The 144,179-nt window shown below is 41.2% G+C and overlaps 2 protein-coding genes across 5 annotated transcripts; one reads left to right on the top strand and one right to left on the bottom strand.

Moving 5' to 3' along the window:
• Positions 1-3,031: 3,031 nt before the first annotated feature.
• AK3 (adenylate kinase 3) lies at positions 3,032-23,454 on the bottom strand. 4 transcript variants are annotated; one of them, XM_061132499.1, is made up of 5 exons: positions 23,355-23,454; positions 11,560-11,679; positions 10,426-10,598; positions 9,430-9,548; positions 3,032-3,546 (listed from the first exon to the last, which is right to left on the bottom strand). In XM_061132499.1, exons 2-5 carry the CDS (start codon positions 11,618-11,620, stop codon positions 3,426-3,428), a joined length of 474 nt encoding a protein of 157 aa, XP_060988482.1. In that variant the 5' UTR covers positions 11,621-11,679; positions 23,355-23,454; the 3' UTR covers positions 3,032-3,425. The 4 variants fall into 4 exon arrangements, with proteins under 4 accessions (XP_060988482.1, XP_060988481.1, XP_060988483.1 ...); XM_061132498.1 differs by having other exon boundaries at positions 23,279-23,399; XM_061132500.1 differs by lacking the exon at positions 23,355-23,454 and adding an exon at positions 22,990-23,108.
• Positions 23,455-71,229: 47,775 nt separating this feature from the next.
• On the top strand, positions 71,230-136,125 carry RCL1 (RNA terminal phosphate cyclase like 1). The gene is made up of 9 exons (XM_061132117.1): positions 71,230-71,559; positions 91,767-91,838; positions 94,125-94,300; positions 99,890-99,964; positions 100,907-101,031; positions 114,360-114,485; positions 118,384-118,540; positions 122,277-122,380; positions 135,428-136,125. Exons 1-9 carry the CDS (start codon positions 71,424-71,426, stop codon positions 135,576-135,578), a joined length of 1,122 nt encoding a protein of 373 aa, XP_060988100.1. The 5' UTR covers positions 71,230-71,423; the 3' UTR covers positions 135,579-136,125.
• Positions 136,126-144,179: the final 8,054 nt, after the last annotated feature.

Raw genomic sequence — 144,179 nt, 5'->3', positions numbered from 1 at the left:
ATAATGAAGTTGAAACCATTTTCATAAGCCTTGAAGAATAAGACTTAAAGTTTTCGTCTTTTCTAAGTATGAAATTGATTTTTTTAAAATTCCCACATATTTCACTTGTTTCTTTAAATGACATTTGTCATGCTACTTACTCTTCAAACACTTTACAATAGAGTCCTTTGGTAAAATATGACACATCACCAAACTGATTCACACTTTGGTGACATTTTTCCACCATGCAATTTCACATGTATAGCAATTTTAACTTTTACTCAGTGCTAAATGTCATTAGTGAGCTGAAAGGAAAAAAAAAAAAAAGCTATAGCTGAATGTGGCCTCTCTACAAAGTATCTTGGCTTTTACCAGAAGCTTTAAACACAGATTATTCTGTTTAAAAATTTTAAACTATAACTTCTAAAATCAGAATCTTGAATTGCAAAGATAGGAAGGCTGTTTTTGCAGTTGACCAGTGTCTTTTTTCCTTTTGTCAATGAAAAGACAACTTATAAACATGTTTTAAAATTTACTGCTGTTGAATATTATAGCAATTTAATATAATGAGGCCTTTAATTACTATGATCTGTTAACATAGCTAAGTTTTGTCACAAACTGAATGTCCAAAATATTTTGCTCAAATGCCATTGAAAACAGCTGGAGAGAAGTAGTTGTGGGGCAGGATTTAGAAATTTAAACTATTTGAATAAGAAATAGAAATAAATAGAAAAAGAAATGAATTAAGAAATAAAATTTCTTGATGGTACTAACTGCCAATTTGCATTTCCCACAACACACTCTGCTTGTGAAAGGTGTACCAAAATGACTGTGGTGCTGTAGAAAACAGGGTAATGGTTTGACGTCTTACTAGCTTTTAACTAAGGCACAGTAGCTTCTGGCCATGGCAGTCAGCTCTGGACATACTTCCATGTGGCGCACAGATCATAATGATAGGTATTACAGCAGAAAACAAGTTCTTTTTGTAATAGCACAGGTGTTTCCCAAAGTCATGGATGTATGCAAAACTTCAGTTTTGGGAGTGGAGAGGAAATGGTCACAGGAAGGGCAGGTCTTGATTTTCATACCATGTTCTTCTTTTTTTTTTTTTCTTTTCTTTTTCTCATGTATTTATATTAGTTGGAGGCTAATTACTTTACAGTATTGTAGTGGTGCACTAGGATTTTCATAGCCATGTTCTTCTATCCCTCTTTTTGATTCCCAAATCTCCTGACGGTGTCAAGAAGGCCAGTATGGCTGCAATACTGCAGCAGGAAACAAAGGGTAAAATGAAACCAACCTATATATGTAAAACTGTTCTAAGACAATTATTAGAAAGCAGAGACTAACTCAGAAGCCAATGAGACATGGGGACAATAAAGGGAAGGTGAGTTAAGAGTGGGCCCTGTGAGCTACCAAAGACCAAGTAATATCCACAGCTCTGAATTTTCATTTAATGTTAATTCACTGATACACTGGATAATCAGTACCCAACATTTTTAGAATGTACATACTAACATTCAAATAAAGCAGTTATGTGAATGTTTACCATAATCCTTTTTAAAAGCTTCAGTACATTTTTGAAAGATCAATACTGAACTTTTAAAAATCAAAGAAAAGTCAGCTTTTTTTCCCCACAAGATACATAAGAATCACTTGGTAGCATCTGTATTTTCAGTGCCTGGAATAAAATGGGGCAAATTTCCAAAGGCAGGTGATAACAGCTTACACACTGACTTGTTTCATTTAATCTAGCACCAAGTAAGAGAATTGAAGATATTGTCAGATTTCTCCTTCACCTCTCATGTTGCCCCACTCTTCCTACCAAGCTACCACTGTACATAAGCATGCATCCCGTTACCCCTCTAAGGAATCAAATCATTTTCATTTTAAAATGGCTGCCCAGGTTACATTCACTGGCAGAGTTCTTCCCTATTAAGGAAGGATAGCAGTGAACATGAGCAGGTGTCAACTTCTTTGATTAGGAATAAAGAACTCTTCTAAGCAAAATCAATGAGTTTCCTGGTTCTTTTTAATACATTGTGTGAATCCTTTTAATTCCTACACTTGTTTACTAATTATGATTGTTATTTATGTCAAGAGGGTTTCCCCCAGGCAAACCTGATCTATTTCCTAACGACAAAGTATGCTTACTTAACCTAATGCCACGAGTCTCCTTTCCTTTTTCCCCTGCCTGCCTGCCTTCCTTCCATTTGCTACTCATCAAGACAGATCATACATTGGGATCAAAAAAGAAACTGGCAAGTAGGTCCTGAAGTGCACATTTTTCAACCTGAGTAACTTCTGAAAACAGAATTTAATTACACATTCTGTTGAAAGTTCAACTTTGGTGCTTTTCCAAGAATTTACGATGTCAATTTCTAACAAGTCATATCCCTCAGTATACAAGGTTTTTCAAAAGAAAATAAGAGATAGGAAAATACATTTCGCTATGCGCTAATTGGTACATGTTTATAGCAAACAAAATATGGAGTAAAGTGAAAGTGTGTTTAAAAACAACAAAATACAGGATATATGCTTATCGAAAGGTTGCTAGTGTAAAGGGTAAAAAAAGCCCAGAAACCTCAGTAGTCAGGAGACCAGAAGGGGGAGCTCTCATGTCTTGTGAAGACAGCATAGCCCAAAAGGAAGAAGACAAGACTTCTGGCAAGGACTCAGCCAACAAAAAGCCATGGACTTGTTTACTACAGCCCTCCCAACTTCCTTTTCTCCTTTATGAAAATATTGTCATTCCCATGCTGTGGGGAGGACTTGCACCTGGCTCACCATGGTTGAGACTCCAAATTGCAATTATCTGCTGATTCCGAATAAACCCATTTTGTTGGAGAAATATCTGGCAATCTGTTTGAGGTCAATAAAAGGCAGCAGTGAATTTGCATCCTGCAACTAATCTATAAATTCAGTTGCTTTTTTTCCCCCCAGGAATTCCATTTGACAGTGTCCCACAGTTTGTGTGTATCACAGTGCAAGAGGTCTCTTTGCATCATTATCCAAAAAAGCCTCTGATAAGATACTTTCCACAAGTGAAAAGGAAGTTTTTTCTTTTTTTACTTTTCCAGAAAAATAAGGAAACTTTATCCACCACTTCTTTTCTGAACAAAACTTAGATTACCAATTGCCCTTGCAATTACACTCAACAATTTTCAAGTCTAGTTAGACATTTATAATATTTTATAATTGTGCTAATTAAATTCTAATTTTATCTAGTTAGAAGGTAACTAGATAAAACACACTAAACATTTCAGAAGATGAATCTTCATAACTGACTCATTTGGCACATCCTTAATTTCCAGGATAAAATCAGCAGAAATGAAACTAACATAATTTTCAAAGAATTTATACAGGCCAGAGTCTTAGGACAAGGAACTTCTAAATGCAAAAGACAAGGAGCTTCTGCTCATCTTCCTAGTTACATGCACTTTTCCTCATGGAGTAACTGATGTTTCCTGGTTTCTTTGTGGAAGTTTTGTTTGTAGGAAAGCATAAACGTGTGGCCAGATCTTGTTGGTTTCTGTTCCAGAGAATGTTTCCAACACCCCTTTTTTCCTGAGGATAAAAAACAAGACAGGTCTGACTATAAAAAAAGATCACAGGCCAGTATCACTAATGAACATAGATGCAAAAATCCTCAGCAAAATATTTTAGTATACGTGCTGCTGAAGCGAGCACAATTAACAAACCAAATTCAACAGTTAAGGATCATATACCATGATCAAGTGGCATCTGTCCCAAGGATGGTTCAATACATTCAAATCAATGTGATACACCATATTAACAAATTGAATAAAGATCATATGATCATCTCAACAGATACAGAATAGCTTTTGACAAAATTTGACATCCATTTTTGATAAAACTCTCAACAAAGTGGGTATAGAGGGAACATACCTCAGTGTAATAAAAGTCATATATGACAAACCTAGAGCCAATATAATAGTGAAAAGCTGAAGGCATTTCCTCTAAGATCAGAAACAAGACAAAGATGTCCACTCTCACCAGTTTTGTTTTGGAATTCCTAGCCACAGCAATCAGAAGGGGGTGTGTGGGGGGGGGGGGGCGGGGGCGGGCGGGGAGTGGTCCAAATAGGAAAGGAAGAACTAAAACGGTCACTTCAGCAGATGACATGATACTGTATATAGAAAAGCCTAAAAGATGCCACCAAAAAACTATTAGAACTAATAAATGAATTTAGTAAAGCTTCAGGATACAAAATGATAGAAATCTGTTGCATTTTTATACACTAATAACAAACTATCAGAGAAATTAAAACAATCCCACTTACAACTGCCTTTAAAAAAAAAAAAACAGGAATAAATCTAATCAAGCAGGTTAAGAACCTATACTTGGAAAACTATAAGGCACTGATGAAAGAAACTGAAAAAGACATTAAAAAATGGAAAGACATATCTTGCTCATGGATTGGAACAACTAGTATCATTAAAATGACCATACTATACAAGACAATCTATGGATTCAATGCAATTCCTAACAAAATACCAACAGCATTTTTTTTTTTAATGTTTGTTTATTTTTGGCTGTGTTGGGTCTTCATTGCTATGCGGGCTTTCTCTAGGTGCAGCAAGCGAGGGCTATACATGGTGCAAGGGCTTCTCATTGCAGTGGTTCTCCTGTTACAGAGCACAGGCTCTAGGGCAGATGGACTCAGTAGTTGCAGCTCACAGGCTCATTAGTTGTGGCAGCTGAGTTCAGTTGCCCCATGTCATGTGGGATCTTCCTGGACCAGGGATCAAACCAGTATTCCTTGCATTGCAAAGTGGAGTCCTAACCACTGGACCACCAGGGAAACCCCCAATGGCATTTTTCATGGCACTAGATAAAAAATTCTAAAATCTGGATACACAAAAGATCCAGATAGCCAAAACAGTCTTGAGAAACAACAGCGCTGGAGACTTCATCCTCCCTGACTTCAAACTATACCACACAGCCACACAGCAACCAAAACAGTAATGGCACTAGCACAAAACCAGATACACAGATCAATGGAACGGAATAGGCAGCCCAGAAATAACCTGCAGTGTGGTCAGGTTAATCTATGACAAAGAAAGCAAGAATACACAAGGGAGAAAAGACGGCCTCTTCAATAAATGGTGCTGGAAAAACTGGACAGCTACACACAAAAGAATAAAACTAGATTACTCTCTCACACAATATAAATAAAATCAAGAAGGATTAAAGACCTAAATGTAAGACCTGAAGTCATAAAAATTCTAGAAGAAAACACAGGCAGTACACTCTTTGAAATCAGCCTTAACAATATATATACAACATGTATATATATATATATACAACATATATATATATATGTATATATAAGATATATATCTTGTGTGTGTATGTATGTGTGTGTGTGTGTGTATATATATATATATATATATAGGATCTGCTTCCTCAGGCAAGGGAAACAAAAGCAAAAATAAACAAATGGGACTACATCAAACTAAAAAGATTTTGTATAGCCAAGGAAGCTCAACAAAATGAAAAGACAGCCTACTGAATGGGAGAAGATATTTGCAAATGATATATCTGATAAGAAGTTAATATCCAAAATATACAAAACCCAACATCAAAAAATAAATAAACAACCTGATTTTAAAAATGGGTAGAAGACCTTAACATGTCTTTTTCCAAAGACATAAAGATGGCAAACAGACACATGAAAAGATGTTCACCATCACTAGTCATCAGGGAAATACAAATCAAAACCAAAATCAGATCAACTCACATCTGTCAAAATGGCTTTTATCATAAAAAAAAAAAAAGGATAGGCTGGATAGGTTGAGGACTTCCCAATTCAGGTTCAATCCCTGAATAGAGAACTAAGATTCTACATGCCACTTGGCATAGCCAAAAATAAATAAATAATTTCTTTTTTTTTAAAGATAATAGTGTGGATTTAATGGTCTCAGTAAGTATAGATCTGTGTGATCAAGAATGAAAGGCACTTGGCTGGGTGTTAGAAAACCCAGATTTTGGTTTCAGTTGTGCCCTCTGGCTAACAGAAATGGTCACTTAAGATGCATCTATCATTTTCTGAGCACATGCTAAGTGCTTTACATATAATAATTTAATCCTATTTAAAGCTCAAGTTTCATTATTTTACTGATGAAACAGTGTTAGGGATGTAAAGTAATGACCTAAATCACCAAAATGGTAGTAGGCTTCAAAACACAGGTCCTGTCAGACACTAGAACACCCTTGGCTTTCTTTTCTCTGCTTGCCTCTTTGCAAGACAGCTTCCTAATACGTGAGGATCCTTCCTTCTTTCACTTATTTATTTTTTTTCCTCTGTGCCCTCCTTCTGAATTTTAAAGGAAAGGGGAATTCTAGAATGTTGTTTTTATTGTGTTTCCTACTGGGTTTCTCCATTTCTTCCCAGACAGATTTGTCTGCCTTTTTACCAGGCCAGCAATCAAAGTCTGTATTCACTTGTTTCCTTGAGGTTCAATGGTGAGAAGGATCAAAATCCAGGGGTTGTTTTTCAAAACAGAAAAATTCCTGCCAGAGATTCTGGCATTCCAATTGTTTATCCTCCTCCTCCAACTACTCATATACACACTGGCTTTAAGGCTGCAGAAGAGCAAATGAAGAACTCTGGTTTATCACTTTCTAAAAATACTCTGCAAGTTTTTCACTAGATTTTAAGATGTTTCACTGGGAACAAAAACATTCCTTTATGCATCCCTCATAAGATTTGCCACAGTTAAAGACTAACTTAAATAATTCCCACTGTTTTCTGGGTTAAGAAACATGTGCTAAAGCCCTCCTGCTTCTAACTTCACAAGCATCTTTTCACAAGTTTTCAATAGAACAAGCTTCTTAACTACTGTAAGTCTCTTGAAGAGCCACCTTAAAATCAAGCCTATGTCACAAGTGGGTTAACAGGTTGCTTCCAAGGGAACAACTATACACACCTATTCAGCCCTAAGGCTGAACCCTGGACGAACATTTGTCACCTTCATTTCTATGTAATAACATGGAACTAGCTTAAGCTATTGGTCCTCTAAAAAGAGCATCATGTTGCTTGTAAACAGAGACCTAGTTATACTATCAAATGTCCCACAGCTGAGAAGAGTTTTTAAAAGCAACAATGTAACTGTCAGTATTTTAAAATAACACTGCTGATTCTCACTAAGGTTATTGCAAATACCACTTTAAACTGTTGGTTAAGTCCAGTCCTAGTTCTATGTATAGGAGCTTAGAGGGAAAAGTTTCAATTAATGGCAAGAGGTAGCAAAAGCCAGAAGCTCAGAAAGACTAGTGTATCTCCTGGGATAGGGACCCGTGACATACACTTCATCTCTACAGCCTTCCCCAACTTCCCCTCCCACATTTTACAGAACTAATGCCTACAGACACTGTACTTCCACTGCATTCAGTCATGACTTCCGTTAATAGCCTCATAGTGTTGTTATCAGCTCAGCAACAAGGTGCTCTCCCTTCTTCTGGTTACTTTTGAATGAATAACAAACCTCTTTTGGGAAACAACCTTTTCACTAAATTCAGTCCATGAGACTCAGATGGGATAGTCCCCACCACCCAGCTTCAAGGATGGACATGATCAGAGCTAGTTAGTGCCAACTCCAACTCCATGACTTTTGAGGGCACAGAGACTCTTTTTCTGGGGTAGATGAACTGGAAGGAGGTGAGCTGGACTGTTGAGGCTCAAAGAGGGAGAGCCCACCTGAGATTGATGCCAACACAGGAAAACAAAGCTAAGAGTGACAGAGGCCTGATGACTGTTTGAACACCTGGACCCAAACCATCTACCTTTGGACTCTTCAGTTACATGACCAATAAATTTCCCTTTTGCTAAAGCTTGTGTGAATTGGGTTCCTGATTGATATAAGCACCTATCACATCGTATGACAAATACTGTTTACCCAGCACTTTGCCTCACAAAGAAAGGTGAGTTTCTTTGGGGTTTGGCAAAGATTGCGTCTAATTATCTGTGTGGATCACTGGCCTAGCATAGTGTCCACAGGGTAAGCAACACATTCATCAACACTAAGTGATTCAACAGTGCCAGGACTGTTTTTAAGTCTTTGTATGGATTCTCTCATTTAATTCCCTTAATAACCCTATAAAGAAGGTACTATATAATAATTGCTCTGATTTTACAAATAAAGAATTCATGGCACAGATGTTCAAACACCTTGCCCAGGGCCACACAGCTGGTAATCTGCAGGAGCCAGGCTCATTATATAATCACAAAATTACACTAACAGTTAGTGAAGAAAGTGAATTGCCAACTTCCTCATAATTTCATCCTCCAGAAATAACTCTTAAAATAATTTGGACTGCTACTTCTGAATTCACTGCATAGTTACCCAATTACAACAACAACAGTAATAGCTCATAATCATATAGCGCTTAATGTGTGTCAGACACAATTCTAAGAATTACACATGTTAACTCCACCTTTCAACCCTCCAGTCTCAATCACATTTTGCATGGAAAAAAACAGAGGTTAAGCAAGAAGTTAAGGCCAAGTTAATAAATGGTGAGCTGGGATTTGAACTTAGGCACTCTGGCTCTAGAGTCAGTACTCTAACCACAGCACTGTCCTGTCTTAATGCTGAGTCATTATTCAGTAAGTGAATGAATAAAGAAAAGTGAATGTAATCAACCCTCTGTTAGGAGAGGGGAAGGCTGAATAAAGAAACAGAATTGTTTCTTGGCCCGAGTCAAACATTAATTCACTAGAGTTCCTGTATTTGTGGTGGGATATGAATTCCCTGAGGAGTTAACAAAACTATGTAAAAATGAAAACTTTTAAACACTATTTGCCAAATAAATGATCTGAGGACTCGTTGCTCTTTGAGAGGCTTTTGCGCTATAGTGTCCTCTACCATCACAGGGAGTGGGCACCGTTAGCTTTGCCTTCCTGGCGTTCACGCCAGCCCTCCCTCCACCGGATAGCAGAGTTTGGGTGAGACTGACCCACTGCCTGCTCTGGGTGTGGACCAATCAATACAATCTCTCCCATCCTAGTGACTGGCTCAGAAATGCACAGTAACCTAGGCCTAAAATGCAAGGCATTCTCTGACCACAGTAGCTGTTCAAGTTGGTTAACTCCAGCACTTCTGTTCACTGGAGGAAAGGTGACCCCTCACCCTTTCATAAAGAGGATGCTGTGCCTGCTCCTAGCAACCGTCAGCAACTATGGAGGAAATATAAGGACAGAGCCAATACAAAGCAGAGATGAGCAAAATTCTGATCAAACCTGGGGGCAGCTGAAGCCCAAACTACCTTCTGGATTTGTTACACAAATAAATTTCCTTTTATTACTTAAAGTAATTCGGGTTGAATCTTCTGGTATTTTAGCATTTTGGCTGGAAAGCAGGAAAGATCAGAAAATGATTTAGTGATTCATCATGTAAGAGAAGTTCTGAAAAGCCACCAACTCACCGGTAGTACTCCAGGACAGGCTCTGTTTGGGCTTCGTAAGCTTTCAGTCTCTTGACAACTGTCTCTGGTCTATCATCCTCACGCTGAACAAGAGGCTCCCCAGTCAGATCATCAATTCCCTAAATGGGCGTTAGAAGGGCTGGCATCAACTATCATAGTTTTGAAGGATATTTTTATAGGTAGTTAACTGATTTGTAAACAGACATCTATGTAAGCACCAAACACAAAAATGTGCTTTTTAAATAAATGGAATCAAATTCAAACCCAGGTCATGGCAACACAGAGCCATGAGACCCTAGGAACGTTTCCATGGTGGCAATCACCTTCTCTTTACAGAAAAAGGGTCTTTAAGCAGCCTCTAAATAATTTTGTATTATATATTACATGTATATTGTATATATTATATTATGAAAAAAAGTGAAAGTGTCAGTCACTCAGTCGTGCCCAGCTCTTTGCAACTGTAGCCTTCCAGGCTCCTCTGTCCATGGAATTCTCCAGACAAGAATACTGGAGTGGGTAGCCATTCCCTTCTCCGGGGGATCTTCCTGACCCAGGGATCAAACCTGGGTCTCCTGCATTGCAGGCAGATTCTTTACCATCTGAACCACCAGGGAAGCCCGTGATATTATACATATACGAAAAGGATTCAGCTATAGATTGAGAATCTGAACTGTAAGCCCTAAATAACCCAAGGTGTCATTAATCCCTACTGCCCCAATTCTAAGCACACCACCTGGCAGAGTAGAAAATCAACACATACTTTTGAAGGAACAACAAACCCCTGTTGCCTCTGGGGATGTCTTTACCACCAAGCTGACTGGACTAAACCAGCCGGCTACACAAGTAATCTGAGAACATGCCCTCTGGAGTTCTGGTCATCCAAGAGTATCAACGTAATCTTTGAGGGCAACTGTCTCCAGATGACAAGAGGTCATCTGTCATCTGGAGACAGCTGGCTACGCAGAAGGCCGAGTCAGTTCCACCCCAACTACTCACCACGGTTTTGGGAGGGTTGAACTCGATGTTGTAGACACGGCCGCTGCCTGGGTGGATCCAGCGAGCAGTAAGGCGCTGCTTGATGACCTCAAAAGGCACGTTCAGATTAATCACTGTGTCTATCTGGTAGGCTCTATCCAGGGCTTCTGCCTGCGGAAGTGTCCTTGGAAAGCCTTTACAAATTCAGTTAAAAATGAACAAAGAAAGAAAGGACCGAGGGGAGACAGGGGAGAAGGAAGAAAATTAATGTTGAGCAACTTGAACAAAAGTAGTAACACCAGGAAGGCTGATGACACTTGTAGGGCAACCCTGATAGTTAATATTTTATATGTTACCTTGTCCAGACCACAGGTTGCTCAAATATTTGGTCAAACAATATTTTGGGTATGTCTGTGAGGGTGTCTTTGTGGGGGGGTCAGGGTGGGGATTAACATTTAAGTCAGTTGACTGAGTAAGGCAGACTATTATCCCTAATGCGGGTGGGCCCCATCTACCCCACTGAGGGCTTGGACAGAACAGAGGGCTGGCCCTCTCCAGAAGATAAGGGGACTTCCTCCTACTTGGCGGCCCTTGGCGGGGGGCGGGGGGGATATTTGGACTCAAACTCAAACATTGGGTCTTCCTAGGTCTCACCAGCCTTCAGACACCATCACACTACCAGCTCTCCTGGGTTCCCAGCTTCCTGACCTACTTTGAATATCTTGAGACTTCTCCGCCTCGTAATTATGTGAGCAAATTCCTTGTGATAAACACCTCCCTCTAAAAACTAAAAATCAGCCTATCCTCAAGGATCCCACGGCACCTCTGGCTGGGGAAAGTTTACATCTTACTGTAAGTTACCCTCTGACCTTCCTTCTTCCTTCTGTGATCCGCCCTCATCCTAAATATTCTCAAAAAGGGGAGAAGGGACAAAAGTCATATCTGAAGGAGCTTAGAAATAACGCAGTGCACTTCCCTCTTTGCATTTAAAAAAAGAAGCAGGACAGAGAAGACTGGCCCCCGAGGCCCCACAGTCGGGAGTGGCAGCACACAGTCCTCCTGCCCACCATCTGTTTCTGTAGCACATGAAATGCTCACTCTCCAGTCTACATGCATCTTTTTGGGCAGCTGAAGTATTTTCAATACTCCACCTACCATCCAACAGCCAGCTATATTGGGTGAGATTTTTCAGCTCATGAAGGACCAACCGAGTCATGACGTCATCTGGGATGAGCTTTCCTTGGTCAATGAAAGTCTTGGCTAAAACACCAATTTCTACATTAGAGGCAGGGAAAAAAAGGCAAGTCAGCAAGTGCATTTATTCTATCCCATTCTAAGCCTCTAGGAAACTGACTGCCTAAAGAAGCCCCCTGGATAACACACTCATCTGAAAATGTGCGCCATCAACTTTTGTGATAAAAACAAAGATTGTAAATAATCAATGCCTATTTCAAAATTTCCATGATATAAAAATAGATAAATGTAAAAATAATGAAAAGATATAAAGCAATATGTTAGCAGTAGTCATCTCTGTGATAGAATTATGTGATTTAACATATTTGTACTTTTCTGTATTTTTCTAAATTTTCTATCTGAAAAATATGTACACTAAAATTATTTTCCTTTTAAAAAAGAAATTGAAATAGTCATTATTTTTAAGTGGCTCAGTTTAAGTACCTGAGATACTGTTACTCTAGACATTTTTCTAATCCTCTAAAGTAGATGCTGTTGTCACAATTCAGTTTTTGACCAGATCAGCACTGTGATTGTTACATTTTTATAAATAAAATACACTGAAAAGCATTTATGAACACTTTAAAATATTACCTACAATTATATGTTGTGCTTATGCAACAGCATTTTGATTTTCTCACCATCTGTTAGCAAATTATTTGCACATATACAGAATTTGTAATGCCACCGTAATAATCTGTACACTTACAATTTTGCGTTTGTTCACTTAACCATCATTTTGTAGATACTTTTCAGTGATTTTATATAGTCATTTAGTCATTTTTGGAAAATATATCTATATTTGATAAAAAATACACTCTATCATGGCAGTATATACTGTTGGACATTTAAATTTTTAAATTAGTCTTGATTTTCACTTCTGCTTTTAAAGACTTAACATTCTTTTTCCTTTTTCTTTTTTTTTTGGGGGGCAGGGGGGTCTTCTGAGTTATTTCTGATGGATAAATTCTCAGGAATCAGAGATTAAAGAGTCAATGCTTATGACTATTTTCATAATTCTCGGTATGAACTGACTACAGAAAAGATCCTAAATTGTCAAATTCATGAAACTTCCGATTTCTAAGCACATTAACTACATGGAAACTGGCTGCTGTTTGACAGGTACACTGCTTAGATTTACAAACAACATCTGGAATTGGCCTGAGAGCACCCTGGACTCACTAAAACGCCCTACTGCAAAGGTCCACATACTTAATATGTCTGCACCACAATGAGACATCACTTCACATTCACCAGGATGGCTGTAATCAAAAAAGGCGTAACGAGTGTTGGCAAGAATGTTGAGAAATTGAAACCCTCATATATTGCTGGTGTGCAACATCTCTGTTGTCAGGCTTTTGACCACCGCACTGGGGGACATAAAGCTCAAACTCACCAAGAGTACTGAGGAAAATCACAATTCTCCAGGACTGAGTCCCTAACACTGATGTAGGCAATTTAGGAAACAGTCTGGCAGTTTTTCAAGAGCTTAAACAGAGTTACCATATGAGGGCAGCAATTCAACTCTTAGGTACATTTTCTCAAAAGAAATAAAAACATTAGCTCACAGAAAAACTTATATATGAATGTCCATAGCAACATTATTCACAATAGCCAAAAATTGAAAACAACCCAAATGTTCATCAAGTGACAAGTGGGTAAATAAAATGTGGAATATACATACAAAATTCTATTATTTAGCCATTAAAAAGAAGTACTGATACATGTTACATAGTGTATGAATTTTGAAAACAAGCTAAGTGGAAGAAGTCAGACACAAAAGACCACATCTTACATCACTCCATTTATATGAAATGCTCAGAGTAGGCAAGTCTAGAGAGACAGAAGAAAAATCAGTGGTTGTCCAGGGCTGGTAATATTGGGGGAAAATGGAAAATGACTGCTAATGGGAACAGGGTGTCTTCTAGGGGGTGATAAAAAAATGTTTTAAAATTGACTGTGGTGATGGTTACACAACTCTGAAAGTAATTAAAAAAAAAAAAAACAAACACTGATTCAGAAATAGAGACCAATGGAACAAGATAGAAAGCCCAGAAATAAACCCATACACCTATGGGTACTTTATTTTTGACAAAGGAGGCAAGAATGAGGCAAGAATGAGGCAAGAATGGGGCAAAGACAGCCTCTTCAATAAATGGTGCTGGGAAAACTGGACAGCTACATGTAAAAGAAGGACATTACAACACTTCCTAGCTCAAAATGGATTAAAGACCTAAATGTAAGACCAGAAACTATAAAACTCTTAGAGGAAAACAGAGGCAGAACACTCAATGACATAAATCAAAGCAAGATCCTGTATGACTCACTTCCTAGAGTAACAGAAATAAAAACAAAAGTAAACAAGTGGGACCTGATTAAACTTAAAAGCTTTTGCATAGCAAAGAAAACTATAAGCAATGTGAAAAGATAACCCTCAGAATGGGAGAAAATAATAGCAAATGAAACAACTGACTAAGGATTAATTTCCAAAATATACAAGCAGCTCATAAAACTCAATGCCAGAAAAACAAACAACCCAATCAAAAAGTGGAAAAGACCTAAACAGACACTTCTCCAAAGAATACAGTTGGCTAACAAACACATGAAAAGATGCTCAACATCGCTCATTATCAGAGAAATGCAAATCAAAACTACAATGAGATATTACCTCACACTGGTCAGAATGGCCATTATCAAAAAGTCTACAAACAATAAATGCTGGAGAGGGTGTGGAGAAAAGGGAACGCTCTTGCACTGTTGGTGGGAATGTAAATTGATACAGCCACTATGGAAGACGATATGGAGAGTCCTTAAAAAACTAGGAATAAAACCACCATATGACCCAGCAATCTCACTTCTAGGCATATACCCTGAGGAAACCAGGGTTGAAAAAGACACATGTATCCCATCGTTCATTGCAGCACTATTTATAATAGCTACAACATGGAAGGAACCTAGATGCCCATCAGCAGATGAAGGGATAAAGAAGTTGTACATATACACAATGGAATATTACTCAGCCATAAAAAGGAACACATTTGAGTCAGTTCTGATGAGGTAGATGAACCTAGAACCTATTATACAGAGTGAGGCGAGTCAGAAAGAGAAAGATAAATATTGTATTCTAACACACATATATATGCAATCTAGAAGAATGGTACTGAAGAATTTATTTACAGGGCAGCAATGGAGAAACAGACATAGAGAATAGACTTATGGACATGGGGAAAGGGGAGGAGAGGGTGAGATGTATGGAAAGAGTAACATAGAAACTTACATTACCATATGTAAAATAGATAGCCAATGGGAATTTGCTGTATGGCTAAGGAAACTCAAACAGGGGCTCTGTATCAACCTAGAGGGGTGGGATGGAGAGGGAGATGGGAGGGAGGTCATATGGGAGGGGATATATGTATACCTATGGCTGATTCATGTTGAGTTTTGACAGAAAACAACAAAATTCTATAAAGCAATTATCCTTCAACAACAAAAAAATAAATTAAAAAAACCACACTGATTCATAACTTAAAGAGTTAATTTTATGGTATGTGAATTGTATCTTTAAAAAGATTTTTTTAAAAAAAAGAAAGTAAAGATGAAAAATACCTGGTAAGCAAAACAAGAGAAAAAAAAAGCCACTCATATAACCTATATAGCTCAGCACTATTTAGATAATTATCAAAACTGTTAACATTAAAACCTACAGACACGTTGTTTTGTGAATAGATAGTTCCATGCATAATCTAACAATCTTTTTCACTATCACTAACAACTTTCTATATCACTAAACACTTAACAATAGTTTTTAAAATCTGAAGTCTATAATGCTTTCATTTAAAAGAAAAATAAAAATGACTCAACTCTCTATATAAAAATGTAAGCAGTTTGTTTATTACATTTCAGGTTTTCATTCCCTGTTAAAATTATGCAAGGACTCTTGTCCAGTATATTCTTTGGACAGTCAGCAAATTTTTATTCCCTTGAGTGCCTAGAATTTCATGTTGTATCTAAATAGACTCCTCATTAAAAAGACTATTTCTTTTTTGATTTCAAAAATTAACCAGTGTGTGAGCTTCCACACCTACAAAACCCAAAAGGTAGTTTAAAAGTAAATCATTCAAAACAAGCTAATTTTCTACAAAGTTGTACACAAACAAAAATAGAAAAGGAAGGTTATAGGAAAATAGGATTAAAACCAGCTTTTGATTTTTAAGAATAATGAGAAGTTCTAAAACACAGAAACATTAATCTGAGAGATGATATTTGTATTATACAAAAAAAAATTGTTACTTCTATGTCTCCTTTTAACATCTACTCATTTTTATAACACTCCTCAAGCCAACCACACCTCATACCTGAATGATCTAGAAACAACTTATGTTTGAGCATTTATAAAGTAAAGAAGAGGGCCTGACCAACCTGTAAATACAGTTCTCTTTTACATATGCCAAGAGAAGGGGCTAGATAATTAATCTAGTTTCTGACAAAACTGCTTTTAGCTTTTTTATCATGTATATACATCTTTACTTTAAAAACATGTTGAAGCAAAACTAGAACAAGAGGGAAAGCACCAAATGATAGCTTTACACCCAATCAAGGGTGGAGAAAAAGAGACTTTCTCAAATAATAACGACTCTGAGTTAACCTAGTGGTTACCTCTGGCAGGGTGGGAAGATGTGATGGGTTGGCACATGTGGTGACCCTAAAGGTACTGGTTTTCTGTCTGATGGTGGGTAATATCCATGGGTAATATCCATGCCAAGTATCAGTACTGCTTTTTATGGCTAAATAATAGAATTTTGTATGGGTATTCCACATTTTGGTATTCATTTTATTCTTCTAACCATCATAGAAATCATAATACTTTCATGTATGTGGTACCTCACAAGAATAATACTGAAAATCGAAAACATCCCTTGATAGTTGTCCTCTCTCCAACCATCACTCAAGCTGAATCCTCTTCAGTCCAGATCTATATCTTTCCCTGCTTCAGGACGGAATATCAACTCAAGGCCCAAGTAGGTCTGGCCTCATCCTTCTCCTCTACTTACCTCCCACCATTTCCACACAACCCTCAAACCATAGCCCCAACAAGGAGTTGCACATACTTTAGGTCCTCTGAGTCTTTGCACAAGCCTCTTTCTCCTCTCTGTTATCTGATAAGCTCTTGCTCATCTTTCATGATACATTTTTTTTTTTTTCTCCTGCATTGCAGGCAGATTCTTTTTTTTTTTTTTAATTTTATTTTTTATTAGTTGGAGGCCAATCACTTCACAACATTTCAGTGGGTTTTGTCATACATTGATATGAATCAGCCGTGGATTTACACGTATTCCCCATCCCAATCCCCGCTCCCACCTCCCTCTCCACCCGATTCCTCTGGGTCTTCCCAGTGCACCAGGCCGGAGCACTTGTCTCATGCATCCCACCTGGGCTGGTGATCTGTTTCACCATAGATAGTATACATGCTGTTCTTTTGAAATATCCCACCCTCATTCTCCCACAGAGTTCAAAAGTCTGTTCTGTATTTCTGTGTCTCTTTTTCTGTTTTGCATATAGGGTTATCATTACCATCTTTCTAAATTCCATATATATGTGTTAGTATGCTGTAATGTTCTTTATCTTTCTGGCTTACTTCACTCTGTATAAGGGGCTCCAGCTTCATCCATCTCATTAGGACTGGTTCAAATGAATTCTTTTTAATGGCTGAGTAATATTCCATGGTGTATATGTACCACAGCTTCCTTATCCATTCATCTGTTGATGGGCATCTAGGTTGCTTCCATGTCCTGGCTATTATAAACAGTGCTGCGATGAACATTGGGGTGCACGTGTCTCTTTCAGATCTGGTTTCCTCAGTGTGTATGCCCAGAAGTGGGATTGCTGGGTCATATGGCAGTTCTATTTTCATGATACATTTTAAAAGGTCCTTCATGATAAGATGTCCCTTAACCTCTGAGGCAATCAGAAGTTCCTTCTCTGGACTTCCCTAATGTCACAGACTTATCTCTGTTGGAACACTTATCACACTGTTGAAATTACCTGTTCACATGTTGGTATGAACAGAAGTGTGCCCCTTCAAATCTGTATGTTGAAGCCCTGCCCGCCAATGTGGCTGTATTTAGAAATGGAGTCTTTAAGGAGGTAATTAAGGCTGAATGAAGTCATAAAGGGGGACTTTAATCCAGTATGACTGGTGTCCTTACACGAAGAGGAAGAGACATCAAGAATGTACACAACAGAGGAAAGCCCACATGAGCATCCAGTGAGGAGGAGGCCATTTGTATGCCAGCAAGAGAGGTCACACCAGAAAACCAACCCTGCTGGCACTTTGATCTTGAACTCCTAGCTTCCAGAACTATGAGAAAATAAACTATTGTTTAAGCTACCTGGTCTGTGCTATTCTATATGGCAGCCCAAGCAGACTAATGACCATCTGCCTGCCCATGTTCTGACTTGAGCACCTCCAGTGAAATATATTTGTCTCTGTTGTTGCCAGTACCCAGCTTGATAAATCCATAGACGAATGACTGGATGGACAGATGAAGAGATGAGCTGCCTGGATTATCCTGGATTCTAGCCATGGAATTTTAAAAAGGCCTACCTTACTTTGTTAGAAAAAAAGAAATGGAGCAATCCTCATGGAAAGCAATATTGTTAAAGGTAGAAAACTGCATGTACAGTTTATTGTGATTTGTGTAAAAAAGAAAAAAAAAAAGGAAGAGATAAACAATGGATTGTATGTGCATGAAATACCTCTGGGAGAATCTTTTCACTAAATGTCCTTTTATATTTTTTGGAGTTCAAAACCAAGTAAATGTATAGCCTATTACAAATAAAAAATTTTTCCATTACAAAAATAATTTGCTCTACTGTCAACACCATTCTGATGAGGCACATCTACGCTGTCTGGGTGTACAAACTAGAAGTTTTGTTAGACATACAGAAACCTGGGAGCTGACAGACACTTTGAGGATTACCTACTGAGTTCTATTTTCCCAATTTACAAATGAGAACAAATGAGATTCAAAAGGGGTTCATTTAGTCCAGGATTATGTTTTTGAAAAGCACCAAGAAGCAGTTCAGTGTCCCAAACTTTGGACAATCACATGGCAACCATACAATTTCTGCCATAGCAGATCCATCATTTACTATGTAATTTTCTTTAAAATGACTCAGTTTTTTTAGGAACAAAACTGCCATATGACCCAGGAATCCCACTACTGAGCATATACCCTAAGAACACCATAATTCAAAACGACATATGTACCCAGATGTTCACTGCAGCACTATTTACAATGGCTAGGACATGGAAGCAACCTAGATGTCCATTGACAGATGAATGGATAAAGAAGATGCGGGGCATACATACAATGGAATATCACTTAGCCATAAAAAGGAATACATTTGAGTCAGTTCTAGTGAGGTGACTGAACCTAGAGCCTGTTACACAGAATGAAGGAAGTTAGAAAGAGAAAAACAAAGATTATACATTAACACACATATATATATAGAATCTAGAAAAATGGTACTGATGAACCTACTTAAAGGGCAGGAATAGAGACACAAACATAGAGAATTTGGACACAGCGGAAAGAAGATGGTAGGACAAGTTGAGATAGTAGTGTCGAAACATATACATTACCATATGTAAAACAGATAGCCAGTGGACATTTGCTATATAATGCAGGGTCTTGTAGCTCAGTTGGTAAAGATCTGCCTGCAATGCAGGAGACCCGTGTTTGATTCCTGGGTCAGGAAGATCCACTTCCCTAGAGGAAATGGCAGCCCACTCCAGTGTTCCTGCCTGGAGAATCCCATGGACAGAGAGGAGCCTGGCAGGCTACAGTCCATGGGGTCGCAAGAGTCGAACACAACTTAGCAACTAAACCACCACCACGGGGTGCTCAACACAGTCCTGTGTGACAGTCTGGAGGGATGAGATGGAGTGAGGGTAGGAGAGAGTTTCAAGAGGGAGGGGACATATGTATTGTTATGGCTGATTCAGATTGTTATATGGAAGAAGCCAACACACATTATAAAACAATTATCCTCCAATTAAAAATAAATTTAAAAAAATAATGGGAAAAGAGATTTTTTTTAAAAATGGCTCTTTTAATAAGCTGTTTAATACTTTTAATACTGTTCAAGAAATTAAAGGGTTGGTGTGCTAGTTATCATTTTTTCAAATACAAGTTGAAATAAAAATTTTTATTGATTTTATTAATTTGAATTTTATTTTTCTTTTAGAGAAAACTTTTTGTCTACCTAAAATTATCTCATGAATCTCAATTTGGGAAATACTGCATAATGGGAAGAGTAATTTAATTGGCATACAAGAGACCTGGGTGTTCACACTTGTCTCCCGGTGACTGCTTTTTATTATTTATTTATTTTGGGGGGGGGGGGGGCTTTTTATTATTGAGCAAGTTCTTTAACCTCTCCTGAACTCTATTTCCTCATCTCTAAATGAGAGGGCTGGACTAATGACAAAGGGGCAGACACTCAAGTTTTCTGACTCCAGGGTTCAGTGGTGGTCTACAGTTACTCAAGGTTTGCTTCTGTCCATAGGTTGCCTTTTATTTCCAGGGTCTTTATCACATCTGCTGCGATGACTTTAAACTTAAGTTATAAAATACAGACATGGATTATAAATACAATATCATTGTGTAATGGTAGTTGGAAGGTAAACTGGCACCATCCTTCCTTAGCACTATTTGTTGACACAGTATTTATAGAAATTCCACAGTATGGAATTTATTTGAAGGAAGTAAGTAGAGATGCTGCCAAATATTCATGTACCAGCATAATCATAACAATATTAATTATAGCAAAGAATGGTTAACCACATAAGTGTATAATAATAGGAAAACGTTTCAATTAATAATTGTGCAATCTTGATGAAATTAAATATCATTTTAAACGCTACTTAGTGATGTGTGAACATAATCACAATAAGGTATCCAAGCAATCATTTAGACTATAACAATTTTTCAAACACATGCAAATACAATAGAGAAAAAAAGAGAAAAGACAGAATAGAGAAAAAGCACCAAATAGTTAATTATAGTTGTGTCTGGATGATAGAATTATAAAGGACTTTAATTTTCTTTATACTGTCATGTTTTTCTTACTTTATAATAAATATGTTTTTCTTAGCATCAAAAAAACATTAAATAATATTTTTTAAATAAAAGATTACACCTCTCCTTTGATGCTGATCCTGTGTGAAATATCCAATCCGTTCACAAATATTTATTGACAATGTATTCTTAGAACTGAGATACAGACCATCTGTAGTAACAACCTCATGACACCTCCCTCAGCTCCATCTTCTGCTTTTTTTTGTTAAAGAACTGCCTGTAGAGACTCCAGAAACAGCAGGTGTCTGAGGCAGACTGAACATCTTTCCCAGAGATCCTCTCCTGCCTCCCTCTAGTCTCTCTTTTCACGTTTTGGAATCAGGAAGAGGATGATGGGCTTGTCAAGGGATGTTACAGATAAACAAAGAGGTTTGTTTCTTAATTTTAAAAGTTCAGTTAATTTGCTTTAAATTTAATTTTTTTAAGTTTTCTGTTTTCACAAGTTAACATATCTTTAACTCCACTGAAGGCAGTCTCTAACCATGCAGTTATTCCTCACTACTGAGTTATTTTTCAGAGATTCACTTTCAGATTCTTCACTCCTCTCCAGTTTGGATAATCTTACCCCAATGGGTTGCAGTACCAGGGGCTATATATTGTTACCTAATGACATCAATACATAGCATGAAGAACACTTAGAAAGTGAGCCAAACAGTTTAATCTTCTGAAGCTTAATTAACTACAAAATACTTGATGATTTTTTTTTGAAGACCAATGTTAGAAGAGACAAATAAAACTAGTAATTCACCAGATTAGGTGATGAACCACAGAACTCCAAGAAACAAAAAACAGTGGGGTGATTCTTCTTTTCATTTAAATGTCAGTGTCTTAAAACCAAGGAAAACTCACCAGAAAATAACCTACATGACCCATCAGTAGGGGATTAGTTAAATAAATCATAACAGATCCAGCAAATAGACACCTACACAAACATTAAATAATGAAATGGATTTCTGTGTTTTCAGATGGAAAGATATCCCAGATATAAGGTGAAAACACATTGGTCCAGAACACATTTTTAGTAGGATTATATATTGCATAAAACAAAGGATACGGATATATACGCTTGTACATAAATACAGATTTCTAAAAGGCAACACATGACACTGCTCCCCTTTGAAGAATGAGACTGAGATAGGGAATAAAAGGATTTTGCTTTTACTATTATGTACTTCCATCCAAAACTGTTTCCAATTCTTTTTTAACTTGTGTAAGGGATTAGTTCTACTTCCTAAAAGGAGCGTAAAATGACTTTGTTTTGGAAAATAAAGGTCAACGCTTTTGAGAGAAAAAAAAAAAACTCACCTTGCTGTTGACTTTTTGAAAACAGCTTTCTTAAGATAGAATTTACATAAGATTAAGTCCACCCATTGTACAGTGTACAGTTTGTTGACTAGATTTTGTGCTGAGTTATAAGAATTTATTTGGAATGAGAAACAAAACAATCTTTCAGATAACAAGGCACAAGAATAGCTTTCGTGTCTAAAGATCTAAGCCAATTTTGCGACAGCAATGAGGATAAATAATACTCGGTCATCAAGTTATGGGGGAAAGGTCAGACCCAGAAAGTTCCATAGGGTTTAACAAACAAAAAGTAAAAAAAAAAAAGAAAGAGCTAACAGTTCTCCAAGCGCAAAGACACAAGGAAAATAAGCCATACACAGCTCGGTGGACCCTTAGGAGCAGCTGCGACTGGGGCTGGACAAACTTCTCAAAACCATGTGGTTTCCTTTCTTCTTTGAACTTCGAACTTGTCCTATGCCTTCCCTCAGTAACCCGCCTGAAGCTGTGCACTGAGGTCAGAGGTTTCGGGGAGCAGTCGCTCAGCAGTCCGAGGACTCCGCACTGGGCGGCAACTGGAAAAGACTGCGCCCGCACCTCTGAACCTGCATTCGCCGGACCCACTTCCCGCGCCCCGGCCCCTCCACCCACAGAGCGCCACCCGGTGACAGCGCGCGGCCACCCCTCCCGCCCGGGATCCCAACCTGTGCCCCGAAGCATATTATCTCTGAGCAGGTCCCCGCTGGAGAGGTGCTTCAGCTCGAAGTGTTTGATGATGCGCGAGGACACGGTGCCCTTGCCAGAGCCCGGCGCCCCCATGATCGCTGCGCGCAGTAGCCGCGCAGACGCTCCCATGGCCGCAGAGAGAGGCCGGGCCCGCGCGGACAGCGGAGCTTCGGCCTGACTCGGCTCGTAACTGCGCGCTCACCCACTTCGCGGTCCCGGCCGGCCGGCTGGCTGCGCGGTGAGCAGGGGGCGGCCTCGTAGCCCAGGCGTTCCCGGAAGTGAGGAGACAGCCACTGGCCCGCGCCCCGCCGCGGCTGCGCCCGCCCCCGGCGACCCGCGCACCCTGGCTCCCGGCCCCACCCCGCCCCGCCCCCTCCACGCAAGCCGCGCCCCCTGGGCGCTCCCGCGGCGACCCCTGCGAGCGCCACGACTTCCCCGCGCGACCTGCGGCCCTGGGCGCCTCGTCCCCATCCGCCCACTCCCCTCCGTACCGCCTTTGCTTTTCTCCGCCTCCAGGAACCCCCCGCGGTGACCCCCGAGGGTCCGCCACTTCCCTCAGGTCCGCACCTCACACCTGTCAGGGCCCGCCCTGTCCTGCCCAGTCCCCGCAGGAGAGACCTCGCCGGCTTCCTCGACACTTGGCCACTCGTGCCGCGCCCCTCCTGACCTCTGACCTCCGCTTCGCGCCTCTGGGTTACAGGCTATCACCCTTCCCCCCCAGCCCTCCTTCAGCCCTTCACCGCTCCTGCACTCCAGGCCCTATCTTGCTCAGTCCCAGAGGATCGACCGCACTCGCTCTGCGCTTCCCCAGACCCCAGCGCGCTCCTCTGCGCGTCCCCCACTTGCTGCCCCCTCACCCTTGCCCCTCGGTCCCCAGGGTTAACAGAGGTCCCCCCTCTCCTCCTCCTAAACCCGCAGTCCCTTCCACTCGCTTCTCTGCTGCTGAGACTCTTCCTCCTCCCTAGCTTTCTAATGGCGGTTTTTGAGGTACGCTTATCTGAGTAGAGTCACAGTGGGTGGCAGTGAACCCAAAGGGTTCTTTCTCCTCCTCATTTCACAGAAGAGGAACCCCAGTCGAAATTGAGCACAGGGTTCTAAGTCACAAGTCTCTGGAGGGGTGTCTCTTACTTCCCAGGATCAAACTTTTCTCCGCCTCCAGGAACCCCCCGCGGTGACCCCCGAGGGTCCGCCACTTCCCTCAGGTCCGCACCTCACACCTGTCAGGGCCCGCCCTGTCCTGAATCCTGTCAGATTCAGAAGTAACTGTTGCTTTTACTCGGCAGAGCCTAAAAATACTGACTCCTCCAAAGGGTTCTATTGTTTGCCTTTGGCCCGCCCAAGCATATTGTCTCAGTTATTGATTCCATTAAATATTTATTCAGTTAAATTCCCACTCCTGCAGTTGAAAGTCTAGTGGTGGAGGCAGATAAATGTGCAAAGTAATTTAAGATAAGTACTATGAACAAAATAGGGGGCTTCCCAGGTGGCTCAGATGGTAAAGAATCTTCCCGCAATGCGGGAGCCCTGGGTTCGATCCCTAGGTGGGGAAGATACCCTGGAGAAGGAAATGGCAACCCACTCCAGTATTCTTGCCTGGGAAATCCCATGGACATAGGAGCCTGACGGGCTACAGTCCATAGGGTTGCACAGAATCGGACAGGACTGAGCAACTAAAACACAAACCTGAACAAAGTAAAATACAGTGTGTAGAGGAAGGCTGCTTTATATCCAGTGGTCAGTCAAGCTTTGAAGAAATGCCATTTATTTGCTCTGAGTACTGAATGGGAAGGTGGAGGAAGAGGGACAAAGTCAGCGAGAAAAGGCCCTAAAATGGCATGTTTTTCATGTTCCAGGAATAGAAACACAAGACAGAAAGACCTATTTCCTCTGTAAAATGGGCATGGAAGATTAGTTTGGAGTTGTTCAAATTATGGGTATAAAGTACAATGCCAGCCACAGGGTAAGTGTTAAATATTACATTAGCGTGATCCATTATTGTTATCAATTTTTGTGGAAAGTCACTATGCTAAGGCCGAGAGAAGGTTCTGTGAAAATAAACAGTGCCATCCTTCACAGAAGTTGCCAAATGAGTGACCCCAAACTGCTTTTGATTTAAAAGATAGAAACTATATCAGAGAGAGATGGTAAGAGAAATCTTGCTCCCCAAGCATCTGAGCTGGGAGAATGGGTGGGAGAATTCAATATGTAGACAGCTGTGTACATGGAAAGAAATTTCGTAGCTCATATTTCTTACTAAGAAAGCAAGAACGAAAATAAAAGAATTAAATATTCAACTCATGTAGTTAGAAAAAAATCAAAATAATCCATTGAAAGGATTAGATAAAGAATGCAAATAAAAGGATCAGAAAACTTAAGAACAGAACTAACAAAAAAAATGAAAAGGTTTGGACAAGTACAAGTTACAGAACACTGGAGAACTAGGTGCATAGAGAGTCCTTCTGATCTCCAAAGCTGGGAACATTTGAGGGTTTATATGCAAAATAGACCTCAAAGAAAATCCTGGGGTTATTTAGCATAGAAAGAAAACAAACAAAATAGCTGAGGAACTATCTTATCAGTGGGGAGGAAAAGCTGAGTGCTGTGTTCACATCACCAGGACCCACAAAACGCCGACCAACTGCAACTTTGCAAAAGTTTGTTGATTACAAATGAGGAATGAATAAGTAACTGTCAAACTGAGAAATCTCCTGGCATCTGGGCTTAGCACAGTCATTTGTCCATGGGCGTACACATTTGTATGGCTTGGTTCTTCTCCCTTGAACTTACCCCAGTAGTAAAAACACTGAGCTCAAATAATACATTAAGACACCAAGAAAATAAAAAAGAGATTTAAGAAGTGCTTGTATGTCAGGGCTTGCTCTCTAGGATTCCTGAAGAGGCCAGATCTGAAGAAGTTTGAGAGAAGGCTGTGTGGACAGAAGCCCAGCAATCTGAGTGGGTTCAGCCATTCCAGCTGAGCTGCTAGTTGTAGCCACAGGATTGAACCTGTGGGTAGGTGGATTAGAGAGTGGAAGAAGAATTTCTCCCTGAGCTACTAGAAAAATAGAACTGTCATTAACTGAGTTTGGAAAGAATATAGGAGAAACAGGTTTGAGGAAAATATTAATGCTGTTTTGGGTAAGTAAATTTGGAGATGCCTTTGGGACATCTACAGAAATTGATAAGGTAGCAGTTAGATATACAAATTTTGAGTGCATAATAGAGGTCCAGGCTGGAGGTATAAAACTGGGGAGTTGTTGATACACTTAAATCCATGAGCCAGTACGAAGTCACTTAGGGGATGGGTTTAGATGAGAGGAGAAGAGGTTTGAAATCTGAGTTTTAGGGTTCTCCAGCATTTAGGGGATGAGGAAGAAACAATGAAGGAGCCCGAGGGGAACAGCAAGTTAATTAGGAAGCAAACAGGTATGTGCGGTATCTTGGAAGTTGACGGAATGTGTTTCAAGAAGGAGTGACAGCCATAAAAAAGAACAAAATTGAGTCATTGGTAGAGGCCTGGTGGACCTAGAGACTGCCATATAGAGTGAAGTAAGTCAGAAAGAGAAAAACAAATGCTCCATATATTAAGGCATATATGTGGTATCTGAAAAATTTGGTATAGACAATGTTATTTACAAAGCAGAAACAGAGACACAGATGTAGAGAACAACAGCATAGATACCAAGAGAGAAAGAGAGGAATGAGATGAAATGGGAGATTGGAATTGACATGTATACACTATTGATATTATGTATAAAATAGATGACTAATGAGAACATACTGTATAGCACAGGGATCTACTTAATGGTCTGTAGTGACCTAAATGGGAAGGAAATCCAAAAAAGAGGGGAGATATATATATATATACACATATATATATATAATATATATGTATACACATAGCTGATTCACTTTGCTGTACAGTGGAAGCTAATAAAATATTGTAAAGCAACTATAATAAAAATAATTTTTTTAAAAAAAGGAGGGAGAGATTAAGTCAATCAGATTCTATTGATAGAACTGAGTACCGCCTGAAATTATTACTAACTGTAAAAAAAAAGAAAGATTATTTTTCATTTGCAATGCATCAGTAAAAATATTAAAGGATAGTTTTGCCCCAAATCCCATAGCTAATCAATGACTGAATTAGTAATTTCAGAAAATGCTGGATGAAATATAGAAAATGCTTTCTCTGAGAGGGAACTTCTGAGAATAGAATTCAAACTAACAAGGATGTTAGAGGAAAAAGGAAGAGAAAATCTAGGCAAAAGTAGAAGAGAACAGAGGAAGCAGAAGTCAGAAAATACAAGGCAGTATTTTTTAACACTGCAAAAGCAACAGAAGAGGGAGGCTCAGCACTAAGACAGCTTTATTATAACATTCATTCAAAAGCATAAATAAGCAAGAATATATGAGAAAACCCTGAAAAGGAAGAAAATGAGAGTCGAGCCTTAACAGTTATTAAAACATTATGAAACCTGTATAGTAAGGTGGTATTGAAACATGAATACATAGATCAGTAAAACAGAATTAAAAATCCAAAAATAAACCTAAATGCATCTGGAAGCTTAATATGTAATAAAGGTGGCATGTCAAATCTTGGAGAAAAAGATCTTCAGGACTTCCCTGGTGGTCCAGTGGTTAAGAATTTGCCTTCCAATGCAGGGAGTAAGGATTTGATCCCTGGTCAGGGAACTAAGATCCCAGATGCCTCATGGCCAGAAAAAAACCTGAAACATAAAAGCAACATTGTAACAGATTCAATAAAGACTATGGTACATACCAAAAAATCTTTAAAAAAAAAAAAGAAAAGAAAAAGATCTTGTTCATAAATAGTGTGAGGGTGAATAGATAGCCAGTGGGAAAAATACAAACCTATCTCTTTCTTCATCAAGATAAATTCCAAACAGATCAAAGATTTACAATTTTTTAAAGAAATAAAACTATATTAATACTAGTAGAAAGTATGAGTGAATTTCTGTATAATCAAGGAGTTGGGGACATTTTTTTTTTCATTTATTTTTACTTGAAGGATAATTGCTTTACGGTATTGTGTTGGTTTCTGCCAGACATCAACATGCGTCAGCCATAGGTTTATCCATGTCACCTCCCACTTGAACAGCCTTCCCACCTCCCTCCCCACCCAACCCCTCTAGGTCGTTACTGAGCCCTGGTGTGAGTTTCCTGAGCCATACAGCAAATTCCCATTGGCTATCTATTTTACATATGGTAATATATGTTTCCATGTTACTCTAACTGACCATATCTGGAGGCAATAAAGAAAACGACTGAAATTTGGTCTGTACAAAACAACAGTGTAGCAAAATACATCATAAGCAAGATAAAAAAGACAAATTGCAAACCAGGAAAAATATTTTCAACTTACAGACAAAGGAATAATGTCCAGTGGTGTGTTCTGGAGGGGAGGGCTAGAAGGAGCCCTGACTTGTGGTATTTGCCCATGGCATAAATACTTCCACCATAGCAGATTTTTAAGTTGCCAAGATGACATCAGCTGTACCAACATGATGTCAACTGACTAACCAAATTCCTGAAAATTAAGCCATCTGCACTTACAAGGCAACATCCATCAGCTCCTGCATGCCATTGTAAATATCCCTACTACAGAAAGGATTTCAACAAATAGAGAAAAGAAAAGCCGCTCTATGGAAAATAGGCAAGTGATATAAACACACAGTACACACACACACAAACACAAAGAAATGAAAATAAAAGTTCTATTTAGCCCTTAAACAAACCATATGAAAAGATGTTTAATCATACATATGATAAAGGAAATGCAAATTAAAACTATAGTGGAATACTATTTCTCAACTATCAGATCAGCAAAAATCTAAGTTTGGCAATGTAATGTGTTGACAAGGTAGTGAGGAAAGAGGCATTCATATTTTGTTAGTGGGAATTCAAAAATGGTGCAATCCATGGAGAGAGAAATGTGGCAGTCTTTAGCAAAATTTCATATATGTGCACTTGTCAATCCAAAAATTCCACATCTAGGAATCTAACCTAAAGATACACTGGCATGGGACTTCCCTGGTAACCCAGTGATAAAGAATCTGGCTTGCAGTGCAGGGGACTTGGTTTTGATTCCTGATTAGGGAGCTAAGATCCCACATGCCGTGGAGCAACTAAGCCTGAACACCTCAACAGGCATAGCCTGTATGCCGAAACTAGAGAGTCCATACACTGCGTCAAAAGATCCCCAGTGACAACGAAGATTACATCCCGCAACTAAGGCCAGATGAAACCAAATAAATAAAAGAAAAGCTCTTGTTCTAGGAGCCTATTTAGAGTCTCATAAATATATATTTTTTTAAGATACACTGACTTTAATACAAAAAGATGTATACATAGAGTTGTTCAGTGAACACTATATGTTTTAGCAAAAGAGTGGAAACAATCCCAGTGTCCGTCAGAATGGTCAAATAGACAAGGTTCTACTCACATACTGGAATACTGCTGCTGCTGCTGCTGCTGCTGCTGCGTCACTTCAGTCGTGTCCGACTCTGTGCGACCCCGTAGACGGCAGCCCACCAGGCTCCCCCGTCCCTGGGATTCTCCAGGCAAGAACACTGGAGTGGGTTGCCGTTTCCTTCTCCAATGCATGAGAGTGAAAAGTGAAAGTGAAGTCTCTCAGTCGTGTCTGACTCTTAGCGACCCCATGGACTGGAATACTACACAGCTGTAAAAACATATGAGAAATATTCCACAGAGCTATGGCATGATTGCTAGTGAAAAATGAACAAGGAGGCAAAGCAGAACCATTTAACAGGGTGGGGGCAGGAATGGAAGGGATATGAATGTATCTTTATGTTTTAGAAAAATAGGATAAAATAAAAATAAAATTTTTTTTTAAATTAAAGTTTTTGTGTTATTTAAACAAATGAAGACTGATTACCTCCAGGAAAAGGAAGGAATGGAACAGAAGGACAGGGAAGCATGTCAAATCTCTCTTTGTACTTTGATTTATACAAATGACTTTGCTAAGCATGTAACAAGGTCTAATTTTTTTTAATGTTTCCAAAAGCAAGTCTTAAAAGTCAAAAGCAAAATGAAACAAATGAACTTGGTTGTGTAATGACCTGGTTCTGTCTATTTTTATAAATTGCTGCTGCTCTTTGAATAGCTTGTAGAAATCGGAGTTGTTTCCTTTGCTACTGAGGTAACGCATGTTCTGAAGTTTTGCTTTGGAATTTTCCATACCATCTCACATATCTCGCTTTGGCATTCCTGCCAGGCAACAAATACCGTAACCATGGCTGTGGAACATACTTCCTCACCAATTTTGTTCTAGCCTGAGGCATTGTTTGTAATTTGAGACAAAACTATCAGAGCACTGAGGAGACACTGTTATTCCCCTAACAATGCCTCATCAGTTGTGTCCATCCAGGACATTTCTGTCCCAGGACCCAGGGGTAGGACAGTCATATACCCATCAGGGTAATCCTCCTCTCTGAAATTCAAGAGTTTGCTGGGTCACAGGATTTGGTATTGCACTAAAGCTAAATTTGACTCTCACAAACTGACCTTGAGCAAAATAATTAACATCTCTACTTCAGTCACCTCATTTATGAAATAGGGGGAGGGTGATAGCATGGGGTGGCTGTGAAATTTAAATAGGATCCTGTGTGTAAAATGCCAGGCATATGCTGCATGCTGCTTCTCTTCCCCTTGCTCTGCTTCCCCCCTTTTTTCTTTCCAACCTTCTTTTCATTAAGTCTTCCCTCTACCCCCTTTCTTCATTGAATAAAATGAGTTAGACCAGGGAACTTTTAAGGGTCTTCTCAAACCCTGAGGTCCTTAGAAATATTGATAAAGTGTAGTGCATTCAAATGGAAGCTTGGCCACTAGAATTTGAAATTCAAAGATAAATATAGTAGAAATGTGGGTGTAGAGGTCAATGATGATTTTAAGTGAAGAGGCATTAGGGGTTAAAAGCACAGAGGAATAGGTTTCTTGATTAGTCTTAATAATATTATAAATTCTGCCAATTTGTCCAAGGGAGGAGAAATAGGGAAATGAGAGAATGACAGAAGGAAAGAAAAATTGGAAAGAAAGGGGGAGATTAAAATTTAAAAGTTAGATAACAAGTGTGGGTGAAAATATGGAAAACTTAGAGTTTTCATTCACTGTCAGTAGAAATGTAGATGATACATTCATTTTGGAATTATGACTGACAGTTTCTCAAACAAATGTAGAGTTATCACATAACCCGATTTCACTCCTAGGTATACACTCAAGAAAATGGAAGACATAGGTCCACACAAAAACTTGTACATGAATGTTCATAGCAGCATTGTTCATAAGAGTGAAAAGGTGGAAACAACTCATATGTCTGTCAATAGAGGAATGGATACATGAAATTAATAAATTCATATAAGGAAACTTTATTTGGCCACAAAAAGGAGTAAAGTACCAATACATGCTATAACATAGATGAAACTTGAAAACATTATGCTAAATGAAAGAAGTCACATATTATGTAATTATATTCATATGTAAGTCTAGAATAGGGAAATCTATAGAAACAAACAGTAGATTAATGGTTGTTTGGGGCTGGGGAATATGGAGAACAAGGAGGATAGGGTGGTAATGACTAAAAGGTACAGAGTTTCTTTTTGAGGTATGAAAATATTACAGAGTGGACTGTAGTGATGATTGCACACATTTGTGACTCTCCTAAAAACCACTGAATTGTATACTTTAAATGAGTGAATTATATGATGTGTGAAATATATCTCAATAAAGCCATTTTAAAAATCAATCAATACAATTCACCATATTAACAGATTAGTAAGACTAAAACTTATGATTATCTTAATAGATGTAAAAAATCATTTTATAAAATTCAACACCCATTTATGATTAAAGTTCAGAAAACTAAGAATAGATGGAAACCACTGCAATTTGATAAAATGCATCTGTAAAAAACCTAAATTAACATCATAGTTAATGGTGAATATATTGCCCCAAATGTGGGGGCAATTCTCACAGATCAATTCTCTCACAGATATCAATTCTCACAGTATCTCTTTAACAGTGTGCTGGAGGGCCTAGACTGTGCAGTAAAGCAGGGAAGATTGGGGAAAAAACTGTCTTATTCATAAGTGAGCGTGTATGTAGAAACTCCTAAAGAATCTATTAAAAAGCAACTACAACTAATGAGTTCTAGATTCAAAGTCACATAGAAAGTAAATGGGTATCTCTTCACACTGGAAACAGACAATTGCAAAACAAAGTTTTAAAGATGCCATTTGTAATAATGTAAAAAATATTTGGGGGTATCTAACAAATTGAATACAAGAACTTAATATTTTTTTAAGAACTCAGTATTGAAAGCTAGTCATTTCAGAGAGAAATAATAGAAGATCTAAATAAATGGAAAGAAATACTATGTTTATACGTCAAAACCATCAGTTTTGTTACAATCTCAGTTCTCTTCCCAAATCATCTATAAATACAACATAGTCTCAATCACAATCTCAGCAGTATTTTTTTAATAAAAATTGACAAGCTGATTTTAAAATTTCTAGAAATAAAAGGAACCTAGATTAGCCAAAACAATTTTGAGAAAGAACAAAAATGGAGACCTTTACTTGATTTCAAGACTTACTATAAGACTGCAATATTTAAGACAGTGTGGTGTTGATGTAAAAACAGGTATATGGATTAGTGGAACAGAATAGAGTCCAGAAATAGAATCATACATAGGGTCAATTAATTTTTGACAAAAGAGAAAAAGATAGTCTTTTTAACAATGTTGCTGGAATAATAGGATATCCATGTGGAAAAACATAACCTCTTACCTCTTGCCATATGCCATAATTAACTCACAATGGATCCACAGACCTCCATGTAAAAGTTTAAAATGATAAAACTTCTATACAAAACTTCACAGAAAATCTTTGTGACTTTTGTTCAGGCAAAGATTTCTTAGGCCACAAAAAGCATGAGCCATAAAAGAAAAACATTATAAATTGAAATTTACCAAAATTAAAAACATATACTCTTTGAAAAACCAATGTTTAGAGAATGTAAAGACAAAACATACATTGGGAGAAAATCTTTGAAAATACATATATCTAATAAAAGGCTCATAACTAGGATACATAAAAACCTCTTACTATTCAATAATAACAAAACATACAACCTGGTAACAAAATGGGCAAAAAAAACAGGATAACTATTTAATCAAAGAAGATATATAGTTAAAAAACAGGCACATGAAAAGATCCTTAATATCACTGCTCACCAGGAAAATGTAAAATAAATATAAAACACTAGGAATAAAATTATCATATGACCCAGCAATCCCACAACTGGACATACATTCTGAGGAAACCAGAATTGAAAAAGACACATGTACCCCAATGTTCACTGCAGCACTATTTAAAATAGCTAGGACATGGAAGCAACCTAGATTTCCATTGGCTGATGAATGGATAAGGAAGTTGTGGTACATATACGCAATGGAATATTACTGAGCTATAGAAAGGAACACATTTGAGTCAGATGTAATGAGGTGGATGAACCTAGAGCCTGGTACACAGAGTGGAGTAAGTCAGCAAGAGAAAAACAAATATCATCCATTAACACATATATATATGGAATCTAGAAAGATGATATCAACGATCCTACATGCAGGGGTGCAAAGGAGACATGTAAAGAGAAGACTTTTGAACTTAATGGGAAAAAGAGAGGGTGGGATGATTTGAGATTAGCATTGAAACATATATGCTACCATATGTAAAATAGGTAACAAGTAAGAGTTTGCTGGATGACACAGGACACATAAAGCTGGTGCTCTGTGACAGCCTGGAGGGATAAGGTGGGGAGGGAGGTGGGAAGAGGGTTCAGGATGGAGGGGACACATGTATCCCTAAGGCTGATTCATATTGATGTATGGCAAAAACCATCACAATATTGTAAAGAAATTATCCTCTGATTAAAATTAGTTAATTAAATAACTATAATGAGAAATTGGAAGTGGTCAGACAGGAGATGGCAAGAGTGAATATTGACATTTAAGGAATCAGTAAACTAAAGTGGACAGGAATGGGCGAATTTAATCCAGATGACCATTATATCTACTACTGTGGGCAACAATCTCTTAGAATAAATGGAGTAACCCTCATAGTCAACAAAAGAGTACAAAATGCAGCATTGGGTAAAATCTCAAAAATGACAGAATGATCTCAGTTCGTTTCCAAGGCAAACCATTCAATATCACAGTAATCCAAGTCTATGCCCCAACCACTAATGCCAAAAAAGGTGAAGTTGAACGGTTCTGTGAAGACCTACAAGACCTTTTAGAACTAACACCCAAAAAAATGTCTTTTCATCGTAGGAGATTGGAATTCAAAAGTAGGAAGTCAAGAGATACCTGGAGAAACAGGCAGGTTTGGCTTTGGAGTACAGAATGAGGCAGGGCAAAGGCTAACAGATTTTTGCCAAGAGAATGCACTGGACATAGCAAACACCCTCTTCAAACAGCCCAAGAGATGACTCTACACATGGACATCACCAGATGGTCAGTACCAAAATCAGACTGATTATATTCTTTGCAGCCAAAGATGGATAAGTTCTATACAGTCAGCAAAAATAAGACCAGAAGCTGACTGTGGCTCAGATCATGAACTCCTTATTGAAAAATTCAGACTTAAATTGAAGAAAATAGGGAAAACCACTAGACCATTCAGGTATGACCTAAATCAAATCCTTTATGATTATACAGTGGAAGTGACAAATAGATTTAAGAGATTAGATCTGATAGACAGAGTGCCTGAAGAACTATGAATGGAGGTTCATAACATTGTACAGGAAGCAGTGATCAAAATCATCCCCAAGAAAAACAAATGCAAAAAGGCAAAATGGTTGTCTGAGGAGGTCTTACAAATAGCTGAGAAAAGAAGAGAAATGAAAGGCAAAGGAGAAAAGGAAAGGTTATACCCATCTGAATGCAGAGTTACAAGGAATAGCAGGGGAGGTAAGAAAGCCTTTTTAAGTGAACAATGCAAAGAAACAGAGGAAAACAATAGAATGAGAAACAAAATAAGAGATACCAAGGGAACATGTCATGCAAAGATGAGCACAATAAAGGATAGAAATGGTATGGACCTAACAGAAGCAGAAGATATTAAGAAATGGTGGCAAGAATACACAGAGGAACTATACAAAACAAATCTTAATGACCTGGATAACAATGATGGTACGATCACTCACCTAAGCCAGACATCCTGGAGTGTGAAGTCAAGTGGGTCTTAGGAAGCATCACTATGAACAAAGCTAGTGGAAGTGATGGAATTCCAGCTGAGCTATTTCAAATCCTAAAAGATAATGCGTTTAAGTGCTGCACTCTATATGCCAGCAAATATGAAAAACAGCAGTGGCCACTGAACTGGAAAAGGTCAGTTTTTATTTCAATCCCAAAGAAGGGCAATGCCAAAGAATGTTCAAACTACCACACAATTGCACTCATTTCACATACTAGCAAGGTCATGCTCAAAATCTTTCAAGTTAGGCTTCAACAGTATGTGAACCGAGAACTTCCAGATGTACACTCTGGATTTAGAATAAGTAGAGGAACCAGAGATCAAATTGCCAACATCCATTGATCATAGAAAAAGCAAGAGGATTCCAGAAAAACATCTACTTCTGCTTCATTGACTATGTCAAAGCCTTTGACTGTGTGGATCACAACAAACTGTGGAAAATTCTTAAAGAGATGGGGATACCAGACCACCTTATCTGCCTCCTGAGAAACCTGTATGCAAGTCAAGAAGGAACAGTTAGAACTGGACATGGAACAATGGACTGGTTCCATATTGGGAAAGGAGTATGTCAAGGCTATATATTGTCACCCTGCTTATTTAACTTTTATGCAGAGTACATTGTGCAAAATGCCAGACTGGATGAAGCACAAGCCTGAATCAAGTTTGCTGGGAGAAATATCAATACCCTCAGATATGCAGATGACATCACTGTAATGACAGAAAGCAAAGAGGAATAAAGAGCCTCGTGATGAAAATGAAAGAGGAGAGTGAAAAAGCTGGCTTAATACTCAACATTCAAAAACCAAAGATCATGTCATCCGGTCCCATCACTTCATGGCAAATAGATGGGGAAACAATGGAAACAGTGAGAGACTTTTTTATCTTGGGCTCCAAAATCCCTGTGGATGGTGACTGCAGCCATGAAGTTAAAAGACGCTTGCTCCTTGGGATAAAAGCTATGACAAAGCTACAACAAACCTAAACAGCGTATTAAAAAGCAGAGATATTATTTGCTGAGAAAGGTCCATACAGCCAAAGGTATGGTTTTTCTAGAAGTCATGTACACATGTGAGAGCAGAACAATGAAAAAGGCTTAGAAAGATGGTAATGATAACCCTATATGCAAAACAGAAAAAGAGACACAGAAGTACAGAACAGACTTTTGAACTCTGTGGGAGAAGGTGAGGGTGGGATGTTTCGAAAGAACAGCATGTATGTTATCTATGGTGAAACAGATCACCAGCCCAGGTGGGATGCATGAGACAAGTGCTCGGGCCTGGTGCACTGGGAAGACCCAGAGGAATCGGGTGGAGAGGGAGGTGGGAGGAGGGATCGGGATGGGGAATACGCGTAACTCCATGGCTGATTCATATCAATGTATGACAAAACCCACTGAAATGTTGTGAAGTAATTATCCTCCAACTAATTAAAAAAAAATAAAGTAATTTTGATATATATATAAAAAAAAAATGAAAAAGGCTGAGCGCCAAAGGATTGATACTTTTGGACTGTGGCTCTGGAGAAAACTCTTGAGAGTCCCTTGGGCAGCAAGATCAAAGCATTCAATCCTAAAGGAAATCAACCCTGAATATTCATTGGAAGGACTGATGCTGAAGCTGAAGCTCCAGTACTTTGGCCACCTGATGTGAAGAGCTGACTCATTGGAAAGGACCCTGTTGCTGGGAAAGATTGAAGGCAGAAGGAGAAGGGGACGACAGAGGACAAGATGGTTGAATGGCATCACAGACTCAATGGACATGAGTTTGAGCAAACTCCGGGAAACAGTGAAGGACAGGGAAGCCTGGAGTGCTGCAGACCATAGGGTGGCAAAGAGTTGAACACTACTGAGTGACTGAACAACAAATAATGAGATACCAGTGTATACTACCAGAACAGCTAAAATTTAAAACCATATCATACCAAATATTGAAGAGGATATGGGATGACTACAACTCTCATACATTGCTGATGTGAATACAAAATGGTACAGTCACTTTGGAAAAGATTGGCAGTTTCTTGTAAAGTTAAATGCCCACCTACCAAAAAAACAAGCAGTCTCTCTCCTAGGTTTTTACTCAAGAGACATGTAAACATATTTCCAGTATTAACCTGCCTGGGTATTGTAACAAATACCATAGACTGAGTGGCTTAAACATTTACTTTCTTACAGCTCTGAAGGCTGAAAGTCCAAGATTAAGGTGTCATCAGGATTGGTATCTGGTAATAGCTCTCTTCCTGGGTTGCAGATAGCTACTTTCTCACTGTGTCCTCACCTGTCCTCTTTTCTGTGTGTGCCTGTCCTCATAATGGGTGTAATGTGTTGATTTTTTTTTCTTTTACTTTTCTGTTTCATTTGAAAAAATACTTAATGAGCTCATATAATTTTTACCCCAAAAATCACCTTAAAAAAACAAATCTCATTTAATACAACAGCACCTTTCCAAAAAAAAGTGAATTTTCTTCAGCTTTTTTTAGCTTTATCGAAGTATAGTTAATAACATCACCTTTTTATTACTCATGTTGATTGATTCATTTTGATTAAGTTAACATTTACTAGGGCACCCCACTCCACTGTTCTTGCCTGGAGAATCCCAGGGACGGGGGAGCCTGGTGGGCTGCCGTCTATGGGGTCGCACAGAGTCGGACACGACTGAAGCGACTTTGCGGCAGCAGCAGTGTTCTAGGAATATAGCAGTAAGCGCAACAAAGCCCCTATTCTCACAGAGTTTCCCTTCCATTATGTGGAAGGGAGAGAGGATAGTAATGATTACTGTGGGAGAAAAAAGAAGAAGAAGAAAGCAAAGGAGAATTTAAATCTACAGGCAATTCTTATAAAAATAACTGTCTTTTCAGTGAATATTTGCAGTGTCTGCCTCATCAAATACTCTCTACAACAGAATGAAGTGACAAAGTCTGAAGAGCGAGGTCTTCACATTAGAAGAGCTGGGTCCTAGTCCTGCCTCACTTATTAATTAGCTCTGCAAACTTGGTCAAGTACTTCACCGTTCTGAGCCTTGCTCTGTGCGTGTGTGCTGTCGCTGAGTCATGTGCAACTCTTCGCAACCCTCTGACTGGAGCCCACCAGGCTCCTCTATCCACGGGATTTTCCCAGCAAGAATACTGAAGTGGGTTTCCAGTTCCTCCTCCAGGGGATTTTCCCAACTCAGGGAATGAACCCGAACTGGGTCTCTAGCATTGGCAAGCAGCTTCTTTACCAATGAGCCACTTTGCTCTCTCAACAGTAAAGTGGAAATCACGCCCGTCCCAGAGGGTGGTGAGACTCTAAAGGATGTGGCACGCTTTATTACTATGTAACGAAGGCTCTGTCTTCAAATAATCTTATTAGTCAAAGCTTGTGATTTGAAATTGAAATTCTCTTTTTCATTATTCCCTCCATTTTTGACTCAAGGTTTTAAAGATTGCTCTTAAACGACCAATGTCTGTTAAGATAGCACATTAAGATACTATCACCTAAAACATATTTATTAAAAAATATCTTTCCCAAAGTTATTCAAGTTAGTCTAAGCCGCAGAACTGTGATGCCTCGGGGCACAGTGAGATTGGGGTTCAGATATGGTGGGAAGTCTTCAAGAACAATCTGGTTCCTGGCTCTTGGTGCTTTTAAAGAAAACCACCAGACAGAAAAGTGAATGCAAGGACCCTCAAACCTTGCCCATCTTTGCAGTTTTGCCCTAGGCTTGTGGTTCGCTTGTCTGGAGAACAACACAGAATAGGTGGATAAGCAGATGAAAACTATTTCTTTCCTTTTAATATCATGTACTTCCATCCAAAATTGCACTGAGAATTAGCACTAATTGACAAGCTAAAAAGATATAAGATTAACAGTTAGAATCGAAGCTGTGCTGTACATCTTACAAGTTTCTTCCAGGAAAGGTCCCCAGTGATATACAGAAACCTGCAGTTGAGTAAGAAATTATCACAGGGCAGTTAGAGAATTCTAAACTGCTCAGAAGAGTTGATGCCCAGACTGAAGCCAAACTGAGGAATGGGAGAGGGATACCAAGGAAACCAGGAGGAAAGTTGTAAAGCGACTGATGATGGGAACCTGAGATAAGGGAAACCTGTAATGCCTGAGACTAGGAATCCCCACTCTGGGTGAAGACTGCCGCCTCAGTCATGTGTTGAAGTTCCGGAGATGCACAGAAGGAGACAACATTCGTGTATTATTCCTCCTGCTCCAACCCCCCAGTATATTGAAACTCCTAGCGATAGGACTTGTCACTTGTATTTCACTTTACACTTTTGAGAGCACTTTCTCATTTGGTTCTTACAGCGAGGTGACGGTTAGGGGCTGCTCCTATTATCCCCATTTTACAGATAGAAAGCTGAGAGCGGCCAGTTTAACTGAATATTCAGTGTCAGACAATGAGGAGGCAGAGCTAGTCTTCCAACTTCTGGCACAGTGCCCTTCCCACTCTCCTGTCTAGAATAAAACAGGATTGTCAAGTACAGCTGAGAAATGGACGAAGACCCAAAAACTCCTGACAGAGGGAAAGAAGACCCACTGCAGTAGCCATTCTATGCAGAGAATAACTTTGGAAACGGCACTGCTGTTAGAGGAGGGTCGGAGATCAAGTTGTGCTCACTCCCAGGTTTCAAACATACAATTAAATTTAGCTTTGTTGGGTCATTCTGTGGTCAGGGCCATGAGCTGAGCTTGGTCAAAGGGAAGGAAGGGTATAAGCTGCCACTTTTCTGACTCAGTGCCTCTCTTCTCATAGACATGAAGACACTCAGTGTAACTCTTTGGTAGCTACAACTTGGGAAACCTCTAAAATGATTACTTTTGGGAATTCCCTGGCAGTCCTGTGGTTAAGGCTCCATGCTTTCACTACCAAGTGCCCGGGTTCAGTTCTTTGGTCAGGGAACTAAGATCAAATATGTTGTGTGGCAAAAAAGAAATTTCACTCTAAAAAAAAGAAAAGATTGCTCCTGACAAACACTGAGAAAGCCTGGTATATTGTCAGAGATCCTGGATGCGTAGGCAGCCTCTACTTTTGAGGAACCTAAGGCAGAGATACAAGAATCCCTGAAACACTGTTAAAATTTGGTCAGAGAATGTTTTCCCATATCAGCATATTAGTTCACAATTGTTATAGTAATGCTCTGTAACAATAACACTCGTATCTGAGTGACACACAACCACAAACATTTATTTTCTTGCTCACAAGTCTATGGTTTGGCTTGGCACCTTGGGATTGAGGCTGCTCCTTGGTCTTCCTCACTCCAGGCCCTTTGGCTAACAAGGTCATGGTTGGTGAATAGCACAAGCTCAAAAGAACAAGCCAAACCTCACGAGCACATTTAAAGCCTCTCTTTGTGTCACAGTGTCACTACTCCCGCACTGGCCAGAGCAAGTCATGGATGCCAAACAGGAGGATGTACTTTATCCTAGTGCCAAGTCCTTCAGCAAAGGGCATGGATGTAAAATTCTAAAACATGGAGGGAATGAAACACTGGGGGCAATGACCCAATGTTACCACAGTTAGTAATCTGGCAATGAACATTATTATGAATAATATATAAAGATAATAAAATATTCGTTATCATCTACTGGGCACCCCTGGTGGCTCAGACAGTAAAGAATCTGCTGCAATGCAGAAGACCCAGGATCAATCCCTGGGTCGAGAAGATCCTCTGGAGAAGGGAATGGCTACCCACTCCAATATTCTTGGCCAGAGAAGCCCACGGAAAGAGGAGCCTGGCGGGTTATAGTCTATAGGGTCACAAAGGGTCAGACACGACTGAGCGGCTAACACAACACTAAGTCCTGTTAAGTGTTAAGCACTTTTGTTAAGTATCTTGCATGTATTAACTCATTGAATCCTCACAACAAGCCTATGAGGTAGATACTAATATGGTCTATATTTTACAGATGAAACAACCAAGGCACAGTAGGATGAAGGAAGACTTAAGATCACGTAGTAAATGTCAGAGTAGGGTAGTGACATTTATACTAGAAGAGAACGCTGCCCATTACCTCTCTCCCTTTTGTGTCTCTCCTACTCTTCTCTGCCCCTCACCAACCCTCCCTTTGTGTGCCTTGTCTTGGGAAAGACAACCCAAAACTCGTTGTCTGGCTCCTGATAACCCAAACCAGAACCCTTAAGGTCATCCTTGGACCCCTCACACTTGCTTCTGGCCCCGTGTGTGTCAGCCATTAGTTTCTACTGTCTGTACCTTCTGAATTCCTCCCAGTCTGCTCCCTCCTCTTCATCCTCTGCCCGTTGCCTCCACTCAGAGCCCTACCACTTCTTTACCAAAGGATGCTCTGCTTTTCATCCTGCACACTTAGTTTGCTGCCAGAGAGATTTTTCTAAAATACAAATGTGGCCAAGTCAACCTCCTATTTAAAAAGTTTCTGCATTCCCTGGAGCTTTTAGGATAAAGTTAGCCTAGTATTCCACACTTTTTATTTTCTGATACTCTGTCACACTTCAAACTAGCTTCCAAAATTAAAAGATGCTTGCTCCTTGGAAGAAAAGTTATGACCAACCTAGACAGCATATTAAAAGCAGAGACATTACTTTGCGAACAAAGGTCCGTTTAGGCAAAGCTATGGTTTTTCCAGTAGTCATGTATGGATGTGAGAGTTGGACTATAAAGAAAGCTGAGCACCGAAGAATTGATGCTTTTGAACTGTGGTGTTGGAGAAGACTTTTGAGCTCCCCTTGGCCTGCAAGGAGATCCAACCAGTCCATCCTAAAGGAAATCAGTTCTGAATATTCATTGGAAGGACTGATGTTGAAGCTGAAACTCCAACACTTTGGACACCTGATGCAAAGAACTGACTCATTGGAAAAGACCCTGATGCTGGGAAAGATTGAAGGCAGAAGGAGAAGGGGACGACAGAGGATGAGATGGTTGGATGGCATCACTGACTCAAAGGACATGAGTTTGGGTAAACCCCAGGAGTTGATTATGGACAGGGAGGCCTGGTGTGCTGTAGTCCATGAGGTCGCAGAGTCGGACACAACTGAGCAACTGAACTGAACTGAACTGAACATTACCTGCAGGTCACATGAAATTTCATGACCTCTTGCCTTTTCATATAGTGCACCTTCTGCCTGGATCCTCTGCTCCACTTCTTCACCTCATCTAGAGTCTTGCCTTTGGGGAAGCCTTCTGCCATCTATTCCCTATTCTGATTAGCCATCTTTTCTCTGTGTCTTCAGTAGACTCTGCCCTAGGATGTGGCATTTACTGGGCTATATTTCAATATTATTCCACTGTCTACTTCTCTGTTATTAGTTTTTCTCAAAATGTGATTTGTGGGCCCCCCTGCTTGAGAATCACCTGGGAATTTTGTTGAAAATCAAGTTCCTGGGACCTATCTCAGTCCCATCAACTCAAAATCTTTGCAGGATGGAGCCCAGGAGTGTGCATTTTAGAAATTTCCTGGGATGATTCCAACTTGTACCAAGATTCTGACCATCCTAGACAGAACAAAACTGCGGCATGCTTTCTCATACTTCTAACATCTAGTATAGTGCTTGACACAAAGTAGGCACACAATGAATGTGTTCCAATGAATGAGTTAAGTGAGCAGCACTAGTCAAAGCAATACAAATATAAAGCGAGTATTCAGCGACTGCAATTCCAGATACCAACAGATGGCGCTGTGTCAACATCTGTGTTTTAACCCGATGGGGAGGAGGAAGACGGGAAATTTTGTTTTACAGGAATTCAAGACTAGACTGCTGCGTAATTGAATTTTTTTTTTTTTTCCTACCCAGTTTGTCTACCATTGTCCCACTTGAATGACTAAATTGATTTCTGAAGGCATGAAAACTTAGACAAGAAAAACAAGTGGAAAAAGTCTGGTCGCAGAAAAGAGACGAGCAGGTAATGAAAGAGAAGGGAAGGATATGCTAATTACCCCTATTTCCTACCCCTATTTCCATCCTGCTGATGGAAAGCTGCTCCCAGCCAGCACTAAGTGTTGTGAAATTACCCAGAACGTTCAAAAGAATAAGCGATTTCTGCAAGAGGGTGGAGTCATCCTGTAATTCTGTTAGTCATCCACGTTTCCTTTACAGACTGTCAAATGACTACGTGACTAACCTTTTAAAATCCTTTCCCTAGTAGTATGAAGTCTGAAAGCCTGAGTATTCCTCCTGGGCTGAATACTTTATTCTCCTGAGGTGCTGGAAGCGAGGCTCACAGTTTAGAAGCCAGGGCCCCATAGACCACTCTTCCTCCTGCTTCCAGCCTGCCCTCTCGACCCCCAGGGGCATCCGTGTGCAAATAACTGATAGGGCTGACATAGGGCACTGGGAAGACTATCAGCAGGGCCAGAACGAGAAGCTGAGCTGTCTTCCTCCCAGCACAGAGCTTTCTGCCAGAGGCCCTCTGGAGGGAAGGGGTGGGGGAGGGGCTTCCCAGAGCCTTGCATGGGAGGGGAGCAGTAGACACAAAGATAGACACAAAGGAGAAGCAAAACCCTTGCTTTCTGCACAGCCTCCCAGCCTTACTGGGAAGGCACAATTGAAAGGCGTCACACAAATTTCGACCTGGTAGAAAATAACTTTCAAGTTCTGAATGACTCAGTATAAACTAGATGGACGTGCTTAAAAGAAGTGAGAGAGGATACAGTTTCCCTTTCGCTTTCCTTTTACTCCTTGAACTGTCAAGTTCAAAAGTCACTAAAAGTCATTTGGTTGGGGGCTAGGAAGTTGGGACTTCCTGGATGGCTCCTGGTCACAGCAGCAGGCAAGAGCATCCTCCCAGACCCCCCACATGGGTTTGGTTGTCCTCGTGATGAGGGGTAGATGAGCAGAGTCGGGGGGAGGTTGGAGAGCACCAAGCAGGAGATTGCCGCTGGCAGATGTTCCTGTCTTTGTCCAGTGTCCCCTCCCCCAACCCAGGATCAGGGGCACGTCTGGGCCCAAGGGAGCTGTCCCCTGGAAGCAGGAGGGCCAAGTCTGCCCTAGCTGCAGGTAGCACCCAGTGTCTCTGACCAAACTGAGCATTGGGCCTCAGAGAACAAACGTGTTTTACAGAATCTGAGCAGCTTGAGGGGTAAAAGCAGAAGCACTATCAGTAATCTTTCCAGGAAGTTGAGGGCCTTGCCCAGGTGGCTGAGGTGAGAGTAACCAGCTGGGGATAGGCTCCAGGGGCCACACAACACAACCTGTGTTACAGCAACGGAAGCAGATCTGGCTCATGTGGTCAGGGAAGGGCAGCCTGGAGGAGAGCAGGAGGCCAGCCAGCCAGAGGCCCTATCCCTGTGGGGAACGCCCTGGCCAACAGGAGTGAACTGAGCAAGGGGCCAGGACTCAGCCTCAGGGTGGCCGTGGACCAATGTGGGTCTGACACTGTCTCTCTCTACTGGTAGCAGGGAGAGCACATCGTCCAGACCAGAGACAGGGAGATAAACTTCCTCCTGACCCACAGGGGATTGTGGAGGGCAGTGCTTCCTCCTGGAAGGGATCCTGCCCATGGGAGGATGGGCAAGAAGAGCTTCCCTTCTATTCCACAGGCAATCCAGAGAGGGTGGCCCTGCTGGATGCGGGAGTCTTTGGGAGGAATCCCTCTCCCTTAAGTCAGGGGAGGGTTAGGAACAGATGCTGCTGGGGAAGAACTCTGACCAGACTCTTCCTGCCCTGGAGACTGTAGAAGATAAACTTGACCTGACAAAAACTGGGCCAAGGTCAAAGCTGCTCTGGGCTGGGTCTCCAGCTGGGATAGGGATCAGCCACTGGCTGCCCAGAGGATTGGGTTCTCTCTGTAAGAGCTGGGTTTAAGGGATGGGGTCATAGGAGTCCGTTCCCTGGTGACTGTTACTACTGTGATTGCAGGGCTGGTTCCTCCATCTTCTTAGATGGTTGATTAGGTGCAACATGGAATTCCTGATTTCAGTCCTCAAACCCATTCTTCTCTCATATTCCTCATCTCAACTAGTACCACCATCTACCAGACTGTTTAAACCAGAGAGCTAGACGTGATATTTGGTTCAGCTCTTCCCCTTCATATCAAATCCATTAACAAGTCCTATCATTTCTACTTCTTAAATATATCTCTAATATGCCCACTTCCTTCTCTCTCCACAGTAATCAAAACCATCTGTCATCTGCTGCCCAGACAATGGGAGGACCCTCTTTGTTGGTCTCCCCACTTCCTCTTTCAGCAACCCCCTCCCGCAGCCTACATATCACCCACCAACCAGTAGACCCTCTCTGTGATTCTTGGGCACCCTGGTTATTTATTTCCTTCAAGCACTTGTCACAAGCTGTATGTTTATTTTTGTCTTGCACTTTATTGTACATCTCCTTCACTAGCTTGTGGCACCATGGGGAGGGGAATCTCGCCTGTTAACTTCGTTGCATTCTTGTATCCTTTCTGCCTAGCACAGTGTCTGGCACAGACTAGGTAGTTTTTAAATGAATGACATTAGGTCTAAGAGTTTAGGTTTTAGTTAGTAAACAGTGAGGACCTATGACACATTTCAGAAAAAGGACTAATAAAACATAAGGACGTGTTAGGGGGAATAATGAAGAAGCAATTGGATGGACATGAATTTGAATCCTCCTTACTGACATCTTTCCAGGTGATGAGGCCTAAAGTGGGTGGTGTTGTGAAATCCAAGACAGAATTCTGGAGACAGTTTAAAGGAGAATTCTTTTTTCCCCAGCTTTATTGAGAAATAACTGATACACGTCATGATGGTTTCATTTACGTACGTTGTAAAGTGATAGCTATGTTAGGATTGGCTCATACCCGTCTTCTCATAAAGATGCAATTTAAAAAAGAAGAAAAGAATAAAGGAAAAAAATATTCTTCCCTTTATGAGATAAAAGGAGAATTTCTGTCTTTGTAAATATATGGAGAAGAAAAGAGAGAGGCATTGATGTTGTAACTCTGGTGAACCAGAAAACTATCATTATTTCCTCTGTTAAAAAGAAAAGGGATGACATGACTGGAAAAAAACCTCAGATTTCAGCAGAAGATGAGTTCAGCTTTTAGACATGTTGAGTTTGAGATGATTATAAATATTATAAATATTTCTTATGGGCCACTGATAACAGCCTAACTGGGAAACTTCTTTGACAATTTAGTCAGCCATGAAGTAGTCATTGAGTTTATTAAAGTTAAGGAATTACAATAAGTTCTTTAATTCTAGCAGAAAGGAGAGAGTTAAAACTTTAACATTCTGAATCCTGTGTTTAAGGACACAAATAATTTTGTGCCATGATTTTGTTACATAAAATATGACCATTAATGGGTATGCCATTTGTCCATTGAATATAGAAAGATTTTATTGTATGAGTATCAGTCATATATGATTTAATTTCTACTTATGACAATATATAATGTTTTATAAATAAGAGGGAAAGGGGGAAACTATTTTTAACTAAAAAATAAAGGCTCATAATGTCTCTTGCTGACTATCTTTGGGGTGAGCACTTGCCTTTATACACCAAACATATGTAAGCACAGAAGTTACTAAATGTTCCCAGAAATCACTGGAAATTTCCCTCCAAGAAGTACACACATGTTGATGTTTCTTGGAATTCCCTGCAGCTGGTTTCTCCTCTCTGGTTTCCCTTCTCTGGTTTTAGACAGCCTTGGTCCCCAAAATCACTGGGCTAGAATTATACAATAAGTCCATTGTTCCAGTACTTCTCCCTGAAGGCAAAATTCAGGGGTTTGTCCTTTTTGTAAAAAAATAATAATAATGATAAATTATAGTCCCAGACTTAACTATGAGCTATTCTCTGTGTGGTTTTGATCTCTTAGAGGATTGTCCCAGCAAAAGTGTTTTTTATGGTTTTAACTTGGGAAGGTGGTGGTGGGGAGGAGTGGGCAGGGAAGAGGGAAGAGACTAGTGCATGTCAAATTCAGAGTTATCTGGCTCATTAGAATGAACAACGGTTCAGAGGTGAGGGACTGGGAGAGAGAATGGCCTGGAAATAATGACATTGAGAAATAGACCAAATTCAGTCAGTTCAGTCACTCAGTCGTGTCCAACTCTTTGTGACCCCAGGGACTGCAGCACGCCAGGCTTCCCTAACCATCACCAACTCCTGAAGCTTGCTCAAACTCATGTGCATTGAGTCAGTGATGCCGTCCAACCATCTTGTCCTCTGTCATCCCCTTCTCCTCCTGCCTTCAGTCTTTCCCAGCATCAGGGTCTTTTCCAGTGAGTCAGTTCTTCACATCAGGTGGTCAAAGCATTGGAGTTTCAGCTTCAGCATCAGTCCTTCCAATGAATATTTGGGACTGATTTCCTTTAGGATGGACTGGCTGGATCTCCTTGCAACCCAAGACACTCTCAAGAGTCTTCTCCAACACCACAGTTCAAAAGCATCAATTCTTTGGTACTCAGCTTTCTTTATAGACCAACTCTCACATCCATACATGACTACTGGGAAAACCATGACTCTGACTAGATGGACCTTTGTCGGCAAAGTAATGTCTCTGCTTTTTAATTACTGCCCAGGTTTGTCATAGCTTTTCTTCCAAGGAGCAAACGTCTTTTAATTTTATGGCTGCAGTCACCATCTGCAGTGATTTTGGAGCCCAAGAAAAGAAAGTCTGTCACTGTTTCCACTGTTTTCCCATCTATTTGCCATGAAGTGATGGCATGATCTTCGTTTTTTGAATGTTGAGTTTTAAGCCAATTTTTTCACTCTCCTCTTTCACTTTCATCAACAGACTCCTTAGTTCTTCTTCACTTTCTGCCATAAGGGTGGTTTCATCTGCATTTCTGAGGTTATTGATATTTCTCCTGGCAATCTTGATTCCAGCTTGTGCTTCATCCAGCCTGGCATTTCGCATGATGTACTCTGCATATAACTTAAATAAACAGGGTAACAATATACATCCTTGACATACTCCTTTCCCAATTTGGAACCAGTCTGTTGTTCCATGTTCAGTTCTAACTGTTGCTTCTTGACCTGCATACAGATTTCTCAAGAAGCAGGTCAGGTGGTTTGGTATTCCCATCTCTTTCAGAATTTTCCAGTTTGTTGTGACACACAGTCAAACGCTTTGGCATAGTCAATAAAGCAGAAGTAGATGTCTTTCTGGAACTCTGTTGCTTTTTCTGTGATCAATGGATGTTGGCAATTTGATCTCTGGTTCCTCTGCTTTTTCTAAATCCAGTGTGTACATCTGGAAGTTCTTGGTTCACATACTGTTGAAGCCTAACTTGAAAGATTTTGAGCATGACCTTGCTAGTATGTGAAATGAGTGCAATTGTGTGGTAGTTTGAACATTCTTTGGCATTGCCCTTCTTTGGGATTGGGATGAAAACTGACCTTTTCCAGTTCAGTGGCCACTGCTGAGTTTTCCAAATTTGTTGGCATGTTGAGAACAACACTTTCACAGCATCATCTTTTAGGATGTGAAATGGCTCAGCTGGAATTCCATCACTTCTACTAGCTTTGTTTGTAGTGATGCTTCCTAAGACCCACTTGACTTTGCACTCCAGTGTCTGGCTTTAGGTGAGTGATCACACCATCATGATTATCTGAGTCATTAAGATTTTTTTGTGTGTAGTTCTTCTATGTATCTTGCCACCAGTTCTTAATATTTACTGCTTCTGTTAGGTCCATACTGTTTCTGTCCTTTATTGTGCCCTTATTTGCATGAAATGTCCCTTTGGTATCTCTAATTGTCTTGAAGAGATTTCTAGTCTTTTCCATTCTGCTGTTTTCCTCTATTCCTTTGCACTGATCACTGAGAAAGCCTTTTTTTTTTCTTTTTGCTTTCTGTTTTTTTTTTTTTTTTTTATTAGTTGGAGGCTAATTACTTCACAACATTGCAGTGGGTTTTCTCATACATTGACATGAATCATCCATGGAGTTACATGTATTCCCCATCCCAATCCCCCCTCCCACCTCCCTCTCCACCCGATTCCTCTGGGTCTTCCCAGTGCACCAGGCCCGAGCACTTGTCTCATGCATCCCACCTGGGCTGGTGATCTGTTTCCCTATAGATAATATACATGCTGTTGAGAGAGCCTTTCTTATCTTTCCTTGCTATCCTTTGGAACTCTGCATTCAGATGAGTATATCTTTCCTTTTCTCATTTGCCTTTTGCTTCTCTTTTCTCAGCTATTTGTAAGGCCTCTTCAGACAACTATTTTGCCTTTTTGCATTTCTTTTTCTTGGGGATAGTCTTGATCACTGCCTTCTGTACAATATCATGAACTTCTTTCCATAGTTCTTCAGAAACTCTGTCTATCAGATCTAATCCCTTGAATCTATGTCTCACTTCCACTGTATAATTGTGAGGGATTTGATTTAGGTCATACCTGAATGGTCTAGTGATTTTCCCTATTTTCTTCAATTTAAGTCTGAATTTGGCAATAAGGAATTCATGATCTGAGCCACAGTCAGCTCTTGATCTTGTTTTTGCTGACAGTATACAGCTTCTCCATCTTTGGCTGCAAAGAATATAATCATTCTGATTTTGGTATTAATTATATGAAAATGTCCATGTGTAGAGTCATCTCTTGGGTTTTTGGAAGTGGGTGTTTGCTATGACTAGTGCATTCTCTTGGCTAACTCTGTTAGCCTTTGCCCTGCTTCATTTTGTACTGCAAGGCCAAACTTGCCTGTTACTTCAAGTATCTCTTGACTTCCTACCTTTGCATTCTAGTCCTCTATGATAAAAAGGACATCTTTTTTTGGTGTTAGTTCTAGAAGGTCTTGTAGGTCCTTATAAAGCCGTTAAACTTCAGCTTCTTTGGCATTAGTTGTTGGGGCATAGACTTCGATTACTGTGATATTGAATGCTTTGCCTTGGAAATGAACAGAGATCATTCTGTCATTTTTGATATTGCACTCAAGTAGTGCATTTCAGACTCTTTTGTTGACTATGAGGCCTACTACATTTCTTCTAAGTGATTCTTGCCCACAGTAGTAGATATAATGGTCATCTGAATTAAATTCACCCATTCCTGTCCATTTTAGTTCACTGAATCCTAAAATGTCGATGTTCACTCTTGCCGTCTCGTTTGACCATTTCCAATTTGCCTTGATTCATGGACCTAACATTCCAGGTACCTATGCAAATTTGTTCTTGACTGTGTCGGACTTTACTTCCATCACCAATCACATCCACAGCTGTGTGTTGTTTTTGCCTTGACTCTGTTTCTTCATTCTTTCTGGAGTTATTTCTCCACTCTTCTCCAGCAGCATATTGGGCACCTACTGACCTGTGGAGTTCATCTTTCAGTGTCATATCTTTTTGCCTTTTCATACTGTTCATGGGGTTTTCAAGGCAAGAATACTGAAATTGTTTGCATTCTTTTACCTAGTGGGCCCCATAATTGCTACAGTGTTGTCATAGCAAAACACTGGAAATTGTTGTGGATTGTTAAATAAAATGGCCCATCCACACAGAGGAAGCTATAAAGAGAAAAGAGAAAGAACTGTGTATTCTTCTGTGGAGTGATTTCTAACACATATTTATCAGTTGAAAACTGACATGAAGAAAATTCTGTATAATATGATACTGCTTATCTAAAAAAGATGAAAGAAGAGAGAATAAAACTATATTTTATAAAATAAGGATAAACTAAAAACTTAAAAATATCTGTCATTTATATGGGAGAGGGAAGGGATAGGATAGAAAGGATGGAAACAATAGCTACATTTTTCTACATATACTTGTGTTTTGTAAATTTTACCTAATTGTGAAACAAAGTTAAAAATTTTTTAAGTCCCTAAAATTGGAAGCAAATGAAACAAATAAGCCTAAGTCTATAATGAGTAGATGGCATAACTACAGAGAGTGGAACTATTTTAAGGCTTTTAAAACATAGGAAATTCCCTATACATCCCTTCTGGTGTATACTCTGGGGAGAAAAACAAATACTGTAAGTTCTTTTTTATAAGTGTATTGTTGATGTTATAATTATTGTTCTGACACTAGTTTTGTGTTTTGTGGGATAAACCAAATGAGAATTATGTTAGGGTCCTTGGGAATCAGGTTTTTTGCGAGGGGGGCAATGGAAGCAGAGACACAAATGTAAGAATAATGGAATTAAATACCTTGAATCCTGAATGGAAGTACCACTACAAATTCACACTATATTTTTATCTTAAAAAGAAAAAGTATTTCTCTGCTTTGTCTCCTGAAAAAGACTAGAAACAAGGACAATACAGTAGGTTACCCAGATCTACTTAGTGGCCTACAGTTCCCACTAAAAGAAGTCAGAACTTCTTAGGAAAATGATTGATTTTAGATGAGAGACAGAAAAGATACAGGTTGATTCTGGAACACCATCTCATCCAAGAAAGCAAGGATGTTATTAGGATACACTTGAATAAAGCAAAAATGTTTAGCAACCAAGTAAAGAGTCACTTCTTGGGACTTGCCTGGTGGTCCAGTGGCTAAAACTCTGTGCTCCCAATGCAGGGGGCCCAGGTTCAATCCCTGGTCAGGGAATTAGATCCCACATACCACAACTAAGAATTCACATGCCACAGCTAAAGATCCTGCATGCTGCAACTAAGACCCAGTGCAATTAAATAAAATAAATAAATATTTAAAAGAAAAAAAGAGAGTCACTTCTTAGAGAGAGGGGATAATTTGGTTATTATTAAGTATACTAACTGCAGTGATTTGAATCACATCAAATATATTTAAATTAATGAGCTCATAAAGGCTCACATACTCCCAAATCCCCAAAGGACACCTTTGTAGAACCCATTATTTTGAAAATCGGTAGATAAATGAAAAGGAACAAATGCAGATCTTACGTTTCCTCCGTGAACTGCACCTCAGCTAGCCAGATACTAGATGAGAAGAAGTTTCTCTTCATGGAGATATTCGACTTAATAAATGAAAAATAAATAATTGAGTTTGAAAAGTACCATTGTGCAACCCCTCCTGATGAATTAATGGAGGTAGGCAATGGTCATCCCTGGCTGCCAATATGAAAAAGAAGAGTCATCTAGACATTCTATGCCTCATGACAGAGGTGCACATCCTACCTATAGAGGATGCCTTCTGCTCCCCAGTGCCCCATTACCCCAGATTTGATCCAGAATCTTCTGAGTCCTCTAATATCTGTTACTCTCAATATTTTTGTTCCTAGGAGATATTTGGCAATATCTGGAGATTGTTTTTTGGTTGTCCCAGTTGGGAAAGGGTAGTGCTCCTAGTATCTTGCAGTTAAAAACTGGAATTTCTGGAACTCTCTTGCTTTTTCCATGATACAGTGAATGTTGGCAACTTGATCTCTAGTTCCTCTGCCTTTTCTAAATCCAGCTTGAACATCTGGAAGTTCTCTTTTCACGTACTGTTGAAGCCTCACTTGAGGGATTTTGAGCATTACTTTGCTAGCATGTGAAATGAGTGCAATTCTATGGTAGTTTGAACATTCTTTGGCATTGCTTTTCTTTGGAATTGCAATGGAAACTGACCTTTTCCAGTCCTGTGGCCACTGCAGAGTTTTCCAAATTTGTTGACATATTGAGTGCAACACTTTAATAGCATCATCTTTTAGGATTTGAAATAAACCAGCTGGAATTCCATCACTTCCACTAACTTTGTTCATAGTAATTCTTCCTAAGGCCCACTTGTCTTCACACTCCAGGATGTCTGGTTCTAAGTGAGTGACCACACCATTGTATTTATCTGGGTCATTAAGACCTTTTTTGTGTAGTTCTTCTGTGTATTTTTGCCACCTCTTCTTAATCTCTTCTGCTTCTGTTAGATCCTTGCCGTTCTGTCCTTTATTGTGCCCATCTTTGCATGGAGTGTTCCCTAGGTATCTCCAGTATTCTTGAAGATATCTCTAGTCTTTTTCATTCTATTGTTTCCCTCTATTTCTTTGCATTGTTCACTTAATAAGACTTTCTTATCTCTCCTTACTATTCTCTGGAACTCTGCATTCAGTTGGGTATATATTTCCCGTTTTCCTTTGCTTTCTGCTTTTCTTTTTTCTCAGCTGTTTATAAAGCCTCCTCAGAAAACCACTTTGCCTTCTTGCATTTTTGTCTTCCTTTGGGATGGTTTTGGTCACCACCTCCTGTACAATGTTATGAACCTCTGTCCATAGTTCCTCAGGCACTCTGTCTACCAGATCTAATCTAATAATGATCAAAATCCTCAGACTAGGCTTCAACTCTATGTGTACCAAGAACTTCCATATGTACAAGCTGGATATAGAAAAGGCAGAGGAACAAGAAATCAAATTGGCAACATCTGTTGGATTAAAGAGAAATCCAGGGAATTCTAGAAAAACATCTACTTCTGTTTCATCAACTATGCTAAAACCTTTGACTGTGTGGATCACAACAAACAGGAAAACTTCTAAAGGAATGGAAATCCCAGACCAGCTTACCTGCCTCCTGAGAAACCTTTATACAGGTCAAGAAGCAACAGAACTTTATACGGAACAACTAACTGGCTCAAAATTAAGAAAGGAATATGTTAAGGCTGTATATTGTCACCCTACTTATTTAAATTATATGCAGAGTACATCATGCGAAATGCTGGGGTGGATGAATCACAAGCTGGAATCAAGATTGCCAGGAGAAATGGCACCAACCTCAGATATGCAGATGATACCACTCTAATGGCTGAAAGCAAAGAACTAAAGAGCCTCTTAAGGAGGGTGAAAGAGGAGAGTAAAAAAGCTGTCTTAAAACTCAACATTCACAAAAGCAAGATCATGACATCCAGTCCCAACATTTCATGGCAAATAGATGGGGAAAAAGTATAAACAGTGACAGATTTTGTATTCTTGGGATCCCAGATCACTGTGGACAGTGACTGCAGCCATGAAATTAAAAGATGCTTACTCCTTGGAAGGAAAGCTATGACAAACCTAGACAATGTATTAAAAAGCAGAGACATCACTTTGCTGACAAAGGCTTGTATAGCCAAATATGAAAGTTGGACCATAAAGAAGGCTGAGTGCCAAAGAATTGATGCCTTCAAACTGTGGTGTGTCTGAATCTTTGCAGCCCTATGTACTTTAGCCCGCCAGGCTCCTCTGTCCATGGAATTCTCCAAGCGACAACACTGGATATGAATCTTTTACAAATATTTACAGATGAAATGTTATGTTGTCTGGGATTTCCTTCAAAATAATTTAAGATGAACATGGGTAGATGGATGGAGGTCTAGATGAAGTAAAATTGTATGTGAATTAGTAATTGTTGAATGAGGTACATAAGTACATGAGGGTTCACTCTCTAGTATGTTAAAATGATACACATAAAAAGACTTTAATCATATATTTTGTAAAATGATGGTGATAACAGATGGTAGTTTTTTTAAAATGTCCTTTACTTTAAAATTAAAAGGTAGCATCTTTCTTTGTCAGTGTATTAACTATCTATTACTGCATAACAAATTATTCAAGAACTTTGTACCTTCAAACTATGTTATCTCATATGGTTTCTGAGTATTAGGAATCTAAGGGTAGTATAGCTTGATGGTTCTGGGTCAATATCTGTCCTAAGGCAGTAATCAAGATATTGGCTGAGGCTGCAGTCACCTGAGGGCCTGACTGATCCTGGGTGTCCCTCTTTCAAGCCAGTTCACTCACATGGCTATTGACTGGAGGCCTCAGTTCCTCGTCCTGTGGCCTCTCTGTAGGGTTGCTGGAGTGACCTAATGTCAAGGCAACCAGCTTCCCTCACAGAGAGAAATCCAAGAGAAAGAACAGGTAGAAGGCCGCAGTGTTTTTTATGACCTAGTCTTAGAAGTCACACTGTCACTTCTGCCATATTTTATTCGTTAGAAGTGAGTCAGTGAGTCGAACCACACTCAAAGGAAGGTTAATTAGAATCTACCTGTTGAAGGGCATATCAAAGAATTTTTGACATTTTTAAGCCACCACAATTGATCTCCTTCTTTTTCCTTTTAATTTTATAGGTCTGTAACATCCAAAAGTGATAAAACTTTAGTCTCAGAAAACCCCTTCTAATATAAAATAAACTGCAGAGCTGGTTTTCAGTAAATTGAGGGACTGTACCTACATTTTACTCATGAGGTTAAGGTGCCTTCTTACTTATTATCAGAAGAGTCAATCTAAATTCTAGTACTATACAATAGTAAGTTATTTTGAAAAGTGAAAATGATATGTTGAAACAATTTGAAAGAAACATGTAAGGATGAAAATTCCCAGTTAAGAAAGTACTGAAGGGTAGGATAAATTCTGAAGGATAAATTCATTTGTAATATCAACAAAAATGCTCAGTGGGGTGAGAGGAGACCAAATATATAGGACTGTTACCAGCAATGAACAAAGGCCAACTCTTAGCTTCTCATCTTCCAAATATCCCCAGGCTTATCATAATGAGAAACATTCATAGTAGCTGGATATAATCCTATAGTTTGCTTTATTGAAAACCTTGTCTTGTGCAAAATGTGTGCTATAAGCTAAATAAGGGTACTACTTCCTCTGTACCCTCCAGAACTTCATACTGGCTTATAGCTACTCTCATATCCCTTGTAACTTATTTTCTGCATGTCTTTCATCTCCATCATGTCAGAGAATCTGAAAGCATAGTTCTTGGACCCCTTGCAGCATGAACACCTGGGAAATTTTAAAGATGCATTTCTAGAGCCGATCCCACACCTAACAAATTAGAAAATCTTAGATTGTGTCCCAGGAGTGTGCATATTTAATAAGAGCTCCAAGGAATTTTTGGTACAGTGAAGTCAAGAACCACTAGATTAGGCTGTGAATATATTGGAAACGGTCTGTATCTTGTTCATCTCTACATTCTTCGTCCTTTATCTTATGTCCTTGTACATTTGTTAGCATGGCCAACCCTGGCACTCTAGTAGGTGTTAGATAAATGTTTATGGAATTGAATTGAGTTGGGAAAATATCTACATATTATGAAGTTTTAACTTCACAAAGTCATGAAGAGATTCTGGGTGATGAGACTCTTGTGTGGGTTTGATAAAGTTGTCACGTATTGTTTTGCCTATCTAGCATCTGTTACCTCTTATGATAACAGAACTTTAATTTTCTTTAGGGGAGTCACTGCTCTCTGTTGCTCCATTCTTGTAGTTTAAGAGACACTGATGCTACTTTCTCTATGAAGGGTGTGAGCATGTGACTTAGATTTGGCCAATCAGAGCACCATATTCCTGCAGACAACAGTGATTGTGTCACAAATGGGTATGTGATCCAAGCAGGGCCAATAAGAGCTCTACTCTACATTTGCTGATGCTATTGGGAAAAAAGTGGCTTATTCATGCTGAGTTTGCTCTGCTGGTAGAACATGAGTTTGGATTTTCTAATGACCATTTTTGCCTCCCTCTGATGTACTTTCTGTCTCTGTAGATTTGCCTGTTTTGGACACTGCGTTTAAATGGAATTTTACAAAGACTGTGTATGTGTGGATAGCTTCTTTCACTTGACATACAAAGTTCATGCATGATGTAGCATGTATCAGTGCTTCTTTCCTTTTTTGGCTGGGTAATATTCCATTATGAATATACTCTATTTTGTTTATTCATTTAGCAGTTAATGGGCATTTGAATACCTTTTAAGTTTTTACCTTTTTTTTTTAAACTTTTGGTTCTTATTTATTTATGGCTGCACTGGGTCTTCGTTCCTGCATGTAGGCTTTCTCTAGTTGTGGTGCAAGGGCTTCTCGTTGCTGTGGCTTCTCTTGTTGCAAAGCACAGGCTCTAGGCTCACTGGCTTTAGTAGTTGTGGGATGTGGACTCAGTAGTTGTGTCATATGGGCTTAGTTGCCCCACAGAATGGGATTTTCCTGGACGAGGGATTGAACCTATGTCCCCTGTGTTGGCAGGCAGATTAATAACCAATGGACCACCTGGGAAGCCCCCAATTAACTTCTGATGAATCAATAAATTCCTTTTTATGGTTAAGCATTTTTAATACAATGAAAGACTTGTTCTGCATAAAATATTGGGCCATATGATTGGGATTTGATGGAGGCAGTGAATAAAATATAGGAACTTAAGACAGTTCTAGAAAATCAAGAATGTATGATTTATGTAACAAAGCCACATTTATGTATTAGGCATCACTTCACACTGCAGGTTTCATAGTTGTAAATCCTAATGTTTCATAATTGTGATATAATGCTTGTTGCTTTAAGATTGGCAACTGGTGGGAGTTACCTGGTGGTCCAGTGGTTAAGACTCCTCGCTTCTACTGCAGGGGGCACAGGTTCCATCCCCAGTCAAGGAACTAAGATCTCATGCTGTGTGGCATGACCGAAAACAAACAAAAGGTTTGCAACAGGTGCCTTAAAAATTATACTCTGACTGTTTGTCACCTGCTGATTATCCGCTTTTCTTTCATTTTCACAGTCAATGAAGAGAATTTATGATTATCTGTGAAAGACAGTTTCCCCCACCCAACTCCTCTCCCAAAGGCTATGAAACAAACACAGAAACTTTTTCACATTTTAATATTTATTTTTATTTATTCATTTGACTGCACTGGGTCTTAGTTGCAGCCCACAGGATCTTCTATCTTTGTATGGCATGGGGAATCTTTAGTTCCAAACTCTTAGTTATGTCATGTGGGCTCTAGTTCCCTGCACTGGGAACTCAGTCCCCCTGCATTGGGAGTGTGGAGTCTTAATGACTGGACCACCATGGAAGTCCCCTCAAATTTTATCAATGTTTTTCCTGCTAACAATTATAGAAAAACAGAAGTTAAATATCATAATCAGGGGGCTCTGAGAATCCTAAGACATCTTTAAAAGCATTAGTGATGGTTGTCCCTAGTTATCAATACACAATGACTCAAATAACCATGATGGTATAGTCACTCACCTAGAGCCAGTTATCCTGGAGTGTGAAGACAAGTGGGCCTTAGGAAGCATTACTACAAACAAAGCTAGTGGAGGTGATGGAATTCCAGCTGATTTATTTCAAATTCTAAAAGATAATGCTGTTAAAGTGCTGCACTCAATATGTCAACAAATTTGGAAAACTCAGCAGTGGCCACAGGACTGGAAAAGGTCAGTTTCCATTGCAATTCCAAAGAAAAGCAATGCCAAAGAATGTTCAAACTACCGTAGAATTGCACTCATTTCACATGCTAGCAAAGTAATGCTCAAAATTCTTCAAGCTAGGCTTCAGTAGAATGTGAACCGAGCACTTCCAGATGTACAAGCTGGGTTTAGTAAACAAGGGAATTTCAGAAAAACATCTACTTCTGCTTCATGGACTACACTAAAGCCTTTGACTGTGCAGATTACAACAAACTGTGGAAAATTCTTAGAGACAGGAGTACCAAACCACCTTACCTGTCTCCTAATAAACCTGAATGCAGGTCAAGAAACAACAGTTAGAACTGGACATGGAGCAACAGACTGGTTCAAAATTGGGAAAGGAGAACAACAAGACTGTATATTGTCTCCCTGCTTATTTAACTTCTATGCAGAGTACATTATGCAAAATGTGGGGCTGGATGAATCACAAACTGGAATCAAGATTCCTGGGAGAAATATCAGCAACCTCAGGTATGCAGATGATACCACTCTAATGGCAGAAATTGAGAAGAAACTGAAGAGCCTCTTGATGAGAGTGGAAGAGGAGAGTTAAAAAGCTGGTTTGAAACTCCACATTAAAAAAAGCTAAGATCATGCCATCTAGTCCCATCACTTCATGGCAAATAGAACAGGAACAAGTGGAAGCAGTGACAGGTTTATCTTTTGGAGCTTTGAAATCATTGCAGATGGGGACTACAGCCATGAAACTAAAAGATGCTTGCTCCTTGGAAGAAAAGCTATGATAAACCTAGACAGTGTATTAAAAAGCAGAGACATCACTTTGCTGACAAAGGTCCATAGAGTCAAAGCTATAGTTTTTCTAGTAGTTATATGTAGATGTGAGAGTTGGACCATAAAGAAGGCTGCGCACTGAAGAATGGATGGTTTTGAACTGCGGTGCTGGATCTCCTTGAACAGCAAGGAGATCAAATCAGTCAATGCTAAAAGAAATCAACCTGAATATTCATTGGAAGGACTGATGCTGAAGCTGAATCTCCAGTACCTTGGCCACCTGAGATGAAAAGCCAACTCACTGGAAAAGACCCTGATGTTGGGAAAGATTGAAGGCAAAACAAGAAGGGGATGGCAGAGGATGACATGATTAGATTGCATCACTGATTCACTGGACATGAGTTTGAGCAAACCCCAGGAGATAGTGAAGGACAGATGAGCTTGGTGAGCTGCAGTCCATGGGGTTAAACTGTCAGACACGACTTAGCAACTGAACAACAACAACTAGTTATCATCCAAATATAAATGGGACTTGGGCTTATATAGCTCAATAGTTCCAACCTTCTTAGATGTTCCCTTAGGAGAGAGGCATTTGTCATAGAAGGACAGACCATTTGACTTGTATTTCTTGAAACTCAGAAAGTCTATCATCTCCAACACCTTTAACACCTTTCATAAGACATTTAATCAGGTGTAGGAGAGAGCACAGGCTTTAGAAGTCAAACAAATCTGGGTTTGAAAACCAGTGTAGTACTTTTCCATTGCTATGTAACAAATTACCACAAACTTAGTTGCTTGAGCGTGCACTAATTATCTCACAGTTGCTGTGGGTCAGAAGTTCAGGCATGGCTTCATCGGGTTCTGTGCTTCAGAGACTGTCAACCTGGACTAGGTTCTTCTTTGGAGGTTCTACTTCTAAAACTTCAACTTCTAAACTAGTGACTTTACTTGGATGTGTAGCTTTATGTATTTCATCAAATTTGGAAAGTTTTGGCTCACATACTCTTTCTATCCGTGTCTCTCTCTCCTCTTCTGTGAGACTCCCATTATGTGTATGCAAACATATGCCTTTTTTTTTTTTTGGCCACACTGTGCTGCTTATGGGATCTTAGTTCCTGACTAGGGAATTGAACCCACGTCCCCTGCAGTGGAAGTTCAGAGTCCTAACCACTGGACCACCAGGGAATTACCCTCTTTTTTGTTGTTGTTAAGCTTCTCAAAGTGTGATCCTTAGGCCAGAAGCATCAATATCACTTGGAAAACTGTTAGAAATGTAAATTCTCAGGCCCTAACCCAGAGGTACTGAAGAAACTCTGGGAATGAGGCCCAGGAATATGAGCCCTCCAGGCAATTTTAATGCATGATAAAGTTTGAGAACCAATGTTTTATCCAGTTATAATTTATTAATATAGGCTAGCCATGCATGTTTCAATGAATTGATTAATTAATCAACTGTAGTCACAGTGATTAAACACCTACTAGATGCCAAGCACTGAACATACAATGAGATGACTTCTGCTCTAATTGATAGGATCCAGTCCTCAGGCACACTGGATCACAGAGTGTTGTTAGGAAGGCTGCCACATAAACAGGTTTCAAGAGGTAATAAGAGGGTATATATGTGGAAATGTACTTGTGACTAGTCATTGTGGGAGTGCAGAGAGGAGAGTGAAAAAGCTGGCTTGCAACTCAACATTCAAAAAGCGAAGATCATGGCATCCCATCATTAAGTGCCATCACTTCATGACAAATAGATGGGGAAAAAGTGGAAACGGTGACAGATTTTATTTTCTTGGGATCCAAAATCACTGTGGTTGGGACTGCAGCCATGAAATTAAAAGACACTTGCTCCTCAGAAGAAAAACTATGACAAACTCAGACAGCATTTTTAAAACCAGAGACATCACTTTGCTGACAAAGGCTTGCATAGTCAAAGCTATTATTTTTCCAGTAGTCATGTACGGATGTGAGAGTCAGACCATAAGGAAGGCTGAGTGCCAAAGAACGGATGCTTTTGAACTGTGGTGATGGAGAAGACTCTTGAGAATCCCTTGGACAGCAAGGAGATCAAACCAGTCAATGGTGAAATAAATCAACCCTGAATGTTCTTTGGAAGGTCTGATGCCACCTGATGTGAAGAGCCAACTCAGTGGAAAAAACCCTGATGCTGGGAAAGATTCAGGGCAGGAGAAGAGGGTGACAAAGGATGAGATGGTTGGATGGCATCACTCGTTCAGTGGACATGAGTTTGAGCAAACTCCAGGAGATAGTAAAGGGCAGGGAAGCCTGGAATGCAGCAGTCCCTGGGGTTACAAAGAGTTGGACACAATTTAGTGACTGAACAACAACAAGAGAAGGAGCACTGGAAATAAAAAGGCATCCTAAAATTGGAGCAGTGTAAGAAAGAGTTCCAGGCTGAGTTGACTAAAAGCCCATTGAACCATTATGATTTGAATAAAGGAGATGATAAGATAGCAGAGCTGGTGGAAGTGTGGTGTTGAGCAATTTTCTCTATAAACTGGGAAGAATGTGTTTCTACTCTGGCCTCTAAATCCATTGCTGAGCTAAGTACACTTTCATCACTATTGAAATGGGAGTAATCATGGAGGTAATTATAAGAGAAGATATTTATCATTGTGATATATATCAGTGTGAAAGAAGAATATATGAAGGGATTTTAAAAATTGTAATGGACAATTCTGAAAATAAGAGCAGAGAGAATTGTATCATTAAACCTCTATGTATGTACAACCCAACTTTTGAGGTAATTGTTGTGACCAAATGAGATCATGTGTATAAAGCCTTTATACAGAGCCTTAATATCAGTTCAGTTCAGTTGCTCAGTCATGTCCAACTCGTTGCGACCCCATGAACTGCAACATGCCAGGCCTCCGTGTCCATCACCAGCTCCTAGAGACTACCCAAACTCATGTCCATTGAGTTGGTGATGCCATTCAACCATCTCATCCTCTGTCATCCCCTTCTCCTCCTGCCCTCAATCTTTCCCAGCATCAGGGTCTTTTCAAATGAGTCAGATCTTCGCATCAGGTGGCCAAAGTATTGGAGTTTCAGCTTCAACATCAGTCCTTCCAATGAACACCCAGGACTGATCTCCTTTAGGATGGACTGGTTGGATCTCCTTGCAGTCCAAGGGACTCTCAAGAGTCTTCTCCAACACCACACTTCAAAAGCATCAATTCTTCAGTGCTCAGCTTTCTTTATAGTCCAACTCTCACATCCATACATGACCACTGGAAAAACCATAGTCTTGACTAGACTTTACAGGAATTAAGACCATCCCCAAGAAAAAGAAATGCAAAAAAGCAAAACGGCTCTCTGAGGAGGCCTTACAAATAGCTGTGAAAAGAAGGGAAGCAAAAAGCAAGGGAGAAAAAGAAAGATATAACCATTTGAATGTAGAGTTCCAAAGAATAGCAAGGAGAGATAAGAAAGCCTTCCTAAGTGATCAGTGCAAAGAAATAGAGGAAAACAATAGAATGGGAAAGACTGGAGATCTCTTCAAGAAAATTAGAGATACTAAGGGAACATTTCATGCAAAGATGGGCTCAATAAAGGACAGAAATGGTAGGGACTAAACAGAAGCAGAAGATATTAAGAAGAGGTGGCAAGAATACACAGAACTGTACAAAAAAGATCTTCATGACTGAGATAATCACAATGGTGTGATCACTCACCTAGAGCCAGACATCCTGGAATGTGAAGTCAAGTGGGCCTTAGGAAAGCATAACTACAAACAAAGCTAGCGGAGGTGATGGAATTCCAGTTGAGGTATTTCAAATCCTGAAAGATGATGCTATGAAAGTGCTGCACTCAATATGCCAGCAAATTGGAAAACTCAGCAGTGGCCATGGGACTGGAAAAGGTCAGTTTTCATTCCAATCCCAAAGAATGCTCAAACTACCACACAATTGCACTCATCTCACATGCTAGTAAAGTAATGCTCAAAATTCTTCAGTCAGGCTTCAGCAATATGTGAACTGTGAACTTTCACATGTTCAAGCTGGTTTTAGAAAAGGCAGAGGAACCAGAGATCAAATTGTCAACATCTGATGGATCATTGAAAAAGCAACAGAGTTCCAGGAAAACATCTATTTCTGCTTTATTGACTATCCAAAGCCTTTGACTGTGTGAATCACAATAAACTGTGGAAAATTCTTCAAGAAGTGTAATACCAGACCACCTGACCTGCCTCTTGAGAAACCCGTATGCAGGTCAGGAAGCAACAGTTACAACTGGACATGGAACAAGACTGGTTCCAAGTAAGAAAAGGAGTATACAAAGGCTGTATATTGTCATCCTGCTTATTTAACTTATATGCAGAGTACATCATGAGAAACGCTGGGCTGGATGAAGCACAAGCTGGAATCAAGATTGCGGGGAGAAATATCAATAACCTCAGATATGCAGATGACACCACCCTTATGGCAGAAAGTGAAGAAGAATTAAAGAGCCTCTTGATGAAAGTGAAAGATGAGAGTGAAAAAGTTGGCTTAAAGCTCAACATTCAGAAAACTAAGATCATGGCATCCGGTCCCATCACTTCATGGCAAATAGATGAGATTACAGTGGCTGACTTTATTTTTCTGGGCTCCAAAATCACTGCAGATGGTGATTGCAGCCATGAAATTAAAAGACACTTACTCCTTGGAAGGAAAGTTATGACCAACCTAGACAGCATATTAAAAAGCAGAGACATTATTTTGTCAACAAAGGTCCATCTAGTCAAGGCTATTATTTTTCCAGTGGTCGTGTATGGATGTGAGAGTTGGACTATAAAGGAAGCTGAGCACCGAAGAATTGATGCTTTTGAAGTGTGGTGTTGGAGAAGACTCTTGAGAGTCCCTTGGACTGCAAGGAGATCCAACCAGTCCATCCTAAAGATCAGTCCTGGGTGTTCATTGGAAGGACTGATGTTGAAGCTGAAACTCCAATGCTTTGGCCACCTGATGCAAAGAGCTGATTCATTTGAGAAGACCCTGATGTTAGGAAAGATTGAGGGCAGGAGAAGGGGATGACAGAGGATGAGATGGTTGGATGGCATCACCGACTCAATGGACATGGGTTTGGGAGGACTCTAGGAGTTGGTGATGGACAGGGAGGCCTGGCGTGCTGTGGTTCATGGGGTCGCAAAGACTCAGACACGCCTGAGCAACTGAACTGAACTGAACTGAACTGATTAAACGGAGTCTTTCAATAATGGCACGTGTACCAGTCAGGGTTCAAGCAAAAAAGCAAAAGAGGTTAATTGTAGGGATCTGATCTTATCAAGTGTGGGGGCTAGTTTCATAATCTATATGTGGCTCTTGTCTTTGTACTTGGTGATAGAGCTCAAAATCAACAGGGATGAGCTGGAAGCTGCATCAGTCGCTCACTGACTCCAAGCCTCTAACTTTAGTGACCAGCAGAAGACAGCTGTCCTTTATCATGGAGCCCATGACAATTGGGGCTGCTAGGATCAGGTAGGAGCTAGAGGACCAGTGAGCCTGGCTGCTGCTACATGCCAACAAGGTAGTTATGTGAGCTGCAAGGGAGCCTGGTACCTTGTAGTGACCTTTGAAACATAAAAAGTGTGGCTGTGACTTCACTTTTGCCTTTTAAATCTCATGTAAGTTGTTCTTTGCAGTTTGCTTGGCAACCCGCTCCAGTATTCTTGCCTGGAGAATTCCATGGACAGAGAAGCCTGGGAGGCTACAGTCCATGGGGTCACAAAAAGTCAGACGCAATTGAGCACACATACACAAAACTGAGAATTACGCACAGAAGGGGATTCAGGGACATGGAGTTTTGGTTATTCATCACTGTGTAACTAACTACCCCCAGAGCCATAGCTTAAAATAGTAACAATCATTTATTGAGCTCAGAAATAGGCAATTTGGGCAGGCCTCAGTGAGGACAGCTCATTTGTGCTACATATGGTGTCAGCTAGGGTGACTCCAAAGACTTGTCAGAGGCTGGCTGGGGACTGGAATCATCTGAAGGCTCCCTCACTCCCATGTCTGGCGGTTGATGCTGGCAGCTGGAACAGTTGGTGTTCTGTCTGTGTGGTCTCTCTGGCATGGCAGCTTCATGGTAGCCAGACTTCTTATTAGAGTTCAGAGTTCCAAAGACACGAGATAAGAGAGGCAGACAGACACCGACAGGCAGACAAAGCTTTTGTTCCGGTTCTGCCATTTATTAGCGGTGTCACTTTAAGCAAGTATCACTTTAAGCATTTATTCTCTCTGATCCTCAGTTCTCAAAAATCAGAACTTATATTGGAGTTGCTGAGAAGAAGACCCTTAGGCAATAATTTGAGTGAAAGTAGTTTATTTGGAAGTTAATCCCAGGAAATATCAGAAGGGAGCTGGGAAGCTTGCAAGGAAGCCAGTAAAAGGTACTTAAGCAAATAACCCATTTGGCAATGGAAGCTTAAAACCTCTGGGGAACCCTGGGGAACCACTGTAGAGCTTATGTCTCAGAACTAGGATATCACCTCAAACCAGCCATTGGGTGAGGACTGGGTGGAGGTGGAGGGTGGGGGGTGGGGGTGGGGAGTGGGAGGTGGCTGAGGGAGAATTAATTTCCAGCAGTTTTGCCCTGTTAAGTTCCACATGTGAGAAAAACCCTCAGACAAAGAGATACAGGTGCTGTTGGAGGAAAATTAAGCAGGTTTGCACAAAAATAGTAATAGCTGAAGGGATATGAACAGGGCACTGACAGGGGTTGATACAAAGAGTATTAGTTGTTTTTTTAATGTCGTTGAATAACTAAAGTGAGATAATACACAAAACGTCCTCTACTGGTGTGATGGTTTCAGTTTTTGCTTTGGGATCCTCCACACCAGGAGTCAAAGGAGGCATTCAGAGGTCTTGGAATTTTTAATACTGTCAACTTCCTAAAAGTAAGTCTCAACTAATGACATTAATGTATATGGATTACCACTTCCCTCAATGAACTTCACGGCTGATCATGTTAAACTCTGCATTGTTGTTGTTGTTCAGTAGCTAAGCTGGTTCTGACTCTTTGTGACCCCATGGATTGCAGTAGGCCAGGCTTCCTTGTCTCTCACTTCCCTGTCCCTCTCGCGGAGTTTGCTCAAACTCATGTCCAGTGAGTCGGTGATGCTATCCAACCATCTCATCCTCTGTTGCTTCCTTCTCCTGCTTTCAATCTTTCCCAGCATCAGGGTCTTTTCCAGTGAGTTGGCTCTTTGCATGAGGTGGCCAAAGTGTTGGAGCTTCAGTTTCAGCATCAGTCCTTCCAATGAATATTCAGGGTTGATTTCCTTTAGGACTGACTGGTTTGATTTCCTTGCAGTCCAAGGGAATCACAAGAGTCTTTTCCAGCACCATAATTCAAAACCATCAATTCTTCAGTGCTCAGTTTTCTTTATGATCCAACTCTCACATCCATACATGACTACTGGAAAAACCATAGCTTTGACTATAATAGGGATCTTTGTTAGCAAAATGATGTCTCTGCTTTTTAATATGTTTTCTAGGTTTGTCATAGCTTTCCTTCCAAGGAGCAAGCATCTTTAACTTCATTGCTGCAGTCACTTTCTGCAGTGATTTTGAAGCCCAAGAAGATAAAACCTGTCACTGGTTCCACTTTTCCCCCTTCTATTTGCCATGAAGTGATGAGACTGGATCCCATGATTTTCTTTTTCGAATGTTGAGTTTTAAGTCAGCTTTTTCACTGTCCTCTTTCACCCTCCTCAAGAAACTTTTTATTTCCTCTTTGCTTTTGCTATTACAATGGTATCATCTGCATATATTAGGTTGTTGGTATTTCTCCTGGTAGTCTTGATTCCAGCTTGTGATTCATCCAGCCTGGCATTTTGCACAGAAATATAAAGTAAATATGCAGGGTGAAAATTAACAGTCTTGATTTATTCCTTTCTCAATTTTGAAACAGTTCATTGTTTCATGTCTGGTTCTAATTGCTGCTTCTTGACCTGCATACAGATTTCTCTGGAGATAGGTAAGATGGTCTGGTATTCCCATCTCTTGAAGAATTTTCCACAGTTTGTTGTGATCCACACAGTCAAAGGCTTTAGCATAGTCAATAAAGCAGAGTAGATGTTTTTCTGGAATTCCCTTGCTTTCTCCATGACTGAATGAATGTTGGCAATTTGATCACTGGTTCCTCTGCTTTTCTAAATCCAGCTTGTATATCTGGAAGTTTTCAGTTCACATACTGCTGAAGCCTAGCTTGAAGATTTTGAGCATTACCTTGCTAGCATGCGAAATGAGTGCAAATTGTGTGGTAGTTTGAACATTCTTTGGCATTGCCCTTCTTTGGGATTGAAATAAAAACTGACTTTTTCCAGTCCTGTGGCCACTGCTGAGTTTTCCAAATTTGCTGTCATATTGTGTGTAGTACTTTAATAGCATCATCTTTTAGGATTTGTAATAGCTCAGCTGGAATTCCATCACCTCCACTAGCTTTGTTCACATTAATGCTTCCTAAGGCCCACTTAACTTCACACTCCGGGATGTCTGGCTCTAGGTGAGTGGCCACACCATCATGGTTATCTGGGTCATTAAGACCTTTTTTATACAGTTCTGTGTATTTTTGCTACCGCTTCTTAATCTCTTCTCCTTCAGTTAGGTCCTTATGGTTTCTGTGCTTTATCGTGCCCTCATTTCATGAAATATTCCCTTGGTATCTCCAATTTTCTTGAAGAGATCTCTAGTCTTTCTCATTCTATTGTTTTCCTCTGTTTCTTTGCATTGTTCATTTAAAAGGCTTTCTGTTTGCTATGCTCTGGAACTTTATATTCGGTTGGGTATATCTTTCCCTTTTTCTGTTGCCTTTCAGTTCTCTTCTTTTCCTGGCTATTTGTAAAGCCTTTGCTGTCAGACAACCACTTTGCCATCTTGCATTTCTTTTTCTCTGGGATGGTTTGGTCACTGCCTCCTATACAATGTTATGAACCTCTGTCCATAGTTCTTCAGGCACTCTGTCTACCAGTTCTAACCCCTTGACTCTGTTTGTCACCTCCACTGTATAATCATAAGGGATTGGTTTAGGTCATACATGAATGTGCTAGTGGTTTTCCCTACTGTCTTCACTTTAAGTCTGAATTTTGCAACAAGGAATTCATGATCTGAGCCACAGTCAGCTCTTGATCTTGTTTTTGCGGACTATATACAGTTTCTCCATCTTCAGCTACAAAGAATATAATCAATCTGATTTCAGTGTTGACCCTCTGGTGATGTCCATATGTAAAATAGTCTCTTGTGTTGTTCGAAGAGGGTGTTTCCTCTGACCAGTATGTTCTCTTGACAAAACTCTATTAGCCTTTGCCCTACTTCATTTTGTACTCCAAGGGTAAACTTGCCTGTTATTCCAGATATCTCTTAGCTTCCTACTTTTACATTCTAATCCCCTATGATGAAAAGGATATCTTTTATGGTGTTAGTTCTAGAAGGTCTTGTAGTCTTCATAGACTCTACAGATGACCATTATATCTACTACTGTGGGCAAAAATCCCTTAGAAGAAATAGAGTAGCCCTCATAATCAACAGAAGAGTCTTAAATGCAGTCTCAAAAATGACAGAATGATCTTTGTTCGTTTCCAAGGCAAACCATTCAATATCACAGTAATCCAAGTCTATGTCCCAACCAGTAATGCTGAAGAAGCTGAAGTTGAATGGTTCTAAGAAGACCTACAAGACCTTCTAGAACTAGCACCAAAAAAAAAAAAAAAAAAAGATATCCTTTTCATCATAGGGGACTGGAATGTAAAAGTAGGAAGTCAAGAGATACCTGGAATAACAAGCAAATTTGGCCTCGGAGTACAAAATGAAGCAGGGCAAAGGCTACCAGAGTTTTGCCAAGAGAATGCACTGGTCATAGCAAACACCTTCTTCCAACAAGAGATGACTCTACACATGGACATCACCAGATGGTCAATACCGAAATCAGATTGATTATATTCTTGTAGCCAAAGATGGATAAGCTGTATACAGTCAGCAAAAACAAGACTGGGAGCTGACTGTGGCTCCGATCATGAACTCCTTATTGCCAAGTGAAAAGTGAAAGTCACTCAGTTGAGTCCGACTCTTTGTGACCCCAAGGACTATACAGTCCATGGAATTCTCCAGGTCAGAATACTGGAGTGGGTAGCCTTTCCCTTCTCCAGGGGATCTTCCCAACACAGGAAATGAAACTAGGTCTCCCGCATTGCAGGCAGATTCTTTACCAGATGAGCCACAAGGGAAGCCCAAGGATACTGGAGTGGGGGGACTATCCCTTCTCCAGCAGATCTTCCCAACCCAGGAATCAAACCAGGGTCTCCTGCATTACAGGCAGATTCTTTACCAATTGCCCTGTCAGGGAAGTAGATCACAGTAAACTGTGGAAAATTCTTCAAGAGATGGGAATACCAGACCACCTACCTGCCTCCTGAGAAATCTGTATGCTGTCAAGAAGCAACAGTTAAAACTGGACATGGAACAACAGACAGGGAAAGTGGTACGTCAAGGTCGTATATTGTCACCCTGCTTATTTAAGTTATATGCAGAGTACATCATGTGAAGTGCTGGGGTGGATGAAGCACAAGTTGGAATCAAGGTTGCAGGGTGAAATATCAATAACCTCAGATACGCAGATGACACCACCCTTATGGCAGAAAGTGAAGAGGAACTGAAGATCCTCTTGATGCAAGTGAAAGACGAGAGTGAAAAAGCTGGCTTAAAACTCAACATTCAGAAAACTAAGATCATGGCATCCAGTCCCATTACTTCATGGCAATAGATAGGGAAACAATGGAAACAGTGAGAGAGCTTATTTTCTTGGGCTCCAAAATCACTGCAGATGGTGATTGCAGGCATGAAATTAAAAGACACTTGCTCCTTGGAAGAAAAGCTATGGGAAGCCTAAACACCATATTAAAAAACAGAGACATTGCTGACAAAGGTCCATCTAGTCAAAGCTATGGTTTTTCCAGTAGTCATGTATGGATGTGAGAGTGGACTATAACAAAAGTTGAGCACTGAAGAATTGATGTTTTTGAACTGTGGTGTTGGAGAAGACTCTGAAAAATCTCTTGGACAACAAGGGGATCAAACCAGTCAGTCCTAGAGGAAATCAGTTCTGAATATTCATTGGAAGGACTGATGCTGAAGCTAAAACTCCAATACTTTGGCCACCTAATGCGAAGAACTGACTCACTGGAAAAGACTCTGATGCTGGGAAAGATTGAGGGCAGGAGGAGAAGGGGACAACAGAGGATGAGATGGTTGGATGGCATCACTGATGCGATGGACATGAGTTTGAGCAAGCTCAGGAGTTCGGTGATGGACAGGGAAGCCTATTGTGCTATAGTCCATGGAGTCACAAAGAGTCGTACTCTACTGAGGGACTGAACTTAACACCTCTAATAGCCTATAGGAGTTCAGACCTTCCAGCGGTTCCTCATAACTCTTAACCCACATAAGACTAGCCACCTTCTTGAATCTTACTCAAACTCTGACCCCTTCCAGAAGCCCCTCTTTCCCCGTATGTTCTGGAACTCATGATCTGGTAATATTTCCCAAGAATAGCTGCAAACCAACTGTATTATGGAATTGAACTCCCAAGGCTGCAGTCATTTTATACTTAACTGTGTTATCTTAGAAGATTTTTGAACAGAGGAGTGACATAATCCAATCTTTGCAAAGATTTTGGTGTGCACGATTAGAAGATGACAGGAAAGAGGGAAAAGCTGTGTGTGTCCAAGGTATTACAGCTACCCATTTTGAGGCATGAGAGGCGGGAGGACCCGACTTGGCATGAAGCACGGTGACAGTAGAGGAAGCCACTGAGGTGAAAGTGGCAAAGCTTCGTGTCTAGTAAACAATGGCCTGGTATCTGAAGACTTCGGTTCCAGTCTAGCAGTGTTGCTGGTGTCTTCCTCAAGTGTACGGAAGGAATGACACTGCCTCGCCGGGTCACAGAGCAGAGCGAGGGGATAAAACTGGCTGCGTGCTCAGCACTGTGTCTGCAACAGGGTAAAGCGCGCCAATCCTGTTTTCTTTTCTATTAAGAAAAAGCGGGGGGAGATTATACCATCCACATCCCAGAGATTGCCGTTAGTGGTGAGCCTAAGTACCGGGCATGCTGTCCACTCCCCTTACCCCTACGGGGCAAAGACCCCGAAGAAACTGGCAGGGAGGGCGTGCTCCAGAGCGTTCGCTCCCAGGCCTCTCGGCAATCCACCCCCCGCCCCAAAGCTCCTCCAGCCGAGAGCTGTTGCCGGGGCCCGGGCGCCGCCCAACTCCAGCGCAGGCCAATGGTAGCGCGGCCTGGGCACCGCCCAGCCGCAGTGAAGGCCTATAGCGGCGCGGCACGGGCACCGCCCTGATTCTCCGCCGGCCAATAGCGGCGCGGCCCGGTGCGGGGGCCCGCCTCCAGCCGGGCGGGTAGGTGGAGAGGCGGTCACCGGCTCCGCCTCACTCCCCTCTGACCCGGTGTCTCGTCTCTCTCTCTTCCTGTTCCAAACCACGTGGACGCGCCGGGGGCTGCGGGAGGGAACCCAGGCCGCCCCTCCCGCTGTCGCTGCTACTGCCAGTACCGCAACCCCCTCACCCATCCGAAGTCGCCTCGTCCCTGCTACCCGCGTCTTTGCGGAGGGCGTGCACATGGCGACCCAGGCGCACTCCCTCAGCTACTCAGGCTGCAACTTCTTGCGCCAGCGTCTGGTCCTGTCCACTCTGAGCGGGCGCCCTGTCAAAATCCGAAAGATTCGGGCCAGAGACGACAACCCCGGCCTCCGAGGTAACTCCGGGGCGCGCAGCTCGCAGGGTGGGCGCAGGGCCCGAGGGGAGACCGCGCTCTTTCCCTGGGGGCCGGCACGCAGGGAGCCTCCGGGTTCCGTGGGCGCGTGGGGGAGGGCTCGCAGCGCGTCGCCCCCCACCAGAACGCGCCTGAGGTTGTGGGGAGGCGGGGTCGCGCCCCGAGGACTGAGCTCTGGTGCGCGCGGCGCTCCGCGTCTCGCAGCCGCTGGTAGTAAACAGCTACACGTTTTCCAGCATTACGTGTTGCAACATATCCCAGGCATCGCCCCCTCGTTTGTCTTGAGTCCCTCTTGCTCTCGCTATAAACCTCTCAAAAGAGAGAAACAGTTTGTTGGACCGAAATGTGGTGAATGGGCAGATGTAAAGACGGAGAGAGATGTGGAGAGAGCGAAGTACCACTGGTTGGTTTTGTCCCCTGTCCCAAAGCAGGTCTCAGAAGCAGATGTCCCCTTGGTCGCCACCGGCTATCCCTGTCGCCATGATTTCTCGGCTGTCCTCACACATCTCCTTGCGTGTGGATTAAAGAATTTTTAAAAATTCTGTGTTTGTTTTCAGCCGTCACTGTGATTGGTTTGTGCAGGACAGAAGCTTTGAGATAAATTTGTAACAGTCATGGGCCTAATTGCCTTGACTTTAGTAAAGGGTTCGTGACAAGTGCTAAACTATAGGCTTCAGAGCTCTCTTTTTGCCCTACAAGGGTGATTAGGTGAAAAATAAGGCCCCATTTAAACCCATATCAGGTTAACGGTGTCCGAATTTCAACTGGTCCCCTGGAATAAGCCTCATTATATTTAAAAGCTTCTGTCTGGTTATTCCGAATTGGGAAAATCACTTCAAGAAAAAAACCTCTCTGCATATTGAAGGAGAAGAGGGTTTGTGGTTGGTCCTGGGAGCTTTCTGGGCCCTGTTGGTGTGTTTAATTTTGCACTGGCTCCTATCGTCAGTGGCCAGCCCGTCTCATCATCTGTCTGAATGCATTTTCTGGATGTTTCTGCCTCTCTTGAAGGGTGATTGGTTGCACGTAAGGGGAAATGCCATGTCATTGATGGAGATAGAAGGTTTCTAAGGAAAGAACCAGATGAACCCCTGTGTCATGGAGAGGAACCTGGTGACAGTGAGAAAGGCTTCTGTTGGTACATGATTATTAGTGCCCTCACTGTCCTGAAGAAGTTGAGGGGCCGCTAGCATGGTTTTTGCCAGATGCTCTTCCTCTCAACATTTCTTACCTTAATTTTGAGTCTGACCCTTGGGCGAAGCAATTGCTTGATTGCTCTACTCCGGTATTCCCTATCAACTCTCCCATTAGCCCCCTATATTAGCCTAGAGAACTCATAGCTACCTGGATGTGGTATGAAGACAAGGTTCTAGGAACACTGGGGATAGCATTTTTAAATAGAAGTACTTTAGCTCCCCAGGTGGCTCAGTGGTAAAGAATCTGCCTGCCGATTCAGGAGACGTGGGTTCAGTCCTTGGGTGGGGAAGATCCCCTGGAGGAGAAAATGGCAACCAACTCCAGTATTCTTGCCTGGAGAATCCCACGGACAGAGGAGCCAGGAGGGCTACAGTCCATAGGGTCACAAAGAGTCAGACAAGACTGAGTGACTGAGCATACATTCATACTTTAGCCTGTAGACCTGGGATTTCTAATGGAAATATCGTGCCCATGAGATATAATTTAGTGATGTTTCCCTTTCTCCCTCCTGAACTGTTTGTATCTCTTCACTGCCACACACATGAATGGAGCTTGGGCACTTGGCATTTTCCTGAAAAGATACCAGGCTCTGGTACCTGGGGACAGGAGTACTGGTTAGCAGAAGTGCTAGTATTATATGAGGAGCACTCTGTATAGCCTTATTTGCCTTACCTTATTAATATACTAGGGAGTAAAAATTAGACCTAAAAATTAGGGAGTAATTAATTTAGACCTTCTTGGCTGGATTCAAGGCCTCAGAAATTCTGTAGACATGTATTAATTTCTACAGAGAGAACTAAGATATACGTATATACATTCGTTCATAGACATATATATATATATATGTATGTCATACATATATATGTAAGTGTATTTACATACACACATACGTATAAATACATGTAGCCCCTGACACATGATGTTATCATTGTCGGATGAGTCTGTAGTAACTTCAGTGGAGATGTAGCCAACGAATGTCTTATCTGTCATCTGTCCCTTTCTGTCTCTTCCTGACTTAGATTCTTAGAGTTAGAAAAAACTCAGCATCTCCAATAAAATTTTCAGCTCAAGTGCAAGAATCCTATCTCCTGAAGGTGCTTACTTAAATATCTTCTCTGGTGTGAGCTTTGGAGGGTGGAGGTGGCATCTCCGGAATAGTCATTCATAAAAGGTTCATTGAGCCCCAGGTTGAGCACAGCTTTGTGGAGGTGTAAGCATGAGAAACTCATTGCTCCGCTCTCAAGGAGCTTTCTGAGGAACAGCTGAGAGAGTAAGTATCCTGAGTAACTTGAGGTAGCAAGTTGTAATGGGGCTTCGCAGAGTTAGAGCAGCGACTTGCCCGGAGGTTATGATGGAAGACTCTCTGGATCTTCTGATCTGACCGGATAGGACTGAGATGGTGGCTTCGGGAATCTGGTGAAAGAAACAGCTTTTAAGTCAAAAAGTTCTTCATTTTCTTTATTTTGTGGAGGTGTATACCCTCCGAGGTGGCACAGTGGTAAAGAATCTGCCTGCCAATGTAAGAGACGGGAGAGATGTGGGTTCTCTCCCCGGGTTGGGATGATCCCCTGGAGTAGGAAATGACAACCCACTCTAGTATTCTTGCCTGGAAAATTACACGAACAGAGAAGCATGGCAGACTACAATACATGGGGTTGCAAAGAGTCGGACAAGACTGAGCACACAAAGGTGATGAATAAATTCTTCATTTGTCATGGTAGATTGGGAGTTGAGAGCTTGGGCTCAATTAGATCTCTGTTTGAAATAGGGTTCTGCTTTTGCTGTTAGCTATTGGAGCTCCTGAGCCTCAGTTTTTTTCATCTGTAAAGTGAGGCCATTACTACAACTTCAGAGGGTCATGTGAGAATTAAATGAAATAGTGCTTGAAAGTGCACTCAACAGAGCCTGGTGTGTAGGAAGAGTAAACACTAGCTGGTTTTATTTTTTGTAAAATAAAATTTTTGTTCACTGGTATAGTTCCGTTGTCTGGCATTCAAAATCTGTTCCTGCTTCTATGTGGAAAATTTTCAAATATTTAATTGTACCTTCTCTGTTTTCTTTTTAGGCTAAAGGTTTCCTTTTAGGTGATGGCTTCCAAATATTTGTGTGTTATATGTATAATGCAGTAGTTCTTAGGCAGGAGCAGTTTTGCTCCCCAGGGATATTTGGCAGTGTTTGGAGACATTTTTGGTTGTCAAAACTGAGAGGCTGCTCCTGGCACCTGGTGGGTGGAGCCCAGGGATGCTCCTAAACATCCTACAGTGCACTGGACAGCTCCCCACACAAAGAACTATTCTGTGCAAAATATCGGTGCTGATGTTGGAAAACTCTGCTCTTCCAGACTTAACTGGGCTTTCCAGGTGGCTCAGTGGTAAACAATCCACCTGCCAATGCAGGAGATGTGGGTTCAATCCCTGGGTAAGGAAGATCTGGAGAAGGGAATGGCAACCCACTCTAATGTTCTTGCCTGGGAAATTCCATGGACAGAGAAGCTTGGTGGGCTACAGTTCGTGGGGTCCCAAAAGAATCGGACACACTTAGTGACTAAACAACAGCAAAACTGAATTTAATTGTTAAGCTTTTTCTTTTCTTCATATCTGTAATGACTGGGAATCGCAGCATGAGGTACCAAGAAAACGGCAAGAAGATTCAGAAGGGGATGAGACACAGATCAAATTGTGATTTCAGCTAGATTTGTTAATCTCTTAAATAGATTATTTGTCTCCTCTGAATGAGGAATTGTAAACAATGAGAAGAATTTGAATCCCAAAGAAAGAAGATCCTGGAATAGTTTTTATTAATTATGCAGCCACAATGTGTAATATTTACTTCACTTTTGAGGAGCATGAATGATTATATTGCCTCATTAGATTCTTTCCATCAGTGAGGAGGAAATAAATATTCTTCTATTGCTGTTTTACTAAAGGTAGAAAAGGCAAGACATGGTTAAGTAAGATAGCTGGTGAAGTTAGATATCCGGTCAGGAACAGAGCAAGAAGCAGACGGCAGCCAGCTCCAGTCGGCAAGGCCTATTCCCCCAGCTGATTGCTTGGTGGACTTGAGTGTTCCTCAGATTATAAAGCAGCTGCCCAACGTGCTTCTGTTTCTGGATTTCACGAGGGCTATATCCTGCAGGGTTCCGTTGAATTAACATTTTCTGGGCAAAGGTGAGCTCCATATGGAAAGAATTCACAAGAATGATGATTTTTTAAAAGTGGGAATACAGAAATGATGGACTTGGGTAAGAGCCCTGATTTAGCACTTAGGACATGGGATTGCTGCTACCCATGTCCCTGAGTGGGTCACATGTTTAAGCTTTGCTGTGAAACTGGAGAGAGGAGATATTTGGTCCTCGGGGAGTGCTGCACGTGGCTTAACCAGATGAGTTTCTGAAAAAGGAGGGGTAAGTGAAATTTTAATAAAAAGAATCCTTTAAAATGTGCTGAGGAAACATGCCACATGGAGGTCCTTAAAGGTAAAATGTCTTTTGGCAAACTGATACATTGTTTTGGGGATAAATGTAGGTGTTCATGAATTGGATTTTGTAAAAGGAGGATTGTAAGGGTAAATTATTTTTCTTCTCTGCTCTCAATACTTCTGACACCAGATGTGTGGGGTTTCCTTTCCACACCAGGCAGTTCTCCAATTCCCAGTGGACATTCACTGGGTGTGCTACAAATTTAACTCAATTGTGAACTACCTCAGTGGTAATAACATTAAATCCCACAGGTTAAGGACTTAATCTCAAATCCCAGTCACAAGCCCAGACCATTTATACTTCGTAGCAACCAGTTATAATTTGGGGGTTCCCAAACCCCCTCCTGAGGTCTAATAATTTGCTAAACTTGTGTCTCATGAAGCTCAGGGAAATATTTATTTGCATTTACCAGTTCATAATAAAGGATATAAAAGATAAAGACGAGAAGTCAGATGAAGAGATACATAGGGTAAGTCCAGAAGAGTCCTGAAGTAGGGGCTTCCATCCCTGTGGAACGGTGGGGGTTTGTTATTCTCCCAGAATGTGGATTCTTTTGTTTTGTTTTAAACTAACCTGAAGTTCTCTCCTTGTTCAAGAATTTTTACCAGGGCTTGATCTCCAGGCCCACCTCTGCACCACACCACCCCTGTAGAAGTCAGTAGGATTGAAAGTTCTAACCGGGTAATCTTCTGATTTTTCTGGTGACCAGCCCCATCCTGAGGCTGTCTAGGGGCTCCACCCTAAGTCACCTCAGCAGCATAAACTCAGGTGTGTTCAAAAGGGACTCTATGAATAGCTTTTAAAGTAGACTCCTGTCACTCTGGAACTTTCAAGGTTTTTTTTCTTTTTTTTTTTTAGGAGCTCTGTGCTGGGAACAAAGACTAACTATATTTCTTATTATCCCACAGGATGTATCTTATTTCAGTATGGTCTGGGACTCAAAGTTGTTGATAGATAACTGGAATCGGGGGAGGCCTGACCACTATACTAATGATAAGCGTGGATTTCGTATTCCTACCAGTAGTGAAGGAATGATTTAGTTTCTCTGCATTCTTGCCAGCATTTGGTGTTGTCACTATTTTTAACTGTAGCCATTCTGATTAATGTGTAGTGCTGTCTTGTAGTTTAATTTGCACATTCCTAATGGCTAATGATATTGAATAACATTTCATGTCTTTTGCCATTTTCTAGTAGGATTTTTTTTTTTTTCTGTTAAGTTTTGAGAGTTCTTTACATATTCTAGTTCTTTGTCAAATATGTAGTTTCCTAGTTCCTAGTATTTTATCTCACTCTACAGCTTGCCTTTTTATACTGTAACATGGTCTTTTGCAGAGGGAAAGTTTTAATGAAATAGAATTTATCAAATTTTTCTTTTACTGCGTGTACCTTTGGTGAAAAGTTTAAGAACGGTTTGCCTAGCCTTAGACCTGAAGATTTTCTTTTTTTTTTTTCCTGTAAGTTTTATAGTTTTACATTTTATATTTAAGTTAATTTTTGTATGAGGTTTAAAACTTAGGTCAGTGTTCATTTTTTTGCTTATGAGTGTCCAACTGCTCTAGCACCATTTGTACAAGTGGCTGTCTTCCATTTAATCACTTTTTAACAAATCACTTTGTTAAAAAAAAAAATTGGGCACATTTGTGTGGGTCTCTTTCTGGGTTCTCTGTTCTGTTCCACTGACCTTTATGTCTGTCCCTTTGTCAGTACCACACTCTTATGATTTTTGTTGTTCAGTCCCTCAGTCGTGTCTGACTCCTTGTGACCCCATAGACTGCAGCACACTAGGCTTCCCTGTCCTCCACTATCTCCTGAAGTTTGCTCAAATTCATGTTCATTGAGTCAATGATGCCATCCAACCATCTCATCTTCTGTTGCTTCCTTGTCCTTCTGCCCTCAGTCTTTCCCAGCATTAGGCAGAGTCTTTTGCAATGAGTTGGCTCTTTGCATCAGGTGGCCAAAGTAGTGGAGCTTCAGTTTCAGCATCAGTCCTTCCAATGAATATTCAGGGTTGGTTTCCTTTAGAATTGACTGGTTTGATTTCCTTGAAGACCAAGGGACTCTCAAGAGTCTTCACCAGCACCATAATTTGAAAGCATCCATTCTTCTGAGCTCAGTCTTCTTTATGGTCAAACTCTCACATCCATACATGACTACTAGAAAAACCATAGCTTTGACTATACAGAACTCTGTCAGCAAGGTAATGTCTCTGCTTTTTAATACACTGTCTAGGTTTGACATAGCTTTTCTTCCAGGGAACAAGTGTCTTTTATTTTCATGGCTGCAGTCACCATCCACAATGATTTTGGATCCCAAGAAAATAAAATCTGTCACCATTTCCACTTTTCCCCCGTCCATTTGCCATGAAGTGTGGGACTGGATGCCATTATCTTTGTTTTTTGAATGTTGAGTATTAAGTGAGTGTTTTTACACTCCTCTTTCACCTTTGTCAAGAGGCTCTTTAGTTCCTCTTCGCTTTCAGCCATTAGGGTCCTGTCATCTTCCTATCTGAGATTATAGATATTTCTCCTGAAAATTTTGATTCCAGTTTGTGATTCATCCAGCTCTGCATTTCTCATGGTGTACTCTGTATTTAAGTTAAATAAGCAGGGTGACAATGTACAGCCTTGATGTATTCCTTCCCCAATTTGGAACCAGTCTGTTGTTCCATATCTAGTTCTAACTGTTGCTTCTTAACCTGCCAACAGAATTCTCAGGAGGCAGGTCAGGTGGTCTGGTATTCCCATCTTTTAAGAGTTTTCCACAGTTTGTTGTGATCCGTACAGTCAAAGCCTTTGGCGTAGTTAATAAAGCAAAAGTAGATGTTTTTCTGGCATTGTTATGTATATAATATTTGGGTGGGCTGATCCATTCAACTTTAGTCTTAATTTTCATGAGTGTTTTAGCTATTCTAGTTCTTTGCCTTTTCATATAAAGTTTAGAATAATTTTGTCTTTATAAAAAAATCTTATTAGGATTTTGACAAGAACTGTGTTAAACCTATATGATAATTTAGGGAAAGTTATCATCTTTACTGTATTGAGTCTCCTAATCCATAAACATAATGTATCTTTCCATTTATTTAGGTCTTTGTTTTCTTTCATCAACATTCTGTAATTTTTATCATTTAAGTCCTGTACGTGTTTTGTTAATTTACACCTAAATGTCTCACTTTTTTGAGCAGTTGTAAATGATATCTGATTTTAAATTTTGGCCTCTATGTGTTCATCAGTAGTATATAAAAATATGATTTTTTTTTTTTTTTTTTTAATGTTTGTCTTGTGTCCTGCAACCTTGGGCTTTCCTTGTGACTAAGCTGGTAAAGAATCTGCCTGCAATGCACGAGGCCTGGGTTCGATCCCTGGGTTGAGAAGATCCCCTGGAGAAGGGAAAGGCTGCCCACTCCAGTATTCTGGCCTGGAGAATTCCATGGACTGTATAGTCCATGGGGTTGCAAAGTGTCGAACACGACTGAGTAACTCAATTCCTTGCCCTGCAACCTTGCTGAATTCATTTATAAGTTCTAAATGTGTAGTGGTTTTTCTTCTTTTGGTAGATTCCTTGGGAATTTTTTATGTGGACAGTCATGTCATCTGTAACTTGGAACAGTTTTATTTCTTCTTTTCTGAACTTTATACCTTTTATTACCCCCTTATTGCACTGAGTAGGACTTCTAGCACTATGTTAAATAAGAGTAATGAGACCAAACTTCCTTACCTTGTTCCCTGTCTTAGGGATAAAGCATACAGTGTTTTGCCACAAAGTATAATGTTCAGTTCAGTTCAGTTCAGTCGCTCAGTCGTGTTCGACTCTTTGTGACCCCATGAATTGCAGTACGCCAGGCCTCCCTGTCCATCACCAACTCCTGGAGTTTACTCAAACCCATGTCCAACGAGTCGGAGTTTACTCAAACCCATGTCCAACAAGTCAGTGATGCCATCCAACCATCTCATCCTCTGTCGTCCCCTTCTCCTCCTGCCCCCAATCCCTCCCAGCATCAGGGTCTTCTCCAATGAGTCAACTCTTCATATGATATGGCCAAAGTATTGGAGATAATGTTAGTTGTATATTTTTTTTAGATTTTTTTTTTTTATCAAACTGCGGAAGTTTGCTTCTATTTTTCTAAGATTTGTAGGTGTGTATGAATGAGTGTTGTATTTTGTCAAATGCACTTTTTGTACCACTGATGTGATCATGTGATTTTTCTTGTTTAGTCTGTTAATATGGTTTATTTCATTGAATGATTTTCAAATATTGAAGCATCCTTGCATTACGGGAAGAAACCCTACTGGTCATAAAGTGTAATTGTATTTTATATTACTGGATTTTATTTTCTAACATTTTGTTAGAGATTTTTTCGTATATATTCATAAATGATACTCATTTGTGGACTTCCCTGGTGGCTCAGATGGTAAAGAATCTGCCTGCAATTCAGGAGACCCAGGTTCGATCCCTGGGTCAGGAAGGTCCCCTGGAGAAGGAAATGGCAACGCACTCCAGTATTCTTGTCTTGAGAATTCCACAGACAGAGGAACCTGGTGGGCTACAGTCCATGTAGTTTTCTTTTTTTGTACTCTTAGTCTGATTTTGATATTTTAAATAAGAATATACTAGTTTAAAATAAATTGGAAACTGTTTCCTCTTTGTTTTCTAGAAGAGATTGTATAGAATTGATTTTAGTTCTTTAAACATTTGGTACAATTCTCCAGTGAAACCATAAAGGCCTAGAGATTTCTTTTGCAGGAGTTTTAAAGAATATATTTTCAATTTCCTAAATGGTCATAGGGCCATTTAAATTACCCATTTCATATGATGAATTGAGGTAGTTTGTGTTTTTTTGAGAAATGGTCCATTTCATCTAAATTGTTTTATTTATGTAGAGTTCATAATTCTTTCTTATTGTTCTTTTGATGCCTGGAGGTTCTGCATTGATATTCCCTGTTTGCTGATAAACTGTTGATTTGTGTCTTTTTTTTTTTTTTCCCTGTGTTGTTAGAGATTTGGGGTTATTGTCTTAAAGAACCAGCTCTTTCACTGATTTTTTCCCCCCACTTTTCTTGTTTTCAATTTCGTCTGCCTCTGCTATTTGTATTATTTCTTTCATTTGCTTTGGATTTATTTCATTCTTTTTCTAAATTGAGGTGAGACAGCTTATTGGAAACCTTTTCTCTTTTGTAATATAGGCATTTAGTACAATAAACTTCCCTCTCAACACAGCTTTAGCTGAGTCCCATGAATTTTCAATGTGTCATATTTTAATTTTCATTTAGTTCAGTATGTTTTTTCTTGCCTTTAAGACTTCCTCTTTGATCCATGGATTATTTACAAGTGTGCTGTTTAACTTCCAAGTGTTGAGTATTTTCCTGTTATCATTTTGTTATTGATATAAGTTTGATTCCATTATGTTTAGGGAATGTGCTCTGTATATTTCAGTTACTTTGAATTTGTTGAGGTTTCTTAAAGGCCCAAGATACCATTATCTTGGCATGTGTTCAGTGTGCTCTTGGAAAGAATGTATATTCTGCTCTGTGAGTTGGGTGATATGTAGATGTTGATTAGATCCTGTTGGTTGGTGGAATTGCTAAGTTCTTTCTTCTGTCAGTTAGAACAGTTTTAGCTTCATACATTTTGCAGCTTTGTTGTTTGGTGCATGTAGGTTTGCTCTGTTTTCTTGATGGATTCACCCTTTTAGTATTATGCAGTGTTGTCCTGCTCTGCTTTGAGTAATTTTCTAAGGTGGAGGAAATACTCCAGTGCATTAGGGTTAGAGAAAGGTCAGTTCAGTTCAGTTCAGTTGCTCAGTTGTGTCAGAGAAGGGTCACCTCCTCTCAATCTGTTTGAAGCAAAAAGACTAAAACTGAGGAGGTTGGATACAAATAGAATACTTGAAGGTGCTAAAAATAGCATAAGTCAGAGAAATAAGCTGTCTTTTGTTGATTTCATTTCCTCAAAGGTTTTTATTTAAGCACAATAAGCTATCTAGGAAAACTTGAAGGTTCAGTTCAGTTTGTCGTTTAGTCATGTCCGACTCTTTGCATCCCCATGAACGGCAGCACGCCAGGCCTCCCTGTCCATCACCAACTCGCGGAGTCTACCCAAACCCATGTTCATCAAGTCGATGATGCCATCCAACCATCTCATCCTCTGTCATCCCGTTCTCCTCCTGCCCTCAATCTTTCCCAGCATCAGGGTCTTTTCAAATGAGTCAGATCTTCGCATCAGGTGGCCAAACTATTGGAGTTTCAGCTTCAACATCAGTCCTTCCAATGAACACCCAGGACTGATCTTTAGCATGGACTGGTTGGATCTCCTTGCAGTCCAAAGGACTCTCAAGAGTCTTCTCCAACACCACAGTTCAAAAGCATGAATTCTTCGGCACTCAGCATTTTTTGTAGTCCAGCTCTCACATCCATACATGACCACTGGAAAAACCATAGCCTTCACTAGATGGACCTTTGTTGGCAAAGTCATGTCTCTACTTTTTAATATGCTGTCTAGGTTAGACACAACTTTCCTTCCAAGGAGTAAGCGTCTTTTAATTTCATTGCTGCAGTCACCATCTGCAGTGATTTGGGAGCCCAGAAAAATAAAGTCAGCCACTGTTTCCACTGTTTCCCCATCTATTTGCCATGAAGTAATGGGAAGGAGGCAAAAAAAGTAATCTTCAGTGTTGGTTGTTTTAAATAGAGCACCATAGTTCAAAAGCATCAGTTCTTTGGTGCTCAGCTTTATAGTCTAACTCACAACCATACATGACCACTGGAAAAACCATAGCTTTGACTAGATGGACCTTTGTTGGCAAAGAAATGTCTCTGCTTTTTAATATGCTGTCTAGGTTGGTCATAGCTTTTCTTCCAGGGAGCGAGCATCTTTTACTTTGATGGCTGCAGTCACCATCTGCAGTGATTTTGGAGCCAAAAAAATAAAGTTTGTCACTATTTCCACTGTTTCCCCATCTGTTTGGCCATCAAGTGATGGGGCCAGATGCTTGATCTTCGTTTTTGAATGTTGAGTTTTAAGACAACTTTTTCACTCTCCTCTTTCACTTTCATCAAGAGGCTCTTTAGTTCTTTGTTGCTTCCTTCCAAAAGGGTGGTGCCATCCGTGTATCTGAGGTTATTGATATTTCTCTCAGCAGTCTTGATTCCAGCTTGTGCTTCATCCAGCCCGGCATTTCACATCATGTACTCTGCATAGAAGTTAAATAAACAAGGTGACAATATACAGCCTGGCCGTACTCCTTTCCTGATTTTGAACCAGTCTGTTGTTCCATGTCCATTTCTAACTGTTGCTTCATGACCTGCATTCAGATTTCTCAGGAGGCAGGTCAGGTGGTCTGGTATTCCCATCTCCTTCAGGATTCTCCACAATTTGTTGTGATCCACACAGTCAAAGGCTTTGGTGTAGTCAATAAAGCAAAAATAGATGTTTTTCTGGAACTCTCTTGCCTTTTCAGTGATCCATCGGATGTTGGCAATTTGATCTCTGGTTCCTCTGCCTTTTATAAATCCAGCTTGAACATGTGGAAGTTCATGGTTCACGTACTGTTGAAGCCCGGCTTGGAGGATTTTGAGCTTTACTTTGCTAGCATGTGAGATGAGTGCAGTTGTGCGGTAGTTTCAGCATTCTTTGGCATTGCCTTTCTTTGGGATTGGAATGAAAACTCTCCTTTTCCAGTCCTTTGGCCACGGCTGAGTTTTCCAACTTTGCTGGCATATTGAATACAGCACTTTCACAGCATCCTCTTTCAGGATTTGAAATAGCTCAACTGGTATTCCATCACCTCCACTAGCTTTGTTCGTAGTGATGCTTCCTAAGGCCCACTTGACTTTGCATTCCAGGGTGTCTGGCTCTAGGTGAGTGATCACACCATCGTGATTATCTTGGTGATGAAGATCTTTTTTGTATAGTTCTTCTGTGTATTCTTACCACCTCTTCTTAATATCTTCTGCTTCTGTTAGGGCCATACCATTTCTGTCCTTTACTGTGTCCATCTTTGCATGAAAATTTCCCTTGGTATCTCTAATTTTCTTTAAGCGATCTCTAGTCTTTTCCATTCTATTGTTTTCCTCTATTTCTTTGCACTGATCACTTAGGAAGGTTTTCTTATCTCTCCTTGCTATTCTTTAGAATTCTGCATTCAGATAGATATATCTTTCTTTTCTTCCTTTTGCCTTTTGCTTCCCTTCTTTTCTCGGCTATTTGGAAGGCCTCCTCAGACAACCATTTTGCCTTTTTGCATTTCTTCTTATTGGGGATGGTTTTGATCACTGCCTCCTGCACAATGTCATGAACCTCTGTCCATAGTTCTTCAAGCACTCTATCAGATCTAATCCTTTGAATCTATTTGTCACTTCCACTGTATAATTGTAAGGGATCTGATTTATGTCATACCTGAATAGTCTAGTGATTTTCCCTATTTTCTTCAATTTAAGTCTGAATTTTGCAATAAAGAGTTTATGATCTGAGCCACAGTCAGTTCCTTGACTTGTTTTTGCTGTGTGTATAAAGATTCTCCACCTTTGGCTGCAAAGAATATAACCAATCTGATTTCAGTATTGACCATCTGGTGATGTCAATGTATAGAGTTGTCTCTTGTGTTGTTGGAAGAAGAACATTAAAGAGACATATCAATTTTATCAGAATATATGGGAGTCTACCAAGGAAGAATTTACAACTCTAAACACTCTGGTAATTAAGAAGAAAAGCAACAGAACAATGAACTGAGATATTTAGAAATGGAACAAAATTACAAGCCGAAAACTAAATGAAAATAATTTCTAAAGAAGAAATAAACAAAATGGAAAATAGCAAAAAAAAATCAAGTTAATTCATTAAAAACAATACAAAACAAATCAATAGCCTCATTAATTTGTAAAAGGAAAGAAAGTATGAATTAATAAAAGATCAAGAACATTTGTGGTAGACTGTTCTCTATTATTTACTGATACATTTGGAATTATCACAGTTATATAAAAAGATAACAAATCAAAATAGATAAAATGAAATTTTTAAAGACACCCAAAGATAAAACCAAAACAAAAGGAATGCAAAAATTCACCAAGTAATAAATAGAAAAGAGCACTGAAGTGCTAGAAATTTTACCCCCAATATTCAAAGGAAAATAATTCTTATTATTTTACACATTCCAAAGAACAAAAAAGAATGTACAGAGATGACTTCAATTGTGGGGTACTTAAGCGCACCACACACACAAAAATTAAATTACAAAATAACCTCATTTAATGAGGCCAAATGAAAAACCCTAAGTAAATCTTTAAAAAATAGATCATAACAAATTTTTAAACTATCCACTATTATTAGGAAGGGTACATCCCAAGCATTGGCTATGGATAAAACACATGGGAAAGTATAACATAATTAAATGTAAGAATAAACACAAAAATGAGAAAAAAAATCACATAACCAGGTTAACTGCTACTGAAAAGACACCTGACAAAATTGAACACCCATCTTTCAGTAAACTGTTTCAAAAACCATAAAGAATAAATTTATTAAATGTAATAGTTTCCACATGAAAATAGAAGTTCAAGGAGAACATCTTCATGACCTTGGTGAAGGCAAAGATTTCCTGAAAAGGCCACAGAAAGATTTATAAATTGGGTTCTCACATGCTAGCAAAGTAATCCTCAAAATTCTCCAAGCCAGGCTTCAACAGTGTGTGAACCTGAACTTCCAGATGTTCAAGCTGGTTTTAGAAAAGACAGAGGAGCCAGAAATCAAATTGCTAACATCTGCTAGATCATCGAAAAAGCAAGAGAGTTCCAGAAAAACATCTATTTCTGCTTTATTGACTATGCCAAAGCCTTTGACTGTGTGGATCACAACTAACTGTGGAAAATTCTGAAAGAGTTGGGAATACCAGACCACCTGATCTGCCTCCTGAGAAATCTGTATACAGGTCAAGAAGCAACAGTTAAAACCGGACATGGAACAACAGACTGGTTTGAAATCGGGAAAGGAGTATGGCCAGGCTATGTATTGTCACCCTGCTTATTTAACTTCTATGCAGAGTACATCATGTGAAATGCTGGGCTGGATGAGGCACAAGCTGGAATCAAGACTGCTGGGAAAAATGTCAATAACCTCAGATACGTAGATGACACCACCCTTTTGGCAGGTAGCAAAAAAGAACTAAAGAGCCTCTTGATGAAAGTGAAAGAGGAGAGTGAAAAAGTTGTCTTAAAACTCAACATTCAAAAATGAAGATCATGGCATCTGACCCCATCACTTCTTGGCAACTAGATGGGGAAACAGTGGAAACAGTGACAGACTTATTATTTTGGGCTCCAAAATCACTGCGGATGGTGACTGTGGCCATGAAATTACAAGATGCTTGCTCCTTGTAAGAAAAGTTATGACCAACCTAGACAGCTTATTAAAAAGTTGAGACATTACTTTGCCGACAAATGTCCTTCTAATCAAAGCTATGGTTTTCCTAGTAGTCATGTATGGGTGTGAGAGTTGGACTATAAAGAAAGCTGAGCACCGAATAATTGATGCTTTTGAACTGTGGTGTTGGAGAAGACTCTTGAGAGTTCCTTGAACTACAAGGAGATCCAACCAGTCCATCCTGAAGGAAATCAGCCCTGAATATTCATTGGAAGCACTGATGCTGAAGCTGAAACTCCAATACTTTGGCCACCTGATGCGAAGACCTTATTCATTTGAAAAGATCCTGCTGCTGGGAAAGATTGAAGGCAGGAGGAGAAGGGGATGACAGAGGATGAGATGGTTGGATGTCATCACCAACTTGATGGACATGAGTTTGGGCAAGCTCTGGGAGTTGATAATGGACAGCGAAGCCTGGCATGCTGCAGTCCACAGGATTGCAAAGAGTCAGACATGACTGAACCACTGAACTGAACTGATGTGATTTATAGTTTAGGAAAGATGTGATGTATTTAAGTTCAAGTAACATTATTTGTCACATTTTGCATAATTATATAAAATATGTAAATGTTTTATGTATATATTATTTCCAGGTGAGTGAACATACTTTAATTTATTCTGAGACTTGGTTATGCATTTGTAATTTCTACCTTTTTTGGATTTAATGTTGAAAATAGTAAATCCTAATTTCATGTGTTAATTGTTTGCTGTCTTTTCTTTTAGTTCTGTCTCTGATGGAATTGTAATCACATTGTATATATTACTTACAAAATTTTTTCTTTAAAATAGTGTGTATATTTTCTTTTGTAATTAAGCAGTTATTTAAAAAATGATGGCTGCATTGTATTATAAAGACCTTTCAGGAAGCAAACTAGATGTCCATCAGCAGATGAATGGATAAGGAAGCTGTGGTACATATACACTGTGGAATATTACTCAGCTGTTAAAAATAATTCATTTGAATCAGTTCTAATGAGATGGATGAAACTGGAGCCCATTATACAGAGTGAAGTAAGCCAGAAAGATAAAGACCAATACAGCATACTAACGCATATATATATGGAACGCATATATATGGAATTTAGAAAGATGGTGACGATAACCCTATATGCAAAACAGAAAAAGAGACACAGATGTACAGAACAGACTTTTGGACTCTGTGGGAGAAGGCGTGGGTGGGATGTTTTGAGAAAACAGCATCGAAACATGTATATTATCAAGGGTGAAACAGATCACCAGCCCAGGTTGAATGCATCAGACAAGTGCTCGGGGCTGGTGCACTGGGAAGACCCAGAGGGATCGGGTGGAGAGGGAGGTGGAGGGGGGACTGGGATGTCAATGTATGGCAAAAACCACTACAATATTGTGAAGTAATTAGCCTTCAACTAATAAAAATAAATGGAAAAAAAAAGATCTTTTGTAGTCTATTTAATGAGAGCAGTGTTTATTGTTCTTTAAATTGTGTTACAGTACCTTTACTTATATTTTTTCAATTTAATTTTTATGTAGTTTTTAAAAATGTGTACATATGACATGAAATTCAAAACAAAGCGGTTTACAAAGTGTCTTTGTTTCTTTCCCAATCTTCCTTCCGTGTGAAGCAACCAGTGTTGTTGGTTTGTTGTGTTTCTTTTCAGGGCTCTTTTTTTTCCATAAGGACACTGTTTCCTTTCTCAAATAAAGGCCATTTGCATCTTACTTTTTTCCCAGTCAGTATACTATGGAGATGATTCATATCAGTGTATGAAAAATCCCACTGATTTGATAGCTGCAAAGTGTTCTTGTTTATAGATGTGTCATAATTTATTTGAATCATTACAATACTTTTAAGTTGAATCTATTTCTTGAGATTTGCTCCTTGTTTTTAAAGGGTAGATCTTTGAATCATATTCCTTTTCTCAGTCCCCTCCTTTAAGACATGACCTTTTGCCTTTCTTTGGTGAGGAATGGGTCAGGCTTAGTGCCAATATTGAGTGCCACTAAGTCTTCTAGAAGTTACCAGTCCCTTTAAAGAAATGATGAGCTCCCTTCTTTGGGGGTCTAGGGAAGAGAGATCATTATGTATGGGAGGTAGTATTTAAGGAATCCTGAAATTAAAGGTCAATTTCCTTTTAATTAAAAGTCAAAAATCCTGAAATTAAAGGACAATTTTGTTCAAAGTATGAAGTATAACATGAAAAATTCATAAAACATAAAAGTAGTTCTTATTGGATTAAAAAATGAGCGTCCGTGTGATCCTATCCAGGTCAAGAAATAGAACATTGTGCACACCTTCATTGACCTGTTTTATTTACCTCTCCCTTCCATGCCCCTAGTGGTAGCCAGTCTCCTGACCATTGTGGCATTCATGTTGATTTTCTTTATAGCTGTGTAACCTAATTATGTATTCTTAAACCATCTAGTAAAGTTGTGCTTTTGGGGAGAACTTCCTCCCTAATGCTAGATATCTGAAATTCTGTACTCCTAGGAGCAGTCTTGAAGAAGTGAGGTGGCAGGGAATCCTACACATCTTGTTTTAAAAAGTTTGAGGCTTCAGTCTGACTATTATTAGGCGAACTTGAGATCTTTTTTGTACCAGGTGATGGAGCTGTATCTTCACTGTTACTAGGATTCAGGAACTAGCTCTGCATTGGTTCTTTGAGGTACTGCTTCTAAAGCACCTGTTTACTGTGACCTGGGGATGGTTTTGTCTGGAGGTCTTCATGAGTGCTCATTTTCTTCCTACTTGTGTTCCACTGCTGGGCATTTTTAACTGTGTTCATGCTCAAGAGCCCCTGTGGATTGCAAAAAACAAAAACACCTACTTTCAAAGTAATTTTTTGTTTTCTTTTCTTTACTAATTCATAAAAGCTATGGAGTTTATAATCTTGGACTTTATTCATAAATGCTTATTTGTCTCACCCATTTAGGCAGCCTGAAAGCTTGAGCAGGTCAAGTTTTCTTTTTTTGTGCAGAATACCTTGCATTTTCTATAAACATAGTAGACAGTGGCATGGCATTATACATACTGCCTACATTAAAAACATAGAATATTCTATATAAAAAGACCATAGAAATAATATGTAGTTCAGTTTTGTAGCTGATTTAACCTTTGAACTTTTGTGGTGCTACTTCTACTGTAACCTAATACATATACAAGTATATATTGAACTGAGACTAAAATTTCATGAACAACACCCTTACTATGTAACTGATAGTGTTTATTCTGTTCTAATTTCATTAAAGATAAATGTTGACTGGGGACTCATTAAGTCATCTGTAGGACCATCAGTAAATCACTGCCTGCAGTTGAAAGGTAGTATGATTTTCTAGAGGAGGAGGTTAGCTTTGAGAGATTAAACTGAGTGAGGCAAACCCAGCCCTGGTTTGATTTAGAGCATGGACTCTAGAGAAGGGCAGACTTGGGTTCAAGTCTTGACTCTGCCAGTTGGGCCTCAGCCTTCTATAAAACCGGAAGCACTTCCTGCTTAGTGGTTTTGAGGATTATATAAGGCAAGCATTAATACACAGCTGCTGTTATTAGCCATTACGCCTTATTTCAGGACTTAAGAGAGCTTCTCTGACTTCTAGCCCAGTGCTCTTTGTACAGATTGCAGAATCTGCTGTGACATGAGTTATGGGACAGCGTTAAGTAACAACAGGTGGATGGGAATTGCTTCGTTGATCTGCTCACCCTTTGGGATCAGTTTAGGTTACTGTTAAGGTCTGTGCTCTCAAACTCTGCTAGTTTATTAGAGGAGTAGGAACTGCCTGATGGAGAAGGAAATGGCAACCCACTCCAGTATTCTTGCCTGGAGAATCCCAGGGACAGAGGAGCCTGGTGGGCTGTTGTCTGTGGGGCCGCAGAGAGTCGGATACGACTGACGTGACTTAGCAGCAGCAGCAGGAACTGCCTGAAAACATCAGGTGGTCACCATGCTTTCAGTACAGAAAACTTGGTCTTCCTGTTTCCATTCATGGGAGGGATGTTGAAGATAAAGCTCCGTGTGTGTGTGTATGTATATAATATCAATTCAGGAGAACAGAGAATATATACTCCTGATTCTTCTCTCTGTCTTTTCATATTTCACGTTTACAATCTACCCCCTCACGTTTTAGAGAATAACCAGCTTTTGTATTTTGTTTTTTTAATTAATTTTTTTATTGCAGGTTAATTGCTTTACAGAATTTTGTTTTTTGTCAAACCTCAACAGCTTTGATAACAATTTATTCATAAAAGTAACTGAAGCAAATTTAAACAAGAAAAATTCATATAAAATGTTACTGTGAAGAGAAGCCTGTTTATTAACATTTGGTGTTTTTTTCTTCTAACCTTTTTCATGCATTAAAAAGGTGATAATAATACTGTATATTCAGGTACCTTGTAATAAAATTAAAAACTGAACTGATTAGAAAGTTCTAGATCAACAAGATGATAGAGGAAAGGAGAAGGGGCACTTTGTTGAATGAGAGAGGCAGTGACCTTTTACTGTCTCTGAGATTGAAGGGTATTCTGCAGCAAGTAAGAGTTTGATTTTAAAACTCTTTCCTGCTTTCTGTTCTTTCTCTCATTTGGCGCACACTCCTGAGATCAGAACAAATGGGTGTTATGCTGCTGAAATTAATATCCCATTAGATCGCTGGTAGAGTTCCTATTTTTTGGTGGAATACAAAATCTGAGTTGTTTTTAATAGTTCTACTAAACCTGCATATGGACTTCCCAGGTGGCTCAGTGGTAAAGAATCTGCCTGCCAGTGCAGGAGATGCAAGGGACACGGGCTCGATTTCTGGTTTGGGAAGATCCCCTGGAGAAGGAAATGTCAACTTACTCTAGTACCCTTGCCCGGGATATCCCATGGACAGAGGAGCCTAGTGGGCCAAGTTCATGGGGTTGCAAAAGAGTTGGACACTACCTAGCGACTGAACAACAGGAACAGCAAGACATACAAATGCTACAGTGCTTCTCAACTGCTTCAGATTCCTTAGCCAATGTGCTCTCCCAGGTGCTGTGAAGAACCCAGTGTGATGCAGGAAGTAACCTACCCGGCACTGCAGTACTTGGATGGGATGTGCTGTCTGGAAATGATGACCTAATTGGAGGCCAACCAGTTTTCTTTTCTCCCCACAGATTTTGAAGCCAGCTTCATAAGACTGTTGGACAAAGTAACTAATGGTTCTCGAATTGAAATAAACCAAACAGGTAAGCTCCTGTTCGTCCCATTCCTGAAAGCACTTACATGTACTACTTAAATATTCCTGTTACTCACTCTTTTTGATGGTATAAATATTGTATTGGAATGGAAAGGTCCAGTTCCCTGTCTGTGATATGATTGTCTGAAGACAGTATGTGAAGTTGCCAATTTAAGGGACATATTTGTGACTTAAGGAAGTGAGAAGAGTGAAAATTTTGGATAAACAGACAAACACCTCCTCTCTTTTAAACAATAGAAGTGTTTTATACCTAACTTTATATACAGCTTTTCAATGTCCACTTAGCTTATGTTGTCACAATAAAATCTTAGAACAAACTCTCTGAGGTAGCTGTATGTGATGAATTTTAATTTTTTTTTTTATTTTATCTTTTAAAATAAGTTTATATAAGTATGTGCAAAAAAATGTGAAAATCTCTTCCCCTGTTTCCCGTTCCATTCCCTCTCCCAGGGGCAGCCATGGGGACTTTGTCCTGGTCTCCTTTATGTGTATTTGCTTCCATGGGCACTTTTGTATCTCAAACCATCAACAGGATCAGGCTGTTCATAGTGTTCTGCAGCCAGCTGTTTTTTCATTAGCACAGATGTCTCAGGGAATTTGCTTGCCAGGCACATGCAGGTCCATCTCAGTTTTTCAACCTTACATTGTATTCTGTTGTATGGATACATGATAACTTATTTGACCATTCCCTGCTGATAAACATTTAGGTAGTTTCTAGCTTTTTGTCTAGTTTTTTTTTTTCCTCCTTTTTTTTTTTTTTTCGCTATTAGAAACTTTTATCTACATTGTGTAGATGAACATGGCAAACATGCTTTGATTGTCTCCATGAGCTATGTGCCTTTGCACATGTGTTCAGCAGAGGAAACTGAACTTTTCTGTGCGTTGGCTCTGTTAAGGGAGAAGACGAGCTTGGCTTTATAAGTGGCCGTGGGACTTGATCTGTAGCTGCATTCAGCCATAACCTCACAGAGAACGGATTTCAGGAGTAAAACATCAGATGCCCTTTGCAAGCTGTGATTGCTTTAGTCTTCCTTGACGCCTTTACTTTGAGAATTGCTGGGGATGTTTTCAGTGATTTTTGTTGGTGATTCAGAGGACAAGAAATTCTGTTGTTTTGGGGTCATAGCTACAGCTTAGTTGAGAAATAAGGTATTTATATGATCCTGCTTCCTTCCACCTCATGTGTCTACCCGCCCCGCCCCCCTCACCGCCACACTGCTACAACGTGCCCCACCCCCCTACCCCAGCCTTCATTTTGATGATCTGGTTAGTTTCTTATTTGGTTAATTTGCTGGCATAGACAGATTTTGGTGCAGACGTGGTTATAGTCTTTGGGAGTTGGGGGCTTTTGGACCTAAAAGATTGTTTTGTGTCATAAATAGTATTTAGAATAACTAAAGTACAGTTTTCCAACTTTGATTAGACTATGATTCTGATTGTGATTATTGTGATTTTGATTTTTTAATATGGTGAAAACTGTATTTCTTGTGTGAAATTCCTAAGAACTGCTTTCCTTTTGGTAACTGAACATAGCTCCTTCCTCTAATGTTAGATTTCTTTATTGGTAGATTGTGCCAGGAGAATTATTAGTATCAAAAATATATTGTGTTCATTTCTTCATACCCCCTGAATCATCTAGCATATTTTATTTGGTTTTTCCTCTAATATGTAAACCTAGTAAGAAATTTTTTGGATGATATGCATATTTGAAAGAATAAAGAAAGATAAAGTGTTTCCACTAAAGCAGTTCAATAATTTTAGACATTTCCATTTGTTACTATTAAATTAAAATAGTTACTATTAATGGAAGTGAGTACCATAAAGTACTTGCCTTCTCCAGGTACCTAGTTTGGTGACTGTGATATTGGGAAATCTGATTTCCTGGGCCTAGAAGAAGCTGATTGCTGGCACAATGATTTCAGAACATCATTTGTAAACCCCAACTTTGGCACAATCTGAGAGCATGCTGATGGGCGACTAGGGTGCCTGTTAGGATATATCTCCTCTGTGCCCTGCTGTGATTCTGGCAATTCAGATGGCTTAGGGAGGGGTTTAATTTATTACTGTTTATTAAATTACACTCACAGTTTATTATTGTTACAAGGACTTGACAGTAATGCGTCAGCTTTTAGAGTGAAGTATGTGGGCTCTCAGGAATGGCATTTTGAACTCTTGGATGCCCTTGCCAGACTTTCCCCTTGGGACTGACTGTTTCGTTGCTTTTGTGACACTTTTTTTTTTTTCCTTCTGCTGACTTTCTTTCCTCTGTTGTAAGGAACGACCTTATATTATCAGCCTGGCCTCTTGTATGGTGGGTCCATGGAGCATGACTGCAGCGTTCTTCGCAGCATTGGGTATTATCTGGAGAGTCTGCTCTGCCTGGCTCCATTTATGAAGCACCCGCTGAGAATAGTTCTGCGAGGAGTGACCAATGACCAGGTTGACCCTTCGGTGAGTAGTGAGGCCACACCACAGTGTGATTTTTGTCTCCTGTCACACCTAACTTCTGAAAAACTAGTTCCTGATAAAACACAGTTCATTGTTGAGTGTGTTTGTTTTGTTATTTTTCTTGAAGTTTAGAGATTAATCACTCCAGAAGGCAGATGAGCCAAGACTCATAATCCTCAGATTCAGTGATGATTGTTAATCTTCTTCAAGGTGCCTTTCATTGTTATGTCTAAGAACCTTCCAAACAGATGCTTGCAGTCTCATCCTGTTTGACATGAAATATGGCTCTGTTGACTGAAGTGTGTGAGAGTGGAGTTTTCATAAGGTCATGTGATGGTTGAGGCTGAAAGGCAGCAGATCAAAATTTTAGGCAGAGAATAATATCTTCTTGACATGCTGAAGCATAATCTTGACTTAGGCTTCAACTGTACACTTTAGGACTTTCTTCTTCCGAGAAGAGTTTGCAGATCTAGAGAAAGGGCATAAGGGCAGGGAAGGTATATATGAGCTTTGCCAGTTTGTGAGCATCAGCAAGCTTCTTATTAAGCATGCTGCGTGTGTGGGGAGGATAGTTTAATGTACAACTAGAATATTCACCGTGGCAACCACAGCTGTCTTAATGCCAGTCTGGGATGAGTTTTATTGTGTGTGTGTGTGAGAGAGAGAGAGAGAAAGAAAGACAGGCTGGGGAGAGGGAGATTGATGGATTGGAGCAGGCTTGCCTTAAACCTTTCATAGTGAGGCAACGATCCCTACCTTTGGATGCTCTGCTGTCCAGAGAAGGTATCTTCAAGCTGAGGACCATGATGTGAAGTTCTAGCTGAGGATGCTTGTCTTCACCTCTGCAGACATTAGAACAAGACCTCTGAAGGGGTGGCTTCGGAGGCAGACGTGTGTGGCTTCCCTAACCAGGGAAGCCCAGTTAGGTGGTGCAGTAAGCCCCAAAGCAGAGACTGCTGGTATCCACCAGGGTGAGGTTATAAACATGATCGATCTGTTCTTGGGCAATAAAAGGTTTATTCCTGAATTCTTAGGATTTGGGTACATAAACTCTTCCCAGGATCCAAAGTAGAGTGCAAGATCTGATATTCTTAACTGTATATGAATGCTGCTTAAACTGTGTAGAATTTCAAAGTAATTTCAAGTGGTTGCTTATTTCTCGCCTTTTTCCGGAAGATTCTAGGAGATGGGTTCTTCAGTTAAAAGTAAGAGAGGAGACCTCTACTATTTCAGATTGGGAGGGCGAGGGGTAGGTGCCTTGACTCTTGGGAAAAGTCCCTGAAGCAGACAGGAGATGTATCCCAGTTTTGTCCTCTCTTTCTATAATTGCCAGTGATCTTAAAAGCTGTTATCACTGACAGTACTGAAAATTTACATATTTAACATATTAACAATGCCAAAGATTAATTGACAGATTCCCTAGAAATAGTATTTTATTTTTTCTAGCAGCATATTAAAAGGCTTTCTTGTTGTTTTCACATGCTACAGGACTAAAATGACCTTGGTTAGTACCTGGCTCCAGCCCAGGATAAAATAAATACACCTAATCCTGGATAAAGAGTAACTTCTTCAGCCTGTGGCTTCTTCGTTTTGAACTTTCTCTTTAATATGTGGTTTCCCCATCAATTTATGTCCACACCTACTGTCTGCACACAGGGATGAATACGATGAGTTCTGCCCGTAGAGAATGTGGTTTCATGGGGTGAACAGCTGTGAACACAGCCAGGGAGACCACAACGTTGGATACCTCTGGGCTCTGGCAGACGCACAAGCCAAGTGCTGAGGGCTGGGGAGGGCTTTCAAGAGGAAGGGAAGCCCCAGAGTCAGTCATGGTTTTAGGAAGATAACTGTAGAGCTGAGAGAAGGGTGAATTGCCAAGGTATCAACCAGTATGAACTTGATGCAGAGGGAAGTAGAAGGGTAGGGACAGATACGAAGGACAGTGTGGAGGGAGGGGCTTCATAACTCAATAACTAATTGGAGATGGGATAGGAGGAAGGGGTCACAGGTAACTCCATGATTTCTGTCACAGTTGACTTGAAAGGATAGTGATCAGAAAGAGTTTGAGACAGGAAAGAGGAAAATTGTGATGGGGTGATAGTTGATGTGTCTGATTTTGGTCCTGTTCTCTGGGATATTAGTGGGATATCCGTGGGGGATGTCCAGTTGGGAATTAATGTTTGGAGCCTCAGATCATCAGGATCTTACCTACTGATACTTCACTCTGTAGGAGAATGAGGTTGACTAGTACCGAGGTTGATCACTGGTGGCTTTTTGGCTCAGTAAGTCTGACAGGTGTTTTTCCCTTGGGCTGCACAGTGTGTGGATGGTGTTGGTGTTGGTGTGTGTATCTGAATTGGTTGTTCTTGTTTGAAACCCCAGAGTTTTTCATTGCAGTAGGTCAGCGTGGCTGTTCCTCCACAACAGCAATCCATTGGAGCTGAGTAGCACCTGCCCTCTTAGGAAAAGGCGTGAGAGCTCTATTTGGACACAGGTCTTAACTGACCTCATCATTCATTTAATGTCCCTTTCTGGCCTCAGTGGGCCAGTAGAGTTTTGGCCTCATGGTTCTAGGGACTGAGTATAGATGAAGAAGAGGAATAAGTGTGTAAGGAGTGAGTTGGGGAAGAGGAGCTGGAGACAGTGACTGTGGAAATAGAAGAATTTGGAGAAGCCGAGGAGGAGTTGAGTTCTGAAAAACTAGGGATGATCCAAGAGTCAGTCCTTGCAGGAGTTGAGTTGGGATTGGGCAGGGAGATGCAGCAGTGAGAAGTTCTGTTGACCTTTAAGAGAACAGTATCATTAGGGTGCAAGATCATGCACAGGTTCAGAATGAGTAGGAAATAGAACCATAGAAGGTTGGGAGATTCTTCCAGAAGGCTAGATAGGATGTCTCCTTAAGAGCTGAGGTTGGGAATTTTTAAGTGAGAGATACCTGCACTTGTTTGCAGTCTGTAATGGAGAAGGAAAAAGTTAAAATGAAAAGGGTAGAGGGGCTTAATAAGGCCACCGACAGATATCCAGAGGATAGAAGCAGCAGTGATGGGATGAGCCTTGTAAAGGGGTAGGGACATTTTGGAGACCAAAAGATAGGAAATGGGGGGAAATTTTGAGAAGGAAAATTCTAGGAGGTCTCCTTTGAGTCTCAGTGATTTGATACTAGTGCCCCCAGTTGATATTTACTGGTGCCAGCAGTTGGCCAGATGGTGAGTGAAGAGTCCGTCCTCTTTCAGGGCTGTCGATGGTGAGTGAAGAGTCCGTCCTCTTTCAGGGCTGTCCTGGCAGGGAAAAGAAGTAGAGTGAAGTCTGCTGTGTCCCAGCCACTGGTTTAGGTGAACCTCTGTCAGTATCCATATTTATCTGATTCATGAGGGTTAAGTAGATGTTCTTATCACTGTTTCAGACAAGGGAACTGAAGGGACCAGGTTTCTTCCCTTTTTCTGTTTGTTGTGGTGTGTGCTGAGTTGCTTCAGCCATGTTTGACTCCTGCCACCCTATGGATTGTAGCCTGCCAGGCTCCTCTGTCCTTGGGATTCTCTAGGAAGGAATACTGGGGAATACTCGATTGCCATTGCCTTCTCCAGGGGATCTTCCTGACCCATAGATTGAACCTGAGTCTCTTAGGTCTCTTGCATTGGCAGACAAGTTCTTTACCACCAGGGCCACCTGGGAAGCTATGGGTCTGATCATATTTCTGCCTGTTGATTGATTGGACTGTAAGGGTGATGCCTTTCCCCTGAGGTTCCACTTGGGTCAGACTTTTGCCTTTCCTCTCTGACTGCAGAGTAACAGATGGGTTTCCTGGAAGCAGAACCCACAGACCACCCCCACTTTGCTGGATCCAGTGTGTGGAGCCTGAGGAGGTTATGGAAGTTTCCAGTCAGGCCCCTCTTTCTACAGCAGGCAGCTAAAGCCCTGAGGAGAGAGTGTCCAGGCCTCAGAGGCTATAAGAGGCCGAGTGGGGCTCCAGCCCACAGCTGCCTTTCCAGCCCTTGTCCCACCACGGTGAGGGGCCTGCCCTTCGTGTCAGATGGAGAGTGACCCAGGAGACAGGACCACACCTGGAGTTATATTTGGGCTCCTGACTGGCCCTCAGAATCAATTTGACTTCCTCCTGTTTGACTCCAGGTGTGGGTAGGAAGAACCAGCAGGGGTGTTCTGTTCTCTTGCCTTTCTCTTCCCCTGGAGAGCTAGAGGCCACCCAGCTCCAGGAGTCGTGCTCATGGAGTAACCGGCATCCTTGCAGCCCCCACCGTTTCCAGAATCTGGCTTGGTCTTCTCCCCAACTGCCCTTTGTACTAGCCTTGACTGAATTATTCTTGGTTTCGGCAATTCCAGATGCCTATTTTAAGTTTCTGAGTTGTGTATAGCTTTAATATTTAATTGAAATTAGCTAATCTTTAATGGGTTTTCCCAGTAACTGCTTCTGCTCCACCTGATCCATGCTGAACATGTTCCTAGGCTACATAGGTCATTTCTACCTCTGGTTAATTTTCTGATATATGAATATTTAGTTGGGGACTGTTCTCTGCCATAAAGCCCTGTTGGAGTATTGTTCTGTTGAATCTTAGCATGTAAGAGTTGGTAGCAACTTGGAGACAGGCAGGCTGAGCTCCTTACCTTAGAGACAAGGGAATTTAGAAGTTGAGATTTTCTTGTTTGAGGCCACACAGCAAACTCGAACCTGGACTGGGACCAGGGCTTTTTCCCAGAGCCTCTGCTTGCGCTGCTTGCCCTCAATGCTTCCCGTTGTAGGATCAGTCCCCACAGGGCTGAGAAACATCTCTTGTTCCATTGGGAACAAGCAAGGGATTGCTCTTGTTTCCCCGGTTGCCGCTGAGACAGCAGTCGCTGACTTCTTTGATAACGTGATTTGAATATCACCTTATCCTCTGTGAGGAATCTGCAAATGAATAGGGAAGGATCGCAGGCCTCCTAGGAGTTTTGAATGAGGAGATGATAACAGTTAGACGTGACAGTGTCTTGCCATCAGCTGTGGATGTCTTCATTGCACTTAGGGGTTTGTGTTGTTTGGCGCAGTTTGAGGCTGCCCTCCCTCTGAGGGCCCCACTGCCTTGTAGAATCACCACCACCTTTAACTGCCTGTGTGTGGGTGTCAGCAGCTTTCTTACGTAGAACTGTTAGGTTGAATAGTTGATTCACTCTAGCCTGGAGTGCCACCAACTCTAAACATGAAATAGTCATATTAAATAAAGAATACTTGAACAGGCCAATTTTTTGCTTAGTGTTTATACCTGTAAGAATGAGCTGAGGTCTCAGTTTGTTTTCTGTATGAGCCCAGCAGTTTCTTGGTGCTTTTTACATGGTAGCATGTGATGCTCATGATGACTCATAAGGTAGGTGGGTAATACTATAAATGTGGAAAAGGGGCTCAGAGAAGCCAGTGGCTTATAAAATCATAGTCTATAGTCGAGAGCAGAGCCAACCCATGCCCTCAGTTGTAAGCCAGCCTCTTTTCTCTTTACCAGACTGCTTCATCTACCTGGAGGCTAAGCCTTAACCTGCTTTGTGGATTCTTCTTTCTATCTCAAGGTTTAACTAAACTTTTTTTTCCCTGAAATTATTCTACAGGTTGATGTTCTGAAGGCAACAGCACTCCCTCTACTGAAACAGTTTGGGATTGATGGTGAATCTTTTGAATTAAAGGTACGAATGTCCAGATTGTTGGTGGCATAAATCAGTGTGAAATATTTTCTTACCAACTCACTGGAGGAGCTGTATGGCTCAGTGTGTGTGTGGCACATTTGAAGTCACCATTGTAAGAAGACCCACAGGATTCTTGAACCTAGCATTGCAGGCTTTGAGCTGAAAGGGTCCCTTTAGTAATGACAAGAGTAATGGATATATTGCACTTATTTAGTGGTAGTAGATGTTGTCAGCATTCTACATACATTAACTCCTTGACTTATAACAACTTAGCCAATAAGTCACGGAGCTGGTATTCTGACCATGCTACCTCTCTGATCTGGATCATTTATTTTAATTTGTGTTCAGAGCCTACCAGTCTGAATGTCCCTGAGACTTTTTAGTACTTTACTTTCAAAACCTAGTTGAACTAATTTAAGCATCTGTTTGTTTGCTATTTAAGGGAATTATATCAATCCATTGTGATAACACTGGATATCTTAAGCTGTTGAGCATCTCTGCTTTTTGAAGTGATGTTTTTTAAACAAGGGAAATTACTTCATCATTTATTTAATAACATAGAGTTTTGATAGACCAGTTAATTCCAGAAGAGGAGAAAAGGGTTCTTGGTGGTTAAGAAGTGGGTGAGCTGATGAGCTAGACTAGTCCCTCATTTTAAGGTTGAGGAAACAAGTTCTGGTGGTGGAGTGACCTCTCTGGCTTTGACTGGAACACGTAGGGTCGGTGTCTACTGCTTTTTCTGACACACCACATGGTCCCCTTGCTCAACATGTGCCCCTGTGGAGCTAACATTAGGTGCTGTTGGTCTTGAAGAGATGGACAAGTTGGGTATGAAAGCCTTCTGCATTCTAATGTTGGTTTTCATTCTTGGTGTACACTAGCCTGGCTGGGTGTCATCCACTCTGTTGAATCCCGACCTCTTCTTTTTCATTATGCCTGCAGGTTGTACGACGGGGAATGCCGCCTGGAGGAGGAGGTGAAGTGTTTTTTTCATGTCCTGTGAGGAAGGTCCTGAAGCCTATTCAACTCATAGATCCAGGAAAGATCAAACGTATCAGAGGAACGGCGTATCCTTTGTACTCGCTTCAGATTTCTTCCATTTTTTTCTTTGCCTCAGTAAGATAAGAATGACTCATAACAGTTTACTTCTTCCCAGGGTTATTTACATTTCAGACAACAGTGCAGTTCAGTTGCTCAGTTGTGTCTGACTCTTTATGACAACCATGGATTACAGCACGCCAGGCCTTCCTGTTACCAATTCCTGGAGCTTGCTCAAACTCATGTCCATCAAGTCGATGATGCCATCCAACCATTACACCCTCTGTTGTCCCCGTCTCCTCCTGCCTTCAGTCTTTCGCAGCATCAGGGTCTTTTCAGATAAGTCAGTTCTTCACATCAGATGGCCAAAGTATTGGAGTTTCAGCTTCAGCATCAGTCCTTCCAGTGAATATCCAGGACTGATTTCCTTCAGTATTGACTGGTTGGATCTCCTTGATGTCCAAGGGACTCTCAAGAATCTCCTCCAACACCACAGTTCAAAAGCATCAATTTTCGGTGCTCAGCTTTCTTTGTAGTCCCAGCTCTCACATCCATACATGACTACTGGAAAAACCATAGCTTTGACTAGATGAACCTTTGTCGATGAAGTAATGTCTCGCTTTTTAATATGCTGTCTAGGTTGGTCATAGCTTTTCTTACAAGGAGCAAGCGTCTCTTAATTTCATGGCTACAATCACCATCTGCAGTGATTTTGGAGCCCAAGAAAGTGAAGTCTGTCACTGTTTTCATTGTTTCCTCATCTGTTTGCCATGAAGTGATGGGACCAGACGCCATGATCTTCATTTTTTAAATGTTGAGTTTTAAACCAGCTTTTTCATTGTCCTCTTTCACTTGCGTCAAGAGGCTCTTCATTTCCTCTTCACTTTCTGCCATAAGGGTGGTATCATCTGCATGTCGGAGGTTATTGATATTTCTCCCTGCAACCTTGATTCCAGCTTGTGTTTCATCCAGCCTGGCATTTTGCATGATGTACTCTGCATATAACTTAAATAAGCAGGGTGACAATATACAGCCTTGACGTACTCCTTTCTCAATTTGGAACCAGTCTGTTGTTCCATGTATGGTTCTAACTGTTCCTTCTTGACCTGCAAACAGATTTCTCAGGAGGCAGGTAAGGTGGTCTGGTATTCTCATCTCTTTAAGAATTTTCCACAGTTTGTTGTGATTTACAACAGTCAAAGTCTTTGGCGTAATCAATAGAGCAGAAGTAGATATATTTCTGGAATTCTCTTGCTTTTTATATGATCCAACAGATGTTGGCAATTTGATCTTATGTTGCTCTGCCTTTTATAAATCCAGCTTGAACATCTGGAAGTTCTTGGTTCGCGTACTCTTGAAGCCTGGCTTGGAGAATTTTGAGTATTAACTTCGCTAGTGTGTGAGATGAGTGCAATTGGATGGTAGTTTGAACATTCTTTGGCATTGCCTTTCTTTGGGATTGGAATGAAAACTGACCTTTTTCCAGTCCTGTGGCCACTGCTGAGTTTTCCATATTTGCTGACATATTGAGTGCAGCTTTAACAGCATCATCTTTTAGGATTTGGAATAAGCTCAACTTGAATACTATCACCTCCACTAGCTTTGTTTGTAGTGATGCTTCCTAAGGCCCAGTTGGCTTCTCATTCCAGACAACAGTCTTGGAAAAATATTAACAGTGAACTTGTAATTATTGGCTGAGATAGGGTATCTTATTATCTGTCTCATCATAACTAGATTGACTGATTGATTCACTTATTTTTTTCAGTTAACACTTAAGCAAACAGTTCCACTGTTTGTGACACTCTCTTGAGGGCTTTGATTTTAGGGCCACCAATGCACTACAGTCCCTGCTTCAGAAGAGCTCATTGTCTGGTGAAGGAAATGAATGTACAGATACATAATGCTGCTATAATGTATAAAGTGATGTAGATGATGTTCAGTGGGTTGGAGGAACTAAGAGTAGAGTGGCATATTTGTCTGGAAGATGTGAGAGAACTGAGTAATAATGAATAATATCTACCATTTAGTAATTGCTTACTCTGCACTATGATAGTTTATATACTTAATTTATTTTTTAAACTATTGAGATGTGGTTGACATACAAAAAAACTGTATATATTTAATGTGTACAACTTGATGAGTCTGGAGATATATATATACACACACACACCTGTGAAACCATCAACCCAATCAGTGCCATAAGCATTTCTATCACATCCAGAAGTTTCTTTTCATCCTCTTTATTATTTTACATTTTTTTGTGATAAGAATACTTAAGATTTACCCTCTTAGCAAATTTTAGGTATGCAATGTAGGCATTACAGTGTATAATAAGTGTCTAGGGCTTATTTAAATTCCTCATATAAATGGGATCATGTAGTATTTGTTCTTATGTTTCTGGTTTATTTCATTTAGCATAATATCCTCCAGGTTCACCCATGTTGTTACAAATGATAACATTTCCTTTTTTGAGGATGGATAACATTATTGTATCCATATACCACATTTTCTTTATCCATTTGTCTGTTGGTAGACATTTAGGTTGCTTTTATACCTTGGCTATTGTAAATAATGCTGAAAAGAATATAGGAATCCATGTATATTTCTTTGAGATCCTAATTTAAGTTTCTTTAGATATATATCCAGAAGTGGGATTGCTGGATTGGATGGTAGTTCTGTTTTTAATTTCTCAAGGAATCACCATACTGTTTTCCATAGTGGTTTCACCAGTGCATGTTCCCACTAGCATGTACAAGGACTCCCTTTTCTCCATACCCTCACCAACACTTCTTACTTATTTATTTATTTTCTGATAATCACTATCCAAATGGGGTGAGGTGATATCTCAGTGTAGTTTTGATTTGTTGTTCCTTGGTGATTAGTGATTATTGAGTGCCTTTCCATGTTTTAGTTTGCCATTTGTATGTCTTTTTGGGAGAAGTGTCTATTCAAAGCCCTTTGCCCATTTTTAAGTAGAGTTGTTTGTTTGTTCATTTTGCTACTAAATTGTAAGACAGGGTGTCCTGCTGTATCTTTCGAGTGTTACACTGTTTTCTTCTCAGAGTTTTACAGTTTCAAGTCTTACTTTTGTCTTTAATTCATTTTGAGTTTATTTTTGTACCTGGTGTGAAATAAGAATCCTGTATCATTCTTTTGCATATACGTATTGTTTTCCCAACAGTGTTTATGAAGAGGATATCCTTTCCCCACTGTTTATTCTTGGCAACCTAGTTGAAGGTCAAGTGACTAGATATGCGTAGGTTTATTTCTGATCTCTCTGTTCTATTGTCTTTTTTTTTTATGTTAGTACTACACTGTTTTGATTTTGGTAGCTTTGTAACATATTTTGGTATCAGGACCTGTGATGCCTTCAGCTTTGTTCTGCTTGCTCAAAATTCTTTGGCTATTTGGAGTCCTTTGTGGTTTCGTATAAATCTTAGGTTTATTTTTTTCCCATTTTTATTAAAAATTAATGTGAGATTTTGATAGTGATTGCCTTGAATCTGCAGATTGCTTTGAAAAGTATGGACATTTTAACAATATTAATTTTTCCAGTCTTTGAACATGGACTGTCTTTTCCTCTAAAGTCTTTTAAAATGTCTTTAATCAGTGTTTTGTAGTTTTTAGTGCATAGGTCTTTCACTTCCTTGGTGAAGTTTATTTCTAAGAATTTAGGTTGTTTTAAATGCTATTGTAAATAGGATTGTTTCTTTGATTTTTTTTGTGGGTAGTTTGTTGTTAGTGTGTAGAAACTCAACTGATTTTGGTGATTTTGTTTCATGCAACTATATTGAATTCATTTATTCTAATAGTTTTTTTTTTTTTTTTGGATGCTGTTCTTTAGGATTTCTACATATAAGATTGACTTCTGCAAAAAGAGATAATTTTACTTTTTCCGTTTCCATTTGAATGCATTTTCTTTTTCTTACTTAATTACTCTGGCTAGGACTTCTAGTACTATGCTGAATAGAAATGGCAAGAGTGGGTATCTATCTTTACTTTGTTCTGAATTTTATAGGAAAAGCTTTCAGTTTTTCACCATTAAAAATAATGTTAGCTTCGGGCTTTTCATATACGGCCTTTATTGTGTTGCAGTAAGTTGCTTCCATGCTTAATTTGTTGAGAGGGTTTTTTTTTAATCATGAAAGAGTGTTTTTTGTCAAATGCTTTTTCTGCAGCTATCGAGAAAATGGTGTGATTCTTATCCTTCGTTCTGTTAATGTGATGTATCATATTGTTTGATTTGCATATGTTGAACCATTCTTGCATCTCAGGGATAAATATCACTGTGTCATGTTGTATGACCCTTTTAATATGCTGATGAACTCAGTTTGTTCATTTGTTTGAGGGTTTCTGCATCCATGTTTGTCAGATATATTGGCCTGCAGTTTTCTTGTATTGTCTTTGGCTTTGGTGATCCTAATCTCATAAAATGAGTTTGGAAGTATTTCCTGTTAGAATTTTTTTTTAGAAGTTTAAACATTGGTATTAATTCTCCTTTGAACGTTTGGTAGGATTCACCATTAGATTCATCTGCTGAAGCCGCCTGGTTGTGGGCCTTTCTTTATTGGGAACTTTCTGATTACTGGTTTAATCTCTTTACATGTAACTAATCTGTTCAAGCTCTCTGTTCTTGATTCAGACTTGAAAGTTTTTAGGTGTATAGGAGTTTATTTCTTCTCACTTGTCCAGTTTATCAACATATAGTCATTTATAATAGTCCTTCATCATCTTTTCCACTGTGGCATCAGCTGTAATGTTTCCTTTCATTTCTGATTTTACTTACTTGAGTCTTGTCTTTTCTTAGTCTAGATAAAGGTTTGTCTGTTTTTATCTTTTCAAAAAATCTACTATTTCATTAATTTTTTTTCTATTGTTTTACTGTTATATTTATGTCTCATCTGCCAACTTTGAGTTTGGTTTCTTTTTCTAGTGTAAAGTTAGGCTGTTTGAGATCTTCCTTTCATAGAAAGAATGTTAGCACTTACCAGTATAAAATTTCTTAGTACTCCTTTTGCTGCATTCCATAAATTTTGTTATGTTCTGTTTTCATTTTCATTTGTCTCTTGTTGGATCTTCTTTTATCCATTTAGCCACTCTGTGTCTTTTGATTGTGGAGTTTAATACATTTATATTTTATATACTTTATTCTTAACCTCAAAGTGAGTCTGAATTCACTTCCATCCTATTTTGTGGATGTAGAAACTGAGGCTTCAAACGCTTAAGAAATTTGCTCCCATATAACATTGCTAGTAATGGTAGAGCTGGGATTTGAACCCTGTCTCTGTGGCCCAAGCCTTTAACCTCTGCTTTTTCCTATAGAGAGTACAGGGCATTTGGACTGAGCTTGAAGAATAGAGGCTTGTAAAGTGGGACAAAGAAGGAGGAATGCTGCAGACAGAAATGTGGGCCTGTGTGGAGGGAACAGTGCACATCCATTCTGGGGAGTGGCAGGCAATGTGGTGTGGCCTGAATGCAGGTCAGTCAAGGATGTTTGGTAGTGGAAAATGGGACAAAAAGTGAGAGCAGGAGCCTGTGAAGACTGGAGGCTGTGCTGAGGAATTGACCTTTCAGAATCAATAATTTTCTTTTGGAGAGAGAATTTGCACATTAACCAAATAACTCTGGTGGTACAGAAAGAACTTTTGGCTGTTTTTGGCTCATTGTATAAATTTTGGTAGATATGAGTTGGAAAACAAAACAAAACAAAATCACCTCTTCACTGCACTCATTTAGAGGCAAAGATAGTAGGGAATTATCATTCCCTAAAGAGAGCTGGTGACGGTCGTGGCTTGGGGACAGATGAGGACTGCTAGTTTTTGGAGGTCTCCTAGAGGCAGAATGGATAGGATTCAGTGATCACCTGGGTCTGTGCTAGAGGAATAGGGAGTCCTTGAGTATGATTTTGATGCTTCTCACTTATGCCCCTGAATAGACATATTTGTTCAGATAGAAGCTGCAAATGTTTGGGGTGGGGTGTGGCCATGTGATTGGCAGTGAAAATAAGTTTAGTTTTATTCATGTTGGGTTTTATGATTCCAGGTAAGTACATAGATAAGTCCAAAAAGGACTGAGAAATTGGGAATGCAGAACCTCTTAGGAAATGTGGAACTCAGGGACAAGGAAAGCTAGAAATGGATGGTTGTGGCATCAGCCACCTTGTAGAAGGCAAAGAGAAGAGGGTGGGACCCTGAAAGGTCACTAAGATTTGAAAGCAGAAAGCAAAGTTAAGTTCTTCCAGGAAGGGAGACTAGGGAAAATCAGAGTTGAATGGGAAATAAAGAAATCAGTGATACTTCATTAAAAATAAATAAATTAAAACTACACTGAGATGCCATCTCTCACTAGTTAGATTGGTAAAGAAACTAAAGCTTGACATCATATTGTGATGAAAGGTTGGTGAGAACGCAAGACAATGTAACTACTATGATTAAGAATTTGACAGTATCTAGCAAAATTTCCAGACATTGAGGAAGCTGGCAAAGGCTACTAGAGTAATGTCAAATGGACATAGAAGCCAACTTGAAGTGGCTCCTACTAGCCAAAGATGGGACAATCTAACTACCAATAAAAATAACTACAGATCGATTGATTACACATTAAATAAGGTTACATCCATAAATTTATTATGATACTTAAAAAAAAAATCTGTATTGAGCATCTTTGGAAATCAGCCCATTCTTTTGAAAATTGGTAATAAGAGTCAACCATTTATTCTGCTTTTCCTATACAAACTGATAAAGGGAAGTTGATGAGGGGAAGTCTCTATGTATCAAGGTATTGACTCTTTGTTTATGAATAAATTGCAAATAGTTGTTTTCTTAAAAAAAAAGGAGAGAAAAGAAAATGCAGCTTATTAGAAGCCAAGTCAGTACCTTCAAGGGCTCAGAGGAGTAAGCATTAGGCCAAGCCGAGGGACTCACAGGAGGCTGCCACTGATAACCCCGAGGGCTCTTTCCAGAGGGTGTTGGAGTCAGAGGCCAGATAACCAGTTCTGGGCTGCAGAGCGATGGGGGGAAATGGTGGTAAGCAGAAGCTACTCTTTCAAGAACTTTGACAGGAAAGAGAATGGAAAGAAAGGTATGGTGATAACTTGAGGAAAAGAATTGAGAACATCCCCTCTCTTTAACAAAAAGATTGATGATTTGAGTATTTTTGTAGGTTAAGTAGATAGATACATGAGAGAGGGGGACTGACAAAGCAAGGTAACAAGGTGATTAAAGCTAAAGCACAGGTGCTAGAGTCAGACAGATGTGGGTTCTCATTTTGGCTGTGCCACTCACCGATGTTGGGATTTGGGGCCCAAACTTTGGTTGACACATTTATCATTGGGCCCGTTTATGACTGCAGTGGGGGGCTGTTGGTTCTGTGCCGTGCTCAGTCTTGTCTGACTGTGACCCCAGTAGTCTGCCAGGCTCTAATGAAGTTTAAGTGAGTAATAGATGTATAGTACAAGACACTGGGCTTGTATTAGTAAGTATTTGGTAAATGGTGGCTGCTCTTGTTTCTATTATTATTATTTAAGAGGAGATGGATTGAAAATGCAGGTGTTTGGTAAGAATGGCTCTAGATGGAGCATCCTGATGATGATCGGAAAGAGGCATTTTCAATTTTTACTGAGTTAGGATGGGTTCCAGGATGAGGGGACTGGCAGGGGTTTGATAAGGGAATGTGACAAGGGTGGCGAAGGTATGGACCACTTAGGCATTGTCAGGGGTGTGTCCAGCGGGGCATAGTAACTCAGGATAAGAAAAAGGCTGTGGGACTGCAGTAAGGGCTCAGTTGAAGTGAGGTGTTTTCATGGTGCTAGCTGCGTGGTGTGTTGCTAGCCCAGCAGCAGTTGGCAGCCTAGAAGGAGGAGTGGAGGAGGCAGGAGAGCCATCTTCATGCAGGACTGGGTGTGGCTCGACCAGGTGAGTGAGATGTGCAGAAGGGTGGATTACAGGGCGTATGGGTGAGTGTGTCATTAGAGTGACGGCTGGTGCACTCCTTACTGGGGAATGCAGCAGAGGCTGCCAGCCTGGAGAAAGCACAGGGTCATGGGGTTAGAAACCTTCACAGTTTTTTTTTTGTCTTCACAGTTTGAATGGAGATAGATGTGTGTGTTGTGTAGAAGAACATGACATTGTGTTTAGGGAGTTGTATTTCGGGGTTTCAGATGTTAAGTGTGGTAGAATTCTAGGTGCCAACAAGATCATGGTAAGGGCAAGTGTTAGAGGTGGGGGGCCGGATGGGGTTGGATAATGGCTTTCCTGGTGAGGATTTGATATGAGTAGAAAGGATGTGTGCTTCTAGGGGTGATAGGGGTTTAGAGTCAAGTTTTGTATTTTTCAGGTTTTGGGGTGGTCTTACTTGGAGGAAAAGAACTGTAGAATGGATTGCCTTTTCAGAGGCGTTGACTAGATTGCATAGTGAGTAGTGAGGGCAGAATGTAGGGTGGATTGCAGAGCCACAGGACAGAGAGAGCTGTTGTTGAGATAAAAGATCAAACTTGGGTTGCTGTCTCAAGTTCTTTTTAGGAATCATCAAAAACAGAGGAACTTGTAATAGAGCTTCCCTGGATTAATGTCTGTTCTCTGCAGGGCTGTCCTTGGGCCCCACAATGGGCCAAGACTTGTGTGTGCAGGGGGAGAATGGCTGGTAGAGGAGAAATGGTACTTTTCCCAGGGAACCCCCAGGTTGATGGATGCTTACATTGACGTCTGAAGGTGATAGTCGACTCTCATATTCTCTGACTCTGAGGAGATAGAAACAGGTTATAGAGGAATGGAAATGTGATACAAGTGCGTGCTAAGTCGCTTCAGTTCTGTCTGTCTCCTTGCAACTCTGTGGACCGTAGCCAGTCAGGCTCCTCTGTCCATAGGATTCTCCAGGCAAGAATATTGGAGTGGGCTGCCATTTCCTCCTCACAGGGGATCTTCCTGACCTGGGGATTGAACTTGTGTCTTTTATGTTTCCTGCATTGGCAAATAGATTCTTTACCACTGGTGCCACCTGGGAAGCCTGGTGATGCTAGTAGGTGGGTTTTCTTTTTAAAAACTAAAGATACCTGATTTGCTTGATGCATGTTAGTTACTTATGTGCATGTTTAGTCGTTCAGTCATGTCCGACTCTTTGCGACCCCATGGGTTGTAGCCAGCCAGGCTCCTCTCTCCATGGGATTCTCCAGGCAACAATATTGGAGTGGGTTGCCATTCCCTTCTCCAGGGGATCTTCCCGACAAAGGAGTTGAACTGGGGTCTACTACGTTGCAGGTGGATACTTTACCGCCTGAGCCACCAGGGAAGCCCCCCTAGTTACTAATAGCTTGACCTCATTCTCCCTAACATTGAATTTCACTGTGTTCAAATTCCAGGTTAAACCCTGCTGATGGCCATTGGGATGTCTTCTGTTCTTCACTGTTGCCAAAAATGTTGTGGTTAATGGCCTCGTACACAGAGTCCTACACACTTTCAGAACTATTTCAGTTTGTTTTTTCTGTTTAGAGATTTGTTTCTCTGGTGCTGTGTCCAGGCAGTGAACTCTGCTTGGAGTCCGTTCTCTCTAGTTTGGAAATGTGATTTCCAGTGTGTGCACTCTTTGTTTACCACAGTCCTGTGGCAACAACATGGGTTGCACGGAGGCTGTTACACTGGGGTCTCACATGTAGTGTGTACCAGGTGTACCAAAGCCTCGTGAGTTTTTTGATGTCTTTGATGAAGATGCCAGGAAACAGGGAAAGCTCTGGGATTGTACAGGGTTTTACATAAAAGCTGAAGCAGCTGTTGTACCCTAGGCATCTGGGATGTAACCTTGTTCCTCCCCTGCTTTTTTCTGGTGTTCTTCGAACCTTCCTTGTGTAGGCTCTGAGCCAGAAGGATGCTGGCGAGGTCCCAGGTGGTTCCCCCTCCTTGAGACTGGGGATAGGACACCTGTGCCTTCTCCCATCTAGCCCCAACTCTAGTCCTTCCTCTAAACTCCCCAGGAAAGTTGACACAGCGCCCTTGCCCAGATCCCTGTCTGCAAACCAGACATTCCAGCTGCTGGTCTGCAAAGCTGCTCATTTCACAGATACCCCAAAGGAATGTGGGTTTGAATTGAGATCACCTTCTTGGCCAGCTTTGGAGCCTGGGAGAAAAGAGCTGCCTTTGGAAAAAGCTTTAGCTGGGATTTGTTACTTGCAAGGCTGGTTAACAGTCAGGCTGAGCTTGGAGGTTATATTCCCCATAGGAGGGCTCGAGCTAGGAGAAATAGTCCCATTCTCTTGTATGTGTTTGTGGTTTTAACTATTCCCCCTCCCCCGCCACCCCCATCCCTACAGAGTGCATCTCTGACTGGCCAGGGCCTGGGAGGGAGCTGGTGGTGTTCCTGCCAGTAGCTGTGACTGGACAGTGCGGTTGCCTTTTATTTGCTGCCACCCACTCTCATTCTCCCCACTGCCTGAGAGAGAAAGAAACACTGTCTTTCAGCTTTGTGATGCTGTCCCAGTAGTTCATAATTGGATGTATAAGAGTCAAGACAAGAAGCTGGGGTGGAGGCAGGAGAGGGGCGTGGGGTGGAGGCAGGAGAGGGGCGTGGGGTGGAGTTTGTTGGACGATCTGGTTTCCTTTCTCTTAACTGTAAGGAGGGTACTTAGAGAGTCAGTCTCTTTCTTTGTATTCACACACACCCTCACTCCTTAGCCTTCTCTGACTTATAACACCAGGGAGGGTGAAGGGTAGGAGTTCCATATGCCCTGTAGTCATGAACTTGTCTTTCTTGGATATGAGTTCTTAGTATGGTACTCATAAAAGGCCCCTGAAATGGTCTGCAAAATTGTGTATTCATGTGTTTCTTGAGACAGGGTTCATGGCTTTTATCAGATTCTCAGAGAGGTCTCTTACTCCTAAGAGGAAAGAACCTCTGCTTTGGGATTTGAACCTTGGACTACCTGTAGGAAAAGCAATAGTTGACATTCACTGGGCTCTGACTACACACAGGGCATGGCTGAGCACCTGACATGCATTGTTTCAATTGAGCTTCCAGACCTTCTGAAGGAGAGTATTATGATTATTATTTTTGCAACAGTGAGGATGCAGAGGCACCAGGTTTTCAAGAAGCAATAGTCACACCTTGGATAAAGCTCATTGGCTATGATACCACCACTGTGCAAAGCCGGAAGCACCAAGAATAGCACATTGGTTCCAGAATGATGCAGTTTGCTGGAGCTGGGACTTAACACGGATAGTCCGATTCTAGAACTCTTAGCTAGTCTTGGTAGGACCTCCATACCAAGCCAGAGAGCTCTATAATGACTCTGGGACGCAGCTGGCTTTAAAGTTCCTTTCCTTCATTTCTCCAGTGCTTGAATTCCAATATACGCTTCTATTGGCCCTGATCAGCACTTTGACCTACCGAGTTTCCACATCCCTGGAGGGATGGGGGAAGAAGGTTGCCTTTGGGAAGTTGCATCTGTTTAATTTTGAATCTTGGTTCTGTGATTCAGTTGTCCTCAGTGAGAGCCCTGAAGCAGAAACCCATGGCCTTACCTCAAGGTTACTGTGAGCATAAAATAAGATGATCAGGTACCTGAAAGAACTTTGAAAGCCACGAGCACCATGGGATTATGTGTCAGGATAGTGACATCTGTATTTTCCTGCAGAATGCGGGCAGCTTCAGGCCTCAGAGGGACAGCACCCTCCTGGTCCAAAGGGTATGAGACCTGGGACTGTTTGTCGAAGCTGCCTGTGGTCAAAAGTACGTTCTGGACAGAATAGGTGGTGATGTAACTGGGCTCTGTGTGTGTGTGTGTATTGAAAAATCCCTCTTTACTCTTTCCTCATTTTGGGTTTGTCCTTTGAGTCAAGTCAAATATTTATCGAGTATTTCTGAGTACAAAAGTAGTGTATGAGAGACTTGTGAGGGATACAGAGGTAAAGCCCCTTTCGTTATGAAGCATGCAGTGTTATCGGAGAGCAAGGACAGCCTGAGTGTATATGAAGGGAGACGTGTGGTAAGTTCAAGCACAGACCACAGTTGGGGCATCCTGGAGGATTTCAGGAGAGGGGGGATCTCCAGGTTGGAAGAATGGAGGCAGGTACCTCAGGCTGAGGGGTTTGGACACTTGGTTCGTGGAGCTGGGGATGGTGGTATTGGGTTGGGGACGAACCAGGAAGACTAGGGGTCTGATCTCAAGATCTGGGAGGGCCTGGAGTTACTGGGAGCTTCTCCCTCACACGTGGGAGCTGGATCTTTTGGTGGATGTCCAAGATGGGTCAGAAAGGGGAGCTTGATGCCAAAAAGCTTTGCTTTTTGTTTCTGCAGCTCGAATGAAAATTAAATGTGTTATTGACAGTAATTTTCGAACAGTTGGGCTGGGCTGGGGAGACCACACACCTGGTTTTCCCTGTTGGACCTTGTGCCTGGGGTTTGGATCAGAGTAATGGGAAGATCATGTGTTGTTACTTCGTTTCTTTAGCCCCTCGTTCTACATGCACAGCCAGCCCCTAACCATACATCGGACATTGGAAGTGCTTAGTATATACTTACTTTTTACTTGGTTGTTTGCTTTGGGGAGAACCAGTCTCTGTAATAAAGTTTAATTTGAGGCAGAAGTTTCCAGTTCCTCAGGCAGTACTCTTTTAATTTGAGTTGATTTGAGTTGCCAATATCTTTCCTTTCCTTTCTGAGGCTGTCCTTTGTAAAAGTGCCAATTATCACTATTTGGACCATTAGGTAGCAGTTGCAAGGAGCCTGTATCATCCATAAATAGCATTGTCGACACTTAAATAATTGAAAATAGGCTCTTCAGTTGAAAACCTGTTTAGACCTATTTGGACAGCCCCACTATGTTCTTTTACTAAGGTTTTTTCTGCTTCTTTTGTCAGCATACCATGGGGTGGATTCACCCAGGGGCCCAGGTCAGTCCCAGTGGGGTGTCTGTTCTGGTCTTAGGTTTCTAACAGAAAGGCTTAATGGTAACAGCAGTGGGGATTTTCAGAGAATACTTCAAAGGGAGTCTGGCTCATGCCATACAGGGGGGCAATTGCCTTTACTTGTTCCAAAATTGAGGTGAACCATTTCTAGGAGAGAGAGAATGGCTAGACAGTCTAGAGCAGGGTTGGCAGCTTTTATTTTATACTTTTCAAGTGTTTATACTGTTTGGATGTTTTTCATCAAGGACTTATAACAATACAAAAATTATATAATAATAAAAATAATAATGTAAAAATTGAGTTATGATACTACAAAGTAAAGTAATTAAATACAAGTGGACAATAGAATGAAATTAGAAGCATCATTTTGTTATGGCAGTACCACAAATATTTGCTAGCTTTATGACTGACTTTTCTCCGCTGTGGAGTCCAAGCAGAATGGCACCCTTAACTCCAAGTTGCAGGTATTCAGTACGTGTATCACCTCAGATGGCAAACCGGATTGTGGATTCTGCAAGGAGCATCCTCAACAAGTTTATACCCGATATCTATATTTACACAGACCACATGAAAGGCATCAACTCTGGGAAGTAAGTGTCTGTGCATTTTTGGGAGCCTAATTCTGCAGCCTTCCTAAGCATTTTTCATACACATTGGTCTCTGATTGAAGCTTAAGCTGCCAGCTCTGAGGTTGGGCAGCCAGGGGAAGAGTGATTCACATTTTTTTTCCTTCTGACTTACTGCCATTGTCACCACCAAGTATATTCTGAGCACCTATCACATGGAAAGCATCACCATGCCCAGGGCTGGGTGATGAGGGTTTGAGATACCAGCCTCAGGGAATTAAAACCCAGCTATTAATAAACAGTGCCTCCAGCTTTAAATCCCATCTGCCCTCTGTTCCCACTATAAAGTAAAGTAAACAAAGTTCTCCCACCCTGAGTAAATAACAATTTAGGGAAAAAAATCCTTTGTTGGTCTAAGTGCCAGTTGGCTTCTCTCTCCATCAAGGGGAATGACACCCTTAGAGCCAGAGAAATTTGTTATTGCAGATTTTAATTTGGTTTAGTTAGAGCCTTTGTGGAAAACCTCACATTAGAACATAAAAAGTTAATAATGATGATCTATGTAATGAAAATATCTGTTTTAGGCTTTTGTTATATATTTAGAAACCACTGATTTTTTATTATGAAAATGTTACATGTACAGAAAAGTTGGAAGGATAATACAGTGTATACTTGTATATTTTTCTTACTTGTAGGTAGAGATTATTTTGCCAAATTTGCTTTCCTTGTATGTGAGTTTTCTGTTTTTGCTGAGCCATTTTAGTGTGAATGACAGTATCTTTACACTCTGGATCCGAACTTTGCAGGTTGTATCTTATAAAAGTAAGAACATTAGAGATTGACAATTGTGAGATAAGAAATCATTTTTTTATCCTAAGTTGTACCATAGCTCATCCTTTTATGGTCCTTCCTCTGAGCTTTCTTTAACCTCAGCAAAAGAAGGAAAGAGAGGGGAAAGAAGGGGGTGAGTGTGTTATGAGATCTCTGACCTTCATGAGGCCTAAGGAAAAGATAAAGGAGATTTCACAAATGCAGTGGTGGCTCCTTGTCCAGAGCAACAGAGGAGGTGGTGTCAGAGCTTAGGGTTGGGAAAGGATTTGTGTGAGAAGCTGGCCTTTTCCCTGGGGGTTGGAAAGGTCAGTGGTGGTCCCAAACTTTTGGTGTATTGCTCAAATAACCATTGGTGTTGTCCTCATTCCTAACATGTGAGTGATAACGCCTACATCCCTAGGTTATTGTTACTGTAAAGATGAAAAGATCCCATGTGTAAGCCCCTAATGCAATGCCGGGCACATAGTAGGTGCTGCAGAAATGGTAGCTGCTAATGCCGTTCTTGCCTTTTCCCTCCCTTCTTGGCTGCAGGTCTGGAATTATGTGTCAGCTGTTTTCTGGGGAGAGGGAATTACAAGGGATGGGGGAGGATAGGTGGTGTCAGCAGCTGTCTGAGTGGCCTGATCTCCTCAGTGCCTTGTCATCCGGCCTCTCGCTCTACAAAGAAGCAGAGCAGACCAGAAGACTGTGCTCCCAGCTAGAATGTGGCTTTTCATAATGCCGTCATTGACCAGCCGACCCTAGTGCTGCTCAAGGCCCATACTTGCGAATAACAAGTAGGAAGCTCACATGTGTATGGAGATGTAGGCATAATATAGCCTTGTTTTACAGGTAAAATTTACCTATAAAACCAATGCACGGTGTTAAATTTGCATTCTGTTTTCTAAATAACAAGTTACGGTTGACAGACCGTGATCTTCCTTCTCCCTTATGAAATTATAGTCGTGAGTAGGTCTTTTCCTTTTCTCACTCATTGAAGCGTCCTCGTAAGTTAAGCTTGCTGAACTCTGGGAGTGAGAGTCCTGTGGGAGCCAGCAGTTCTTGGTGGCCTGGGTCAGCTCTTGGTCTGGTGCACATTTGTCCAGCCTGGTCCCATTTTGATTCCCAAAGTCATGACTTTTTGAAAAATCTAACCCTTTATCAATTAGAAAGTTTTGGAGCCCGTTATCTATAAACTGTACTAATGCCATCTTCAGTGAGGTCACTTGGTGATCAGCTGCTTTGTCAGCATAACTTGAAACAGGCCTGATAATATACATAACCCAAATTGGGGGTTTTCTGTAAAACAAACGTGGTATCAAATGGAACAATCTTGATTAAATGTGAAGTTCATTGTAATAAGTACATATACCTCAAAGATTTTCCACACGGATGGAAAAATTTGGAAGTGCTTAGGAACTACAAGTTAAGTGGGTTAGAGCAGTGATGGTGGCTTGTCTCCTGGCCCTTCCTCCCTCCTTTCTCTCCTTGTCATTTTGTGCCACTGCCTCTGCTGATGAGCTGGGCACCCCCTCCCTCCTCCTGGTCAAGTGAGTCATAGGCAACTTGAGATTGTGCTTTAAATGTCCCATGATCATGCTGGGAAGTACAGTGTTAGATTGTTGAGTGTGGCTCAGAGTGCCCTGGAACCTGTGTTCTCACTGCTCCCTCTTCCCTTGGCAGGTGTTATTAACCCTTGGCTGCATAGACAATCAATTTTTTTTTTTTTTTTTTAAGAAATTAAGGACCAACCAGTATAGTTACCTCCCTGTGGTGAGCTCATATAGTACATTAATAATTTTACATGTAGTTTTTCTGAAACAAATATTTTGGCTACTTTTGTGCTAGATGCATAGAAGGTGCTTCATGAACATGTATGTTGAATTGTGTTAAAGGAGGCAGGGCTGTATCGTGCTTGCATGTGGAGTGTACTGCTGGGAGCTGGATATAGCTAACCCTGGAACAACGCTTGGATTAGGAGTGCTGAACTTCCCTGTAGTCAAAACCAGCAGTCGGCTCTCCATCTTTGGTTCCTCTGTATCCGGGGTTCATATTTAATGAATAAAAAGATCTGTGTCACTGGACCCGAGCAGTTCAAACCTGTGTTGTTCAAGGATCAGCTATATTTATTTAAAAGGCACTGAGCAAGGTAGATGTGAGGTGTCACGTCTAGAAGTTTTGTGGGGAGATGCTTGTGTTTATTATTGTCAGCTGATTTTGTTTTACATCAAACTTGTTGTCACTAAGCTTCATGAGAGCAGGGGCCTGTGTGTGCCCCAGTTCCTGGGTATGTAGAAACTTTCTCCTAAATGTTTTTTTGTGTGCATGAGTGCACGAAGCATATGTGGTCCTGGACTGTAAGGATGTTAGGTTCTGGCTGCTGGTGGCCAAAACACCTGGGCGAGAACATGATACTGGCTTCTGGATTATATTCACTGAATTCTGAGTTAGCAACGTCCCGTGGGGACAAAAACATAAAGGTGTACCTTCTCTAGGCCCTTTTCTCCTTGGGTGGTCTTTCTCATCACGGGGCAACAACTTGCTGTTTCTCAAGAAGAGCTGTAATCAGGTGGTCTCCAGGCTGCTTACATTTCTGGGGTGGTTGAGTGAGGGCCAGGGAAGTGGAGAACATGTGTGGGCTTTGGCTTCTGGAAGATCTGTTTGAAATGCATATCAGTCTCTTTCTGGCCGTGTGGACTTGGTGCTGGTTGCTTGATTTGTCCATTTCCTCAGTTGTAAGGTGGGATGGTAATATTTACTCTGCAGAGTCATGTCAAACCCCTAGCTCAGAAACTGCTAAGAGTAGGAACTCAATATCTGGTAGCTCTTAGGGAGGCTGTATGCATGGAGTGTTACAAACTCTCACCGTGTACGGTGTGGGGGAGGGGAGGGCTGAAAGGGAAGGCAGTGCAAATTCTCATCACCTTTGGTTTTGCCATGTGTGTGCTCTCACTGAGTCATGTGTATTTCCAGTGTGAGCTGGTGGGAACTCTAATAAGGCCTGATGTAACCAGACAGAGTGCCATCAAAAGGATGTTTGTCTTCTCTTTTGACTGGTGAATGCAAACCCTGCTTCATACGCTGCTCACTGTCTGTGCCTTTGAACCTCCAGGTCTCCAGGCTTTGGGCTGTCCCTGGTTGCGGAGACCACCAATGGGACTTTCCTCAGTGCTGAGCTGGCCTCCAACCCCCAGGGCCAGGGCGCAGCGATGCTGCCCGAAGACCTCGGCAGGAACTGCGCCAGGCTGCTGCTCGAAGAGATCTACCGGGTATGTCCTCAGCTTCTGCAGGCCTGGGAGAGGAGCACCCAGAAGCAATTCCCATGTTTCTTCATTAGCAACTTTCTTTCTCTTTTAAGGGCTTCAGTCAAGGAGTTAACCTTTTGCTGCCCTTTAGACAGTTCAGCATTAACTAGCTTAGTGGGTTAGCTGACTAGTCAGTGAGCAGAGGCTCAGCCACATTGGTTTGGTAGAAACAGCAGGTAAGTTTTAACAATCAGGAGGGCAGAGAACTAGAACAGAGTCATGCAAGAGAGAGGAGATGAAAAATGAAGCAGGTTAGGCAGTGACTCGCCAAGTAAAGGGCACACACTGCCCTGCCCAGAGCAGGGACTTTTCTCAGCCCCCCAGTCGTTGCCATGCCATGGGTGAGGGCTCATTCTCAGATTTTTCAAGAGAAACTGGAAAGCTCGATTTGTATGTGACAGTTAATTCAGATAAAAAACAGTGTCATTAGGCTCGACTTTGCACAGTGTTCGGGAGCATTGATGACTGTCTAAGGAAGGCAGGCCTGTGTCAAGAGCACAGTAGGGGCTTGGGAAGGTGAGACAAAGAAAAGGTGACAGGAGATGCTGAAGACAAACCTGCACCTCTGGTCATTTTGCTTAGACATTCGTCAGTACTCCTGTCTCTTTCCAGTGGACCTGGGGGACGTGGATGTATCTCATTACAGAACAGCCCAGTGGGAGCCCACAGGCACAGCTGGAATGTGGGTTTTATATCTCCATAAGTGGCAGATTATAAGCCTCAGGGTGAAAGCACAGTCTACCAGTCCCCAAGACAGAAAACTTGCAATCTGGATTAGGTTATTTTTTTTTTCTTTACTCTAGTTAAATTCTACTTTAAACCATTTAATTGTGGCTGGACTGCATTTTTTGTTTTAAATCATTAAGAAAATTTCTTTTGTGTGGATCTGTGATCTTTAATTGCTAAAAAGGATGAAGATGCTTCATGTTTTTATAATAATTCTTTGTAAAGTCTGTGATGTGACATGATTTAAATGAGTAATAAAAATCCATCTCCTTTGGTACTGTTTATTTTTACCAAAGTTTTAATCCTCTGATCTAATTCCTCTTGTTCCATTTATGTCTCATCAGTTAGCAAGTCCTCTTGATTCCATTCCAGACTTTCTGGAACTACCTTAGCCTATCCATCTCTCTGCCACCATCTACTACCCTCTTCCCTTCCACACCAACCTCCTCCCATTAGACGTACTGGCTCTCCCTTCTTGCAGAGAGGAAATCCTTTCCACATTCTCTCCAACATCCTCTTCAGTCTAAATCTCCCCCTAAAACAGTGATCTGATCTTGTTACTCCTTTGCTCAGAGACCTTCACCAGCTTCTCACTTTCCCAGGATAAAGTCAAAACCCTTGACCCAGTGAGAAAAGCCCTGCCTCAGCCTTCCTGCTCCGCCTTGTCCCTGCAGTTCCACGTAGTTCTCCTCAGAGAGCACTCAGCCACTTTCAGGCTGGCCTCCTGGCTGTTCATCACTGGCCCTGGGTCGTATTTTCCCCCATCCTCCTGTTCTTCTTCCCTCTCCAAATCCTGCTCATCACTCCAGGGCCAGCTCAGATCCCCACCTCCACAAAGCCTCTCTCTGGAGCCGGGCGAGTGACTACCTCTGCCCCACCACCTGGGCAGTCCTGGTGCCCTCAGTGGCATAGCTTCGTCTTCACCTTGACCTGTTACTGGCTCCTGCTCACATCTCATAGTGAGATTGAAGCTGCTTGGCGCAAGGATCGTAGCTTCTGCTTTTGGAGTGGCCCCACCACTCCCTCCACGGTGTCCTGTATACAGACCCCAATATATTTATTTAGTAAAGTGTTGGTTCAGCACATAATAAAAATCAGTTGAGGAACTTTCCTAGTGGCCTAGTGGATACGAATCTGCCTGCCAAGGCAGGGGACACGGGTTCGGTCCCTGGTCCAGGAAGAACCCACATGCCTTGGAATAACTAAGCCTGTGTGCCACAACTACTGAGCCTGTGCTCTAGAAACTGTGCTCCTCAACAAGAGAAGCCACTCCAATGAGAAGCCCTCACACCGCAAGGAAGGGAAGCCCCTGCTAGCTGCAACTACAGAAAGCCTGCACAAGCAGCAATGAAGACACAGTGCAGCCAAAAATAAATAAATTAATAAAATAAATAAAAATCAGTTGAGAATGGCAGAATAGCACTATAGTGATAGGAAGCAGAGACTAAAGAGATCAGTTTTAATTTTATGAAACGGAGTGAGTTCTATAAAACAGAAATAGTGTTGTTGGTCCATATATTCTCCATGGGGTCAAGTTTTCCTTTTAGATGGAAATATATGTGCTAGAACTCTTGTTCTAAAATTTGCTAAAGGAGATAAATAGTGTCCTTTATCAACTCAGGTAGATTTAAGAAGAGCAGTAGATTTTCATAAAGTCTGGCTGGAGGATCCACTTCCATTGTAGGAAGTCTTAACAGCAGAGAATGAGTGTCTGCATGTGGGAATTGACTTACTTCCTACCCTACACACATTGAAAAGGAGAGAGATGTGCTCACATAAGCAGCAGTGGGCAACCACCTAACCTGTTCAAAGTCTGGGAGATTCTAGCCTTGAATGATGATGTGTCATGGTTTAAAACTAGATTTCTTAGGATGTGTGCAAAATATGTTGATGTGCAAGGTGATCCTGCTTTCGCTATTTACACTGCAAGTTTAAATTGTTTTCGGAACTTCCCTGGTGGTCCAGTGGCTAAGACTCCATCCTCCCCACACAAGGGGCCCAGGTTCAATCCCTGGTCAGAGAACTAGGTCCCATGTGCTGCAACTAAGAGTTTGCATGCCACACCAAGTATCCTGCATGCTGCAACTAAGACCCAGTGCAGCCAAATAAATGAATAAATATAGCTAACTAACTGGCTAAATAAATTGTTTTAAATAAAGTTATCCCAGAAAGAATGATCTGAAATAAAGACATTGTTTAAAGCACAAATGGAAACAGCAGGAATGCACACATCAAGTGTAAGAATGGCTAAAGTGGTTGAGAAATTCAAGAATGAAAAAAGAAAGGCAACCAAAGCAGTTATACTTCAGGAGAAATTTTTGAAAAGAATTCTGTTCTGCTTATTGATTTGGAGGAACAGGGAAAATGAAAGATAATGCATAAATAGTAAGAGTGGAGGGATTGGATTTGGGAGGTTCTCCAGTTCTAAGGCACACAGGAAGAGCTGAAGAGGGGAATCTAATGGGACATGGCATGGAGTTTCTGAATGTAATTAAATAAGTGTTTCAGGTAAGACCCTTGAAAAGGAAAGGTCCTCTCATGTCAGATTACCTGTGGTGGTCTCTGAAAGATATTAATGTGTAGAAATGTCATTCACTTAACCCTTGTTAATTACCTGTGCTTTGCCTATAAATGATTATGCCTTTTTGCTTATAGGTCCTGCTATTGGTTTAATTACAAAGGGAAAGTTTCATTTTTCCTTAGATATACCTCAGTAAACTTCAATGTCTATTGATTCTGATAGTCTCAACTCTTAGAATTATTTTGATTAACTGTTTAAGCCCCTACAGTTGTTAATATGAGGATAAGTCTTGAAAAAACCCTTATTATGTTTTACTATTGCTTGAATTTTGCAGTCTGCTCTTCTGTGTGTCTGCTCTGGACATCTGTGTCCTTTTTTTTCCTCCCTCTGTTTGATTGGTTTTCCATTATCTGACTGGTACAATATTAATCTTTAAAGTGTTTTTATTTACAGGGTGGATGTGTGGACTCGACCAACCAGAGCCTGGCTCTATTACTCATGACCCTTGGACAGCAGGATGTTTCCAAAGTCCTGCTCGGACCGCTCTCTCCCTACACGTGAGTTGTTTTCTTTCAGCCTCCTATGCTGTCCACTTCTGTTCCCTGATAGCTCAGTTCGTAAAGAATCCGCCTGCAATGCGGGAGACCCCAGTTCTATTCCTGGGTCAGGAAGATCCCCTGGAGAAGGGATAGGCTACCCACTCCAGTATGCTTGGGCTTCCCTTGTGGCTCAGCTGGTAAAGAATCTGCCTGCAATGCGGGAGACCTGGGTTCGATCCCTGGGTTGGGAAGATTCCCTGGAGAAGGGAAAGGCTATCCACTCCAGTGTTCTGGTCTGGAGAATTCCATGGATAGTCCATGGGGTTGCAAAGAGTCGGACACGACTGAGCGACTTTCACTTCATTTCTGTCTTCCTGTTGCATGAAACCACAAAAGTGTTATACTGAACACCATCCTGTGGACACCTGATTGTACTAATCCTAAATGAGCTGGAGGTTGTCGTTTTCATCTGGTGTCTCAAGGATTCAGCCTTCCTTTCTTTCCTGCAGTTTCTTCCTCTCCATCTGTTGCTCCCTTAAAGCTGCGTGATACGTATTTGACAGTTCTGTCTGTGCTTTAGACCTTATTTCCATTTTCAGTTCAGTCGCTCAGTCGTGTCCGACTCTTTGCGACCCCATGAATCGCAGCACGCCAGGCCTCCCTGTCCATCACCAGCTCCCAGAGTTTACCCAGACTCATGTCCATTGAGTTGGTGATAACCATCCAATCATCTCATCCTCTGTCATCCCCTTCTCCTCCTGCCCCCAGTCCCTCCCAGTCTCAGAGTCTTTTCCAATGAGTCAACTCTTCGGAGGTAGCCAAAGTATTGGAGTTTCAGCTTCAGCATCAGTCCTTCCAATGAACACCCAGGACTGATCTCCTTTACGATGGACTGGTTGGATCTCCTTGCAGTTCAAGGGACTCTCAAGAGTCTTCTCCAACACCACAGTTCAAAGGTGTCAATTCTTCGGTGCTCAGCTTTCTTTTTAGTCCAACTCTCACATTCATACATGACCACTGGAAAAACCATAGCCTTGACTAGATGAACCTTTGTTGGCAAAGTCATGTCTCGCTTTTTAATATGCTGTCTAGGTTGGTATTAACTTTCCTTCCAAGGAGTAGGCGTCTTTTATTTATTTATTTTTTTTTTTCGTCTTTTAATTTCATGGCTGCAATCACCATCTGCAGTAATTTTGGAGCCCAAAAAAATAAAGTCTGACACTGTTTCCCCATCTATTTCCCATGAAGTGATGCGACCAGATGCCATGATCTTAGTTTTCTGAATGTTGAGCTTTAAGCCAACTTTTTCACTCTCCTCCTTCACTTTTCATCAAGAGGCTTTTTAGATCCTCTTCACTTTCTGCCGTAAGGGTGGTGTCATCTGCATACCTGAGGTTATTGATATATCTCCCGGCAATCTTGATTCCAGCCTGTGCTTCTTTCAGCCCAGCATTTCTCATGATGTACTCTGCATATAAGTTAAATAAGCAGGGTGACAATATACAGCCTTGACGTACTCCTTTTCCTATTTGGAACCAGTCTGTTGTTCCATGTCCAGTTCTAACTGTTGCTTCCTGACCTGCATACAGGTTTCTCAAGAGGCAGGTCAGGTGGTCTGGTATGCCCATCTCTTTCAGAGTTTTCCACGGTTTATTGTGATCCACACATTCAAAGGCTTTGGCATTTCCATTTTGGAGGTATACTATTTATATATAGTTCGGGTGTTATTGTTAGTTTTAAAAAATTCCTCTTTTCTCTAGCTATAGGAAAAAAGACTGCCTTTTTGTCCAAAAGACAAAGTTCATAGTAACACCACTGGACTAGGAAGGAAATGCAGAAGTGAGTTTGAGGCCAAGGGGTTGCTATCAGAAGTTGACTGCTGGATTATTAAAGTAGGCGTTCTCCAAAAAGAGCAGATCTTTAGAAGACTTGAATTCTAAACAGCACAGTGAAAAAGCATTCCTGATAGTAAGTGAGGTTTCTGTGAACAGCCCCTTTGAGCACTGATATCCCTGTACGTGTATCTGTGTCCTTGAAGATTGTTGTGGAGCCGCCTGTGGGAGGGTAGCTTGGGAGGAGTGGGCCTTGGGTGCAAGGGAATATTCAGGTAGGTATGAGACTGAACTGCCCTTTTTCGGTTATCATGGTACCGATGCTGTGTGTCTGAAAGGTACAGTACTGTGATAACTGAAGAATGGTGGTGCCATCACGTGGAGAAAGGGGTGGGCGCTGCAGCGGGGCTGGCACGCCCCTGGGCCGTGGTGCTGTGCGCAGAGAGACCAGAAGGTTCTTCTGGAGGCTTTTTTTTTTTTTTTTTTTCCTCTGTAAGTTGATGGTGGAAAGCTCTCTGAAACAAGGAAATGGAAGAGAAAACATTCTGTTAGCAGTGTGGAAAGACAGATAAGCAGGAAACTGGTGAGGACCACGTTATCTCCTGATAACTTGTGTAAAGTTAAATGTTTCACAGGACAGGAAATCTGAAATTGACTAGTCCTAAATGACATGCTGACATGAGGAATCAACATTGCTGAGAGAGACTTTACAGTTAGCACAGCACCCTAAGTGCAGAGATTGGCTTTCCGGTGAGGGTTTGCTGGAAGTGACTGGCAGCTGTGTGACCACCACAGCCCACTCCAGCTTCTTAGCCAGTCTCATCGCTGCTGCTTTCCCAGCCTTGGTTTCGGGGCCTGGCCGCTCACCCAGCCTGAGGCAGTGTCTAGAAATGTGTGTGGTCATGGGGCATGGGGTTTGGCAGAACATTATGTGAAAAATGGAATGTATATTTTTATTTTTCCTTGACACTGTTTTTTTTTTCTCTCACTTTTAGAGTTTTGTTTTGTTTTGTTTTTTCAGTTTGCTACAGAGCCTTGTATAGTCTTTTTAAAAAGTCAGCAAACTCTGTGGAGATGGTGAAGATGTGACTGGACATTTTTAAAAGTTCCTGTGTCCTTGACACACTCCCTCACTCAACATTAATTGCAGTGTCGTGTCTTCCAGAAACCTTGCCTAAAATTACACATCTCCTGGAAAACAAAGTAGTCTTCTCTGAATGGAGCTTTACAGAAGTGGGACAAATTGCAAAATTTTGTGTTTTGAGCCCTGGGGCTGGAGCTCGCAGGACATGTTCCTCTGGGTCACCCATCTCCCAGGGCTTCCTGCAAGAGGGGTGGCCAGGGGCTTGGAAAGGGCAGCCTGTCATCTTTCAGTAAACTAGCACAGGGTGGTGGTGGGAGGGGGTCTCTTTTTGAAAACTGTTTCTGTTTGGGACCCTTCTTCCCTTAATCATCATGGAAAGCTCCAGAAGCCCAAAGTGATGCAGGTCAAAGGTGTCAAGAAATACATGAGCTGCAGGGCAGACAAAGTTATCATCCCCTGTTTACATACAGGAGTTACGTACATTATGTTAATGGTGAAAAGGACAGAATCCACTGTCAGGTAGGTGGTGGTGAGGGGACAGCTTATCCCCATTGGATTCAGGAACTTTGGAGACCAAACTATCACACTTATTTTTATGTGCAGTTAAAAATAAAAATCTGCTTTCTGTATGTAACCTCAGATTTCTAAAGAAAACCAGAAGCAAGATCCTCCTTGGTTTAAAGAAATGTATTTCTTCTGGCAGTTTGCACATTTTGATTTGTATAAATAACTTTAAAAATGTATTTGCAGAGCACTGGGATCAGGCAGGATAGTTTTTTTTTCCAGCAGTGTTGCTTTCAAAAACCCTTTCTGGAAAATAAGGGTCCCTTGTTTTTCTCCTTTCATCTTCTCTCTTATTGCAGGATGTGACTGGTAATGATTTTCTGTGTTACTTGAGAAAGTAAGTCAATATGTGTGAAATTCTTTGGGAAAGCCAGAGATTTTTTTTTCCCCCAGTAGAATGAAATAGTATTGGATGACATGGTGGTAATATGGAGAATCTTACTTCTTTTCAGTTTGTGGAGTTCTGGGTGGTTTACAATTGGTAATGGTGATTCTATGTTCCCCTCAAAAAGCTTAGTTTTACAGTTTGGGGGCAGTTTGTACTTCATTTAAAATTATGGTTACATATCAATGAGCGTCTTAATTAGCACTTTCAGAAACCGTTTATGCTCGGAGACTGCAGTGACCACGGCTCTCTGTGTTCTTCCAGTGCACTGGTGTTGGAGCCCAGCCTATCTGGATTTCAGTTCTGGCTGTACCTTGCGGCGCTGGGAGACCATGGACAAGGTCCTTGGCATCTCTGAGCCTCAGTCTCATCCATAGAGAGTCATTGGTCCTGAAGTCATGGGCTTGTGGAGGTGGAGTGAGTTTTTTAGAGATTGGGCGCTTAGCGCTCCAAACAGCATATGCCTGGTGAAGCTCCAGCAGTGCTCGACGCACAGGGAAGTCCAGTCTCCTGTTTAGGTTATTTTCAACACCAGGAGGAGTTGCTTTGGGTGATGTCTATCTCTAGATCTGCATCCACTAATTTTTAAAATTTATGACAGCTTCCTTCAGTCATGTTAATAAATAGATTACACATATTTTACTTACTGTTCCCAAGAATTCTGTAAGTGGATGTTTATTTAACAACATTTATAGTGTTCACTGTTGGGCAGGTGTTGTTTTAAGTGCTTTACAAATAACAAACTCATTCAGGTTTCATGATAATCCCACAAAGGTTTAGATAAGGACAGGTATTGTTGCACACTCCATTCTACAAATGAGGGGATTGAGACACAGAGAGGTCGAGTCACATGCCCAGGGTCACTCACACAGTCAGCAACTGAGGTTTTTGAACTCTGACGTCCTGTCGCTGACCCACTGTTCTCTTCAGTAGACTGGGATTCATGTCTGTTATTGGACTCCAGGTACCTCCCTGCCTGAGCAAGGGTGCCATGCTATATCTTCTCGGAGTCCTTGTTTCAAATTGTCATGAAATAATTTCCTTCTGTCTTTCTTTGGAAGTCTAAAGTAAACCATGTCACTTTGTTTTATTCCAGTTTTAATCATTGACATCTTTATACAATTTTTGAAGTGCTGGAGAGTGAGAGCCCGGTGTCCTTGTCAGACGCTGACTGATGGGGTTGGCTAACCCAGCATGTAGCACAGCGATGTGAGGATCAAGGCGAGTGATGTGCAGGAGTACTGGGAGCTGCTGGTCGAGCCTGCTGCTCTTTGGGTTCGTTGCCTAACTGCTCTCTAGGAGCCAGCACAGCACATGCTGCTATATTTACATCTGGGGAGTGGTTTAAATGCTGCAAAGCCCTGCCAACTAACTATGCTCTTTGAGCCACAGAACACATTTGGAATATGGTAAAAACAAGTGATATCCTTACTTTTCAGATGAAAAAGAGGTCAGCCACCTGCTCATAGTTAGTTCTTGGCTGCACTTGGCCTGTGGCCCACATCTCGTGAGAGTGCCGCCTGTCTGGCTCTCTGTTTCCTGTTGCCTTAAAATGGAGTTTAATAACATCATTTCTGGAGCAGAGGTCAGTGGGCCTTTCGGAAAGTTGCTCTTTGGCAGAAGAAGTACCACCAATACATCTAAAAGCTTCCGTGTAGTGACTTCAGGGGGCCCCATTGAGCAGATTCTCTTCCCACCCCCAGATCTTCCATCCCCTCAGCTTGCAGATCAACTCCTTAGACCCCAGAGGTAGGTGATTCCAGTGTCTGAGAGGCTTGGTGGAGCAGGGGGCAGGACCCTCTGGCGTGGTTTGGTCTGTGGAGCTGCCAGAGGGAGCTCACTGTGACTCCTCTCACTGCCAGGCTTTAGAGGGGGACCTGCTAAGAGGGGCTGTATTTTAAGGGGCAGTGCCAGGCAACCTGGCAAGTTCTAGGCAATTGGGATCAAATGGGCAGATGACCATGAGCCCAGTGGCCTTCACCTGTTGACCAGTAGTGGTGATGGGAACAACCTGCTCTTGGAAAATACCCAGGAAAAATTACCTCTGTGCTCTAGGAGTCTCTGAAACCTGCTTGTCAAATGGACTTGAGGCATTCACAAAAAGAAGGTTGTTAATATATATGTGTATATATATATAAATCACTTTGTTCTGGGGTGGGGGAAGCTCTCTCTGGATACTTCTCTGAGTCAGGATTTAAATTCTCTGCACAGGAGTTGCATAGTCCCAGTTGCCTAAAATGGTTAATCTGAGAAGCTGCCAGTCAGTCACACCATGTGGGGGTTATCGTAGAGGAGCAGCAGGGCTGTCCTCCGTATCCCCTGGGTGCCTCTTCTGCCTGGCTCTGTGGCTGCCCTGGGTGCCTCTTCTGCCTGGCTCTGTGGCTGGGGTGTATATTTAGGAGGTGTGGGTCTATTGTATGGTGTTTGGAAGAGAAGGAAAGGCGAGTGGTGCCTTGAGGGCCAACATGTGGCTGTGGCCCTGCTGAGCTATGCGGCTGTGGAGGAGGATGTGGACCAGCCCTGAACATGAGGTGGGTGAGAGGTGGGTGAATTTATTCTGTTTGATTTTCATTTTCTTAAGGAGATTATTAGGATTCCATATTGTCTGAGGTTATTTCTCATAGCAAAAAAAAAGCTATGTTTGCTTTTTGCTATCCCATGCAGCAAGAGACTTGGGGATAATGAGACTGGAGGTGAAGGGGATCATTAAGACATACCTTAATCCAGCCCTTACACAGTCTTCTTCAGACTGGCTGGAGGGTTGGCAGAACATTATGTAAGAAGTGGAACCGATTTTGCTTTTTCTAACACTTCCAAAGGCTACAAATATCCCATGCAGCTATTCAGGCCTGCACACTCAAGCCTGTGTTTCTGTCCTCCTTCTCCAAGAGATCAGAAGCAGGCTGTGGCCTCTTAGGAATTCTGCCAGATGGGGAGGGTGTCTGGTTTTTCTAGCACAGTTGAGCGATTCAGGTGGAAGAATAAAGTAGGCTGGGGAGGCTCTCGGGCCTGTATTAGAACCTAGGCAGCAGCAAGAGAGAACAGGCTGTTTGCTTCTTAGAATGCAGACGAGTGGGTGAGATGGCTGGCTTTTTCTTCGTTACTGCCAGCTGGAAGCTTTGCCCACAGATGTGACTGTTTATCTGTGGGTTTGATGTGTTTGTTTTCTTTTTTTCCTAGGGCAGGGTTGAGGAGGAGGTAAGGCTGGGACAGAGAGCAAAAATCTGAAAATTTCAATTGGTTAGTTAAATGGGAAAGCTAGCAGGGGAAGAAGAGACTCCCCTTAATTGCTCAGAATGTTGAAGTCATTTCTCAGAAGTATACCTGAACCCTAACTCCCAGTTTCTGTTGGTTACCCCACTCCTGAGTGCCTTATATAGTGCCTGGCAGGTATAATGGGTTAAGTTCATTGCCATGGAGATGCTTATATAATTTGCCAAGAGGGGGCGGGGGCAATTGTGAGACAGCTATACATGAGCATTTCATGAGACTCCATAAGCAGAGCCAAGAATGCTGTGGAAACCTGGAGGGGTCATTGGCTAGAGAAGGCTTTGCAGATTAGGCAGCAAATACGATGTTACTTTAAAGATGGATTAAAGATGGAAATGAAATGGCACGATTCAATGTGGAAGAGAGAGCAAAGGAGTGAAGAATTATTCTCTGAGCATGCACTCATCACCCTGTTCTCCAGGGTGGTTACTGTTCCATCTCGTAACCCCTGTCTCAAGCAGAGAGGATATGCAATTGTTCAGGTTTTGTTTTTGTTTTTGTTTTTTTTGCATTTTCCCTCCTTTGTCTAGATTAATGAGGACAGAGGGGTAGGAGATGGTGGAACATACAATAGACTTTAGACTTAGCTTGGAATACCATGTGAGGATGGGAGCCAAGGATCAGTTCTTTTTTTTTCTTAACTTCACAAAATTTTAACCAACTTTCAGTTCAGTTCAGTCATTCAGTTGTGTCCGACTCTTTGTGACCCCATGAACCGCAGCACGCCAGGCCTCCTTGTCCATCACCAACTCCCGGAGTCCACCCAAACCCGTATCCATTGAGTCGTTGATGCCATCCACCATCTCATCCTCTGTCGTCCCCTTCTCCTCCTGCCCTCAATCTTTCCAGCGTCAGAGTCTTTTCCAGTGAGTCAACTCTTCGCATCAGGTGGCCAAAGTATTGGAGTTTCAGCTTCAACATCAGTCCTTCCAATGAACACCCAGGACTGATCTCCTTTACGATGGACTGGTTGGATCTCCTTGCAGTCCAAGGGACTCTCAAGAGTCTTCTCCAACACCACAGTTCAAAAGCGTCAATTCTTCGGCACTCAGCTTTCTTCACAGTTCAACTCTCACATTCATACATGACCACTGGAAAAACCATAGCCTTGACTAGATGGACCTTTGTTGGCAAAATAATGTCTCGGTTTTTAATATGCTATCTAGGTTGGTCATAACTTTCCTTCCAAGTAGGCATCTTTTATTTATTATTTCGTTCATTCATTCATTCATTTCTACCAGTTGGAGGCCAATCACTTTACAATATTGTAGTGGGTTTTGTCATACATTGACATGAATCAGCCATGGATTTACATGTATTCCCCATCCCGATCCCCCCTCCCACCTCCTTATCTACCCAATCCCTCTGGGTCTTCCCAATGCACTAGGCCCGAGCACTTGTCTCATGCATCCGACCTGGGCTGGTGATTTGTTTCACCCTTGATAATATACATGTTTCGATGCTGTTCTCTCGAAACATCCCACCCTCGCCTTCTCCCAGAGTCCAAAAGTCTGTTCTGTACATCTGTGTCTCTTTTTCTGTTTTGCATATAGGGTTATCATTACCATCTTTCTAAATTCCATATATATGTGTTAGTATGCTGTAATGTTCTTTATCTTTCTGGCTTACTTCACTCTGTATAATGGGCTCCAGTTTCATCCATCTCATTAGAACTGATTCAAGTGAATTCTTTTTAATGGCTGAGTAATATTCCATGGTGTATATGTACCACAACTTCCTTATCCATTTGTCTGCTGATGGGCATCTAGGTTGCTTCTATGTCCTGGCTATTATAAATAGTGCTGCGATGAACATTGGGGTGCACGTGTCTCTTTCAGATCTGGTTTCCTCGGTGTGTATGCCCAGAAGTGGGATTGCTGGGTCATATGGCAGTTCTATTTCCAGTTTTTTAAGAAATCTCCACACTGTTCTCCATAGCGGCTATACTAGTTTGCATTCCCACCAACAGTGTAATAGGGTTCCCTTTTCTCCACACCCTCTCCAAAGTAAGCATCTTTTAATTTCATGGCTGCAGTCACCATCTGCAGTGATTTTGGAGCTCAGAAAAATAAGTCAGCCACTGTTTCCACTGTTTCCCCATCTATTTGCCATGAAGTGATGCGACCAGATGCCATGATCTTAGTTTTCTGAATGTTGAGCTTTAAGCCAACTTTTTCACTCTCTTTCACCTTCATCAAGAGGCTGTTTAGTTCTTCTTTACTTTCTTCCATAAGGGTGGTATCATCTGCATATCTGAGGTTATTAATATTTCTCCCAGCTCTCTTGATTCCAGCTTGTGCTTCCTCCAGTCCAGCATTTCTCATGATGTACTCTGCATATAAGTTAAATAAGTAGGGTGACAATATACAGCCTTGACGTATTCCATTTCCTATTTGGAACCAGTCTGTTGTTCCATGTCCAGTTCTAACTGTTGCTTCCTGACCTGCATACAGGTTTCTCAAGAGGCAGGTCAGGTGGTCTGGTATTCCCATCTCTTTCAGAATTTTCCACAGTTTATTGTGATCCACACAGTGAAAGGCTTTGGCATAGTCAATAAAGCAGAAATAGATGTTTTTGTGGAACTCTCTAGCTTTTTCGATGATCCATCAGAGGTTGGCAATTTAATCTCTGGTTCCTCTGCCTTTTATAAATCCAGCTTGAACATGTGGGAGTTCACGGTTCACATATTGCTGAAGCCTGGCTTGGAGAATTTTGAGCATTACTTTAGTAGCATGTGAGATGAGTGCAATTGTGCGGTAGTTTGAGCATTCTTTGGGATTGCCTTTCTTTGGGATTGGAATGAAAACTGACCTTTTCCAGTCCTGGAACCAGCTTTATTGAGATATAATTTGCATACCACACAGCTTATTTAAAATGTACAATTTAGTGAGTTTTTAGTTTATTCACAGAGATATGTAAGTGTAACTACAGTCTAATTTTAGAACGTTTTTACCACCCCAGAAAGAAAGTCTCGCCTATTTACAGTTATTCCCAATTCCTCTCATCCCCCCTCTGCAGCCCCAGGCAACCCCTAATCTGCTTTCTGCTGCTGTAATAAATTTGCTTGTTCTGTCCAATTCATATAGACATAAACAATATGTGATTCTTTGTGACTGGTGTGTTTCACTGAGCAGAATGTTTTCAAGGTTCATCCATATTATCACATATATCAATACTTCATTCCTTTTTATGGCTGAATAATATTCCATTCTACAGATAAACCACAATTTGTTTATCTATTCATCAGTTGATGGTCATTTAGGTTATTTGTACTTTTTGACTGTTATGAATTAATGCTGTGTACAAGTTTTTGTCTGGATATATGTTTTCATTTTTCTTGTGTATATACCTGAGTGGAACTGCAGGATCATATGGTAACTGACTCCTTGTTTCACATTTTGAGAAACTGCCAGACTGTTTTCCACAGTGGTGGTACCATTTTACATATCTACTAGCAGTGTTTTGAGGGTTTGGTTTCTCCACATCCTCACCCATACTTTTGTTATTACCTTTCTTCCCCTAGCCTTTCTGTTGGTTTGTGAAGTGGTATGTCATGGTGGTTTTTATTTGTGTTTCCATAATAACTAATGATGTTGAGTTTCACATGCTTAATGCTGTAGGCATATCTTCTTTAGAGAAATTTTTATTCAGATCCTTTGCTCATTTTATTTTTTTATTTTTTTTTTTTAACATCCTATATATTTTATTTTCTTTTTTTCTTTTTTTTTTTTTTAATTATTATATATATATATTTTTTCCAGTGGGTTTTGTCATACATTGATATGAATCAGCCATGGATTTACATGTATTCCCAATCCCAATCCCCCCTCCCACCTCCCTCTCCCCCCGATTCCTCTGAGTCTTCCCAGTGCACCAGGCCGGAGCACTTGTCTCGTGCATCCCACCTGGGCTGGTGATCTGTTTCATCATAGATAGTATACATGCTGTTCTTTTGAAATATCCCACCCTCACATTTTCCCACAAAGTTCAAAAGTCTGTTCTGTATTTTAAAATTAGGTTATTTGGTTTTTTATTATTGAGTTGTAAGAGTTCTTTATATGTTCTAGACACCAGACCCTTATGAGGTAAATGATGTGCAAGTATTTTCTCCCTTTCTGGACATATCTCTCTACTTTCTTAATAATGTTCAGACAAGATTTTAATGTTGACGAAGTTCAGTATATATCTATTTTTTCTTTTATCACTCTGCTTTTGATTCTGTATCTAAGAAATCATTGCTTAACCCAAGATCATAAAGATACTCACCTGTTTTATTCTGTGAGTTTCATAGCTTTAGCTCTTGCATGCAGGTCTTTGATCTGTTTTGAGTGAATTTTTGTGTGTGATATGAGGAAAGGACCTAGCTTCATTCTTCTGTGTGTGAAGTTGTTAGAACACCGTTTGTTGAGATTATTCTTTTCTTGTTGAATTACCTTGGCACCTTTTAGAAAATTATTCGACCATAAATGTGTGAGCTCATTTCTTGACTCTCAGTTCTGTTCCAGTGGTCCTACATATCAGGATCAGTATTTTGAAAGCTCTTGGGGTGATTCCACATACATTCTGGGTGGCGAGCGTTTGGACAGTTTGGGTGGGAGGCAGCACAACGCCAGGTTGCTGAAGTACTTCATGAGAGACGTGCAGATCGTCTGTTGTTAACTAAACTAGTGTTTCCCAAATTGGGCTGGTAAGAGTCACCAGGGATGGGGAGTTACCTGGGGAGACAAGGCCTGGTAAAGGGTGGAGAGGGGACCTGTGGCCTGTAGTTCTGGGCTCTCCGACGTGGACATTTTATCTTCACCAATTGCCAGGTGGTTGAAACCTCCAGGAAGCTGTTTAGTGAACTGTGGTCAGTGTGCTGGAGTGATGCAGGATGTGCTAGGCCAGACCAGTAGAAGACTGTATACCTGAACCATGGTCCTTCCACAGAATTGTTTTTCTCACAGTATTCTTGGGGTGAAGCCATCACTCTGTCTTAAGGAAGATGACAAGAGAGAGCTCCTTGGAACTCCTGTCCATGTTTATTGTGAGCACTTCCCTGGTCACCTTATTTATTGCCTTCTGCCATATATGGGGCTTCCTTGGTGCCTCAGAGGGTAAAGAATCTCCCCACAATGGGTGAGACCTGGGTTTGATCCCTGGGTTGGGAAGGTCCCCTGGAGAAGGGAATAGCTACCCATTCCAGTATTCTTGCCAAGAGAATTCCATGGACAGAGGAGCCTGGCGGGCTACAAGCCATGAAGTTGCAAAAAGTCGGACATGATTGAGAGACTAACACTTTCACTTTTTCTGCCATATACACACAAATATTTTATACCTACATTTCCTTCTCATTTGCCTTGTTTATTTAAATTTCTGATTATGGAGGAAGTATATATAATTCAAGGACATTTGTGTTATCTGCCCCACTAGCCTGAAAGCTTCATGAGAGAAGGGAGTTTTGGTTGATGGGAATGTCTCCAACACCAAGGACAGTGCCTGGCACATACTAGGCACTCTAAATATGTTGAGTGAATGAAAGGCAGCTTTCATTCTTTCAGCATCAGCAGCAGTCACTCTGCTTAGTTTTAGCTTCATGATACTGTGAATCATCAAAGTATGTGTTTCTCTGTATGAACCACTTGAAGATTAATGCCATAGTCATGTCCACTCTAATGTGCTTGTAGGACTAACCTCCAAACTTTTCATTTATTTACTGAATTTGTCTTGTGTGCATCTCTGCAAGCTGTCTAAAATCACCTTTGAAATCTAGTAGGCTGTAAATAAACGCTATTTAATTGGCTTTGATGAGAATTTCTTAATTTCAATCTTTCCTCCTGATCTTCTAGGTTGGCAGAGGAGAAGAATTTTTTTTAAATCAAATTCCTCTTTCATTCTTCCCTCCTTTTTTTCCTCCTCCCTTTTTTTAAATTTTAATTTTTATTTTTTAGGATAGAATTTTTGCGGCATTTGAAGAGCTTTTTCCAGATTATGTTTAAAATCGAAACCAAGCCATGTGGTGAAGAACTCAAGGGAGGGGATAAAGTGCTGATGACCTGTGTTGGCGTTGGCTTCTCCAACCTTAGCAAGACCCTCAAGTGACATTGTCAGAAGATGAAAGGCCCAAAGGCTTCTAGACAATGCAGAAGCTACCAAGGAACCAAAGGGACCAGATTCATCCAGGACTTTCCTAACTTTCTGTTTGAAAACAATCAGGATATCCGAACAAAAGACGTCTCTCTGCCTTGTGGTTTTCAGCCATTTCTCTGGGGCAGACGTTCCTCAGGAGGCCCAGTCACAGCGGGAGCTCCCTCGGCTTACCTGGATGAAGAGTGTGCCTTTGGGACACAGTTGTACTGCTGCAGCATCACAGCTGCGTTTTAGCACTGCTTCCTGAGCCCACATCCTCAGGCTTCCGCCATGTGGCTATCTTCCAGACCTTTGGAGTTTCTTACAGTTCCTTCTCCAAGGACTGACCCCCCTGAATCTTGGTTTCTGTGTAGGGATTAAATGAGATACTATGAGTGGAACCCCTTTATGAATAATGTCATGTCATGCGAATGTCAGAAATTGGTGTGTTAGCCTATTTTATCCCTTGTCTTCTGAATGGACTGCTATCTTGGAGATACACTGCTCCCCATCTGGTTCATTGTATGTGGATTTTTGGGGAATGAATGACTAGGGAGTGCAAGGGTCCAACAAAAGTTATTGGATGTTTTCCATATCTCGGGTGTGCTATGCATGTTCTCATTTTATTCTCCCAATAGCCCAGTGATGTAGATTTTATTATCTCCACAAGAGAAATTAAAAAAGGATATTTTGTACCTTTTGAAACTTAATAATATAGTGATATTAGCTCTCCTGATTTCAAGATCTAAGTATCAGAGTCTGGAATTTATGCTGCTTGCAAGCTAGTAAGGTAGATTATTACTGTTTCATGGATGCTAGCAGAAAACATGAAAATCTCATGTCATAGACAGAAAGCTTTATTACTCAGAGCACAAGAAGCAGCATGAGCTTCACTGGTTTCTTTCTCCAAGTCCCACAAGATGTGGAGGGTCTGCAGGTATGCTATGCACACTAGTGGTCTGCATCACAGGCAAGGAACATGCACATGTGGGAATTCCACCTCTTACAAGCCTGCTCTTTGTTCCAGATGGGGACATTACTTCACCCCTCAAGACTGCTTGGTGTGAACACATGATAATAAAGGGCCAGGATAAAAGCCTACCCAGCAGGAATGTGCAGGAACACTCAGGACTTGTGGCGATTGTACCTGCTGCTAGTAGAGGCTACATGTGGTGTGTGTAGAGGGTTCAGAGTTATCGGTTGTAGGGGAAATACCTGATATTTCCATTAGGATTCCAAATGATATTGTCTACCAGGATAGACTTTTGAAGTAAGGCATGGTCTTTACCTCCCCGGGTCTCTCAGTACCCTTTTCTTTTTTCAGTAAAAGGGGTCCAGAGGAAGTTTGTGCTCTCGTGTCTGAGGGTTGTGGGAGGATGTGGAGTGGGGAGCTAACATTGACAGATCAGGCCATTTTGAACTGTGGTTGTCTACTTACTGAGAGCTCTACATGCTGTGTTAGATTTCTGTTGCCGCATAACCAGTTACCACAAACTTAGTAGCTTAAAGTAGTACCATTTATCATCCACAATTCTATAGAGGTCCTGGTCTGCTTGCTTGGATTCTCTGTTTATGGCTTCACAAGGCTGATGTCAAGGTGCTGGGCTCCGGGCAGGAATACATTTCCAACCACATTTGGATTGTTGGCAGAATTGTTGGACTGGAGTTCCTGTTTCTGGCTGGCTGTCAGCTGCGGGCAACTCTCAGCTTGTACGTAGAGGCTGTCTGCATTCCTTGTAACTTGACTCCCTCCATCTTCAAGCCAGAGACGATGCATTGAATCCTTGTCATGCTTTGAACCTGACTTCTTGTGATACCTTATATTAAGGTCATCTGGTCACAGCAGTACCTAGGTTAGTGTTTGAATAGCTGGGGCCAGGACTCTTGGACATCTGAAAATTCTGCATACCACACATCAGTTCAGTTCAGTTCAGTTGTGTCCGACTCTTTGCGACCCCACGGACTGCAGCATGCCAGGCTTCCCTGTCTACCACCAACTCCCAGAGCTTACTCAAACTCATTGAGTTTGTGATGCCACCCAACCATCTCATCCTCTGTTATCCCCTTCTGCCTTCAATCTTTCCCAGCATCAGGGTCTTTTCCAATGAGTTAGTTCTTCACATCAGGTGGCCAAAGTATTGGAGCTTCAGCTTCAGCATCAGTCCTTCCAATGAACATTCAGTACTGATTTCCTTTCGGATGGACTGGTTGGCTCTCCTTGTAGTCCAAAGGACTCTCAAGAGTCTTCTCCAACACCGAAGTTCAAAAACATCAATTATTTGGTACTCAGCTTTCATTATAGTCCAACTCTCACATCCATACATGACTACTGGAAAAACCATAGCTTTGACTAGATGGACCTTTGTTGGCAAAGTAATTTTATTTACTGCTGCTGACGTTCAAACCCAGATCCACCCATGCTCAGATGTAGAACTAAGGAACCACATGGCTTTGGCTGTGTCCAGCAGGAACTTTCTGTCCCTTGGGACAAGATTGGGAAATGGGTCCTGTTGGTCAGTTTAGGGTGACATGTAGACGCTGGGCAGATCATTACAGCCAGTATATTGGACATGAGCCTCCATTTGCTGTCAACATGAAAGTATCTGGTGGTCTCCAGCCCTCTGACTGGTACAGCTGCTTCTGGAGTGGTAGTGGTGATGCTGTAGGCAATAGGAAGACACATTTAATATTAATATTTATTTAAGCAGCCTGCTGTCAGCTCCTTCTCAGGTGCCCAAGAGAAGCAACAGGTCTCCTTGGGCGGAGGCTACTGGTACTTCTTAGTGACATTCTGCTCCTGCAGCCTCTGCCTTGTTCTTAGCTTAGTTCCTGGTTGGTGCAGCCACCGCTAGTATAGTTTGATGGGAGATTCCAGCACTTTGAGCTTGGCTGTCTATCTTGACCCCTTTACTTCCCTCTGTTGACAGAGACAGACCAGTCTGAATTCAATAAGACTAGTAATTTTTTTTTTCTTTTTTAAGACATATACACATGTTTTAGGGATCATGACAGAATCATGGCCTTGCCTTCCTGTCATGTTCCAAGCCCTGCTTTTGTCTTCTACCATCCTTCTCTGTTACATTCTGGATGGACACCAGCCAGCCTCCTTCCATCATGATTATTTACCATATTCAACAAGACAGTTGATAAGGATGGGGGGGAAGCTAGGGTGTTGCAACATGACATGCGGATGGGGAAACAGCAGGAGGCGGCACTGCTAAAATCCAGATTGCCCTCAGAGGGCAGCTGAACCTTGTGGTTTGTTTGTTTGTCTTTATCTTTTCTGATAAAAAGTGGTGAAGGACATCATTGATTACAGACCCAACCAAAAAGCCCCCAAACTTAGGTTGCACTGTGGTGCCTGTCCTCTCATTGTCACTCTACAATGAAAAATGGTGAGGTAGCCATCCCGCTAGGTCTTTCCTGGGTAAGGCCAGTGCTGACAGTTAGTTTCGAGGTGGCCAAGTGGAAGAGATAAGGGTGTGAGAAGGCAGGGAAGAAAGTAGACGATTGGAGCAGAGGAGGCCTAAGGAGGTGGACAAAATTGTAGGTAGATGGAGAAAAGGAAACACCAGGGAACTAAGGGATTACTTTAATTTTGGCCGTGCCTGAGGTGGGGGTGGGATTCAACTGGTGAGGTGAGGGGGCCAAAGCAGGGTGCAGAAGTGGATTTTTCCAGGGTATTGGTTATGGTGGGCAGATTAGAGTGTGGGGCCTCATTGACTTTACATATTGGTGCTTTTTTGGAGACATGTGCTGGTGGGTGATTATAACAGTCTGTGATGGATGGAAAAGCAGCATCACAGGCCTTGTACCCAGCCTGGTCCTCTGCTGTTCCTCATCTGACTCCAGAGTGGAGAAGTAACTTGCACTCGATCAGAGTTTCCATGTTTAGACCACCCTGGCCTGTTCTTTAGAAGTGACCAATAGTTAAGAGGAATGTCAATAGGCAAGCATAGTTTTTCTGTACTCTAGTTGACTAGGTCTGTGAAGACATTTGAGTGGGATAATTTATCAGTGTTTGGCCTCTTACAGAGGCCAAGCCACTTCACTCCTTTACTCAAGCGAATAGGGCTGTCAGGAGCCCTAGGTCCTGATTTGTCAGGACCTATTTGTTAGCAGCCTAGGTCCAGGACTCCTCTAATCCATGTCTTTCACTTGGCCGTTAATAGATAGCCTCACTCCATGCCCGAGGCACTGGCCTTTGGTCAGCATCTGTAGATGGACTGGGGCAGAGCTTTTGGCACATGGTCCACTTCCTGTCCTTCTGGTTCTTCTGATACTCGTGGTTCTAGATGTGGATCCTGCTCTGCTGACGCCCTTGTGTTAAGTCTACAGGGGAGGGGATGCTGATCTTGGGAGGTAAGAGGCCCAGCTTGCTTTCTGGCCCATTTCAGCTACTGACCAGCAGTTACGGCATAAGTATTTCACTTCCGCACACTTGGATTGCTTTTGGGAAATCAGGGTGGATGTGTGAGGCCTTGTACCCAGCCTAGACCTCTGCTCTTCCTCACCTGACTCCAAAGTAGGGGAGAAGTAATTTGCACTCCATCAGAGTTTCCTGGTTTGGGTGCCCCCAAAACCAGAAAGATGACCTTCATTGCCTCCTCCATGCCACTCCCATCCTCATAACATCGAGATGTTTCTCTGAAATCTCTTAGACACTCTTTATTACTGTGTTTCCCCCCCCATTCCCAACCCTGTTAAAGAGCTTTACATCTAAAATTTTCAAGTTGATTAGTTTGCTAATAATTTCTACTGTGATATGTGAAATCATGTATTCAAACTGATGAAGGTAGGTGAATTTCTAGAAATCAGAGACTGACTTAAATGAACTAGCCCAACGATGCATTTGGCAGCTTCATGTGTCTACTCTCTGAATACCCTGTCACCACACGGTCCTGAGGGTGGTGGACCTGCTGTTGGACTCACCAGTGGCCATTTGGGTAACTGGTCTCCTCTTGGGAGTGAATGCTGCTCCAAAGGAAGAGGAATGTTCGAGGCAGGCGCCTATTCCTGGTGCATCTTGGATGGTAGGACTCCTGAAGATATCACTTTAGTCTTTAAGGGAAGATATTGGTGGGACCATATATTTTGAAATGGTGCCTAGCTTGTTGCTTGGAGGGGTCCAATTTCAGGTCATGACAACTGACCTCAGGTTGTTTTAAATGCTGGGTACACCTGGCTCCCCATACTTCTCAAATTCTCTCTCTGTCAATGCTCTGTTTCCACCTCTCTGCTGTTTTAGCTGTTAGGCAGTTAAAGGCGTTGTGCCTAATACCTGTAAGCTTTGAAGAACCAATGGGAAGGCTTACCAAAAAAAAAAAATACTAGCTTCAAGTTAGGCAAAGAAAAAGAGCAAAAATAAATATCTACAAAATGAAACATTTTCAAATTTAAAATGTGGAAAACCATATAAATGAGTTTGTTTCTTCACACACATTTCCAAGCAAATGCAGTAATTGCAAGGAATTATTGCTAGTCATTTATTAAATGGGCTGCTGGTCAACCAAGCAGTTTAGAAAGCAAAATTATAAGGAGCCTTTCAGAAATTTGCCACGTGGCTGTATTTTAACATTTGTGGTTTGGTGACACTGTCATAAGAGGCCTAGAAAATAAAACCGTGTAAGTCCTCCCTCCTCACTGAGCCACCTCTGTAATGTTAAAGCCTCAGCATCTCCGGAGGGACTTCCCCGGCCTATGGGGCATCCCCAACTATAGGTTCTCATACACTCCTGGGTGCCTTCTTCACACTTCACACGCTCAGTTATTGCTTAATTTTCTGTGTTAACCTGTTTTGATGTGAAGCATGTTGATCTTTTACAATTTGGTGTGGCTGTGGTTTTAAAGTGTTTTTTTAAAAGACTTTAAAAAAAAAGATGAATTCAATCATTTGTGAGGAAAGCTTTTGGCTTCTTGAGTTTCAGTAGAGCACTGTGGAAGTAGCATGCATAGGAATGAGACTGTGTTTGCATATTATTAAATAGCTGAGTCTGTAGCCACATGGCATCGGATAGATCCTCTGCCTCATCTGTAAAATGGAAAATAGCTGCTGTCCACCCTGATACTGACAGGACTTATTAAATGGTTATGTGTTAAATGCTTAGGATTCCTTTTAGCTGTTAAACCTCTGATGAGGATTCAAAGCAGTCTTTTACCTAACAGGTTCATGTCTCCATGGGTCATAGGGTTTATCTTTATATCTGATACTTGGATGGACTCAGCCAGAAGACCAGAGGCAAGATGTGGCACCTGTAATGGGTTGGGGTCACACTGCCCCATGACATGTTATAGAGTTAAAAAGAGTGCCTACAGGCATCTCTGTGAAGTTCGCCATGTTCTAGCAGGACCCACTTGTCAGGGTGAAGTGAGCAGGCAGGCTACCTCAGGGCTCAGCACTGCTCGGCTACTGTGTGCACCAAACCAAATGAAGAGCTCCCGTGTCATCATGCCAGAGTGTTACCTAAGGCTACCATGTGAGCAACTGCATGTCATCAGAACTCAGCTCTCTCCCTTCTCCCAGTATTGCTTTCAGTGTTTCTTCTCCATCAGGCATTCTCTTTAACGTTCAGTTTTTAGTGGTCAGAGAGATTCTACCCATTATTTAAAAAAAAAAAAAAAAAATCCTCCAGAATTATGTCTCCCTCTGGTTGACTCCAAAATGACCAGATCTGGGTCCTGTTTTCATCCCTGGAGTGGTAGGGATGTCAGCCTCAACCAGACTGTGTATATTGAAAGGAATGGGTAAAGTGGTTCCTGAAGGAAAACCTGAATGCTTTTACAAAGAGAAAAGACACTGGGAAGGCAGAAATAACAGTTGTCTACTATAGACTGCATTACCTAGTTCCCTGAATACTCTTGGGAGAACATCCTACGTAAGTACTTGCCCACTGCCATCTTTCACCATCCAAAATCTTCCAGGATCATGGTATAGGATAGGGTGTACAGAACTTCCCTGGTGGTCCAGCGGTTAAGAATCTGCCTGCCAATGCAGGAGTCACAAGTTTGATTCCTGGTCCGGGAAGATTCCACATCCCATGGGGCAGCTAAGCCCATGCTTCACAACTGCTGAGCCCATGCACCCTAGAGCCTATGCTCTGCAACAGGAGAAGCCACCGCAATGAGAAGCCCGTGCATTACAACTAGAGACAGCCCTCACACAGCAACGAAGACCCAGCACAGCCATAAATAAATAAAAAGAATTGAGTGGGCAAGAATGAGTTCAGTTCAACACGTGTTTCCTGACAAAAGGCGAGACTTTTGTACCCGGAAGGCCAAAGTTAATATGGACACTGGGCAAAAGTTTATCATTTTAGCTAGTGGTATTCTTGGGCTGGGAGGAGGAGTATACCAGGGTGGTAACACAGAGGGAGGAGAACCAGCAGTGGGAACACCATGTGGGCTGTGGACAGGAGGAAGGGCAGGAGGCCAGCTTGAAGAAAGGAGGACATGCAATGTCTGTTGGTGCTTTCCATCGTGGTTCTGTCTTTTTCCACCTCTGGAAAGACAAACTCAGAAGTGGGGAGGAAGATCAGGGCTTTTTTCCATTGCCAGGAATACAAGAATTAAAATGATAATGACAGTGACATGAAAAGCTAGCCCTAGAAGAGCACTGAAGACATATATAAGTGATGACAGGAATTAGGATGGGGACATGATGGGTATTCTTATTTCCAAATAACTTGCACTATTTTGTTTTTATAGTTATATACCTGTTTCTGTGTGTGTATATGTTTACTTATATGAAGAATCTCAGGTGCAACTCCCATTATTTTTCATCAGCTGCAAGGCAAATAAAAGATTAAGCATCCTCTTTGTCCTACTCCTCTGCACCTTCCCTTAAAACACACACACACACACACACACACACACACACACACAAGCAACTTACTTATGATGTAGTTGGGGCATGTGGAAGGAAGTGCCACAGATGGAGAGGAATCCAAGGCCTGCTCATGATACTGCCTAAGTGGCTTATCTCTACCCTTGCCTGTCTTCAGGATTCTGGGTCAGAGCACTGTTTCACCTCTTAGTTAGATTACGTTAGGTCTGCTGTAATGTTTCCCAGAGCATGTTCTGTTGTACACTAGCATCATACAATGCTTTCCCTGAAAAAGTGAAAAGAAAGTGTTAGTCACTCAGTCGTGTCCCACTCTTTGTGATCCCATGGACTGTAGGCTGCCTGGCTCCTCTGGGTGAGAATACTGGAGTGGGTTGCCGTTCCCGTCTCCAGAGGCTCTTCGTGATCCAGGGATCAAACCTGGGTATCCCACACTGCAGGCAAATTCTTTACTGTCTGAGCCACCAGGGAAGCCCTTTTCCCTGAAAAGCCAACTTAATATAGGTGTAGACGGTGTTGCAGTCTCTGGTGCAGGTTTGGAGGCCACAATGTGTACTAACGTAGCAGAAGCTCTGAGGAGTCCTGCCTGTAGCTGAAACTGTCTTTGTTTTACTACTGCTTTTCAAACTGACTTGGACATTGAACTTTCCATACCTCCACCCACAAAAAAAGTATTGCATGTAGTGCTTTTATTCTGCAAATCATACTTGACAGGTACTTGGTCTAGTAGGATT

Source organism: Dama dama, chromosome 29, assembly GCF_033118175.1.
Source record: "Dama dama isolate Ldn47 chromosome 29, ASM3311817v1, whole genome shotgun sequence".
Taxonomy (NCBI): Eukaryota; Metazoa; Chordata; class Mammalia; order Artiodactyla; family Cervidae; genus Dama; species Dama dama.
This window is presented reverse-complemented; position numbering and strand designations above follow the sequence as displayed.

What these genes read in the sequence shown, in the direction of transcription:
- RCL1 (XM_061132117.1), top strand. Translation starts at nt 71,424, where the DNA reads ATGGCGACCCAGGCGCACTCCCTCAGCTACTCAGGCTGCAACTTCTTG. An exon ending in AATTGAAATAAACCAAACAG is followed by an intron (nt 91,839 to 94,124) that starts GTAAGCTCCTGT and finishes CTCTGTTGTAAG; the next exon opens with GAACGACCTTATATTATCAG. An exon ending in GGACCGCTCTCTCCCTACAC is followed by an intron (nt 122,381 to 135,427) that starts GTGAGTTGTTTT and finishes TTTATTTTTTAG; the next exon opens with GATAGAATTTTTGCGGCATT.
- AK3 (XM_061132497.1), bottom strand. Translation starts at nt 22,916, where the DNA reads ATGGGAGCGTCTGCGCGGCTACTGCGCGCAGCGATCATGGGGGCGCCG. An exon ending in TAATATGCTTCGGGGCACAG is followed by an intron (nt 11,680 to 22,765) that starts GTTGGGATCCCG and finishes CCTCTAATGTAG; the next exon opens with AAATTGGTGTTTTAGCCAAG. An exon ending in CCTGTCCTGGAGTACTACCG is followed by an intron (nt 3,547 to 9,429) that starts GTGAGTTGGTGG and finishes TTTTATCCTCAG; the next exon opens with GAAAAAAGGGGTGTTGGAAA.